At 43.3% G+C, this 144,179-nt stretch overlaps 1 protein-coding gene across 2 annotated transcripts; it reads right to left on the bottom strand.

The window, feature by feature from the left end:
• Positions 1–39,092: 39,092 nt before the first annotated feature.
• LOC135509709 (forkhead box protein O1-A-like) lies at positions 39,093–114,626 on the bottom strand. Of its 2 annotated transcripts, none has more exons than XM_064930588.1 (4): positions 113,736–114,626; positions 49,097–49,288; positions 47,347–48,812; positions 39,093–47,210 (listed from the first exon to the last, which is right to left on the bottom strand). In XM_064930588.1, the coding sequence occupies exons 1-3, from the start codon at positions 114,330–114,332 to the stop codon at positions 47,382–47,384; spliced, it is 2,220 nt and encodes a 739-aa protein (XP_064786660.1). In that variant the 5' UTR covers positions 114,333–114,626; the 3' UTR covers positions 39,093–47,210; positions 47,347–47,381. The 2 variants fall into 2 exon arrangements, with proteins under 2 accessions (XP_064786660.1, XP_064786661.1); XM_064930589.1 differs by having other exon boundaries at positions 39,093–47,196.
• Positions 114,627–144,179: the final 29,553 nt, after the last annotated feature.

The following is a 144,179-nucleotide window of genomic DNA, read 5'->3' as shown; positions in this document are numbered from 1 at the left end:
GGCAGACTCATTCCTCTCGCATTCACAGCCATATAAGGAGACAATGGAGAACGGAGCCTCAAAAATCCTGCTCATTTCCTGGATGCCGTCTCATCTTGGTTTTGCCTGTAGCTCACGTTCTAGGGCACGCACAGAGAATATCTTTGCAGTTCTGGACACGTCAAAGTGTTTTCTTTCCAAAGCTACCAATTATATGCATAGTCGAGCATCTTTTTGTGACAAAATATTGCGCTTAAAACGGGCACGTCTTTTTATCCAAATATGATATAGTGCCCCTAGAGTTTCAAGAGGTTAAATGACGATAGATAAATGGCTGTTTTTTTTTATTGACACCGGAGGCTCCTTGACTTTGACGTGAAGTGGAAAAATAATTTCTGTATTTTCATTTTGGACCTTTAATCACAGAGAAATGTCCATAACTCAAAAACTGTTGAGGCCTAGGCGCCATCTTGTTCGGGGCCAACTGCCCATTATGCCAAACCTACGCTCACCAAGTTTCGGCATCGAAATATTTTCCGTTTTCGAGATAAGGCCCCGTCGTGATTCGTGATGTTTTGTCCAATTGCAATATGATTGCTTATGCCCTCTGGTGGGATTTTCCGGGATAGCGGAAAAATGACCAAAATTTGATTATTTTATAAAACGGAAATCGAATGTCCGACAAAGTTCATTTGATGACTTCCCGATAGGTCCGGCCCTGCTGCTCGGCCCGACGCCGTCAGCGAATTTTACAAACGTTTTCGGACGTCTAGTAAGGGACCGTACATTTGCAATATGGACTTTCTACTAACCATACAGCAAATGTCAATGTTCCCTTAAGGTATGTAAGAATGCTGTTCATTGACTACAGCACAGCATTCAACACCATAGTACCCTCCAAGCTCATCATTAAGCTTGAGGCCCTGGGTCTCAACCCCGCCCTGTGCGATTGGGTCCTGGAATTCCTGACAGGCTGTCCCCAGGTTGGGAAGGTAGGAAACAGCATCTCCACTTCGCTGATCCTCAATACTGGGGCCCCACAAGGGTGCGTGCTCAGCCCCATCCTGTACTCTCTGTTCATCCATGACTGTGTGGCCATGCACTCCTCCAACTCAATCATCACGTTTGCAGATGACATAACAGTAGTAGGCTTGATTACCAACAATGACGAGACAGCCTATAGGGAGGAGGTGAGGGTACTTGGAGTGTGGTGTCAGGAAAACAACCTCTCACTCAACATCAACAAAACATAGGAAATGATCGTGGACTTCAGGAAACAGCAGAGGGAGCACCCCCCTATCCACATCGACGGGACAGCAGTGGAGAAGGTGGAAAGTTTCAAGTTCCTCGGCGTACATATCACAGACAAACTGAAATGGTCCACCTGTACAGATGGTATGGAGAATAAGGCGCAAAAGTGTCTCTTCAATCTCAGGAGGCTGAAGAAATTTGGCTTGTCAACTAAAACCCTCACAAACTTCTACAGATGCACAATTGACAGAATCCTGTCATGCTGTTTCACCACCTGGTACGGCAACTTCACCGCCCACAACCGCAAGGCTCTCCAGAGGGTGGTGCGGTCTGCACAACGCATCACCAGGGGCAAACTACCTGGCCTCCAGGACACCTACACCACCCGATGTCACAGGAAGGCCAAAAAGATCATCAAGGACATCAACCACCCGAGCCACTGTCTTTTCACCCCGCTATCATCCAGAAGGCGAGGTAAGTACAGGTGGATCAAAGCTGGGACCGAGAGACTGAAAAATAGCTTCTATATCAAGGCCATCAGCCTGTTAAAAAACAATCACTAACACAGAGAGGCTGCTGCCTACATACAGACTTGAAATCATTGGCCACTCTAACAAATGGATCACTAGTCACTTTATTAATGCCACTTTAATAATGATCTTTACATACCTTGCACTACTCATCCCAGATGTACAATATATACTGTATTTTATACCATCTATTGCATCTAGTCTATCATGGTCGGTCATGGCCCATCCATATATTTAAATGTACATATTCTTATTTCTTACCTTTACTTAGATTTGTGTGTATTAGGTAGTTGTTGTGGAATGGTTAGATTACTTGTTAGATATTGCTGCACTGTCAGAATTAGAAGCACAAGCATTTCGCTACACTCGCAATAACATCTGCTAACCATGTGTATGTAACCAATAAAATGTTATTTGATTTGATTTAATGAGGCTGGTGTTCATAGAGAGTTCTAGTAAGTACTCTTTAAAGATTGAAGAGGACACAGTGAAAAACAGAGTTTAAAAACATGTACCACTCAGAAACACATGAGCATATAAAACTGCACATTATCGCAGCCTTGATAGATTAGTTGTCTAATGTTATAGTTTCCGGCAACTTCAGCACTGGTAATGGGGGAAGACTTTAAGTGTGTCCATCATGTAGTCAACTATTGACCACCTCAAAACCTTGAGTCCTACATGCATATAGGAGAGCGGGAGGGACGGCACAAGCTCACATCTCTGGATCTGACGAGGCTCTGCCTGCTCTGGGAGGTCTGGCCCTAACGGGGCACAGCCTGCTGTTGGAGGTCTGGCCCTAACGGGGCTCTGCCTGCTGTGGGAGGTCTAGCCCTAATGGCGCACAGCCTGCTGTGGGAGGTCTGGCCATAACGGGGCACAGCCTGCTGTGGGAAGTCTGGCCCTAACGGGGAACAGCCTGCTGTTGGAGGTCTGGCCATAACGGAGCTCTGCCTACTGTGGGAGGTCTTGCCCAAACGGGGCACAGCCTGCTGTTGGAGGTCTGGCCCTGTCGGGGCTTTGCCTGCTGTGGGATGTCTGACCCTAACGGGGCTTTGCCTGCTGTGGGAGGTCTAGCCTTAATGGAGCACAGCCTGCTGTGGGAGGTCTGACCCTAATGGGGCACGACCTGCTGTGGGAGGTCTGACCCTCACGGGGCTCGGCCTACTGCGGGGGGTCTGGCCCTAACGGGGCACAGCCTGCTGTGGAAGGTCTGGCAATAACGGGGCACAGCCTGCTGTGGGGGGTCTGGCCCTATCGGGGCTCTGCCTGTTGTGGGGGGGTCTGGCCTGGGAAGTCTGGCCATAACGGGGCACTACCTGCTGTGGGAAGTCTGGCCTTAACGGGGCACTACCTGCTGTGGGAGGTCTGGCCCTAACGGGGCACAGCCTGCTGTGGGAGGTCTGACCCTAACAGAGTTCTGCCTGCTGTCGGAGATCTGGCCCTAACGGGGCAAAGCCTGCTGTGGGAAGTCTGGCCCTAACGGGGCACAGCCTGCTGTTGGAGGTCTGGCCCTAACGGGGCACAGCCTGCTGTGTGAGGTCTAGCCATAACGGGGCTCTGCCTACTGTGGGAGGTCTGGCCCTAACGGGGCACAGCCTGCTGTGGGAGTTCTGGCCCTAACGGGGCACAGCCTGCTGTATGGAGGTCTGGCCCTAACGGGGCTCTGTCTCCTGTGGGAAGTCTGGCCCTAACGGGGCACAGCCAGCTGTGGGATGTCTGTGCCTAACGGGGCACAGCCTGCTGTTGGAGGTCTGGCCCTAACGGGGCTCTGCCTGCTGTGGGAGGTCTGGCCCTAAAGGGGCACAGCCTGCTGTGGGGGCTCTGGCCCTATCGGGGCTATGCCTGCTGTGGGAGGTCTGGCCTTAACAGGGCACTACTTGCTGTGGGAGGTCTGGCCCTAACGGGGCACAGCCTGCTGTGGGAGGTCTGGCCCTCACGGGGCTCTGCCTACTGTGGGAGGTCTGGCCTTAACAGGGCACTACCTGCTGTGGGAGGTCTGGCCCTAGCGGGGCTCTGCCTACTGTGGGAGGTCTGGCCCTGTCGGGGCTCTGCCTACTGTGGGAGGTCTGGCCTTAACAGGGCACTACCTGCTGTGGGAGGTCTGGCCCTCACGGGGCTCTGCCTACTGTGGGAGGTCTGGCCCAAACGGGACTCGGCCTACTGCGGGGGGTCTGGCCCTAACGGGGCACAGCCTGCTGTGGGAGGTCTGGCCAAAGCCTGCTGTGGGGGCTCGGGGCACAGCCTGCTGTGGGAGGTCCAGGCCTAATGGGGCACAGCCTGCTGTGGGAGGTCTGGCCCTAAGGTCTGGGGGCACAGCCTGCTGTGGGAGGTCTGGCCCTAACGGGGCCAGCCTGCTGTGTGGGAGGTCTGGCCCTAACGGGGCACAGCCTGCTGTGGGAGGTCTGGCCCTAACGGGGCACAGCCTGCTGTGGGAGGTCTGGCCCTAACGGGGCACAGCCTGCTGTGGGAGGTCTGGCCCTAACGGGGCACAGCCTGCTGTGGGAGGTCTGGCCCTAACGGGGCACAGCCATCTGTGGGAGTTCTGGCCCTAATGGGGCACAGCCTGCTGTGGGAGGTCTGGCCCGGGGCACAAGGTCTGGCCCAATAACGGGGGCACAGCCTGCTGTGGGAGGTCTGGCCCTAACGGGCTCAGCCTGCTGTGGGAGGTCTGGCCCTAACGGGGCACAGCCTGCTGTGGGAGGTCTGGCCCTAACGGGGCACAGCCTGCTGTGGGAGGTCTGGCCCTAACCGGGCTCTGCCTGCTGTGGGATGTCTTTATCTAACGGGGCTCTGCCTGCTGTGGGATGTCTGGCCCTAAGCCTGCGGGGCTCTGCCTGCTGTGGGAGGTCTGGCCCTAACGGGGCACTGCCTGCTATGGGAGGTCTGGCCCTAACGGGGCACAGCCATCTGTGGGAGTTCTGGCCCTAATGGGCACAGCCTGCTGTGGGAGGTCTGGCCCTAACGGGGCTCTGCCTGCTGTGGGAGGTCTGGCCTTAACGGGCCACTACCAGTTGTGGGAATTCTGGCCCTAACAGGGCACAGCCAGCTGTGGGAGGTCTGGCCCTAACCGGGCTCTGCCTGCTGTGGGAGGTCTTTATCTGACGGGGCTCTGCCTGCTGTGGGATGTCTGGCCCTAACGGGGCTCTGCCTGCTGTGGGAGGTCTGGGGCCTTAAGCCTGCGGGCCACTGGAAGGTCTGGCCCTAACGGGGCCAGCCTGTGGGAATTCTGGCCCTAATGGGGCACAGCCAGCTGTGGGAGGTCTGGCCCTAACGGGGCTCTGCCTGCTGTGGGAGGTCTTATCTGACGGGGCTCTGCCTGCTGTGGGATGTCTGGCCCTAACGGGGCTCTGCCTGCTGTGGGAGGTCTGGCCCTGACGGGGAACTGCCTGCTATGGGAGGTCTGGCCCTAACGGGGCTCTGCCTACTGTGGGAGGTCTGGCCCTAACGGGGCACAGCCTGCTGTGGGAGGTCTGACCCTAACAGAGCTCTGCCTGCTGTGGGAGGTCTGGCCCTAACGGCTCAGCCTGCTGTGGGAGGTCTGGCCCTAACGGGGCTCTGCCTGCTGTGGGATGTCTGGCCCTAACGGGGCTCTGCCTGCTGTGGGAGGTCTGGCCCTAACGGGGCACAGCCTGCTGTGGGAGGTCTGGCCCTGCTGTGGGGGCACAGCAGCCTGCTGTGGGAGGTCGGGGCTGCCTAACTGTGGGAGGGGCTCTGCCTGTTGCCTGCTGTGGAGGTCTGGCCCTTATCGGGGCTCTGCCTGCTGTGGGATGTCTGGCCCTAACGGGGCTCTGCCTGCTGTGGGAGGTCTGGCCCTAATGGGGCACTGCCTGCTGTGGGAGGTCTGGCCCTAACGGGGCTCTGCCTGCTGTGGGAGGTCTGGCCCTAACGGGGCTCTGCCTGCTGTGGAGGTCTGGCCCTAACGGGGTTCAGCCTGCTGTGGGAGGTCTGGCCCCTAACGGGGCTCTGCCTGCTGTGGGATGTCTGGCCCTAACGGGGCTCTGCCTGCTGTGGGATGTCTGTCCCTAACGGGGCACTGCCTGCTATGGGAGGTCTGGCCCTAACGGGGCTCTGCCTGCTGTGGGAGGTCTGGCCCTAACGGGGCACTGCCTGCTGTGGGGGTCTGGCCTTAACGGGGCCAGCCTGCTGTGGGGCTCTGCCTGCTGCCTGGGAGGTCTGGCCCTAACGGGGCTCTGGGCACTACCTGCTGTGGGAAGTCTGGCCCTAATGGGGCACAGCCTGCTGTGGGAGGTCTGGCCCTAACGGGGCTCTGCCTGCTCTGGGAGGTCTGGCCCTAACGGGGCTCTGCCTGCTGTGGGAGGTCTGGCCCTAACGGGGCACTGCCTGCTGTGGGAGGTCTGGCCCTAACGGGGCTCTGCCTGCTGTGGGAGGTCTGGCCCTAACGGGGCACAGCCTGCTGTTGGGGGTCTGGCCCTATCGGGGCTCTGCCTGCTGTGGGAGGTCTGGCTAAGGTCTTAACTGTGGGAGGGGGCACTGTACCTGCTGTGGGAAGTCTGGCCCTAACGGGGCTCTGCCTGCTGTGGGAGGGGCCCTAACAGCCTGCTGTGGGAGGTCTGGCCCTCACGGGGCTCTGCCTACTGTGTGGGGTCTGGACCTATTGGGGCTCTGCCTGCTGTGGGAGGTCTGGCCCTAACGGGGCTCTGCCTGCTGTGGGAGGTCTGACCCTAATGGGGCTTTTCCTGCTGTGGGAGGTCTAGTCCTAATGGGGCACATCCTGCTGTGGGAGGTCTGACCCTAACGGGGCACAGCCTGCTGTGGGAAGTCTGGCCCTAACGGGGCACAGCCTGCTGTGGGAGGTCTGGCCCTAACGGGGCACAGCCTGCTGTGGGACGAGGGAGGGAACAGCAGTAAGGCTCACTGTTCCTCTGCCCTCCGCTGAGACAAGGGGATACAGTCTTCCAGCTGATGGTCAGTCTGAGAGGAGGGAGTGAACAGTGGTAAGGCTCACTGTCCCTCTGCCCTCCGCTGAGACAAGGGGATACAGTCTTCCAGCTGATGGTGAAACTCAAGTCGCACTGCATTATTGTATTTCTGTCTCGTTCACCAATTCATATTAGAGCTGCTGAATCATGTGCACCTACCCCCAACAGTGCGAAACAAACAAAAAATTGGAACGCAAATAAATAAATCATTGGGGTTTTTACAGAAATGTTTGGTGGCAGGACCGAGTTTGGGTAACCCTGATCTAAAATATAGAGTGGGCCAAGTTGTGACCTGTCACTCATAGCTACTTGTTCATAAAGGGCCTGATTCCGACTTAAGAAATGACACCTTTCTTACACAAGTCTTTCCTATAGTAGGTATTCAGACTTAACTTATTCAGTCCCGTAAAAGGCTTTGCAGTCGTTGTTGCCTTGTGTGTACTGAATAAATGCAATTTAACTACCCAAAACCCTCCCACTTGCTGGCCAACAGATTTTCTAATTGAGTTTTCATTCAATAGGGTTTTCAGCACATTAAGCTTAAGCCATACCTTTAAATACGGTGTATCTTTTAGTTAGAATTCTGTTGACAGACTCAATAGAATATATAGAGAGAACAGATTGACAATATTAGAGATCAATGTTTTTTATTTACCTTTATTTAACTAGGCAAGTCAGCTAAGAATATATTCTTATTTTCAATGACAGCCTAGTGGGTTAACTGCCTTGTTCGGGGGCAGAATGACATATTTTACCTTGTCAGCTCAGGGACTCAATCTTGCAACCTTTCGTTTACTCGTCCAACGCTCTAACCACTAGGCTACCTGCCGCCCCATCAATGAAAGAAAGCCATCTAAATATATGCATATTCATCTCCGTTTCAGCACCAATTGGTAGATTTAAAAATACTCTAGATTATTTAAGGTTAGAAAAGTATTTACAGTGTGAATATTAAAAATCAAGTTTGACCCATGGTAATGTTGAAAGATTAATGTACATATAATTATGATAAGGAGAAGAGTGTACACTAGTAGGCTATACCCTCGTCTATTGCCTGCACTAACCATGGAACTGTGCGCTATGCATCTGGTTCCAACCACTACGGCTTGGTCAGCTCAACACCCCATAAAGATTGAATTAGCCTTCATTACTTTTTTTTATATTACTAAATGTTACTAATTGTTTTCAGCAACAACCACAATGGCGTTTACAAATGAAGGTAAGCAAAATAATGTAATTAAATGAAATGATAATGTAGGCTATAGCAACCGACGGGAACTAACAGTAAGTTGGCAGTTGAATATATTTTGTTATTAGACCTACTGACGGTCGATACTGATAGTGGCTAACATTTAACATGATAGAAATAGGAAACAGAAAGTTGAGGTAGTGTCACGGTTTTCTGTAGGTGAAAGAGAGTCAGACCAAAATGCGGCGTGGCTATTGCGATCCATGTTTAATAAAACTGAAGTAACACGAATCAATATGAAATAAAAAATAAACAATACACGAAAACCGAAACAGCCTAATACTGGTGCAAACTAACACATGACAGACATAAGGACAGGAAAAGGAACAATCACCCACAAGCCCCAACACCAAAGCAGGCTACCTAAATATGGTTCCCAATCAGAGACAATGACTAACACCTGCCGCTGATTGAGAACCATATCAGGCCAAACACAGAAACAGACAAACTAGACACACAACATAGAATGCCTACTCAGATCACACCCTGACCAAACAAAACATATAAAACATACAAAGCAAACTATGGTCAGGGTGTGACAGGTAGACTATAATGAAGACATTTGAGAGTGCCCACAGACTGGAATTGAACCAGGGCCTGTAGTGACCCCTCTGGCACTGAGATGTAGTGCCTTAGACTGCTGCCCCACTCGGGAGCCCTTATTCTCATGCTTAAATTCATGATCAGAATATGCATAGAGAGAAAAGTGCATAAAAATGGAATTTACGTTCCCATTTATGCATATTTTACTCGGCTCGGAATCGGGACAAACGTGTATTTTTGAATCTCACACTTATCTCCTTCACTTCAATGAATAATCCAGATTTAGAAACATCAATGCTCAGAGCATTGTATGACTTCATTGTAAATGCACTTGAAGTTGCCTTTTTTTGCAAATTACACAAATAAATGCAACAAAGAACGGAATGTACGTAGAATGTAACGGTATAAAAGTCAATCCACATCTTCTTAAGATAGCAATTCACATTTTAGGGCCTCAGCACTACATCTGAATGCAACTGTTAACGTTTGTGCCTCTGTCTGCGAGGATACAGTTTGTTCTTCTCACAGTGTAAGTTCAGTTTGTGAAGAGCTTCCGTCTTTGACATTAGGACCTGGCCACTGTGAAGCTGGCCCTGATAATTGCAAACAGTGGCAAAGAGGTAATAACAAATTGTTAGTGATTAACCTCTTGAAACTCCCCATCCCGGATCCGGGATTGTGACTAAGCCTCAGGCTCATTAGCATAACGCAACGTTAACGATTTCTGAAAATCGCAAATAAAATTAAAATAATGCGTTTGCTCTCTGTGGAGCTTAGCCTTTTCTTAACAACACTGTCATCTCAGATTTTCAAAATATGCTTTTGAACCATAGAAATTGACTAATTTGTGTAAGAGTATGCTAAGCTAGCATAGCATTTTGTGTAGCATGTAGCACGCAACATTTTCACAAAAGCCAGATAACCAAATAAATAAAATCATTTACCTTTGAAGAGCTTCTGATGTTTTCAATGAGGAGACTCCCAGCCACATACCAGATGCGCAGTGTTTCCTGAAAGCGTCTGTGTGTAGGAGAAATCGTTCCGTTTTCTACATTGCGCCTGGCTACCGGAACGAACCGAAAATGCAGTCACCTACAACGTGAAACTTTTCCGGATTAACTACATAATATCGACCGAAACATGGCAAAGCGTTGTTTGGAATCAATCCTCAAGGTGTTTTTTCACATATCTCTTCATTGACATGCAGTTCGTGGAAGCTTGCTTCTCTCTCTGTGCCCCATGGAAAAATACTGGCAGGTGACTTTGCGCACCAATTTGGGGCGCAGGACACCGGGCGGACACGTGGTAAATGTGGTCTCTTATGGTCAATCTTCCAATGATCTGCCTACAAATACGTTACAATGCTGCAGACACCTTGGGGAAACGACAGAAAGTGCAGACTCATTCCTCTTGCGTTCACAGCCATATAAGGAGATCATGAAAGACAGAGCCTCAAAAATCCTTGTCATTTCCTGGATGTCAAGTCATCTTGGTTTTGCCTGAAGCTCACGTTAAAGGGCACGCACAGAGAAGATATTTGTATTTCTGGACACGTCAGAGTGTTTTCTTTCGAACAGTAGCAATTATATGCATAGTCGAGCATCTTTTTGTGACAAAATATCTTGTTTAAAACGGGAACGTTTTTCTTCCAAAAATGAAATAGCGCCACCATAGGTGTAAGAGGTTAAATGAATGCATGTAGCCATGAATGAATGTAGCCATGTAATTCATTCTATAAGGGACAGCTACTGTGAATTGCCATGCTTAACACTGCTGTGTGCATACCATTCCAGCACTGCTAGATGAGGAGGTCTCTCCTCGGATCCAGGGGATGGGCTCACTCTCAAGCATTGGATTGTAGACATTGCCAGAAGTCATAACAGGTTTGTATATTACATAACACAGCAATGCAGATGTCGTGGTTTAGCGTTAACACACCAGCCATCAAGGCAATTAGCCCTAAATCCCATGAAAAATACAGAAATTACACTGCAAACATGCATAGCCGCATATCATACTGTGGTTTGTTATAGTGTTTGTATTCAGAAGGAACATAAACCATCAACACATTTCAATAGCTATATACATACCATTCGATCATCATTTTGTTGCGTTGTGTTGTCAGGACAAACTACAATCCCTGCATTCTCGACCTGCATTTCTCATACTCATCATGAGGTTGGTACAACCTCGCCTACAAATGAAAGTTCATGACGTAGGTGCACAGGTCGAATGACAAAGTGACCGAGAGTGACACCCTCACAAATAGAGATAACAGTCGGATAGCATTATAACTGCAGTTAAAGTGCAGGATAACTGTCATATACTGCAAAGACGGCGTCTAAAATAAGTTTTTTTAATGCAGTAATTTTTCTGTGTAACTACAGTTAGAGTACAGTATAACTGCAGTTATTCTGCAATTAGTGCATCATAAATATCAAAGTCAACTGCAGTTACTGAACTTTTGTAAGGGCACATTCAATTCAATACCGCCTTGCACACTATTGCATGCATCTAGCTGCTCTAGGGTGTAATCATTAGTCTAAATAGTTGGATTGGGGATAGACCTACCTGAATTTGTCAAATAGAAACTTTCATTTTAGGTGCAAACCCTAAGTGTGTGTGCGAATGATCAGGGGTGTATTCATTGTGCCAATTCTGTTGTTTCTATTTGACAAATACATGTAGGTCCATCCCCATTCCATTTGCTTCTGTTTAAGAAACATTTTGCAGCATAATCAAATCTATGAGCTCTCCTCCTCTCACATTTTCCCTTTGCTTGTGGACTTCAGTTCACAACACAATAGCTGTCTGTGACCAGGCAAAAAAATACTCTCAAAGCCAAACCTGTATACCATAACCGCTACACACAGCCTACACCGTTGTTACCATATAAACTAACGTCATAATCAACATAACTACTAGAATTAATATGTTATTAAACCCACAATCCAATCCATGTGTACAATCACACAGTAGTGTACAGCAAACAGTTTAGCCGTTACACCGGCAGGCCCCGGTGGCAATACATTTATGAAACCAAAAGCTTACCTTGACTTGGAAGCGTTAGATAGCCTTAGCCAGTGACTATCTAACATAAATATAATTCCTCTCTGTTTGAGTTAGGTTTTTGTGTAGGATAACTGAGCTGCAGTGACTAGTGTAAATAGAACAAAATCTCTCTGCTACTTTTATACACTTTTAAAAAATGTTAAACTATTGTCTTTTTTTCTTGTATTTTGAATTTTGTGGTCACACATTGATATTTGTGGTTGCAAGTATGATTTGCAAATGTGTCATTTTATTTCGTAAGCTTATATCATGATGTTTGAAAGATTTAACAATGGTCATCAGCTTGTAACTTGACAGTTAAATACATTCAATAGGATTTGGGGATCTCGGGTTCCAGACAGACACATCTTTTCGTTATAGCTCTAGAATTTTCTCTTTCCCTCATAAAACATCCAATTCTTCCCACGTCACTTCTTTTATATGTGTGACAGGAACCACATACTGCTTTTGAAAACCCATCATCCAAGCAAGGCATTTGATTGGTTTGACACGTTGCGAGGACTCACTGATTTACACCGGGTTCCCACCACGGTCTTCCTCACACTCTAAAACATGCTGGATTAAAAACGAACTAATTTGGGTAAACATTGGACAGAACACATATTTCAAGTCCAAATTATACGGCTGCGCTCACCTCATTATCCTCTGATTTGGGTTCTGCAAGGACCGCAGAAACATCGGGGGATTATGATCTGTGTACACCACGAGAGAGGTGCCACCTGAATCAACATACACATCAACATGTTGGAGAGCCCAAATAAGCAGAAGCGCTTCCTCCTCTCACACAGAATAATTGAGCTGGTACGAGTTGAAGTTTTTATAAAAGTAACTCCTGCAACAGAACAGCACCAACACCTACATTACTAGTATCTACATGGAGTATGAACAGATCATTCAAATGAAGGGCAACAAGCACTGGGGCAGAACAGACTTTACATACTCGAAAGCAGCTTGACATCTGTCCAACCAAATATACTTCACCTGAGCCTTAAGCAAGTTGGTCAAGGGTGCTAACACTGAGGAGAAGTTCTTACAGAATATTTGATAATAAGCAACCATACCAAGAAAGTGCATTAGCTCCTTATTAGTCATGGGAGGCGGACACTGCTTCAACTTTGACATGCACTGGGTGAACTACACCCTAACCAACCACTTTGCCCAGATACAGTGCCTTGCAAAAGTATTTATCCCCCTTGGCATTTTCCCTATTTTGTTGCATTACAACCTGCAACTGAAATTGATTTTTATTTGGATTTCATGTAATGGACATACACAAAATAGTCCAAATTTGTGAAGTGAAATGAAGAAAAAAAATTGTTTCAAAAAATGTTTTAATTTTAAAATGGAAAGTGGTGTGTGCATATCTATTCAGCCCCTTTGCTATGAAGCCCTTAAATAAGATCTGGTGCAACCAATTACATTCAGAAGTCACATAATCAGTTAAATAAAGTTCACATGTGTGCAATCTAAGGGTCACATGATCTGTAACATGATCTCAGCATATATACATACCTGATCTGAAAGGCCCCAGAGTCTGCAACACCACCAAGCAAGCGGCACCATGAAGACCAAGGACCTTTCCAAACAGGTCAGTGACAAAGTTGTGGAGAAGTACAGATCAGGGTTGAGAGACTTTGAATCAGAAACTTTGAACATCCCACGGAGCACCATTAAATCCATTATTAAAAATGGAAAGAACATGGCACCACAATAAACCTGCCAAGAGAGGGCCGCCCACCAATACTCACTGACCAGTCAATGAGAGCATCGATCAGAGAGGCAACAAAGAGACCAAAGACAACCCTGAAGGAGCTGCAAAGCTCCACAGCGGAGATTGAAGAATCTGTCCATAGGAAGCTGTACACTCCACAGAGCTGGGCTTTACGGAAGAGGGGACAAAAAAAGACATTGCTTAAAGAAAAGAATAAGCAAACATGTTTGGTGTTCGCCAAAAGGCACGTGGGAGACTCCCCAAACATATGGAAGAAGGTTCTCTGGTCAGATAAGACTAAAACTGAGCTTTGCGTCGGCGCAATACCATCCCCAGTGAAGCATGGAGGTGGCAGCATCATGCTGTGGGGGTGTTTTTCATCGTCAGGGACTGGGAAACTGGTCAGAATTGAAGGAATGATGGATAGCGCTAAATACAGGGAAATTCTTGAGGGAAACCTGATTCAGTCTTCCAGAGATTTGAGACCAGGACGGCGGTTCACCTTCCAGCAGGACAATGACACCAAGCACACTGCTAAAGCAACACTTGGTTTAAGGGGAACATTTAAATGTCTTGGCCTAGTCAAAGCCCAGATCTCAATCCAATTGAGAATCTGTGGTATGACTTAAACATTGCTGTACACCAGCTGAACCCATCCATCTTGAAGGAGCTGGAGTGGTTTTTCCTTGAAGAATTGGCAAGAATCCCACATTGAATATTTTGCATCTTCAAAGTGGTAGGCATGTGGTGTAAATCAAATGATACAACCCCCCCCCAAAAAAAAATTATTGTAATTCCAGGTAGTGAGGCAACAAAATACGATAAATGCAAGGGGGACGAATACTTTCGCAAGCCACTGTACGTGACCGTTGCCTTACCAAACTCACGTTTGGCCAGATTAACTGCCAAACGCGCCCAAGCCAACCTATGAAACAGTGCTTGTGTACGTTGGACCGGTGTCACTGTAAATGACCACGTCATCCAAGTACACCGCACGTCCATTCAGACCAGAGACAACACGGTGCATAAGGCTCTGAAATGTTGCAGGTGCATTACGCAAATAGGCACAACTGTATAGAAATACAGTCCAGAAGTTGTGATCAGAGCACAAATCTCCCATGCTCTAGGAGACAAGGGGACCTGCCGGTGCCCTTTTAGAACATTTACATTTACATTTAAGTCATTTGGCAGACGCTCTTATCCAGAGCGACTTACAAATTGGTGAATTCACCTTATGACATCCAGTGGAACAGCCACTTTACAATAGTGCATCTAAATCATTTAAGGGGGGTGAGAAGGATTACTTTATCCTATCCTAGGTATTCCTTAAAGAGGTGGGGTTTCAGGTGTCTCCGGAAGGTGGTGATTGACTCCGCTGTCCTGGCGTCGTGAGGGAGTTTGTTCCACCATTGGGGGGCCAGAGCAGCGAACAGTTTTGACTGGGCTGAGCGGGAACTGTACTTCCTCAGTGGTAGGGAGGCGAGCAGGCCAGAGGTGGATGAACGCAGTGCCCTTGTTTGGGTGTAGGGCCTGATCAGAGCCTGGAGGTACTGCGGTGCCGTTCCCCTCACAGCTCCGTAGGCAAGCACCATGGTCTTGTAGCGGATGCGAGCTTCAACTGGAAGCCAGTGGAGAGAGCGGAGGAGCGGGGTGACGTGAGAGAACTTGGGAAGGTTGAACACCAGACGGGCTGCGGCGTTCTGGATGAGTTGTAGGGGTTTAATGGCACAGGCAGGGAGCCCAGCCAACAGCGAGTTGCAGTAATCCAGACGGGAGATGACAAGTGCCTGGATTAGGACCTGCGCCGCTTCCTGTGTGAGGCAGGGTCGTACTCTGCGGATGTTGTAGAGCATGAACCTACAGGAACGGGCCACTGCCATGATGTTAGTTGAGAACGACAGGGTGTTGTCCAGGATCACGCCAAGGTTCTTAGCGCTCTGGGAGGAGGACACAATGGAGTTGTCAACCGTGATGGCGAGATCATGGAATGGGCAGTCCTTCCCCGGGAGGAAGAGCAGCTCCGTCTTGCCGAGGTTCAGCTTGAGGTGGTGATCCGTCATCCACACTGATATGTCTGCCAGACATGCAGAGATGCGATTCGCCACCTGGTCATCAGAAGGGGGAAAGGAGAAGATTAATTGTGTGTCGTCTGCATAGCAATGATAGGAGAGACCATGTGAGGTTATGACAGAGCCAAGTGACTTGGTGTATAGCGAGAATAGGAGAGGGCCTAGAACAGAGCCCTGGGGGACACCAGTGGTGAGAGCGCGTGGTGAGGAGACAGATTCTCGCCACGCCACCTGGTAGGAGCGACCTGTCAGGTAGGACGCAATCCAAGCGTGGGCCGCGCCGGAGATGCCCAACTCGGAGAGGGTGGAGAGGAGGATCTGATGGTTCACAGTATCGAAGGCAGCCGATAGGTCTAGAAGGATGAGAGCAGAGGAGAGAGAGTTAGCTTTAGCAGTGCGGAGCGCCTCCGTGATACAGAGAAGAGCAGTCTCAGTTGAATGACTAGTCTTGAAACCTGACTGATTTGGATCAAGAAGGTCATTCTGAGAGGGATAGCGGGAGAGCTGGCCAAGGACGGCACATTCAAGAGTTTTGGAGAGAAAAGAAAGAAGGGATACTGGTCTGTAGTTGTTGACATCGGAGGGATCGAGTGTAGGTTTTTTCAGAAGGGGTGCAACTCTCGCTCTCTTGAAGACGGAAGGGACGTAGCCAGCGGTCAGGGATGAGTTGATGAGCGAGGTGAGGTAAGGGAGAAGGTCTCCGGAAATGGTCTGGAGAAGAAAGGAGGGGATAGGGTCAAGCGGGCAGGTTGTTGGGCGGCCGGCCGTCACAAGAAGCGAGATTTCATCTGGAGAGAGAGGGAGAAAGAGGTCAGAGCACAGGGTAGGGCAGTGTGAGCAGAACCAGCGGTGTCGTTTGACTTAGCAAACGAGGATCGGATGTCGTCGACCTTCTTTTCAAAATGGTTGACGAAGTCATCTGCAGAGAGGGGGGAGGGGGAGGAGGATTCAGGAGGGAGGAGAAGGTGGCAAAGAGCTTCCTAGGGTTAGAGGCAGATGCTTGGAATTTAGAGTGGTAGAAAGTGGCTTTAGCAGCAGAGACAGAGGAGGAAAATGTAGAGAGGAGGGAGTGAAAGGATGCCAGGTCCGCAGGGAGGCGAGTTTTCCTCCATTTCCGCTCGGCTGCCCGGAGCACTGTTCTGTGAGCTCGCAATGAGTCGTCGAGCCACGGAGCGGGAGGGGAGGACCGAGCCGGCCTGGAGGATAGGGGACATAGAGAGTCAAAGGATGCAGAAAGGGAAGAGAGGAGGGTTGAGGAGGCAGAATCAGGAGATAGGTTGGAGAAGGTTTGAGCAGAGGGAAGAGATGATAGGATGGAAGAGGAGAGAGTAGCGGGGGAGAGAGAGCGAAGGTTGGGACGGCGCGATACCATCCGAGTAGGGGCAGTGTGGGAAGTGTTGGATGAGAGCGAGAGGGAAAAGGATACAAGGTAGTGGTCGGAGACTTGGAGGGGAGTTGCAATGAGGTTAGTGGAAGAACAGCATCTAGTAAAGATGAGGTCGAGCGTATTGCCTGCCTTGTGAGTAGGGGGGAAGGTGAGAGGGTGAGGTCAAAGAGGAGAGGGTGGAAAGAAGGAGGCAGAGAGGAATGAGTCAAAGGTAGACGTGGGGAGGTTAAAGTCGCCCAGGACTGTGAGAGGTGAGCCGTCCTCAGGAAAGGAGCTTATCAAGGCATCAAGCTCATTGATGAACTCTCCGAGGGAACCTGGAGGGCGATAAATGATAAGGATGTTAAGCTTGAAAGGGCTGGTAACTGTGACAGCATGGAATTCAAAGGAGGCGATAGACAGATAGAAGATTGAACTTGCTCACAAATTTTGCAGAACCCACTTGATCAACACAATCCTCCATACGAGGAAGAGGAAAAGAAGCAGGCTTTGTAATGTTGCTAACTTTGCGATAGTCAGTGCATGGCCTAAAAGATGAATCAGGCTTCTTGACTAACAGACAAGGTGAAGCCCAGCTGGAACAAGAGTGTTCAGCAATATCTGCTATCCAACATGTACAGTTGAAGTCAGAAGTTAACATACACTTAAGTTGAGTCATTAAAACTCGTTTTTAAACCACTCCATAAATTTCTTGTTAATTAACAACTTTAGTTTCGGCAAGTCGTTAGGACAACTACTCTGTGCATGACACAGGTAATTTCTCCAACAATTGTTTACAGACAGATTATTTCACTTATAATTCACTGTATCACAATTCCAGTGGGTCAGAAGTTTACATACACTAAGTTGACTGTGCCTTTAAACAGCTTGGAAAATTCCAGAAAATTATGTCATGGCTTTAGAAGCTTCTGATAGGCTAATTGACATCATTTGAGTCAAGTGGAGGTGTACCTGTGGATGTATTTCAAGGCCTACTTTCAAACTCAGTGCCTCTTTGCTTGACATTATGGGAAAACCAAAATAAATCAGCCAAGACCTCAGAAAAAAAACAATGTAGACCTCCACAAGTGTGGTTCACCCTTAGGAGCAATTTCCAAACTCTTGAAGGTACCACGTTCATCTGTACAAACAATAGTAAGCAAGGATAAACACCATGGGACCACGCAGCCTTCATACCGCTCAGGAAGGAGACACGTTCTGTCTCCTAGAGATGAACGTACTTTGGTGAGAAAGGGCAGGAAAATGATGTGGGTATATTGACGCAACATCTCAAGACATCAGTCAGGAAGTTAAAGCTTGGCCGCAAATGGGTCTTCCAAATGGACAATGACCCCAAGCATACTTCCAAAGTTGTGGCAAAATGGCTTAAGGACAACAAAGTCAAGGTATTGGAGTGGCCATCGCAAAGCAATGACCTGAATCCTTTAGAAAATGTGTGGGCAGAACTGAAAAAGCATGTGCGAGCAAGGAGGCCTGCATACCTGACTCAGTTACACCAGCTCTGTCAGGAAGAAGAACTTATTTTGGGAAGCTTGTGGAAGGCTACCAGAAACGTTTGACCCAAGTTAAACAATTTAAGGCAATGCCTCCTTAATCCCAATTGAGTGTATGCAAATGTCTGACTGTCACAGCTTTCGTGGTGGGAAGGAGGAGCGGACCAAAATGCAGCGTAGTTGTGATTCATTTTATTTAATAAGGAAACTATACACGATTAAACTAACAAAATAACAACCCTACGAAAACAGCCCTATCTGGTGCAAAACACAGAGACAGGAACAATCACCCACAAACACACAGTGAAACCCAGGCTACCTAAATATGGTTCCCAATCAGAGACAATGACTAACACCTGCCTCTGATTGAGAACCATATCAGGCCAGACATAGAAATAGACAAACAAGACATCCAACAAAGAATGCCCACTCAGATCACACCCTGACCAACCAAAACATAGAAACATACAAATAAACTATGGTCAGGGTGTGACACTGACCCACTTGGAATGTGACGAAAGAAATAAAAGCTGAAATAAATACTTCTCTCTACTATTATTCTGACATTTCACATTCTTAAAATAAATTGGTTATCCTAACTGACCTAAGACAGGGCATTTTTACTAGGATTAAATGTCAGGAATTGTGAATAACTGAGTTAAAATATATTTGTCTAAGGTGTATGTAAACTTCCAACTTCAACTGTACATTTATTAAACAAATAATAATAAATACAAAAATGTAACATGAGTTGTGGACATCCATAGGATCAGTAGTGTATGCAGTGTGTGGACAGGGTGTTGTATGGTGAAAACAGTCTGCCCACTGGCCTCCTGCAACAAACAGAAAGGAGAACCCAACAGACGGACGTCACACCATGTCTCTGTCACTAACAAATACAGTCATGGGTGGTAACTCTACATATAACTCGAGAAGAAAAGGAAGCATTGGGAATATGCAAATTAGGCTTTTACAACATACAGTGTTAAAACAACACCCAAAATGACTTACTGTAACAGTGTTTTTGTTTAACACAAATAGGAGTTAACTCAAGATCAATACTAGTGTTGAATACAAATAACACTGAGTGTAAGTGTAATGCAGTGGTCATTTTTTACACTATGGTGTGTTACATTTTGAGTGTTAATGTAACACTATAATCAGAGTATGTACTCTGAGATAGTATTAAAATTAACTCTTTAAGTTTTGATTTAACCCTGCAAAGTTTACTGTGTAACTAGCACCAAAAAGGGTTCCCCTATGGGGACAAACCAAAGAACTCTATATGGTTCTACCCATTACCAAGAAGACAAAATACAGAAAGAACTCTATATGTTCTACCCATTACCTTATGGGGACAAACCAAAGAACTCTATATGGTTCTACCCATTACCAAGAAGGGTTCCCTTATGGAGACAAACCAAAGAACTCTATATGGTTCTACCCTTTACCAAGAAGGGTTCCCTTATGGGGACAAACCAAAGAACTCTATATGGTTCTACCCATTACCAAGAAGGGTTCCCTTATGGGGACAAACCAAAGAACTCTATATGGTTCTACCCATTACCAAGAAGGGTTCCCTTATGGGGACAAACCAAAGAACTCTATATGGTTCTACCCATTACCAAGAAGGGTTCCCTTATGGGGACAAACCAAAGAACTCTATATGGTTCTACCCATTACCAAGAAGGGTTCCCTTATGGGGACAAACCAAAGAACTCTATATGGTTCTACCCATTACCAAGAAGGGTTCCCTTATGGGGACAAACCAAAGAACTCTATATGGTTCTACCCATTACCAAGAAGGGTTCCCTTATGGGGACAAACCAAAGAACTCTATATGGTTCTACCCATTACCAAGAAGGGTTCCCTTATGGGGACAAACCAAAGAACTCTATATGGTTCTACCCATTACCGAAAAGAGTTCCCTTATGGGGACAAACCAAAGAACTCTATATGGTTCTACCCATTACCAAGAAGGGTTCCCTTATGGGGACAAACCAAAGAACTCTATATGGTTCTACCCATTACCGAAAAGGGTTCCCTTATGGGGACAAACCAAAGAACTCTATATGGTTCTACCCATTACCAAAAAAGGGTTCCCCTATGGGGACAAACCAAAGAACTCTATATTGTTCTACCCATTACCAAGAAGGGTTCCCTTATGGGACAAACCAAAGAACTCTATTTGGTTCTACCCATTACCAAAAAAGGGTTCCCCTATGGGGACAAACCAAAGAACTCTATATGGTTATACTTAGTACCAAAAAGGGTTCCACTATGGGGATAAACCAAACAACTCTATATGGTTCTACTTAGTCCCCTTTTTTCTCAGAGTGTATGACCCCTCTCCCCCATCACTCACTTACTTGTACTTGGACCAATCAGAGGTCTGGATCCAGAAACCAATTAAGGCATTTCATTGTCATCCCCCCCCACCCCCCCCCGCTGCTAAATGGCTCTCAGTCCACTTGATTGACCAATCTTACCGGGATTCATTGAGTGTGAAACTGGCAGCATCTGGCAATCTGACTATTAGAGAGAGAGAGTGAGAGAAGGAAGGAAGCGGGTAGAGAGAGTGAGGAAGTTAGAGGGATCGAGGGCGGTAAAGAGAGAGTGAGCGAGATAGTGAGGGAGAGAGAAATAGAGGGGGAGGGAATGTTTTCATGGAGAGAAAGAGAGAGTAGTGAGAAAGGGGGAGGTGATAGTGGTAAGTGAGGGTGAGTAGTGTAGCTTTAATACCAAGGCTTTCTCATTTTTACTCCCCCTTTAAAGAGCACACTGAAATTATTTGTCATTTGACCCTCTCTTTTTGTTTAATTGTTGGAGATGGATGTTAGATCAATGTTGCTTGTTATTTGCTCACCTCTTAAGTCCATTAGTATTTTTTTTATGTAAATGAAACAGAGATCCTATTCATTTCTATATGTAATTCTAAGGCATTATACCTTGAAGCTCTTTGTGTTTTTCCAAACTTAGAAGGAATGGTTTCCCTGTTGCCTTATAGAAATCTTGTGTTATCTTATGTTCTATTTCTTCATTTTAGTCACATGAAAAGTCTGTGATACAGCGTGTCTCTTGACATGGCACAGATTGTAAAGACATAAAAGCACATTTTATACTGTCCTTTCGCTGCTTCCCGTCAAATGAGTAATTAAGACAGAACAATGTTAATTTTTACAACTTACATACAGTATCTTAATAGAGACCTTAAGCTTTCCATAAACGGTGAAAGGGGAGAGGAGCAGAGAGGAGAGTGAACGTATGTCTTTGCACCCATCACCTTGCTGCCGTTAACCCACACCACCTGCACCACCATCCTGTATCACCAGGGATACCGCACACTCTAAATCCTCATTGAATGACAGACTGGCACTATTTTCCACCATAGGCGAGCGGCACATCTTTCCATGACATCCTAGGTCGCTAATAACCAGCCATCTATCTGTAAGGTTGACTTACACTCAGGCACATCTAAACAAAACGGTTGTTAGACAATGGTGGAATATCAGTTTCATTCTGCAATCTTTGATATAGGCTTAGAAATGATTTGGCTCTGGACCAGGGCTTTCCAACGCACTCTGTACTGTAGATGAGATGATCGTCTTATGGCCTCTGTCTAACTTCCCCAGTCATTTGAAATGATGCAGTTTTATAATTTCAACCTTCATCCCAGTCAACATATAATAAGACAATAGAAAAAAATGACACTGCGTGCAACGAACCAACATGCAGCTAAACCAACTGTTCCTGCTCTGCTCTGTCTGTCTTGTTCAGCCTTTTTACGATACCAAAAAAAAAACTGGAATCTCAATCAAACAGAAGTAAATATCAAAGTCCAGAGAGAGCGAGAGACAAAGTTTTACAATGTATAACTATTTAAACTCTTTTCAAATTCACATGGCCACTGCTGGTCTTCCAATGGAAGCCACGTAGCCTTGTACGTATGCTGAACTGCACAAAACACTAAATACAGAAGAAAGCTCAGAATAGCTGTTATATAAAACATAAGAAACCTATAAAGACCATAGAATAATGTTAATTGTCTCAATATGGTCTGACATTACAAGCAGAGTACAGCTGCACACAAAGACAGACAGACAGGCAGGCAGGCAGGCAGGCAGGCAGGCAGGCAGGCAGGCAGGCAGGCAGGCAGGCAGGCAGGCAGGCAGGCAGGCAGACAGACAGACAGACAGACAGACAGACAGACAGGCAGGCAGGCAGGCAGGCAGGCAGGCAGGCAGGCAGGCAGGCAGGCAGGCAGGCAGGCAGACAGACAGACAGACAGACAGACAGACAGACAGACAGACAGACAGACAGACAGACAGACAGACAGACAGACAGACAGACAGACAGACAGACAGACAGACAGACAGACAGACAGACAGACAGACAGACAGACAGACAGACAGACAGACAGACAGACAGACAGACAGACAGAGGTTCCTTGGCCAATTCATAACACAACAGCTTGTAATTCATGAACTCCAACAAAACTGAATGTATCCATGGAATAGAGGAAATTAAATACTTCATGTCTGCATTTGTGTGGCACAGATAACATTTGTGTGATGCAGGTAACAATGGTGGCATCTCATGCATTCACCACAATGGACATCCTTTCTGCCCAAACAGCTAAAGAGTGTATTGGGCAAGTTGGTGGCATTGGCAAGAGAGAGACACACACTCTCACTTCCTCATCAAAAACAGGTCATGTGCTTAAAACTTACTCTGGGCATGTCCAATTGTGCCCAGTCATTGTTGGGTGGCACAGATTATGAAACCTCTCTGGCATTATGTCAGAAACAGAGAAAGAAAGCAGCCATTCGTGCCACGAGAAAATTCTAAAGATACCTCTCGCTCTTCCTCATATAAAGTAAACACAGTGACCACGCTCTTTTAGAAAACTAAACGACCCGTTGATACTGATGTTGGGCATCAGTAAGCTGAAGGGAGGGCAGAGTCATATGGGGATGGTTGCTGGTGGATACAGATTGCTTGTGACTAGAGAGGGAAAACAGCCAGGACACGAGACACGATGAGCATGGTTAGTTGAACTCACCTGACTCAGTCAGTAATTCTCTGACAAACACACAGGGGAAAGGGGATTCCTAGTCAGTTGCACAACCTAATGCTTTCAAGCTAAATGTGTCTTCTGCATTTATTCCAACCCCTCTGAATCAGAGAGGTGAGAAGGGGTGATCAGAGTGAATAAGAGACTATTCCCAGCTTGCTGCACACCATGATGGAATTCTGGAGTGGCTCACACTGTGAAACATGAAAGGCTCCATATTGAATTTCCAAACTTAGGAGGAATTTCCATCAAATGTGACCACACCGCACGGGCAAAACTTCAAAGGCTTCGCTGAGGTCATACTGGAACTCCAAGGAAAGTGTTGATGTAACACTGTAAAGCAACTAAGTGCAGTTACTGATGAACTCAGATACAACATTCTTTTAGAGCATTACTGTTGGTTGCCTATTGTGATAATTCTGTCAATTCAACAAACAATGCAGGTCTGGAATAGCCTGGTTGCTGTCTCTGCGATTACATTCTACTCCTTGCAACTCCTGTCAATTGCCAAAGAGGCTGGCCTTTTGTCAATCTTCAAATATGAACATCTAAGGACTTGATCTTTATTTGAGAACCCTCACAGCTATCAGTCAATCACCATGTTTATGCAAATAGACTGATTCATTTATAAATTTGATTGGAAATACATTTGATTCTAAAATTGGGCATTCTGACGTAATGCATTCAAATTGTATGTATTGGGCACGGGGAAAGAGGATTCCCATTTATTGCATTTTACCACCAGTCAATGTGATCACATCTAGCCAGAGAAGCTCTCGCCATTCAAACTTCCCTGACAGTTCATTGTGAAGGCTGTGGCCAAGAGCAAGGTGCTTCTCTCCTGGAATATATATATATATTTTAATTGCTCAAAGTTAGTGACCATATTGCTACTTCTGGGACAGACACACTGTAGGTGCTCCCGAGTGGAGCAGCGGTCCAAGGCATTGCATCTCAGTGCTCGAATCCACGCTGTATCGCAACCTGCCATGATTGGGAGTCCCATAGGGCGGTGAACAATTGGCCCAGCGTCGTCCAGGTTTGGTGTCGGCCGTCATTGTAAAAGATAATTTGTTCTTAAAAGACTTGCCTGGTTAAATGAAATTCAGCTCGGTTGGTTCAAGAGTTACAAGAGGAATAGAGAGAGGATGGAAGATGCATGAATTACGCAAGCAGGGAACAGTGAAGACACGTGTAAATTAGGAACTGATTCATAAGGCTGGACTATTCATCCACCATTTGTATGCTAGCCTACTATAGTGAATTTAGGCGACCATCACTTGTGCTATGCAAGCCAGGGACAAGAACATATGAGCCAATGAATTGAAGTTGAACATCGCCAAACTGCGGCAGTTGAATTAAATGTGCAATAAAAAAGTATAGTTCTCTAATATCACCCATTATGTTTAATGTGGCCAAGGCCTACTTTCTGATGGACTACAGATTTGAAGGTAGGTTCTGAACAGGATTTTAGGAAATGTGATTTCTGCGTGTCTGAGATGCGCTGGTGGCTTTGATTGATGGGTCCATTAAAAAAATAGATATTATTATTATTCACCTTTATTTAACCAGGTAGGCTAGTTGAGAACAAGTTCTCATTTACAATTGCGACCTGGCCAAGATAAAGCAAAGCAGTTTAATCACCACCTTAGGAGACACCTGAAACCCCACCTCTTCAAGGAATACCTAGGATAGGATAAGTAATCCTTCTCACCACCCCCCCTTAATGATTTAGATGCACTATTGTAAAGTGGCTGTTCCACTGGATGTCAGAAGGTGAATTCACCAATTTGTAAGTCGCTCTGGATAAGAGCGTCTGCTAAATGACTTAAATGTAAATGTAAATGTTAACACATACAACGACACAGAGTTACACATGGAGTAACAAACATACAGTCAATAATACAGTAGAAACAAGTCTATATACGATGTGAGCAAATGAGGAGAGATAAGGGAGGTAAAGGCAAAAAAAGGCCATGTGGGGTGGTTGTGTGTGTGGGTGGTTGTGTGTGTGTGTGGAAGTTAGCTAATTCTCTCTATGTCCATAAAGAAAGTTTCCTAAAGTAGCCTGTTATGGACTCAATCTCTTAATAAGAGAGGAGGGACAAACAATATAACTGAAATGAGCAAAACAAATTGGGTACCACTTTACTTGACACCCAGCTTCATAACACGTCATGACATGGTCTTAACCATTTCATAATATGTCAAAAGAGCTGGGAACTTTTCATTCACAACCTGTTATAATATGGTCATAACTCTGTCATGACATGGTCTTAACCATTTCATAATATGTCAAAAGAGCTGGGAACTTTTCATTCACAACCTGTTATAATATGGTCATAACTCTGTCATGACACATATATTTAGACCTGTTGTGAAATGTATTAAGTTATTTTATGGCTGGTAATGACACCTACACGAGAGTGTCAAAACCCACATAAGCAGTATGTTATATATACAGTGTCACAGTGTCATAAAGTGTATTTTATCAGTCCAAATAAAGGGACACAGGATGGTCATAATGCTTCTTGACAGTGTCATAAAGTGTATTTTATCAGTCCAAATAAAGGGACACAGGATGGTCATAATGCTTCTTGACAGTGTCATAAAGTGTATTTTATCAGTCCAAATAAAGGGACACAGGATGGTAATAATGCTTCTTGACAGTGTCATAAAGTGTATTTTATCAGTCCAAATAAAGGGACACAGGATGGTAATAATGCTTCTTGACAGTGTCATAAAGTGTATTTTATCAGTCCAAATAAAGGGACACAGGATGGTCATAATGCTTCTTGACAGTGTCATAAGGTGTATTTTATCAGTCCAAATAAAGGGACACAGGATGGTCATAATGCTTCTTGTCATAAAGTGTATTTTCTACCAGTTATTTCAAATATTATTGAAAAAAAAACTATGAAGAATTCATTAAAACAAAAACAGAAGATTTAATAGACAAACTCGACAGAATTGTTTTAAATATATATAAATGTGGGTTTTGACACTTTTATGTAGGTGTAATAACCAGCCATAAAATAATGCAATATACGTCATAACAGGTCTAAATATATGAGTCATGACGGTGTTATGAATGTTATCTGTCACATGGGCCGAATACAACAGGTGTAGTAGACCTTACAATGAAATGCTGAATACAACAGGTGTAGTAGACCATACAGTGAAATGCTAAATACAACAGGTGTAGTAGACCTTACAGTGAAATGCTGAATACAACAGGTATAGTAGACCTCACAGATAAATGCTGAATACAACAGGTGTAGTAGACCTTACAATGAAATGCTGAATACAACAGGTGTAGTAGACCATACAGTGAAATGCTAAATACAACAGGTGTAGTAGACCTTACAGTGAAATGCTGAATACAACAGGTATAGTAGACCTCACAGATAAATGCTGAATACAACAGGTGTAGTAGACCTTACAGTGAAATGCTGAATACAACAGGTGTAGTAGACCTCACAGTGAAATGCTGAATACAACAGGTGTAGTAGACCTTACAGTGAAATGCTGACTACAACAGGTGTAGTAGACCTTACAGTGAAATGCTGAATACAACAGGTGTAGTAGACCTTACAGTGAAATGCTGAATACAACAGGTGTAGTAGGCCTTACAGTGAAATGCTGAATACAACAGGTGTAGGTAGACCTTACAGTGAAATGCTGAATACAACAAGTGTAGTAGACCTCACAGATAAATGCTGAATACAACAGGTGTAGTAGACCTCACAGTGAAATGCTGAATACAACAGGTGTAGTAGACCTTACAGTGAAATGCCGAATACAACAGGTGTAGTAAACCTTACAATGAAATGCTGAATACAACAAGGTGTAGTAGACCTCACAGTGAAATGCTGAATACAACAGGTGTAGTAGACCTTACAGTGAAATGAATACAACAGGTGTAGTAAACCTTACAATGAAATGCTGAATACAACAGGTGTAGGTAGACCTTACAGTGAAAAAAAACAAGAAAAAAAGCAACAAATGATTAAGGAGCAACAATAAAATAACAATAGTGAGGCTATATACAGGGGGTACCGGTACAGAGTCAATGTGCGGGGGCACCGGTTAGTCAAGGTACAGTGCCTTGCAAAAGTATTCGGCCCCCTTGAACTTTGCGACCTTTTGCCACATTTCAGGCTTCAAACATAAAGATATAAAACTGTATTGTTTGTGAAGAATCAACAACAAGTGGGACACAATCATGAAGTGGAACGACATTTATTGGATATTTCAAACTTTTTTAACAAATCAAAAACTGAAAAATTGGGCGTGCAAAATTATTCCAGAGAGAATTAAAGTCAGTGCATTCAACTAAGGTAGTTATAAGCAACACACATCATAGCAAGTCAGTAACGGTTTCTGTAACCGTTACTGAGAATATTGTTGCTGTTTGGGCCGTGTAATTGCAAATGTATTTCTGTATTTTAAAATGTATTTAGTGGTTTATTTTGCAAAATGATCTTTATGATATTTATTTGTGTATTGTTTCATTTTTGGCCATCCCTGCTGACAATGAACCCAAGATTGAAGAGGGTCATGAGGTCACTGCAGCGCAGACCTTGGTGAAAAATATTATTTGAAATCATGTAAAATACTTCAGCTGTGTTTGATTGAGCTTGCAAGGCAAAATGGAACCAATAGAGTTGAAGTGTCCCAAAAGTGTAAAACACACCGATCTTTAGTCTGCATTCCAGGCAGGCTAAAGCAAAAGCTCAAAGTATTTGAAAGATTTAAAATAGTATTTGAACCCTGGTCTGCTGTGGTCCCTTACAAAAAATGTATTTATTGCTGCAAACTTTCTGTAAGTTTGTGGCAAATTTGCTGCAAATAAAATAGTGTAGCACAAAATGTTGCCAAAAGTTTACAAACGTTTGCCACTAGTGTTAAATCTTCTGCAAACCGTAAATTCACTCTGGATGTCTACTCCGCTTTCATAGCACACTCGTCTGAGTGTGCCAGAGTCAGAATAACTGATGCATTTAGAAATGCTCAACACCCAATAAATATGTCCGGTGTCAGTAAACATCGGCAAAAAAACGTAATTAAATTGTTTTCAGCAGCACAGTTACAGTTGAATTTATGAACACACCCAATATTTATTGCCATTAGCGCAATTTGTTTATGGCAACAACTTCCAAGACCAGTAACAGTTGATGACCAATCAGGGGGATTAGAAGCATCTGTTGGTTAAGTGGACACCAAACTATTTTGCTAGCTACCTACCAATGTTGTCCTGTGAGTGTCTAACTTATTAATTAAACTTCCTAATAAATTTTAACATTTTATTAACTAAATGTCATGTTAGCAATGTCATGTTTTATGGGAGAGAGTGAAACATATTTTGTTGATACCAGTTTTAATCTGTCAGTGCCACTGACTGACTGGCTAGCACATAGCTAGCTAACATTAGATATCATATTTTTGCACAATTCATGAGATAGGTAGCTAGCTAGATAACTCATGTTTTGCCTATTTTTAGGTGAATACGTTGTTGTCTTTTAAAACCAATATGCATGTCAATATGCTAGTGTCACGGTTCAGTATCATGTTAGCTAGCCAAACAGCTAAGGTAGGTAGATATCTAGCAAAACTATGAGTTGATTTGACATCAACGCAAAACAAAACTTTTGAAGATGGATAACCTTCCCTTACCCATGGTGTTGGAAGAGGATGTATTGGGAGGAGGATGCATCAAAACCCAGAAAATATGTTTGTGGTGAACTCATAACACATTTGAGTGATAAATTAGTGTATCGTCTTCAAGATTAATAGGGTAAGTAAATGGAGGTACTATTCTCATACATGTAGCCCATACATTCATGTTTTGTAACAATTAGAGCTTTCATTGCTTTAAAATGGTAGCTAGTTCATCTTGATCATGTGTTGTTCCTTCTCTCTTTCTAGAAGCAATCAGTTAGGCAAAGATAGTTTGGTTTTTTACTGTAAATACTGTACAGCAAGGTTGGGTTGTTGGTGCTGGGTTATTAAGATTGGGTTATGGATATTTGACACAGCCAGTGGGATAATTGTCCCACCACCAGCACGTGAATTCCACCAGAATACTTGCAAGTGTTATAGTTAGTGTGACTGAGTGACTGACAGTTTCGGCAGACTACGGGTATTTTGGCTAACTGAAAACACTAAGTAACAAACGTAACAAATTATGAATTTGATGGTCATTCAGGTTAAATATGTTGTCCTATCATAATTAGGTAGGTAGCTAATGTTAGCAAATGAACTAGCTAGCCATTTTCTGTTCTAATATCTCTAGCTGTGTTAACATTAGCCTCGCGACCATGCTCTCAACGCAAGGTTACTGAAGTGTTGTAACTAAATGTAGGTTTTTTGTCAACGTTTGGCTAGCTAGCTACCTATGTCAGTGTCTGTAACAGTAGCTAGCTAAATTTAGCTACCTTAGCTAGCTTAGTCTGACACTTCTTCTGGACTGTCTCGGATACTGTTTCACTCGTTAGTTACATTAGCTGGCTAAGTTAGCTGGCTACCTAGCTAAGTTACCATAGCTAGATTTTACTTATTCTCCATCTGGTTTAATTTAACAAAGCTATTTAGCAGGCTTATCTCCTGCTTGCATGGTGATTGATTGAGTTAGCTAGCTAGCGTTACTGTACTGGTTGTCAATGGTTGCTGACAGTGGCAGCTTTAGTCGGACTTGTGAAGTTGAGGAGGATGGATGCAAATTCTGTTAGCTAGCTAATGTTAGAGTTTATCTTAAAGAGTTTATCTTAAATTGAATGTAGTCAAGTTAGTTTAGCTAACATGTCTTCATTGCAGAGGTCAAGACCAATGAATGGACAGCTTTGTAAACATACACTGAATGAATGGAACCTTGCCTCTTTAATACCAACCTGACACACTACATACATCACAGGCTTGGAGCAGCTCATGGGCACTTCCTCAACATCAGTAGGTAGTATAGAGATATTATAGATGGTAACCCCCTGGCTGACAGATCACTCCCTGCAGATTTCCCGCAGGCAGCTCAGGCTTTCGAATATCGGCCGCCTTTCTAACCTCGAAGCTACTGCCACACCTATAAATGTTGTTTTTCCTCACTCCCTTGCCTTTGTTCAACCAATTGACCTGGCTTATCAACCCTTCCCCCAAAGTATTTAATTTAGAAATGTGGGTGAAACTATCCCTTAAAAATTCCCCACTCCTGGTTAAACCAGGAGGTTAACAGCATTGGGCCAGTAACTAATATGTCGTTGTTCGAATCCCAGAGCCAGCAAGGTGCAAAAACACACTTTCTTTTGCACAACTATAGCCTGAAATGAAGAAGAACATAAAAACCTTACACGCAGTGAGTGTTCCGTAAATACACGAGGGGAGGTTGTTGAGACACACACGTGAAAAGATAGGAATGTGGACCGACCAAGCTTGATCAGTAGCCGGGTCTTGCCAGGTACATGTTGAAAGATCTGTTTTGTATTTTGAAAATTGATTGTTAAAGGGAATTTATAATTCATTGAGTACTTTGTGCTCACAACAGAGTCAAATGTGAGAGAACAGCCCAGATGACAAAGTGGCTGAACAACATCTGGCCGCAATCCAGAGGGCTCAGTGGACCAGACAGAATGGGGCCAAGACAGTCAATATAGTCTGAGAGTATCCGCGTCTGCTGTATACTCCAGGCATTGTGTCTTACCTTTTTTACAAAAACATTAGACTGAATTTGATTCTGTTTGCTGTGATTAACTAGCCTGGCTGACGTGACTCACAGCACAGGGAGAGCTGTGACCACACTGGTCTGGAAAAGAGGACATTTGTTAATGTAATATTCGCTAATAAATTGTGCACCGGGGTTTGATTGGTTCTTTCATAAAAACTCTAGACCACCTTTACTCCACACACAGAAACACGTACAAAGCTCTCCCTCACCCTCCATTTGGCACATCTGACCATAATTCTATCCTCCTAATTCATGCTTACAAGCAAAAACAAAAGCAGGAAACATCAGTGACTAGATCAATAAAGAAGTGGTCAGATGACGCCGATGCTAAGCTACAGGACTGTTTTGCTAGCATAGACTGGAATATGTACCGGGTTTCTTCCGAAGGCATTGAGGAGTACACCACATCAGTCACCTGCTTCATTAATAAATGCATCGATGACGTGTCCCCACAGTGACTGTAAGTACATACCCCAACTAGAAGCCACAGATTACAAGCAACATCTGCACTGAGCTAAAGGGTAGAGCTGGGACTCTAACCCGGACGCTTATAACAAATCCCGCAGGCCAGACGAATTACCCGGACTTGTGCTGACCAACTGGCAAGTGTCTTCACTGACATTTTCATCCTCTCCCTGTCTGAGTCTGTAATACCAACACGTTTCAAAGAGACCACCATCGTCCCTGTGCCCAAGAACACTAAGGTAATGTGCCTAAATGACTACCGACCTGTAGCCATAACGTGCTTTGAAAGGCTGGTCACGGCCCACATCAACACCATTATCCCAGAAACTCTAGACCACATATGTCAGAGTCAAGGCCCGCGGGCCACATCCGGCCCGCGAGAAGGTTTTTTACGGCCCCTGGGATGATCTTGATTTATTATTAGAACCGGCCCGCAGACCGCAGCAAGCCGGCAGCCCGCAGATCTTTTACACGCACCAATACTACATTTCCCACAATGCAACGGTGACGCACCGAGCAGTAGGCTGCTTCATTTCAAAACAGCAGTCGTCAGCATCACAGTAAAATTAACTTTCAGATACCCATCAAAAATGGCAAAACGGAAGGTGGACACTGAGAACCGGGGTTTCAAACAAGGTGGGAGTCGGAGTATATGTTCACGGAGGTAGCTGGAAAACCTGTGTGTCTTCTGTGTGGAGAAAGTGTGGCGGTACTGAAAGAGTATAATCTGAGACGACATTATGAAACGAAACACGCGGACAAAAACAAGAATATGGACATGGAACAAAGGCTACAAAAGGCAGAGGAATTAAAACGAGGCCTCAAATCTCGACAGGCTCTGTTCAAAAAAGCCAAATCACAAGGCCAGGCTGCTGTCAAGGCCAGTTTTATTTTGGCAGAAGAGATCGCTAAATCAGCCCGGCCATTTACGGAGGGGATTTCATCAAAAACTGCATGATTAAAGTTTGTGACGAAGTTTGCCCAGAAAAAAGGCAACTCTTTTTAAATGTGAGTCTGAGCAGAAACACCATTGCCGAGAGAGTAGACCAGTTGTCCATCAATCTAAAAGAGCAGCTTGTGAAAAAGGGAAAAGATTTCATTGCATATTCCTTGGCTGTGGATGAGAGCACCGACATTTCTGACATTGCCCAGTTGTCAATTTTCATCCGCGGAGTGGACTCCAGCCTAAGCGTGACAGAGGAGTTTTTGGTTTACGTCCTATGCATGGCACAACTACGGGGCATGATTTGTATGAAGAGGTGTCAAGATGTGTAAATGAGATGGAGCTGCCTTGGGAAAAACTCGTGGGTTTGACAACCGACGGAGCACCTGCGATGTGTGGACACAGGAGCGGACTGGTGGCGAAGATACGGGAAAAGATGCAAGAGGAAAACGCGACAGGTGAGCTGACAGCTTATCATTGTATCATACACCAGGAAGCGTTGTGCGGTAAAGCCTTGAAAATGGAGCATGTAATGAGCATCATCACGCGCACAGTTAACTTTATCAGAGCCAAAGGTTTGAATCACCGCCAGTTCAAGGCATTTCTGATGGAGTTAGAAACGGAGCATGGTGATTTGCCTTATCACACAGAGGTGCGATGGCTAAGCCAGGGAAAGGTGCTTCAAAGATGTTTCGAGCTTCGTGAGGAGATTTGTCTGTTCTTGGACAGCAAAGGGAAAGACACAACACAACTCCGAGACGAAATGTTTCTGTGTGAAATGGCTTTTCTGTGTGACATTACGAGTCATCTGAATGCAATGAACTTGCAGCTGCAGGGTCGGGATCATGTCATCTCTGATATGTACAGTACAGTGAAGGCATTTAAAACCAAACTGACTCTGTGGGAGACGCAGATGCGGAAAGAAAATTTGAGCCACTTTCCCAGCTGCCAGACCATGAAAGAGAAGCTCTCTACCAGTGCGTTCCCGAGCGCACAGTTGGCTGATAAAATAGGTATGCTTGCCGCTGAACGATTTACTGACTTTGAAGCACAAAAAAGCAGGTTGGAACTGCTCGGTAACCCATTTGCTGTTGACGTGGAAAGCTCACCACCAAACCTCCAAATGGAGTTGATTGACCTCCAATGCAATGATGCACTGAGGGCAAAATATGCGGCAGTGGGTGCTGCGGAGTTAGCCCGTTTCCTCCCCGACACAATGCCCCAGCTGCGCATCCAGGCTGCTCAAAGTTGTCTATGTTTGGCAGCACATACCTGTGTGAACAACTTTTTTCTTTGATGAACCTGAACAAAACATCACACAGAAGTCGACTTACTGCTGAACACCTCCACTCAATTCTGAGGATTTCCTCAGCTCAGAGCCTTACCCGAACATTGATGAACTTGTGGAAAAGATGGGACACCACCAAGTATCACCCTCAACCTCAAACAAGTGAACATTACTGTGCAATCACATATTTAGAGTTTTTACTCAGTTCAAGTTTAAAAGTTAAAGTTTAATATTTGTTTTCACTGCATGTTACTTCTCCTTAAACAAAGTGTTGTTTTTGATTAATAGATTTTTGCACTTTATTTTATTGTATTTCAATCCAATTATATTTTAAAAATATTTCAGTTGAGTGGATGATAGAAAATTGCTATTATTGTTTTTTTCTTTGAAGTAAATTTAGCCCACTTTTGCTAAAATAGAAAATATAGGCTACTGATGGTGCCTTGAATACCGGTTTCTTTCATTTAATGTTCATGTTATGGGGATTTTTATATAAAGGAAATTTGTCTTTTGTGTCTGTTGAAAATTAAAGATTACTGACAGAGCCATAAGAAAATATTGCTTTATTTATCTGATCATATTGGAATATATTTGTTAGGTTTTCAGTAGGTTCAATTAGGTTCACTAGACTATATGCGTCATTTAAAAATTTTTCAATGAACATTCGAACAGTCCGGCCCTCGGCTTGTAGCTAAATTTTTTATTTGGCCCTCCGTCCATTTGACTTTGACACCCCTGCTCTAGACCCACTCCAATTTCCATACCGCCCCAACAGATCCACAGATTATGCAATCTCTATTGCACTCCACACTTCCCTTTGCCACCTGGACAAAAGGAACACCTACGTGATAATGCTCTTCATTGACTACAGCTCAGTGTTCAACATCATAGTGCCCTCAACGCTCATCACTAAACTAAGGACCTTGGGACTAAACACCTCCCTCTGCAACTGGATCCTGGACTTCCTGACGGGCCGCCCCCCAGGTGCTAAGGGTAGGTAACAATACATCTGCCACGCTGATCATCAACACAGGGGCCCCACAAATCAAATCAAATCAAACTTAATTTGTCACATGCGCCAAATATAGCAAGTGTAGACTTTACAGTGAAATGCTTACTTACAAGCCCTTAACCAACAGTGCAGTTCAAGAAGAGTTAAGAAAATATTTACCAAGTAGACTAAAGTAAAATAACAATAATGAGATTATATACAGGGGGCCCCGGTACCGAGTCAGTGTGCGCGGGTACAGGTTAGTTGAGGTATTTTGTATATGTAGGTCGGGGTGAAGTGACTATGCATAGACAATAAACAGCGAGTAGCAGCACTGTACAAAAAGGAGGGGGGGGGCGATTTCATTAATTGTTCAGCAGTCTTATGGCTTGGGGGTAGAAGCTGTTGAGGAGCCTCTTGGTCCTAGACTTGGCCCTCCAGAACCGCTTGCCGTGCGGTAGCAGAGAAAACAGTCTATAACTTGGGTGATTGGAGTCTGACAATTTTATGGGCTTTCCTCTGACATCGCCTATTATATAGGTCCTGTACTGGGCTGTTCGCACTACCCCCTGTAGCGCCTTATGGTCAGATGCCGAGCAGTTGCCATACCAGGCGGTGGCGCGACCGGTCAGGATGCTCTTGATGGTGCAGCTGTAGAAACTTTTAAGGATCTGGGGACATCAAGGAACTTGAAACTCTCGACCCGCTCCACTACAGCACCGTCGATGTTCATGGGGGCCTGTTTGGCCCGCCTTTTCCTGTAGTCAATGACCAGCTCCTTAGTCTTGCTCATATTGAGGGAGAGGTTGTTGTCCTGGCACCACACTGCCAGTTCTCTGACCTCCTCCCTATAGGCTGTCTCATCGTTGTCGGTGATCAGGCCTACCTGTTGTACTCGGCACACGTGACAAATAAACTTTTATTTTATTTGATGTTGACTTATATCATTTACAAGCAATATAGACAGCATACATGGTTCATATTTGCCATTTACCTTTGCTAGATCACATTTACTATTAAAAGCGTTATTAGTTTTTTTTTATAAAATGTGATTTTCAAGACATGGGTCGAATAAATCATGTTTTTCTTGAACAAATATATTTCATCACTATTGATGTTTATTGCTTTGAACTGAACAAATTGGAAGGACAAATTTTACACACAGTATTTTATGGAAATGATAAATGAGTCCAATTGAAAACAAATGAAGGCCGGCCTACACATCAGCATCCTCCTCCTGAATGCTCTGCACGATGGCTGCAGAAGCTGGGGTCCTTGGGATATGTTGCCTTCTCTGGATTTGAGGTCTTACCAGCTCCTCGAGAAAGAGCCGTCTCCTCTGGAGCTTCCCTCTGTTCCAATCTGGATTCAAAGACATCCAGATGACAAACGGGCTGTACACCGAGATGTCCAAGATGTTGAAGATTATCACAAGTGGCCAGCATAGGGTTCTTCTTTTATCTCTAAATTGTCCACCCCTCCTTTTGTGGCATTGTAATCCATTATGATTTCTGTTTTTTGATGTTCCTGGCCACAGACTCTCCCATCCCTATGCAGCATACTCATGAGTACCATATTTTTCCCTTTCTTTGGCACATAGGACACTAGGGACGTGTCGGCCGTCAATATTTTTTGACCAATATTGACCCATTTTTTAGAGTAACAAAAATTCATTTTGGAAAAATTAAAAATCTTTTAAGATGACAAAATATAAATAGTTTTCTGTATCCTAATTTAGTTTTCTGGTTGTTTCAGTGTCTGCATTCAATACGCTTTGAACGAAGGACTACCACAGGGTCGCCGTCTCCGAACTCAAAACGTTTTTGTTTTTATTACATTTATTATCTTTTAAACTTCCATTGGTTAATCTATTTCTCAGCTATCACTTGGCTCGCGTAAATAATTATGTAGTTGTCCCTTTAAACATTTTCAGGTCATCCTCCCCATAGTGCAAATGTTGTTTTTATTAAACAATTAATTTGGGAAATATACAGTTGGCAATTTTCTTCATTTACCATGCTGATGATTTATCTGACATTGAATATATGTTGTTAAGTATATTTACTACATTTAGTATGTTTTTTACTCTGAAGTACATTCACTTAAAGTTATCTGATTTGGTTTATGTAGATATATTTCAGTGTTGTTTAACACACAGTAACCAAAAACCTGATAGAATTTGCATATTCATACTGAGTTTGCAGCAACAGAAGGTTTGCCACAAGTTCCCCAGAAGTTCACAAGTTGCCGCAAATTTACCGCATCAGTATGTCACAAAATTAATTTGCATGTGAAAATATGAGCTGGCCTCAAATTTGCAGGAAATTGGCCAAAGTTTTGCCACAACTGTTGTCCAGAAGCCTGTTTTTTTTGGTAAAGGGGTGTAGTTCTGAAAACGCATTCCGCATGGATTTACAACAAATCACAAGAGCCTGTACAATCTAAATGAACCTAGCACCGTTATTGCTACAGTATGTCTAAACATTGTGCAAATAACTGGAGAAGACAACAGTAAAAATATACTGTAGATTATAGTAGTTAAAAGCAGCCTTTTAGTGTCAGGCCATTGATATAGGGGTTACAAAGAGAGATGGTCAACAACTAACTATACAATGAAGAGACCGCGACAAAGATTTTCAGTATGATCATTTATATACATATATGGCTTCAACCAACATTTGCAAAAATTGAAGTTGTTGCATTTTGTTGTTGTAAATATGGCTTAAATAGAATAGTGTCAGGCACTTGCTCCTCGAGGAGAGGTTCCGGGTTCCACTGTGGTGTAGATAGCTGGTCTGGGTTGTCATTTAAAGATATGACTACTAATGTCTAAAGGCCTGGGGCTGGATTTCTACTAAGCTAACACATGGAATTATTTTAAGATGGTCATATCAAGGATAATTTAGCTATTTGATTTGGAAAGGCACACACCTGTCTATACAAGGTCCCAAAGTTGACAGTGCATGTCAGAACAAAAACCAAGCCACGACATTGAAGGAATTGTCTGTAGAACTCAGAGACAGGATTGCGTCGAGGCACAGATCTGGGGAAGGGTACCAAAACATTTCTGCAGCATGGAAGGTCCCTAAGAACACAGTGGCCTCTATCATTCTTATATCGAAGAAGTTTGGAACCACAAAGACACTTCCAAGAGCTGGCCTCCCAGCCAAACTGAGCAATCGGGGAGAAGGGCCTTGGTCAGGGAGGTGACCGAGAACCCGATGGTCACTCTGACAGAGCTGGAGAGTTCCTCTGTGGAGATGGGATAACCTTCCAGAAGGACAACCACTCTGCAGCACTCCACCAATCAGGCCTTTATGGTAGAGTGGCCAGACGTAAGCCACTCCTCAGTAAAAGGCACATGACAGCCCGCTTGGAGTTTGCCAAGAGACACCTTGGACTCTCAGACCATGAGAATCAAGATTATCTGGTCTGATGAAACCAAGATTGAACTCTTTGGCCTGAATGCCAAGCGGCACATCTGGAAGAAACCTGGCACCATCCCTACTATGAAGAATGGTGGTGGCAGCATCATGCTGTGGGTATGTTTTTCAGTGGCAGGGACTGGGAGACTAGTCAAGATTGAGGGGAAAGATGAAAGGAGTAAAGTACAGAGAGATCCTTGATGAAAACCTGCTCCAGAGCGCTCAGGACTTCAGACTGGTGTGAAGGTTCACCTTCCAACAGGACAATGACCCTTAGTACACAGCCAAGATAACGTTGGAGTGGCTTCGGGACAAGTCTCTGAATGTCCTTGAGTGGCCCAGCCAGGGCCGTGAATCCGATCCAACTTTTCTGGAGAGACCTGAAAATATTTCAGGTTTTTCTTTACAATAAATTAGGAGAAATTTCTAAAAACTTATTTTTGCTTCGTCATTATAAGGTATTTTGTGTAGATTGATGAGAAAAAAAACTATTTAATACATTAAAAAAACGCTGTAACATAACAAAATGTGGCAAAAGTCAAGGGGTCTGAATACCTTCCGAACTGTATATACTCCCATACATTGTTTGTACCGGGCGAGTCTTGTGAGGGCAAAGCACTCGGACGCTAGACATTTTCGTGAGAACACCGATTTTCTAGATGTCTCCTAGTCTGACAAGCTCCGCATCTGCGGTGGAAGGCCAACATAGAGGGATACAGTGGATTGATATGCAGCCTATGCAAGAAAACACATCTCACCTTAGACAGAAAGATTTTGATGGGGATTTAAATTAGATTTCCGTGGGGGCTCGGACATAGACTCTAGGGGGGTGGTTGGGTGTATTTTTTTAACACCAAGGCTAAATAATTCCAGACAGCATTTTCATGGCAGAATAAACATTTACCAATTACATTAACATGTAATGAACACCAGAAACAACTTCAAGTCAGAGTCAACACCAACTCATCAACAGTGATTTTAAGGTCAGAATTAACATTGAACAATAACCATTGACTTTAAAGATTTTCCATTGTCAAAATATGATACAAATCATAACAGTTAACAATTCTACCTCGCTCCAAATCATAACTAATAAAACAGTAAATTGTCTATATAACAAACAGCAACAGCTACCTTACAATATATATTCTGAATATAGATAATCTGTAATGCATAAACAAATCGCATTGAATAATTATATTATACTTTTATGGTATTTCCCACATACTGTATATCAAAATACATTTTGCTTTCTGTACATAAGTTAAGAAATGTAACCGGCTCAAACACTTTTTTACGTTTGAGGATAAGCATTTTTCTGTAAAATCTTTTTAATCAAAACAAATTCTATGAAACACTTGAGCAACTACAAAACTTTAGAAGTGCAACATTTTAAATGAAAATTGGTCCTACTTGTATTCATTCAACTTATCTTTTTATTTAACGAGGCAAGTCAGTTAGGAACAAACTCGTATTTACAATGACAGCCTAGGAACAGTGGTTGATCTTCCTTGCTCTGGGGTAGAACAACAGATTTTGACCTTGTCAGCTCTGGGATTCGATCGGTTACTGGCCCAACGGTCGAACCACTAGGCTACCTGCCGTGTATGTTGTTGATAAAGTCTATTTTAACATTTCTACTTTTAGTTATTGTTTTTTGTATATATACAAACAGCAGCTACGTAACAATGTATGTTACAAAATCAAAAAACAGCACTTAAATCAAAATCAAAATAGTAACAGAAAGTTTATATTTTATACAATTGTCTCATGGATGATTATCTTAAAGCTGGCATTTAAAAAAGTGATTGCATCCCAAATTGCACCCTAATCCCTATGGAATTTAGCCCAAAAAGTGCACTACAGTGCATTTGGAAAGTACTCAGACCCTTTGACTTTTCCAACATTTTGTTATGTTACAACCTTATTTTAAAATGGATTAACTCATTTTCCCCCTCTCATAAATCTACACACAATATCCAAAAATGAAAAAGCAAAAACAGTAATAAAACAAAAGAAATAAAAACAAAACAAATAACATGAAATATCACATTTACATAAGTATTCAGAACCTTTACTCAGTACTTTGTTGAAGCACCTTTGGCAGCGATTACAGCCTTGAGTCTTCTTGGGCATGATGCTACAAGCTTGGCACACCTGTATTTGGGGAGTTTCTATCATGGGCCACTCAAGGACATTCAGAGACTTGTCCTGAAGCCACTCCTGCATTGTTTTTGTTGAGTGTTTAGGGTCGTTGTCCTGTTGGAAGGTGAACCTTCGTTCCAGTCTGAGGTCCTGAGTGCTCTGGAACAGGTTTTCGTCGAGAATTTCTCCGTACTTTGCTCATCTTTCCCTCGATCCTGACTCGTCTCTCAGTCCCTGCCGCTGAAAAACATCCCCACAGCATGATGCTGCCACAACCATGCTTCACCATAGGGATTGTACCAGGTTTCCTCCAGACGTGATGCTTGGCATTCAGGCCAAAGAGTTCAATCTTGGTTTCATCAAACCAGACCAGATCTTGTTTCTCATGGTCAGAGTCCTTCAAGTGCCTTTCGGCAAACTCCAAGCGAGCTGTCATGTACCTTTTACTGAGGAGCGGCTTCCGTCTGGCCACTCTACCATAAAATCCTGATTGTGGTGGAGGGCTGCAGAGATGGATGTCCTTCCGGAATGTTCTCCCATCTCCACAGAGGAACTCTGGAGCTCTGTCAGAGTGACAATTGGGTCTTGGTCACCTCCTTGACCAAGGCCCTTCTACTCCTGATTGCTCAGTTTGGCCGGGGGGCCAGCTCTAGGAAGAGTCGTGATGGTTCAAACTTATTCTATTTCAGAATGATGGAGGCCACTGTGTTCCTCTTCAATGCTGCAGACATTTTTTGGTACTCTTCCCTAGATCACAATCCTGTCTCGGAGCTATAAGGACAATTCCTTTGACCTCATGGATTGGCTTTTGCTGATATGCACTGTCAACTGTGGGACCTTATATAGACAGGTATGTGCCTTTCCAAATCATGTCCAATCAATTGAATTTACCCCAGGTGGACTCCAATCAAGTTGTAGAAACACCTCAAGGATGATCAATGGAAACAGGATGAACCTGGGCTCAATTTCGAGTCTCATAGCAAAGGGTCTAAATACTTATGTAAATAAGGTATTTCTGTTGTATTTTTTTAAATAAATGTGCAAAAATGTCTAAAAACCTGTTTTTGCTTTGTCATTATAGGGTATTGTGTGTAGATTGATGAGTAAAAAAAGGATTTTATACACTTTAGAATAAGGCTGTAACGTAACAAAATGTGGAAAAAGGGGAAGGCTCTGAATACATTCAAATGCACTGTATATAGGAACTAGGGTACTATTTGGGACGGAGTCACTCACGATAAGATCTCTGTAGATACTGCATACCCTATCTTAAACTTTTCATTCATTTTAAACAATCAACATATTAATGTATTATTATTTACAGTGAGGTCACATATATATGCTGAAAGTTAGTAATGGCTATTATTTTGAAATAAGCAAAAAAAAATGGAAACAACAGAAATTGAAAGAGAATAAATATATAACTCACACATGGCTGGTAAGGTTTGTGAACAGTCTATTCTAGCATCAACTTATCCCTACTGTAAATGAAGAAAACAGTTACGTATCATATTTTCCATACACAATCCCTACGCACTGTGACAGAAAAAGGAAATGCAAAAAATAAATAAAGATCCCTTCAAGATGTTGAGAGGTAAAAAGTCGAGGTATGAGTGTGTGAGTGTGCAATATCTCATCTTTGCAGGCCTGATATCACTCCCGGGCCTGAAATTTGAGACTGCTGATTCATGCCCCAAAAGGCATGGTTACCATTTGGAATGCAGAGTTAGACTCTAACAGGTTACTCTGGGAATTACTATACATGACAATGCTGCGTCCACTAACAAATAACATCTAAGTCTTCACTTTCCCAAACTTAGATTCTAAATCAGGGCAATTTTGATGGGGGTGGGGTCAAGAAAAACTTATGATGAGAGGCCGCTGCGTCTGCGTACCCACATCCGTTCCCACACATGCAGTCAGAGCTGGCCCTTTGCCTTTTGGGGGCCCTAAGCTACATTTTGTTGAAATTCTACACATTTTGCCATGGGGGAGAGAAATGTTTGTAGTTTTTAATATGATCTCTGAGGGAGAGTGACTAACAAAATCAATGGTGGTTCCCCAGTCAGGAATTCAACCATGATTACTACAAGTTTAGATAGCTGGAGACTAGACTTAAAAAAACATGCTAATTGGGTGACTGTCACTAGCTTGGTTTCCATCCAATTGGCGACTGATTTTCATGCAAATATTCTCAAATCTGCATAAAAAAACTATATGTGCATTAACAGAGACGTTTCCATCATTTCCTTATTGTGGATAAAAGGCTGTGCATGAGGACTTTGTACAGAATAAAAAATACAAGTTCAATTAATTTCCATCTCAATTTTAAATCTACTGATGGTGTTCTCACAAAACAAATTGTGCTATATAGCCAAAAGCTTGCAGATACATTGCGGGTATAGCCTACAGGGTGAGATTATTATGGACAAAAGAAAGAGATTACCAAACGGCAGCCAAGCATCATTGATCATGTCTCCAGAATAAGACCCCCAATATTTATTGGAAACTAACATCAAACTCATCACCTTGCACTTTCACCACCCTGTGAAGTTCATTATAACTTATTTCACATGTAGCCTAATGAACAACATGCTTTCCCGACGAGTCTAAATGGGAGGACCGCACAACATCTCTGGAAAACAATGTTCTAAATGAATAGGAACAGAATAGTAACAACGATTTTCAGCAAAATGTGAGACTATATACAGGTAACTGTCAAAATAAATCACCTGGACCGTGCTCCCACCCATCCAGGACATCTACTTGCCTGGGGAAGGCCTGCAGCATCGTCAAGGACCCCACACACCCCAGCCACGAGCTGTTCACTTCCTTACCATTGGGCAGACAGTATTGCATCATGAGGTCTGACTCCAAAAGGCTCAGAGACAGTTTCTATCTACAAGCCATCAGATTGCTGAACACTTGAACTGGACTGACCACCTGCAATGACTCTCCGCACCTCAGCACACATGCACTCACTCACCCACACAGACAGACATGCGCGCACACGCACGCACACACACCAACAAACAAACAAACACACACACACTCACACACACAAACACATTCATGCTACACATATCACACCTGCTGCTACCAGCCTCTAATTATTATTGATAAATACAGCACAATTTAAACACTTGCCCCCCCAATCCCCCGTTCTCCAAAACGTGTAAATATTGGACTATAAATGTATTATACTTATGCTAAAATGTTAATTTATTCTACTGAGCAATTTACTTTATGTACATATTGTTATTTTGTAATATTGTTTTTATTGTTGTTGCATTGTCGAGAAGGAACATATGACTAATAAAACTTGAATAAAGGAAACACCAACATAAAGTTTCTCAACAGGTTGTTAATTGAAGCCAGAACACCTTCAATGAACCTCGGCATAGATTCTACAAGTGTCTGGAACTCTATTGGAGGGATACGACACCATTCTACCATGAGAAATTCCATCATTTGGTGTTTTGTTGATGGTGCTGGAAAACGCTGTCTCTGGTGCCGCTACAGGATTTCCCAAAGTGTTCAATTCAGTTGAGATCTGGTGACTGAGACGGCCATGGCAGATGGTTTACATTGTTTTCATGCTCATCAAACCATTCAGTGACCACTCGTGCTCTGTGGATTGTCATCCTACGGTGGCATAGCCATGGTAGTCAAAATAATGTTCCTCATCATGATAGGATGTTAATTGCTTAATTAACTGAGGAAACACAACTGTATGGAAGCACCTGCTTTCAATTGACTTTGTATCCCCCATATACTTGTGTGTTATTATTTTGGCAGTTACCTGTAGAATAAGTACACTGACTCCAAAACAGCAGGTTAGTTGGGTAACACGTTGTGGTCCGTGATAAACAGGGAAGCAAAGATGCAGGGTTCATATGGAAGAAAATATCCTGTGTTCTGTGAGTTAAACTAGGTTCCATTATCAGCCTTTCAAATGACCACGAAAGCATACAGCGCCCTCACACCCACAGGCAGGGAGGGAGAGACAGAGAGAGGGTGAGAGAGAGAAGGAAGGAGTAGAGATAAAGTGGGAGAGAATATTAAGGCATAAAGAGAGGTGAGTAAAATCAAATTCAGGAGAGTGGGAGGGAGATATTTTGGACGAGGGAAAGAGAACAAGTGGTGTATTGGGATTAGAGCTGATTTGAGAAAGGCCAGGAATGGAGTGTTTGATTGTCACATACATTAGATGATGAGAGAAAAGTAGATGGAATTAGGAATAGTAACTGAGGAGTGACTTGAAGAGGGAGAGAATAGAAGACAGATGAAAGGCTGAGGTGAGAATAACCCCTTGCTACACCTCTCGGATTTGTCCTGTCACTGAAATACACTGAATCTATTATCACTGAACTAGTCTGATATGTACTATCACTGATATATAAATCACTGTGATTATGGCTATTCCTATGCTGGACTGGTTCCTGGGTACAAGGTTCAACATAGAATATCGTCAGTTTGAAAGGCTTTTTAATGCATAGACTGAGAGAAATTAAGACATTTCTGGTTTTAGGGAAATATGAAAAAAATTAAGAATATTCTGTATCACAAATATACACACAGGATATAGCATATACTGTGCATTTGGAAAGTATTCAGACCCCTTGACTCTTTCCAAATGTTGTTACGTTACAGCGTTATTCTAAAATGGATTAAATACATTTATTTTGTCATCAATCTACACACAATACCCCATGATGGCATCACAATACCCCATAGTGACAAAGCGAAAAGTTTCTTAAATATATATTTTTAGCAAATGTATTAAAAATAAACAACATAAATACCTTATTTACATTAGTATTCAGACCCTTTGCTATGAAACTCGGAAGAAGTTTGGAACCACTAAGACTCTTCCTAGAGCTGGCCGCCCGGCCAAACTGAGCAATCGGGGGAGAAGGGCCTTGAGCTGGAGAGTTCCTCTGTGGAGATGGGATAACCTTCCAAAAGGTAAACCATCTCTACAGCACTCCACCGATCAGGCCTTTATGGAACAGAAGCCAGACGGAAGCCACTCCTCAGTAAAAGGCACATGACAGCCGCTTGGAGTTTGCCAAGAGGGACCTAAAGAACTTTCAGACCATGAGAAACAAGATCTTCTGGTCTGATGAAACCAAGATTGAACTCTTTGGCCTGAATGCCAAGAGTCACGTCTGGAGGAACGTGGGACCATCCTTACGGTGAAGCATGGTGGTGGCAGAATCATGCTGTGAGGATGTTTTTCAGTGGCAGGGACTTGGGAGACTAGTCAGGATCGAGGCATAGATGAACTGAGCAAAGTACAGAGAGATACTTGATGAAAACCTGCTCCAGAGCGCTCAGGACCTCAGACTGGGGCAAAGGTTGACCTTCCAACAGGACAACGACCCAAAGCACAGCCAAGACAATGCAGGAGTGGCTTCGGGACAAGTCTCTGAATGTCCTTGAATGGCCCAGCCAGAACCCGGACTTAAATGTGATTGAACATCTCTGGAGAGACCTGAAAATAGCTGTGCAGCGATGCTCCCCATCCAACCTGACAGAGCTTGAGAGAATCTGCAGAGAAGAATGGGAGAAACTCCCCAACTACAGGTGTGCCAAGTCTGTAAATGTCCTTGAGTGGCCCAACCAGAGTCCGGACTTGAACCCAATCAAACATCTCTGGAGATGCTCCCCATCCCATCTGACAGAGCTTGAGAGAATCTGCAGAGAAGAATGGGAGAAACTCCTCAACTACAGGTGTGCCAAGCTTGTAGTTGTAATGTGTGCGCTGGGAGTCGGGAAGCAAGTTCAGGGAGTGAATAATTTCATAAATAAATTAAAGCATAATACAAAACACGAAACAAACAACGCAGACATGAAACTGGAACAGAAACAATAACACCTGGGGAAGGAACCAAAGGGAGTGACATATATAGGGAAGGTAATCAGGGAGGTGATGGAGTCCAGGTGAGCCTGATAATGCGCAGGTGCGCGTAACGATGGTGACAGGTGTGCGCCATAATGAGCAGCCTGGTGACCTAGAGGCCGGAGAGGGAGCACACGTGACAGTAGTGTCATACCCAAGAAGACTCAAGGCTGTAATCGCTGCTAATGGTGCTTCAACAAAGTACTGAGTAAAGGGTCGGAAAACTTATGTAAATGTGATATTTCAGTTTTTTTTTTTTTTTAAACAATTACAAAAACGTTTTTAAAAAAATGTAAAAATGTTTTTGCTTTGTAATTATTGTGTAATGTGTGTAGATTGATGTGGGGGAAAAATTGAATCAATTTTAGAAAGAGGCTGTAAAGTAACATAATGTGGAAAAAGTTGAGCGGTCTGAATACTTTCCCGAATGCACTGTATGTTTGAAGTATAGTAGCATATTTACATCCATAATATCTTACTCAGACATAATATGTAAAACTTTTTTTGAAAAGCACCTTGAAAGGTGGGACCCAACTTGAATGTGAAACAGAACCGACTCCATTCCAGTTGTTTTTGAAGAGCGAAAGCCAAACTAAAAAAGATAAATACACACTCGCAGAAACATAATGTGAGATCCAAAAAACGAAAATAACATACTAAACACAAAACATTTTTCACAATAAAACATTGCTTTAAGAGTCTCCAGCTTCTTCCAAGTACTGTTGAAGTGAATGGTATTGTGCTGCTATATTTACAAGGCCAACTTCAGACCAGCCTTTCCCTCACAGACTCAGCCAGAGCAGTCCCTCCGTACCCCTTGATCTTTGCAAATCTAAAGGGTCGAGATATGTGAACACAGTTGATTGATGGAGCTTTCACCTGATTTCTTCCACCTTACATATCTGCAATGGATAGTGACAGAGTTGGGATGGGCTGATGATAGTCCTCTGGAGAGGGGCAATGGTTTCTTTAGACTCTTCCATTCTCTTAATGAAGGCCAGTGGAGAATGTTGAAAACTCTGAAAAATCAAAACTGTAAAACCATCAATAACTGCATGATGAATCTATTAAAGGTTTTGCAAAACATTTACCATTGAGACACAATTTAATAGTAAATATATGATATTATATTTACACTGTTGCATTGTATTGCATCTCTATACACTAACCTGTCTGCACTGAGTCGGAGAGGTGTGTGTGTGTCTTAGCCAGACACCCAGCTGTGTGTGGTGGTCTTCACCCCAACCCCCTGACTGAATCCCTGGGTGGTCACCATGGGGTCAAAGTTGAAGTCCAACGAGTCTCCGTCCATCAGCGTGTCATGAAGAACAGACTCCATGTCACACTCAAACCTCTCGATGGACATGTCGTCTAGATCACTAGGCAGCCTCTCCTGATGATGATGATGATGATGATGGTGGTGGGACTGGGGATGAGCAGAGCTGGGACCTGGTCTCCCATAACCATTAGTACTGCTGCTGTAGCTGGGTGGAAGAGCTCCGTTGTGGTGGGGACTGTGGTTGTGATGGCCTGAGACTGGGTGACCACCACCACTGTGGGGCCGCTGCTGTAGCTGGTGGATGTGTGTCCTGAGGCTGGCTAGACGGGCAGGGCCCCCAGCGTGGTTGAGGCTGGTCAGGGGAATCAGGCCACAGCCGTTCATGGAGGGCCCAGATGGGGGAGGGCACTGGCCCTGGCTGTGGAAAGGCTGCAGATGTGGGTGAGGGTGTGGATTTTGAGTGTGGGACTGAGGGTGCCGTGTGTGTTGCTGAGGAGGGGGACTCATCATCTTCACCCCTCCGTGCCCCCCCACCTGTCCCACCTGCCCCTGGCTGCTGTAGTTGGGCAGCATCCGCCCTCCTCCTCCTCGCCCTCTCCCTGACTGGGACACTACTGTCTCCATGGTGGGCATGGCCTCCCCACCACCCCCACCACGGGGGTCAGCTACTTCAGAGGTCAGCAGCTCCTTAAGGAGCCCAGCAGGGCAGTTGTAATGGCTCCGGAAGTGTGCAAAGGACCCTGGAGGCTTGCTCTCTGGCAGCGTCTGCATGGGGATGGGGGAGAGATGTGGGCTGTTCATGCCTGGCCCAGTCTGGCCATAAAGGCACTTCCTGTAGTCCTGCTGTTGGGGTTGGGGGTTCATGGAGGGGGAGCTATAGGGGCTGTTCTGAAGTATGGAGGAGGGGGAGGACCGTGAGGAGTCGGGCCCAGACCCAGGCCCGCCACATACCACCAGCTGGCCTTGATTCTTGGGGGACAGCAGGTTGAGGTTGTCAAGGAGACTCTCCATGACATTCTCTGTTCCGTGGTGACCATGATGATGACCCCCCATGGAGCCGGCCAGGCCCACTTCTGATAGACTGGGCAGGGTGGCCATGGAGGTAATCTTAGGCCCCATCCCTCCAGGGTAGCCCATATGGATGTCGGCCTCTGATAGGTCGATGTCCTGTTCCAGGAAGGGAGAGCGCCGGCCAGAGAGGGTGGAGGCGTCGGAGGAGGCACGCGTCCGGAAGGTAGTCCAGGCCTCGAAGTCATCATTGCTGTGGCTGTGGGAGTTGGGACTGCCGAGCCACTTGGAGTACTGGGAGCCTCCCGGGCTGTCTGCACCCCCAACTACCCCGTCCTGGAGAGCCACCTGGGGAGACAGGAGAGGGACAGAGGTGAGCTCAGGTAGACAAAGGTACACAGGTGGACAGGCCACTGACACAAAGCTGACAGACGTGCAGAACAACTCTGCACAGTAGGTAAAATTAGAGATTGTTTTAGTTTCAGCACTTTGTGGCACCTCATATTAACCTATAATGGTCTAAGTGATGAGCCCCAATCTATTCACTTTCCCATATTGACAAACAAACACTGTAGAGGTGCTGAAATACAGCTGATGATAGACAGTGTATGTACTGTTCTGCTCCTTCCTACCTTCTTCTTGGCAGCCCGTCCTCTGCTCTTGGTGAACTTGCTGTTGTTGTCCATGGAGGCAGCTCTACGTCGGGGGGACTTCCCGCTCTTCCCTCCCTCGGGGTTCAGCATCCACCACGAGCTCTTCCCTGTCCCCTCGTTCTGCACACGAACAAAACGACTGTGGAGGGACAGGTTGTGGCGGATGGAATTCTGGAGGGGAGGAGAGAGTTTGGATTTAACATCATAATAGACATTGCTAAGAACACCATTCAGGCTTTACTTTTACATTTACATTTCAGGATACAATCTATACTCAAATAAAGTCTGTCCTCTGATTTCCGATGATGGTGTAACTTTGTCTTCCTCCCCAGTAATTCTTCCATTAAATAATCCATATCTAACCTGACCTAATGTCCCTACAAAACACTACATGGTGTGACATGTCAGTGTGTATTTGAGAAGACAATTCCAACTACTTGTAGATCAAGTGTTGCCTCGTTACACCACATCACACACATACGTACACACGCACACACGTGCACACACACACATCCAGAGACCACACAAGGGCTGCCACAGTCCCAGCCAATCAATATGAGCTACATAGGTAAGACATGGCCTATTGGGCTTGAAAGGGAAAACTAATTTGCCAGTTTTTCATACGAGAATGAGGTGGGTGTGAAATCAAATAAACAGGCCAGACGAACAGTGCCCTGCTACATGTATACACATCCTTCCTAATGATGTTTTGTCTACGCTATATGTATATACACACATCCTTCCTAATGATGTTTTGTCTACGCTACATGTATATATACACATCCTTCCTAATGATGCTTTGTCTACGCTACATGTATATACACACATCCTTCCTAATGATGTTTTGTCTACGCTACATGTATATACACACATCCTTCCTAATGATGTTTTGTCTACATGTATATACACACATCCTTCCTAATACATGTATATACACACATCCTTCCTAATGATGCTTTTTTGTCATGTATATACACACATCCTTCCTAATGATGTTTTGTCTACGCTACATGTATATACACACACATGTATATACACACATCCTTCCTAATGATGTTTTGTCTACGCTACATGTATATACACACATCCTTCCTAATGATGTTTTGTCTACGCTACATGTATATACACACATCCTTCCTAATGATGTTTTGTCTACGCTACATGTATATACACACATCCTTCCTAATGATGTATATATATATATTATTTCACCTTTATTTAATTATTTAATTTAATTATTTAATTATTATTTATTTATTTAAGTTTTCATTTACAACTGTGACCTGGCCAATATGAAGCAAAGGAGTGCGACACAAACAACACAGAGTTACACATTGGATAAACAAACGTACAGTCAATATGTAATGGGTGCGTGTTGGTGGCAGGGAAGTCAGGCGCAGGAGAACAAACTTGGTATGAACGTAATCGTTTAATAAAAGTTAACAAACCTCCAAAAACCAAAATAAATAAAATAATCAACTTGCACAAACATACAATCAAACAATCACTGACAAGTACATGAGGAGAAACAGAGGGTTAAATACACAACATGTAATTGATGGGATTGGAACCAGGTGTGAAGGAAGACAAGACAAAATGAATCAGTGATGGCTAGAAGATCGGTGACGTCGACCGCCGAACACCGCTCGAACAAGAAGAGTCGACGACTTCGGCGGAAGTCGTGAAACAATATCACAATAGATAAATATATATACAGTGTGTGCAAATGTAGTAAGATAAGGGAGGCAAGGCAGTAAATAGGCCATAGTGGTGAAATAATTACAATATAGCAATTAAACACGGGAGTGATAGATGTGCAAAAGATGAATGTGCAAGTAGAGATACTGGGGTGCAAAGGAAAAGCATAAAATAACAATATGGGGATGAGGTAGTTGGGTGGGCTATTTGTTGATGGGCTGTATACAGGTGCAATGATCGGTAAGCAGCTCTGACAGCTGATGCTTAAAGTTAGTGAGAGAGATATAAGACTCCAGCTTCATGAATTTTTGTGAAATATACCTACTGAAGCGAGTGCCATGGGTGGGTGCTGCTATGGTGACCAGTGAGCTGAGATAAGGCGGGGCTTTACCTAGCAAAGACTTATAGCAAAGACTTATAGATGACCTGGAGCCAGTGGGGTTGACGACGAAATGAAGAGAGGGCCAGCCAACGAGAGCATACAGGTCGCAGTGGGGGGTAGTATATGTGGCTTTGATGACAAAACGGATTGCACTGTGATAGACTAAAACCAATTTGCTGAGTAGAGTGTTGGAGGCTATTTTGTAAATGACATCGCCAAAGTCAAGGATCGGTAGGATAGTCAGTTTTACGAGGGTATGTTTGGCAACATGATTGAAGGATGCTTTGTTGTGAAATAGGAAGCCGATTCTGGATTTAATTTTGGATTGGAGATGTTTAATGTGAGTCTGGAAGGAGAGTTAACAGTCTAACCAGACACCTAGGTATTTGTAGTTGTCTACATATTCTAAGTAAGAACCGTCCAGAGTAGTGATGGGCGGGCAGGTGCGGGCAGCGATCAGTTGAAGAGCATGCATTTAGTTTTACTAGCATTTAAGAGCGGTTTGTGGCCACGGAAGGAGTGTTGTATGGCATTGAAGCTTGTCTGGAGGTTTGTTAACCCAGTGTCCAAAGAAGTGCCAGAAGTATACAGAATGGTGTTGTCTCCATAGAGGTGGATCAGAGAATCACCCGCGGCAAGAGCGACATCATTGATGTATACAGAGAAAAGAGTCGGCCCAAGAATTAAACCCTGTGGCACCCCCATAGAGACTGCCAGAGGTCCGGACAACGGGCTCTCCGATTTGACACACTGAACTCTATCTGAGAAGTAGTTGGTGAACCAGGCGAGGTAGTCATTTGAGAAACCAAGGCTGTTGAGTCTTCCGATAAGATTTATTGACAGAGTCGAAAGCCTTGGCCAGGTAGATTAAGACGGCTGCACAGTATTGTCTTTTATCGATGGTGGTTATGATATTGTTTAGGACCTTGAGCGTGGCTGAGGTGCACCCATGACCAGCTCGGAAACCAGATTGCATAGCGGAGAAGGTACAGCGGGATTCGAAATGGTCGGTGATCTGTTTGTTAACTTTGCTTTCAAAGACCTTAGAAAGGCAGGGTAGGATAGATATAGGTCTGTAACAGTTTGGGTCTAGAGTGTCTCCCCCTTTGAATAGGGGGATGACTGCGGCAGCTTTCCAATGTTTAGGGATCTCAGATGATACGAAAGAGGGGTTGAGGCCGATATGTAAAGCTTATTAAAGAGCAGTGATACTATCAAGAGCAGTGTGCGGGTTTCATCTTTTTTCTCAACTTCCGTCTGTGGAAAATTGAAGTGTATAGATATATTTCCCAAAGAAGCATCACTTTGTGCATGGATAGTAATGTTAGCAGCAGCAGGAGGTGGCGGCGCCAGGATGATGTGTAGCACACGGGCAAGTTGTTTATCAAGTTAACCATCTATTCTAGGTCATGTCGGGTAGCTAAGCTAACTTGCTAATGAACTGATTTCCAGTCCCAAAGAGAGAACTATGATGACTGGTCTAATTTCTATATTTCCTAACCTCAGATACACAGACCTGTGAAAGATGGTAAACCCTGACTGCGGCTAAAGGACCCAACGAAAGCCCCAAGTCCTGGAGAGACTGAAGGGTATATCGCCAATGGGATATATACTGTATACTAGTGGTTTAATGTTATAATTGGTTGTAAAGAATACAAAAATACTCTTAAAAGAAACAATGCATAGACCTAGAACATGCATGGCGATCTAGCTACCGGGTGTTCAGGTTTCTGTTCCAGACCATCCCTGATATTCTTCTTATTATTTGTATTAGACACTATTATTTGAACTATTCAATATTCTCTTGTTTTGGAGTAAGATTAATGTCTAAACCCACTAACGATTTACATGATATGTATGATATGAAATAAAGTGTAAAGTGTTTAATTAAGTATAGTGGATTTTTTGGTCATTGAACAGTCACTGTTTCTGTTTTATTTGGTTGTCACTCACTCTCATTTTGTCTGATGATATTGCACAGATTTGCAGCTGCAGCTGACGTCCTTGATCATTGCTGTGGTTGTAACAATCCCTGTATGGCTGACCTAGGATGCAACCCCGGTCCACAACAGCACTGCATACCCACAAAGCAGCATCTATTATCATACCAAAACCTTGATCTTGGTTGGGCTAGGATGACAGTACCTTAAGTCTCAGGGCGGGTGACGTCACCACACCATGGCTACTAGGGCATTCTCACTTTGTCTTTCCTTGATTATTTGCATCCTATCTCCTCAACTGTATTGTATTGCAACTGTATTGGAGGAGAAGGTACAAAGTCCCTCCCCTCTGACCTACTTCTCCAATGGGTTTTTAGAAGGAGACTAGGAGAGGAATCGAGTAATGATGAATTGAGAAAGAGCCTAGCAACTAGCTCACATGTGATACACACTCACCTCTCTTCTACACTCACTGACCTCGTCCTCCTCCGCATCAAACTCAGCAGCCAGCAGAGCAGACTGTGTGAGTCAATCTAGCACCCTCAGAATTAATTTTGTGGATATTTAATTCTGCTACATTGACTCTGATCACACAGTTGGTGGCTGAGTTATACTGTCGCTGGCATAGGAGGAGGTGAACGGGTTGTGACTGTAGTAGAGGTGAGCTGCATGTGAGTTCTAGTAGCCAATGTGATGTCACCCCCCTTGAGACTTGAAGTAGTGTATCCTCCTGTCTATCATGGCGGTATCTATATTTTAATACTGTAAGCATCTCGGCTACGGGAGGATCTCCTCCTGCAACTTTACACCATTTTGTTTCATTCCGCTACACTCATTGTCCTCCTTCTCCAGTGATTAGCATGCTAGCTACAAGTGTCATTTGGTTTGTGTCCTGGCCGGTCAGCCATACAAAGATGGAACTCACACATTACTACATAGCTGCTTTGCAGCCCATGTAAAAGTTACCCTACACAGTGGTCACTCTCAAAATACATGATGGTTGAAATAAAGTTGCAATTTGTTTGCTTCATGTAATGTATCATCCTGGAGTAATTAACATGCAGTTCAACATTATCACCACAAGGTGCAGCATTTGATTTATAAGCTTTACTACATGTAAACAAACAACTGGCTTGGTCTTGTAACGTGAGGTTTATAATACATGTCTAGCACAAGCTAGCGGTTCATTAAAACTACAGTATGTTCCTTAATTGAAACTAAGTGGGCAGTACACCTGGTTAAAATATAGTTGCGTTTTGGAGGAAGCAGATGAAGAGGTCGATAGTGGGGTAATTACTGCTGCTAGCTCATTTTGATTTAGCTGAACAATGTGGCCGTCAAACATTGGACTCGTATCCTAGCTACATTTAGTTTAGTTATATTGTTGGCTGTGGTGAGATAAATTAATCTTTCTAGCTGGCTAACAAGGTAAACTGATCTTTGTCTACCTTCACAATGCTAGCTCTGGTTATTTGCTGTGCTAGCCAAATGTAACACCATCAGATTAAACGGATGATAAACCGGAAATAAACATTTTCTGATGATTTTGTTTCGTTGATCTGGTAGCAACAAGTCAATGTGTGTATATAATTCATTTGTTACATTTTTGCATTTTTGGGTTGGATCAATAAATACTAACTTGTAATTTTGTGCTGGCTAGTCAACTAACTAGGTAGTTAACAATTATGGTGATCTGCAGGATTGGATGTTTACTGGAGAAGGTCTTGGTTGCGCAAGCATATAGAACATGTTATTGTTTTGACTGTTGAAAAGGTCTAGAACCTTGAATATAATCTAAAAGATATGTGTAGATCTTTGAGGTTTGCACTCTGAACCAGAGGGGGGGGGGTGCTAGCCTTGCGGTGTGATTTAAAAAGAAACAAAACAGAGAGCATAATAGTGTTTTTTTCACTGACAGCAGCACATATACACACGAATATGCATACACACACAACCAATGGTTGTAAGCCTCTTCACAATAGCTCTGAGTAACACGTTTCCTGTAGAACTCCACCCTGTTTCACCTGTACAACCCTCTCCCACTCATCTATCAACTCCCCCTCAGAAGCATGCACATGCGCACACACACACACACCCTAACTGCCTACACCATCAAACAGAGAGAAAATAGAGAGAGAGAAAGAACAAAGGGAGGGAAAAAAAAGGTTTTCTTTTTACAGGCGGGCCGGGCAGCATTACAAAAGACACCCAGATAAACAGTTTGAAGAGCTCAGTAAACGACAATGGAAATAGTTCCCCACACAAATCGTTTCTCCGTCAAAAACACAATAATGAAGAACATAACTGACAAACAATACACCTAGATGACACTAAGTTGAGTTACAATTTCACAACCACATACACTGTCAAAAGTTTTAGAACACCTACTCATTCAAGGGTTTTTCTTAATTTGTAATATTTTCTACATTGTAGAACAATAGTGAAGACATCAAAACTATGAAATAACACATGGAATCATGTAGTAACCAAGGAAGTGTTAAACAACTCAACATCTATTTTATATTTGAGATACTTCAAATAGACGCCCTTCAACTTGATGATAGCTTTGCACACACGTGGCATTCTCTAAACCAGCTTCACAAGGTAGTCACCTGGAATGCATTTCAATTAACAGGTTTGCCTTCTTAAAAGTTAATTTGTGGAATTTTCCTTCTTAACTTTCCTTCTTAATGCGTTTTAGCCAATCAGTCGTGTTGTGACAAGGGTATACAGAAGATAGCACTATTTGGTAAAAGACCAAGTCCATATTATGGCAAGAACAGCTCATGTAAGCAATGAGAAACGACAGTCCATCATAACTTTAAGACATGAAGGTCACGTCAATCTGGAAAATTTCAAGAACTTGTAAAGTCTCTTCAAGTGCAGTCGCAACAACCATCACGCGCATTGATGAAACTGGCTCTCATGAGGACTGCCACAGCAATGAAAGACCCAGAGTTACCTCTGCTGCAGAGGATAAGTTCATTAGAGTTACCAGCCTCAGAAATTGCAGCCCGAATAAATGCTTCACAGAGTTCAAGTAAAGAACACATCTCAACATTAACTGCAATGTTTTTCAGTCACAAGAGAATATATACTGTATGAAAACAACGTTATAGTTTTTTGGTGAAGTGACAATGACAAGTGAATAGTTAGTCCTATCTGGTGTATGTGACAATAAAACTTTTTTTTCTCTCTTCCAGCCCGACTTGGCCAGTGGGTTTTGTGAGGTAAGATCTGATTAGCCTGGCTTTACTCAGAGGGGTTTAAAGCAACGCTGTCTCCACATGACTCACTTCCCTTCTGTGTGTGTGTGGGTTTAGTTGAGTTGAATACAGTAAGTACTGGAGTAATCTTGCAAACAATAATGAGGTATTAGGACATCCCCGGGATGTCACAAAATTGCCACCTGAAGTCATCTGGACTTTTTGTCATGGTTGCATGGAGGTTTTGCCTAGTTCCCAGTTAGTCCCAGGGACATTTTTGAGACACTGTGTCATGGTCCCCTGGAGGTCTTTGTCACCTAATTGTCACAAAGAAACACCCACCCCAAATGTGTTCTTTATTTACCCAGGGCACACACACCCTAGTTTCATTTTACATCACCCTTGTAACTTTTGCCAAGCCCATCAAGACCCTGATTGGTGAACCAAACTGATCCAGTCACAACCACAGCATTCAACACAATGTTTTCAACTTAAATATTTGACACACATGATGTTAAGTTTATTCATACAGTACTTATTATTCAACATGTCGTCACCTGGGATTTGAACTCTTGCTACACCACCATGTCTGCATCATTGACTGATGGCCTTTTCCTACACGTTTCACATCTAAGTAAATGTCAGCTCTGGTAAAAAATACACTGACGAAAAACTATTACATTTATCATAGTGATTCAGGAGTAACATTAAAACTGAATAATGAGCCCCACCAACAACTCTACTGAAACCCCAAACTCAAATTGCTGAAATGAGTAAATTAAATCAGTGAGAGAATAGTCAGATTACCCGATAACTAAAATAGCAGTGCAGATGACATTATTTTGCTAAGTGCAGAGATGTATTATAAGGAATGAATGTGGTTTGTGGACACCTGGGACCATCACGTGACAAAAACCTCCAGGGGACAATGACAGAACGTCCAAAAAACCTTCAGGGGACCATGACACAAACGTCCCAAGAATGTCCTAAAAATGTCCTCGGGACAAACCGGGATCTAGACAAAACCTACCAAGAAAGTTCATGTGACCTTAAGGGGATCAAAGCACAACGTCCCGAGAAAATCCTAAAAACTCCCCTGGGACAAACCGGGAACTCTATATAAAGGTCCCGCAGAGAATGTTGCCTTCGGACAATCCTAAGAACTAGTAAAATTAAAGTTGTGAGAACGTCCTGACATGGTCCTCAGTGACACGCTGAGAACTTACAGGGAAGATGACAAAGGTCCCCCAGAGAACATTCCCTTGGGACTAATCACTCAATGTTCTTAGAACAATCCTAATAAATTAAATAAAATCTCAGAACGTCATTGGGATAACATCACGTCGAAACCCTTAAAGGACCAAATGGGAACATCACCAAATGTCATCAGGACGTCCCCTGCTTGCTGGGAAGAGCTTAAAGAGAACGAATACACACACACACTCAATGACCACCGTTTTCCTATTTTGTTCAAGCAAACTGTAAGGTCAGCAGAAGGATGTAAAGGGCAACAACAGCATATACTCAAATTTTAAGTTCCAAAGTTGTATTGTCACGTGCACAGTGAAATGCCTTTCTTGTATGCTCTTTCCAAACAATGCAGTACTCAATAACAGTAGTACTATAAAATAAAGTAGAACAAAAACAGACGGGAAATAGAAATAAGAAGAACACGAGAAAGGAAGTAAGCTACACTCCATGACCAAAAGTATGTGGACACCTGCTCACCGAACATCTCATTCCAAAATCATGGGCATTAATATGGAGTTGGTCCCCCTTTGCTGCTTTAACAGCCTCAACTCTTCTGGCAAGGCTTTCCACTACATGTTACAATATTCCATTAAGCCACAAGAGCAATAGTGAGGTCGGGCACTGATGTTGGGCGATTAGGCCTGGCTTTGTGCACTGGGGCATTGTCATGCAGGAAAGGGCCTTCCGCAAACTGTTGCCACAAAGTTGGAAGCACAGAATTGTCTGGAATGTCATTGTATGCTGTAGCGTTAAGATTTCCCTTCACTGGAACAAAGGGGCCTAGCCTGAACCAAACAGCCCCAGACCATTATCCCTCCTACACCAAACTTTACAGTAGGTACTATGCATTTGGGAAGGTAGTGTTCTCCTGGCATCCGCCAAACCCAGCTTTGTCCATTGGACTACCAGATGGTGAAGCGTGATTCATCACTTCAGAGAACGCGTTTCCACAGTCCAATGGCGGCGAGCTTTACACCACTCTTAGTGTGCGGCTGCTCGGCCATTGAAACACATTTCATGAAGCTCCCGACGAACAGTTCTTGTGCCGACGTTGGTTCCAGAGGCAGATTGGAACTCCATAGTTAGTGTTGCAACCGGTGACAGATGACTATTGCACACTACGTGCTTCAGCCCTCGGCAGTCCCGTTCTATGAGCATGTGTGGAGCTGCTGTTGTTCCTAGACGTTTCCATTTACAGTTGACTGGGGCAGCTCGAGCAGGGCAGAGATTTAACACACTGACTTGTTTGAAAGGTGCCATGTTGAAAGTCACTTAGCCCTTCAATAAAGCCATTCTACTGCCAATCTTTGTCTATGGAGATTGCATGGGCGTGCGCTCGATTCTATACACCTATCAGCAAAGGGTGTGGATGAAATAGCTGAATCCACTCATTTGAAGCGGTGTCCAAATACTTTTGTATATAAACTCAGCAAAAAAAATAAACACCCCTTTTTCAGGACCCTGTCTTTCAAAGATCATTCGTAAAAATCCAAATAACTTCACAGATCTTCATTATAAAGGGTTTAAACACTGTTTCACATGCTTGTTCAATGAACCATAAACAATTAATGAACATGCACCTGTGGAACGGTCGTTAAGACACTAACAGCTTACAAACGGTAGGCAATTAAGGTCACAGTTATGAAAACTTAGCACACAAAAGAGGCCTTTCTACTGACTCTGAAAAACACCAAAAGAAAGATGCCGATGGTCACTGCTCATCTGCGTGAATGTGCCTTAGGCATGCTGCAAGGAGGCACGAGAACTGCAGATGTGGCCAGGGCAATAAATTGCAATGTTCGTACTGTGACACGCTTAAGGCAGCGCAACAGGGAGACAGGATGGACAGATGATCGTCCTCGCAGTGGCAGACCATGTGTAACAACACCTGCACACAATCGGTACATCCGAACATCACACCTGCGGGACAGGTACAGGATGGCAACAACAACTGCCTGAGTTACACAAGGAACGCACAATCCCTCCATCAGTGCTCAGACTGTCCGCAATAGGCTGAGAGAGGCTTATAGGCCTGTTGTAAGGCAGGTCCTCACCAGACATCACCGGCAACGTCGCCTATGGGCACAAACCCACCGTCGCTGGACCAGACAGGACTGGCAAAAAGTGCTCTTCACTGATGGTTGGTTTCGCGTTTATCGTCAAAGGAATGAGCGTTACACCGAGGCTTGTACTCTGGAGCGGGATCGATTTGGAGGTGGAGGATCCGTCATGGTCTAGGGCGGTGTGTCACAGCATCATCGGACTGAGCTTGTTGTCATTGCAGGCAATCTCAATGCTGTGCGTTACAGGGAAGACATCCTCCTCCCTCATGTGGTACCCTTCCTGCAGGCTCATCCTGACATGATCCTCCAGCATGACAATACCACCAGCCATGCTGCTCGTTCTGTGCATGATTTCCTGCAAGACAGGAATGTCAGTGTTCTGCCATGGCCAGCGAAGAGCCAGGATCTCAATCCCATTGAGCATGTCTGGATTTTGACCCCCCCTTTGTTCAGGGACACTTCTGTTAGTCACATGTCTGTGGAACTTGTTCAGTTTATGTCTCAGTTGTTATGTCTCTTGTTATGTTCATACAAATATTTACACAAGTTTGCTGAAAATAAACGCAGTTGCAGTGAGAGGACGCTTCTTTTTTTGCTGAGTTTATAGTGTATATACAGGGTCAGTGCCAATGCCATATTTACAATGTGCAGGGATACTGGAGTGGTAGGGGTAGAGATACATAATAATAATAATAATAATAATAATAATAATAATAATAATAATTTATTACATTCGTAAAATGTGCTTTTCCTTATACAAGAATATTCTCTAAGTGCATAAATAAATTATCAAATATACACCCAGAGGCCAGTTTTATAGGTACACCCATCTCGTACCAGGTTTGACACCCCTTTGCCTACAGAACAGTCTGAATTCTCTGGGGCATTTATTCTACATGGTTTGGCGTTCAAACGTTTCTCAATTGGTATCAAGGAGCCTAACGTGTGCCAGCAAAACATTCCCATCACCATTACACCACCAGCCTGTACCGTTGACACCACACAGGAAGGGGCCATGGACTCATGCTGTTTACGTCAAATCCTGACTCTGTCATCAGCATGACGCAACAGGAACTGGGCTTGTTTTCTCCCACAGGACTGCTGCTGACTGGATGTTTTTTGTTTGTCGCACAACTCTGTAAAAAGGTATATATGGTAAACAGAGTAGCAGCAGCGTATATGATGATTATATGTGTGTGTGTGTGTGCGCAGAGTCAGTATGAATGTGTGTGTGTTTTATGTGTGTGACAAAATTAAGTGTGTGTTTGTGTTGGAGTGTGTGTGAGTGAGTGTGTAGAGTCCTGTGATTGTGCATAGAGTCAATATACACTACCGTTCAAAAGTTTGGGGTCACTTAGAAATGTTGTTGTTTTTGAAAGGAAAGCCATATTTTTTGTCCTTTAAAATGACATCAAATTGATCAGAAATACAGTGTAGACATTGTTAATATTGTAAATGACTATTGTAGCTGGAAATGGCTGATTCTTTTTATGGAATATCTACATAGGGGTACAGAGGCCCACTATCAGCAAACATCACTAATGTGTTCCAATGGCACGTTGTGTTAGCTAATCCAAGTTTAGAATTTTAAAAGGCTAATTTATCATTAGAAAAGCCTTTTGCAATTATGTTAGCACAGCTGAAAACTGTGGTGCTGATAAATGAAGCAATACAACTGGCCTTCTTTAGACTAGTTGAGTATCTGGTGCAACAACATTTGTGGGTTCGATTACAGGTTCAAAATGGCCAGAAACAAATAACTTTCTTCTAAAATTCATCAGTCTATTCTTGCTCTGAGAAATGAAGGTTATTCCATGTGAGAAATTGCCAAGAAACTGAAGATCTCGTACAATGCTGTGTACTACTCCCTTCACGGAACAGCGCAAACTGTCCCAAACCAGAATAGAAAGAGGAGTGGGAGGCCCCGATGCACAACTGAGCAAGAGGACAAGTACATTAGAATGTCTCGTTTGAGAAAGACGCCTCACAAGTCCTCAACTGGCAGCTTCATTAAATAGTACCCGCAAAACACCAGTCCCAACATCAACAGTGAAGAGGTGACCCCCGGGATGCTGGCCTTCTAGGCAGAGTTGCAAATAAAAAGCCAAGTCAGGCCAGAGCTCTGATCGAGGCAGCAATCCATCTTTCATACACTGTTAAATACATACAGTTATTTGGTCATGGGTGATGCCCAGAGAGAGGGGTGTTGGACTGGGACAGGAGAGTAGGTGTGGAGGCCTGCAGGTCTGGGTTTCCAGGGAGTAAGCTGGACTCTCAGGCCCAGGGAGAGTGAAGGCATTGAAGCAGGGACCAGAAACAGAGTGGGCCCGTCCTCTTGGACTGTGAGTCAGGCCTGGGGGCAGAGTCAGGCCTGACTCACTGTGGCCTTCCTGGAAGTCGTAGTGTCACCAGGTACACGTGGGGGCCCCCAGACGGGGCACTCAGAGTCAGAGCAAGGGCGGCCGGACTCGGGCAGGGCCCAACTCTGGCGCAGAAACGGAGCGGGGTGTCACAAAGTACGTGGTTGGACTTAGGCTGTTGAGCGTAGAGTTGGGACTCTATGAACAGAAAAAAGAGAATGTTACAATGTGTGCAGAGCCTGTTATAGGTTACCAGGTGCACAGTGCGCGTTTGGGTCACCAGGTGCTGCTGGTCCCTGACAGTTGAGCAATAGAGTTCTTCGTGGCCGGGAGAGGGCTGCTTGAGTGTGGGGCCCAGGTTCGCCTTGGGGGCGAGGTTGTGGAGGTGGCTGAGCCCTGGCCGGGATGTGGTGATGGGTGATTCCCAAAGAGAGCCAAGGAGGGTGAGGTAGGAGTCAGAACCAAACAGGGGTGCTTTGACAATAGAAGAGGTCACCAGGTCCGTGGGAGCCTGCCTGGAAGTCAGGTAGACCCCAGGGACAAGGCCTATGTAAATAGGTGTGTGTGACACTGTCCTTCAGGAGAGCAGAGCAGGCAGCATCTGTGGAGGTTGGCTTTCCTGTCCCCCCCTTTTCTGGCTTACTGGGCCTCTAGTGAGTGGAGGGCTTTTGAGGCCTAGAGGTAGGTGACTGGGTGAGTGACACTGTCCTTCTGGGGGGCAGAGTAAGTTCCGTGGGTCAGGGCAGGAAGCTGGCTGGATGGAGTGCCCCTCTCTGGGTCGCACCCTACAGTTACCAACGTTCGAACCGGACCTGTACCCCCCCCCCGGAACGCCCCCCCCCCACCTCCTCCGCCCCTGCTGTCCTCACCTTATCCTATATTACACTTTATCCCAAAATGAAATTGATTATGGGAAAATGTACGTCTTGACATGCTCTTGTGTGCCAGTTATTAACGGTTAAAGTTCAACTTCAGGGATGGGACGACCCTGTGGTGTGCGGGGCTTATGTCGACAGACAGGCCTGTGTGGTGGTCAGGTGCTCCGAGCCCCCCCCACCCCTGGGTCTCCGCCAAACCGGCCATGAATGCCCAGCCCACCCCCAAGGGCCCCTGGAGCTATCCCCCCAGCTGGTAGCCTGTTCGGTCACCAGGTCAGACCCGGCGAAAGGGGGCAGATGAAATAAGCGATCTATATTTTGGGGGGTTCTTGCATTGAAATTATATTGAATTCTGCTTATATCACACTATACCACAATAAACATAAAGTTGAAATTCAGAGACTCCGAGACCATTGAGACCATTGGTTGGCGGGAAATCTGTAGCCCATCTCTGCTGCGCTGTGTCAGCATAAAATAAGGGCATTCAAGTACAAGATTCAGCAGGAGGCATGCAAGTACAGTAGAGGTGCAAATGAGTGTTGGATTTATTTACACTGCGCTGGTGTTTCAAAGGTGACGGTAATATTTACAAAGTTTTGACATCAAAATGTCGGCATTCAAAAGAAAAAGCCTCTCCTGGTGGGGTCGACCAGGCTCAGATACTGCCTCTCGTTACCCAAAACGTTACTAACTACCTGGAACTTCCTCAAATGGGCACTTAAATACACCTATATACAAAAGTATGTGGACACCCCTTCAAATGAGTGGATTTGGCTATTTCAGCCACACCCGTTGCTGACAGGTGTATAAAATCAAGCACACAGCCATACAATCTCCATACACAAACATTGGCAGTAGAATGGCACTGTCATAGGATGCCAACTTTCCAACAAGTCAGTTCGTCCAATTTCTGCCCTGCTAGAGCTGCCCTGGTCAACTGTAAGTGCTGTTATTGTGAAGTGGAAATGTCTACGAGCAACAACGGCTCAGATGCACTGTCATAGGATGCCACCTTTCCAACAAGTCAGTTCGTCCAATTTCTGCCCTGCTAGAGCTGCCCTGGTCAACTGTAAGTGCTGTTATTGTGAAGTGGAAATGTCTAGGAGCAACAACGGCTCAGATGCAAAGTGGTAGGCCAGACAAGAACCGTAACGCCGAGGGCTACAGAAAGTAGCACGTAAAAATCATCTGTCGGTGGTTCACTACCGAGATCCAAACTCCTTCTGCAAGTAACGTCAGCAAATAACTGTTCGTTGGGAGCTTCATGAAATGGGTATTCTGGAGTGATGAATCACGCTTCGCCATCTGGCAGTCCGATGGACAAATCTGTGTTTGACGGATGCCAGGAGAAAGCTACCTGCCGCGATGCATAGTTCCAACTGTAAAGTTTGGTGGATGAGGAATAATGGTCTTGGGCTGTTTTTCATGGGTCAGACTAGGACCCTTAGTTCCATTGAAAGGAAATCTTAACGCTAGAGCATACAATGACATTCAGTGCACGATTCGGAGCTTCCAACTTTGTTGCAACAGTTTGTGGAAGGCCCTTTCCTGTTTCAGCATGAAAATTCCCCTGTGCACATAGTGAGGTCCATACATAAATGGTTTGTCAAGATCTTGACTGGCCTGCACAGAGCACTGACCTGAACCCAATCAAACACCTTTGGGATGAATTGGAACGCCGACTGCGAGCCAGGCCTGATTTCTCAACATCAGTGCATGACCTCACTATTGTTCTTGTGGCTTAATGGAAGCAAGTCCCCGCAGCAAAATTCCAACAGCTAGTTGAAAGCCTTCCCAGATGAGTGGAGGCTGTTATAGCAGCAAAGGGGGACCAACTCCATATTAATGCCCATGATTTTGGAATGAGATTTTTGAAGAGCATGTGTCCACATACTTTTGGTCATGTAGTGTACATTTGGCCACACCTATTCTTGGCGCGCAGGCCAGGTATATCTACGCACACTAAAGCGTGCACGTTCACACAACATTAAACATGACAGACAAACTGGACACGTGCTCTTGTAACGGATGTGAAACGGCTAGCTTAGTTAGCGGTGTGCGCTAAATAGCGTTTCAATCAGTGACGTCACTTGCTCTGAGACCTTTAATTAGTAGTTCCCCTTGCTCTGCAAGAGCCGTGGCTTTTGTGGAGCGATGGGTAATGACGCTTCGAGGGTGAATGTTGTTGATGTGTGCAGAAGGTCCCTGGTTCGCGCCCGGGTATGGGCGAGGGGACGGTTTAAAATTATACTGTTACACTCTCCAAACAAAAACAACAAAGAAATTGACAGTAAACTAGTAAATGCAATTAAATAAACCAACCCAAACCATTTATCACAAGTGTTGTGCAGTTCCTGAGCTATCCAAACAACATTTCCACTTGGAGAACGGTATGAATGTATATTATATTGAAGTAATTATAAAAAGGGACAGTCTAGCTCTCGGGCTTTGGAGCAGCAGACAGCCATTTGGGAACTAGGTTCCCAGGTCCAGGGATCATAATAGTCCAACCAGAATACGCAGCAAGCACTCTACCTAAATCTGCCTTGAAACTTCCTCTATAGACCTTAAATAAGGTGGCTTTCCACTGAGTGCACAGACTTGGAGCTCGGAGTGACAAGACCAAGGGCCCCTGACCGATTATCACAAAATGTGAACACTACCAACAAAAGGAGCTGATCATTAGGGAGCTGATCAACCATTAATCTTAATGGTTGTACAGTCGTCTCAACTAAAATTGTGAAGGACATTGGCGTTACATTGCAAAAATCAGAAACTTTCTGTCTAAAAATTATACAGAAAATATGTATCCATTATTTTGTTAGACTACTGCAATGCTCTACTTTCCGGAAAAAGCTCTAAATAAACTTTAGTTAGTGCTAAATACGGCTGCTAGAATCCTGACTAGAACCAGAAAATTTGATCATATTACTCCAGTGCTAGCCTCCCTACACTGGCTTCCTGTTAAGGCAAGGGCTGATTTCAAGGTTTTACTGCTAACCTACAAAGCATGACATGGGCTTGCTCCTACCTATCTCTCTGATTTGGTCCTGCCGTACATACCTACACGTACGCTACAGTCACAAGACGCAGGCCTCCTAATTGTCCCTAGAATTTCTAAGCAAACAGCTGGAGGCAGGGCTTTCTCCTATTTAGCTCAATTTTTATGGAATGGTCTGCCTACCCATGTGAGAGACGCAGACTCGGTCTCAACCTTTAAGTCTTTACTGAAGACTCATCTCTTCAGTGGGTCATATGATTGATGATTGAGTGTAGTCTGGCCCAGGAGTGTGAAGGTGAACGGAAAGGCTCTGGAGCAATGAACCGCCCTTGCTGTCTCTGCCTGGCCGGTTCCCCTCTTTCCACTGGGATTCTCTGCCTCTAACCCTATTACAGGGGCTGAGTCACTGGCTTACTGGTGCTCTTTCATGCCGTCCCTAGGAGGGGTGCGTCACTTGAGTGGGTTGAGTCACTGATGTGATCTTCCTGTCTGGGTTGGCACCCCCCTTGGGTTGTGCCGTGGCGGAGATCTTTGTGGGCTATACTCTGCCTTGTCTCAGGATGGTAAGTTGGTGGTTGAAGATATCCCTCTAGTGGTGTGGCTGTGCTTTGGCAAAGTGGGTGGGGTTATATCCTTCCTGTTTGGCCCTGTTTGGGCGTATCATCGGATGGGGCCACAGTGTCTCCTGGACCCTTGTGTCTCAGCCTCCAGTATTTATGCTGCAGTCGTTGGGGGGCTAGGGTCAGTTTGTTATATCTGGAATACTTCTCCTGTCTTATCCGGTGTCCTGTGTGAATTTAAGTATGCTCTTTCTAATTCTCTCTTTCTTTCTCTCTCTTGGAGGACCTGAGCCCTAGGACCATGCCTCAGGACTACCTGGCATGATGACTCCTTGCTGTCCCCAGTCCACCTGGCCGTGCTGCTGCTCCAGTTTCAACTGTTCTGCCTGCGGCTATGAAATCCTGACCTGTTCACCGGACGTGCTACCTGTCCCAGACCAGCTGTTTTCAACTCTCTAGAGACAGCAGGAGTGGTAGAGATACTCTTAATGATCGGCTATGAAAAGCCAACTGACATTTACTCCTGAGGTGCTGACTTGCTGCACCCTCGACAACTACTGTGATTATTATTATTTGACCATGCTAGTCATTTATGAACATTTGAACATCTTGGCCATGTTCTGTTATAATCTCCACCCGGCACAGCCAGAAGAGGACTGGCCACCACTCATAGCCTGGTTCCTCTCTAGGTTTCTTCCTAGGTTTTGGCCTTTCTAGAGAGTTTTTCCTAGCCACTGTGCTTCTACACCTGCATTGCTTGCTGTTTGTGGTTTTAGGCTGGGTTTCTGTATAGCACTTTGAGATATCAGCTGATGTACGAAGGGCTATATAAATAAATTTGATTTGATGATCAAAAGCAGGGGAAGAGAGCTTAAAGCTCAATGACCAATTTCCAAGGGAAATAAACGACCGGCGTAAAGGCAACAGAGGGAGAAGGGCAAGCGTGCCTTTATCATTGTGAACAAACTCTTTATAGATGGACAGCTCTTCTGTGACAGCTCCATAACACCATGGCTATACTAAATTCTATGGGGACATCAGGCTCCAGAAAAAATAATGGGGACTGTAAAAATATCTGAACACTATGAAGTTGATACACACACACACATGATCTCTCACTATCTTCTCTCCTCTCTGTCTATTGTTGAGAACTTTTCTATAATTGAATATGTTTTTTGGTTGTCTTTGCACACATCTATGTTTTCAACAAGCAATGGGAAGATATCAGAACAAGGACGTAGGGAAATAATAACATATTGTACGGGATACATTTGTACTGTAGTGAAGCCGTCTCTAGAAAATACTAGGAAATATGGAAATACTAGGATGTTTTTTTCTATGAGAGTTATGTTTAATGTAAATATGATGCAACTATGATGGTGATACGATAACGATTACAATTATCCTGAATATTGAGGCTATACTCACTTCATGTTACACACATCGACAATCAACAACGCAAAATGGCTGGGTTATTATTTATTTAGACATCACACATTATAGTCTTACTCATCCTGACCTCTAATTGGCTTTCACATAACTCGTACAGAATTCCCACGTGGACGGGGATATTGGAAATGTAATCAAAGTCCCCTTATTGTTTGGGATACCTTTAAATGTACTGTACCTTCAGAGGTCATTCAATTCCGTACGCATCAATAATAAAAAAGCAGTTCCAGTCTAAAGAGACAAGACTAACAAGGAAATACATGAACTAATAGTAGACAGATGGCAATAAAAACGATACTACAGAGATACAAAATAAGTTAAGAGGAAATACATGGATGATACATTGGAGATAATATATGATTACTACTGGAAATAACAGAACAACAGGAAAAATCTAAGAAGCCAGGCCTGGTATTTAGAGAGGATTTTGAAAAGGTCTTTGATAAAGTAAGATTGGATTTAATTCATAAATGTTTTCAATTTCGATGAGTCTCTTATAAAATGGCCTAAAGTAATGCATAGCAACCACAGGTGTAAAATAGTATATAGTAGCTAATTCTCAGAGTTTTGAATTGTCAAGAGGAGTTAAACAAGGGTTTCCGCTGTCACCATATCTATTCGTTATGGCCATCGAAATGCTAGCTATTACAAGCAGTGCATATAACAACATTATAGGATTAGAAATCCAAGGCTTAAAAACAAGTGTCCATGTATGCCAATGTCTCAAGTTTTATATTAAGTCCGCAAGGTAGATACGTTTCTCATTGAAATTCTAAATAACTTTTCTGGATTCTCTAGACTAAAACCAAATTATGATGTGTACAATATTGGATCTTTAAAAAACACAACTTCTACATTACCCTACAGTTTACCTATAAAATGGACTAATGTTGAAGTAGACATACTTGGTATTCAAATCACAAAATATATAAATGAGCTTTCCACAATGAATTTCAATAGAAAACTAGTACAAAAACTGATTAACTCCTTAATATCTCAGTTTACTCACTTACTAATGGCACTGGCTACTCCTGATGATTGGTTTTTCAAATGATATGAGCAAGACATATTGTGCTTTATCTGGGATGCTAAACCAGACCAGATAAAGCATGCCTATCTATATAATGAATATGCATTGGGTGGGTTGAGAATATTAAATATAAAAGCACTAAACCTCTCTCTAAAAGCTTCACTTATACAAAAGGTTTTACTTGAACCCGAAATGGTTCTCAAGTGGATTACTAAGAAAAGCTCATCCATTGTTTAAAGATTGCCATGTCAGTTCTTTTGTGTTTTCTTTGTTTTAGTGTTGGTCCAGACCTGAGCTGAGTGGGCATTCTATGTTGAGTGTCTAGTTTTCCCATTTCTATGTTTGGCCTGATATGGTTCTCAATCAGAGGCAGGTGTTAGTCATTGTCTCTGATTGGGAACCATATATAGGTAGCCTGTTTTGTGTTGGGTTTTGTGGGTGGTTGTTTCCTGTCTTCTGTCTTTGTGCCTATGCACGAGATAGGACTGTTTTGGTTTTTCACATTTGTTGTTTTGGTATTTTTGTAGTGTTCACGTTTATTGTCTTTATTAAACATGTTGAACACTAACCACGCTGCGCTTTGGTCCGATCCTTTGTCCACAGAAGAAAGCCGTTACAGTCTCATTTTCGATTAATTGATAATGAAACCTTTTTCAAAGTATCTCTCTTTTTCAAACAAGCATTGCAGAGCTGGCTACAACTTGAATTGCATCCCCCTGAAAAGATAGAACCCAATGTCACAGGAAGGCCTAAAAGATCATCAAAGACAACAACCACCCGAGCCACTGATGGGTGGAGGGAAGCTGAGGGTTGTTTGGAAAAATACATTTAAAAAAAAGTATTTTTGAATGACACTGAGGGGCAAAGTTGTTACATCTAATGCCTGTTTGTCTGAGGCTCTGATGCCGCACAGGTGTTTGTACGCGTGTACACATGCATATACACACACTTGCATTCAAACGCACACACATATACTCTATACCATCTACTGGATCTTGCAGTAGACACACACACACACGGACACACACACACACAGACACAAACACACAAACATACACACATGTAAATAGTGCCATATACTCAAACATATTCAGTTGGTCTGTTATGATTTTTTGTTGTATTGTTGTTTTCTGTTTTAATTTTCCCTCTTTTGTTCATTTTGTTGGATGTTGGTGCATGGCGGTGGGGTCTTTGAGGAGGGGAAATGGAATCATTTTATTTTACTGGGGGGGAATGTGGGGCGGGGGCTAGGATAGTTGAGGGGCAGCACTCGGGAAACTGTGGGAGGATCTTGGAGAGCTGGTGGCCTGGCGGTTGGGAGCTTGTGCCCTTGAGCAGGGCATTGACCCTTGTTGCTCCTGTGGGTCGCTCTGGAAAGGAGTCTGGAAAGGAGTCTGTTAGATGACTGGAATGTAATATAAATGTTGAGTGTCTTCACTGCAAGTAGATTGTATGTTTTAAAATTCAATAAAAAAATAGTTTTAGGGTTTGAGAAAAAAAATGTTGGTTCTTACAAGGATAGTAACATGACAGTGTGTGTGTTACTTTGTGCAGGTGTGTGTGTGTTTACGTGCATGACTATGTATGGATGCCGTAGCATTAAAGGGTCCACGGTGAATGCAGTGGCAACCATGGGGGGATCAAAGGAGAGATGGCCATTCCTCTGGGGGGCTAGTCTGATAACTGCATGTGTTTTCCCCCTGCCTCTTAAATCCAGCCTATTACTAAATGTATTGCTGACTGTTCATTATGTGTATTGTTGTTTGTATGATATTTTTTCACCTACTTGTGTGTTATACGTGGTGCGCTCGCTCGCTGACAGGTCGAAAATTGTAAATAAAAATTTGCTCTTAATTGACTTACCTGGATAAATAAAGGTGAAATAGACATTTTTTTTAAATCCCTAAACTGAAACAGGTCTCACTCTGCAGGACACAGCAGAAGAGACCTCAACAACATCAATGACTCTGGGCTGGGGGTGTCCCCTCCTCCCACTCTTCTTCAGAAACAATACCCTAAAATGTCAACCCTGCCCCAAAAAATACCCAGTGAGTCATTTGAGGCACCCCGTCTTCAAAACCAAAGTAGAGCCAAAGTGTCAGGCTGAGGGGTAGGTATGGGAGATTAGATAAATGATAGCAGTGTGAACTCCATCCCTTAGATGTGTGTTTCCCTACAGACAGAACCCTCTGTTTTCTCTGGCTATGAGTGGATATCATCTGCTCTATGTATCTGTGTCTCTGGTCCTGTGTAGCACGGTTGGTAGAGCACGGCGCTTGCAGTGCAAAGGGTTATGGGTTAGATTCCTGCTGAGGACACTCATATGTAAAATGTATGCATGTGTGACTGTAAGTCTGCTAAATGGCATATATTATATAGCTATCTACTGAATCTACAGGCACGTTAAGAGGCAGGCCTGCTGCTGGCACCTTCAGTTCTACTGATGACAAACGTTGAGTGCTATTTACAATTCAAAGGTTCTCTAAGCAAACAAACAGTTTGTTGTACTGTAGGTTCATTTTCACAGGCGACATAATGTCAATGTACAAGAAAGGACACATACAGCTGTGCTGTAGGAGAATGTCTCCTCGCTGCTCTCTGGTCTTTTTCCAGTGTTGCCCACAATAAGTCAGAGATGCCAGTGGTGTGTATGTTCATGGTGTGGGGTTTAAAGTTAGCAGAGGGCAGTCAGCCAATGGGATTTAAAGGCATCCCCCTCTCACCTCTCAATGTCATCACATCTGATGGTTTGATGCCCTGGTCCCATCTGCTTCCTGTCTGTTTGTCTATCTGTCCGTCTGTCCATCTGTCTGTCTGACTGTCTGCCCGACCATCCCTCCATCCATCTGTTTATCTGAGACAGTGAAGCATCTGCTAACCAGTGCTAGGCATCTTTACATCTCACCACTCACCATGTGACCACTGGACACTCTCCTCTTCCCTATTCGACCCATTGTTCTGTGAGTCTATAAATAAGTCTATGAGTAAACGGTGACCTCTAAAGAGATGATATATACTCTATGATATATCCAGGAGATAGATGTCTTGATTTAAGGCATCGGTCTTGGTGGTGATTCTCAAGTGCTCCGACGTATTTAAGTCTTAATGATGAACTGAACTGTTTTCCAACAACAACAACATAATCATCATCTTTCTAATATGAATAACCAGTTCATGGTCCCAGCTGTTGAGACTAGTGAGGTGTGAGGAGGATCACATTAAAGGTCACAGGTCACAACAAGACCCAGATCCTGCCAGGTGCACCCTGGGTGACCGAACAGCCTCGACAGCTAATAGAGGGTATACTGACTGCTCTATCTACAGAGAGAATACTAACTGACAGAAGCATCACAACCTCACTAATTGTAACTGCCAAAAGTATCTCCAGAAGATTGACAACAACCATAAGAGTGTTAGCAAAACAGCACAAAGAACATTCCTGCTTTTTAAGATACACAGTTGTCAGTGTCAGTTTTCAAGTGGGTCCGATGGTCATGGTTAGAACGACAAGCATGTTCACATTGCTGAGATTTGTTTAAGAGGTTTAAAAGAACTGGAGTCTTACGGAGATAAGATAATAAATGGAGAGAGAGACGAGAGAGAGAAAGAAGAGAGAGCAAGAGGACATATTCAGAGCTTACAGATATGTTCACAATGACAGGCTGAATGGGCTACCCACATCCTTATGTGCTCTTCCTGTACATAACTCTCTATCTCTTTCTTCTCTTTTCTCCATTTCAAGCTTTCTCTGTCTCTCTCCCCCTTGACACTCTCCACCACCGACCTCTTTTTTTCTCTCACTCCACACATTCACTAGCCCAGGAGCAAACTGACAATTACAAAATGAGAGTTGAGCAGAGTCAAAGAGAAACATAGAGAGAGAGAGCAGTCTTGGCTGGTGTTACGGACCTGTAAAAAGGCCAGTAGTGATGCATGTGCACAGTGGGTGCAGATGAACATCACACTTCTTGCACAATCTGGAGACAGAGAGAGAGGGGGGGGGTGGGGAGATAGAGAGAGAGGGTGGGGAGGGAGAGAGAGAGAGAGGGTGGGGAGAGAGAGAGGGGGAGGGTGGGGAGAGAGAGAGAGAGGGTGGGGAGAGAGAGAGAGAGGGTGGGGAGAGAGAGAGAGAGAGAGAGAGACGGTGGGGGAGAGATAGAGAGAGAGAGGGTGGGGGGTAAGAGAGAGAGAGAGCTGAATGGCACCTATGGGCTCTGGTCAAAAGTAGTGCACTACAAAGGTAATATGGTGCCATTTGGGAAGGACTTCTAATGGCCCTAGTATAGTGCAGCCTTCTCCTCTGCGAACACTAAGCAACATGACGTCTATGTCCCAAATGACACCCTATTCCCTATATAGTGCACTACTTTGACCAGGTCCCATAAGGCTCTGGTAAAAACTAGTGAACAACACAGGGAATATGGTGCCATTTGGGTTGCATCCTGTCCTCTGTGAACACTAAGCAACGTGATGAGTGACCTTTTTTATGCCAGGCCTGCTAATTTGCTTGTGAGTGAGCGCATAGTCAGGTTGAAAACAACAAAGCTTCATCAGGCTTAATGGACCGAGAGAGTCACATTTTACTAGCATAGACAGTCTAACACTTCATGTTGCTGCTCATATCTACATGCTGTATTAACAGCAGCTGAGGTACCAGTTCCTCAGGAAACAACTCATTATGTCTGATTCCACGTCTCTGTCGCTCAGTTGGTAGAGCATGTGGCACTTCAAAGCCAGGATAGTGGGTTTGATTTCTGGGACCACCAGTAGAATGTACTGTGTACATTCAGAGATGGAAAAAGTCAAGGGGTCTGAATACTTCCTGAATGCACTGTAGACTATCCTAGCCTATACATGGCACCAGGGTTGCCATGTCTAGCAAAACATTGACTATTCAAAGCCCGCCCACAAGGCCTGAAAACTCTCCTAACATGTTTTTTTTTTGTGCAGCAAGAGAGGAGTTGCCACATTTATCCAATAAACCCTTTTTCCAAAATGTTATCGATTGGATTAAGAAGGAATATCGATGTAATTCGTAACAACGTCAGAAGCTAAATGTGGTTTTCCATCAAAATAAAAAAAATTGCAAGCTTAACGTGACGTTAAGGAATTTGAATATGTCTGAAGAGAAAATATTACTTTCCTTTATTAACCTGGCCAGATCATTTTCCATCCGTGGATGTTGACTGAACTTGTTTGACCTATGATTGTAAATAAATCCTGTTTGCGCATGTGCATAACTATAGAAAAATCCGACAGGCGAGTTTGAGTGATGAAAGTTGGAGAGAGGATCTCGAAATCTCTGTGTAAATTGGACAAAGTTCAAAAAACTAATGTCAGGCTATTTTCGGGCAATTGTGCTGTTATTATGTGCCAGATGTTGAGACCATAAGCCGTTACAAATGGACTATTTGCGAGTTTGACTTGTAATTTCAATAAGCTACTGACTCAAATCTGGGTTTATGATTGTAATTACATTTTGCCATGGTTTGCTTAGCTAGATGCAGGTAGCCTATGGCTACCTGGAGGCTGTGCTTTGGCAAAGTGGGTGGGGTTATATCCTTCCTGTTTGGCCCTGTTTGGGGGTATCATCGGATGGGGCCACAGTGTCTCCTGACCCCTCTTGTCTCAGCCTCCAGTATTTATGCTGCAGTAGTTTATGTGTCGGGGTTCTAGGGTCAGTTTGTTATATCTGGAGTACTTCTCCTGTCTTATCCGGTGTCCTGTGTTAATTTAAGTATGCTCTCTCTAGTTCTCTCTTTCTTTCTCTCTCTCGGAGGACCTGAGCCTCAGGACTACCTGGCATGATGACTCTTTGCTGTCCCCAGTCCACCTGGTCATGCTGCTGCTCCAGTTTCAACTGTTCTGCCTGCGGCTATGGAACCCTGACCTGTTCACCGGACGTGCTACCTGTCCCAGACCTGCTGTTTTCAACTCTCTAGAGACAGCAGGAGCAGTAGAGATACTCTGAATGATCGGCTATGAAAAGCCAACTGATATTTACTCCTGAGGTGCTGACCTGTTGCACCCTCGACATCCACTGTGATTATTATTATTTGACCATGCTGGTCATTTATGAACATTTGAACATCTTGGCCACGTTCAGTTAAAATCTCCACCCGGCACAGCCAGAAGAGGACTGGCCACCTCTCATAGCCTGGTTCCTCTCTAGGTTTCTTCCTAGGTTCTGACCTTTCTAGGGAGTTTTTCCTAGCCACCATGCTTCTACACCTGCATTGCTTGCTGTTTTGGGTTTTAGGCTGGGTTTCTGTATAGCACTTTGAGATATCAGCTGATGTACGAAGGGCTATATAAATACATTTGATTTGATTTATGGCCCCTGATAGGCCTACATCTCATTTCAGAGAAAAGTACACAATGAAACGGACATTAAATGTGGAGAATGATACATTTGCGATAGCGCTGTGACCAGGCGCTACTGAGGACAAGTTTCCTGCCATCCAGAAGCTCTATACCAGGTGGTGTCAGAGGAAGGCCCCAAAAAGTGTCAAGTCATAGACTGTTCTCTTGCTACCGCAAGTCACCAAAAGGCTCCTTAACAGCTTCTACCCCCAAGCCATAAGACTACTGAACAATTAATTAAAATGGACGGACTATTTACATTGACACCCCCTCCATTTGTTTTTTCACTGAAGCTACGCGATGTCTATTATCTATGCATAGTCACTTTACCCCTACCTACATGTACAAATTACCTCGACTAACCTGTACCCCCACACATTGACTCGGTACCGGTACCCCCTGTATATCGCCTCGTTATTGTTATTTTATTCCGTGACCTTTTAATATTTTTTACTTTAGTTGATTTAGTAAATATTTTCTTAACTCTTTCTTGAACTGCATTGTTGGTTAAGGGCTTGTAAGTACGCATTTCACTGTAAGGTCTACATCTGTGGTATTCGGCGCATGTGACAAATAACATTTCATTTGATTTGAATAGCCTACCTACAACCGGTAAAAAGTTTGCAGGAAGTGAGTCTCCTCACTCACTCTCCTCGGTCATGTGACACACACATCCAGCCCTCCCCACCGCACACTCACTCAGCAACAGCCTGCTCACTGCCTGATGCAGCAGCAGGTCACAGTGAAATCTTCGTTTTCAGAGAGAGAAACGCCACCGCGGCTGCGGTGCAATGTAGAAGTAGCCCAAAACCTGCAATTCTCGACCAAAATATTTTCACCTGCAACATTGTTTTTAAAGTAGCCCAATTAGTCTAGAAAACTGAAAACATGGCAACCTTGCATGGCACCGATTTCGCTGGGATACAGAGGTATCTTCAGGTCAGTCTTGCGAGAACAGGGTCAATATGTCGGGGCATGGACTCTAAAAGGTGTCGGAAGTGTTCCACAGGGATGCTGGCCCATGTTGACTCCAATGCCTCCCACAGTTGTGTCAAGTTGGCTGGATATCCTTTGGGACATCTTTGCTATTCTGAATACACACGTGAAACTGTTGAGCATGAAAAACCCAGCAGCTATGCATTTCTTGACACAAAGCGGTGCACCTGGCACCTACTACCATACCCTGTTCAAAGGCACTTAAATATTTAGTCTTGCCCATTTACCCTCTGAATGGCAAACATACACAATCCATGTCTCATTTGTCTCAAGGCTTAAAAATCATTCTTTAACCTGTCTCCTCCCCTTCATCTACACTGATTGAAGTGGATTTAACAAGTAACATCAATAAAGGATCATAGCTTTCACCTGCATTCATCTGGTCAGTCTACGTCAAATAAAGAGCAGGTGTCCTTAATGTTTTATATTCCCCGTGTAGGTCTATTTGCACGATAATAAGGACTCTGTCTTAGTTCCACAGGCTGAAGCTATGACAGATATATTCAGACTTGTAATAGTTCCACGGTATGAAATTGAGGCATAAATTCTAGACAGAGATATTAGGAACTGTCATCTCTGACTGGGTCTAATCTGAAAATGAATGTCTCACATTTCTGCATCTACTTACATGGTAAAAAGGCCAAATAGTCTTAACAGGAATGAACTCGAATTTCTTTATTTTTCTTCACACCATGTCACACTCTTTGTCCCCCTTCCCTGCCTCTCACGTTCTCCCTCCCTCTCTTTGTCTCATGTTCTATTTCTCACCATTTCTTTCTCTTTTTTTCTCACTCTGTGATTTATATAATGGATTTTAGAAGATCAGATTGTGTGTATGTGTGTGTGGGTGTGGGTGTGGGTGTGGGTGTGGGTGTGGTTGTGGGTGGGTGTGTGTGTGTGTTGGACATAAGTACATGACTAAGTGTGTGTGTGTGTGCTGTGATAGTCTGCAGTACTCTGTACGAAGCCAGAGCAGTGTTATGCCAGAGAGAGAGAGAGACAGAACAGAAAGCGAGAGAACAGAGAGAGAGAAAGAGAGAACAGAGAGAAAGAGAACAGGGAGAAAGAGAGAGAACAGAGAGAGAGAAAGAGAGAGAGAGAGAGAACAGAGATAAAGAGAGAGAACAGAGAGAGAGAAAGAGAGAGAGAAAGAGAGAGAGAGAGAACAGAGTGAACAGAGAGAACAGAGAGAGAGAAAGAGAGAGAGAGAACAGAGAGAGAGCGAGAGACCTCAGTGCCCCATTGGGCTTGTTAGTGGGCAGTTCAGTCAGAGCACTGCACTCCCTTCTCCATCATATCCGCTCAGGAAGTGCTGCCTGGTGCTGATATGGCCTTTCTGACTGCCAAACACAGGAGACAGTGGCCCCCTAAAGGGCACCATGAACACACTGGGGCTAAGTGTGTGGGTGTGTGTGTGTTCATGTGTTTGTGTGTTTGTATGCGTTTGTGCATGAATGTGTGTGCGTCCCAGTGAAGTCAGGGGGAAACGTCTAATGAGTCAGGAAGAAGGGACCTCTGCTGCCTTTTGAAGATGGCAGCCATACTTCATGTTCTTAGAGAATACCTGGGTCTACATCCTTCCAAAACAGCCTCTTAAAACCAAACCTCCAATCACAGGAGAGAGATTTTGTGAGTGAGGGAAATGGTTTGGCCACATCAGCTGAAGAAACATGCATGTTTGGCGCTGGAGAGGATGGCTGACGTTTTACAGGCTCCTAACCAACTGTGCTATTTGTTTGTTTTTTTGCATTGTTTGTAATTTTTTACTTATGTTGTACATGATGTTGCTGCTACCATCTCTTATAACCAAAAATAACTTCTGGAAATCAGAACAGCGATTACTCACCTCGAACAGGACAAAGATTTTTCCTTTAACAAGTCCGACGAAAAGGATATACTGCTTTCTCAGGAACAGGCCCAAATCCCCATCATTTGCGTGAAGATAAAACGGAGATAAACTAGGGCGGAGGTCGGAATGCCTTCTGACAATTTGTAGGCGAGCGAGTAAACTCTCACTGCCATCCGTTCTATTGGCTAAAGTGCAACCATTGGAAAATAAAATAAAACATGATTATCCTACCAACTAGACATACAAAACTGTAATATCTCATGTTTCATCGACGACACCGATAAAATAGAGCTAGAGGGATTTTCCATGCACCGTCAGGACAGAGAAGCTATGTCTGGTAAGACGAGGGGTGGGGGTATGTGTCTATTTGTCAATAACAGCTGGTGCGCAACGTCAAATATTAAAGAAGTCTAGCCTGATTACTAGCCTGAGGTAGAGTACCTTATGATAAGCTGTAGACCACACTATCTACCAAGAGAGTACTCATCTGTATTATTCGTAGCCGTCTATTTACCACCACAAACCGATGCTGGCACTAAGATCACACTCAACCAACTCTATAAGGCCAACTCTATAAGGCCATAAGCAAATGAGCTGTATTCCGCCATAAGCAAACAAGAAAACGCTCATCCAGAAGCGGTGCCCCTAGTGGCCGGGGACTTTAAATGCAGGGAAACTTAAATCCGTTTTACTAAATTTCTACCAGGAAGTTACATGTGCAACCAGAGGTGAAAAACCTCTAGACCACCTTCACTCCACCCACAGAGATGCATACAAAGCTCTCCCTCACCTTCCATTTGGCAAATTTGACCATAATTATATCCTCTTGAATCCTGCTTACAAGCGAAAACTAAAGCAGGAAGTCCTAGTGACTCGCTCAATACGAAAATGGTCAGATGACGCGGATGCTACGCGACAGGACTGTTTTGCTAGCACAGACTGGAATATGTTCCGGGATTCATCCAATGGCATTGAGGAGTATATCACCTCAGTCATCGGATTTATCAATAAATGCATTGACGACATTGTCCCCACAGTGACCCTACGTACATATCCAACCAGATGCCATGGATTACAGGCAACATCCGCATTGAGCTAAAGCCTAGAGCTGCCAATTTAAAGGAGCGGGACACTAATCCGGATGCTTATAAAATATCCCTCTATGCCCTCAGACGAACCATCAAACATGCAAAGCATCTATACAGGATTAAGATTGAATTCTACTACACTGGCTCTGACGCTCGTCAGATGTGGCAGGGCTTGAAAACTTACGGACTACAAAGGGAAACCCAGACGCGAGTTGCCCAGTGACGCGAGCCTACCAGACGAGCTAAATGCCTTTTATGCTCGCTTCGAGGCAAGCAACACTGAAGCATGCACGAGAGCACCAGCTGTGTGATAACGCTCTCGGTAGCAGACCTCTCCCTGACCGAGTCTGTAATACCTACTTACATGTTTCAAGCAGACCACCATAGTCCCTGTTCCCAAGGAAGAGAAGGTAACCTGCCTAAATGACTACCGCCCGTAGCACTCACGTCAGTAGCCATGAAGTGCTTTGAAAAGCTGGTCATGGCTCACATCAACAGCATCCTCCCGGATATCTTAGACCCACTCCAATTCGCATACCCCTCCAACAGATCCACAGATGACGCAATCTCAATCGCACTCTACTCTGCCCTTTCGCACCTGGACAAAAGGAACACCTGTTCATTGAGAATGCTGTTCATTGACTACAACTCAGCATTCAACACCATAGTGCCCACGAAGCTTATCACTAAGCTAAGGACCCTGGGACTAAACACCTCCCTCTGCAACTGGATGCTGGACTTCCTGACGGGCCACCCCCCAGGTGGTAGGCAACAACATACCTGCCACGCTGATCCACACTGGGGCCCCACAGGGCTATGTACTTAGTATACTCCTGTTCTCCCTGTTCACCCACGCCTGCTTGGCCAACACTATCATTAAGTTTGCAGACGACACAACAGTGGTCGGCCTGATCACCGACAACGATGAGACAGCCTATAGGGAAGAGGTCAGTGTGGTGCCAGGACAACAAACTCTCCCTCAATGTGAACTTCACCACTTCACCCCAACCTCCATGTACAAATTACCTTGACTAACCTGTACCCTCGCACATTGACTTGGTACCGGTACCCCCTGTATATAGCCTTGTTATTACTTTTCATTATTTTTGACTTTAGTTCATTTGGTAAATATTTTCTGAACTATTCTTGAACTGCACTGTTGGTTAAGGGCTTGTAAGTAAGCATTTCACAGTAAGGTCTACACTTGTTGTATTGGCCCAATATTGACCCATAATGTTTGATTTTATTTGACGTGGTCAGCTAGTCATCACAACATCTGCAGATATTGATATGACGTCCAATATCTAACATGGGTTAGGATGACGTGCTGATGCCCACTTAAACTTTGAAGAGTTGTGGGAATCTGTTGTGAGAGCATTGGAGAATGGCTGAGGAGTTTGGTAGAGGAAGAGGTTGGAAGCAGGAAACTGGCCTGCGTTTTTATTTCCACTTGCTTTGTTTCACCTCAAATGCACCCAGGCAGGCAGACACACTGACTGAGTTCAATGTGACTTTATACCTTGTGTTTTAACCTGGTCTAAAACAAGGTCTAACTACAACATATTTCTACCAACACATATAGAAAAACAACAACAGTAAAAACAATTTCCAACTAGTTTATCCGTCCTCCCTACTACAATAGAAACCACCCCATGTTCTTCCAGTCTGTCTGCCCTACAACAGCCCCAGCAAGCCCGATGAATGCTCTACTACTATAGAAACCACCCCATGTTCTTCCAATCTGTCTTCCCTACAACAGCCCCAGCAAGCCCGATGAATCCTCTACTACTATAGAAACCACCTCATGTTCTTCCAGTCTGTCTGCCCTACAACAGCCCCAGCAAGCCCGATGAATGCTCTACTACTATAGAAACCACCCCATGTTCTTCCAATCTGTCTTCCCTACAACAGCCCCAGCAAGCCCGATGAATCCTCTACTACTATAGAAACCACCTCATGTTCTTCCAGTCTGTCTGCCCTACCACAGCCCCCTGCCAGCCTGATGAATCCTGTACTAGTATAGAAACCACCCCATGTTCTTCCAGTCTGTCTGCCCTACAACAGCCCCAGCAAGCCCGATGAATGCTCTACTACTATAGAAACCACCCCATGTTCTTCCAATCTGTCTGCCCTACAACAGCCCCAGCAAGCCCGATGAATGCTCTACTATTATAGAAACCACCCCATGTTCTTCCAATCTGTCTGCCCTACAACAGCCCCAGCAAGCCCGATGAATCCTCTACTACTATAGAAACCACCCCATGTTCTTCCAGTCTGTCTGCCCTACAACAGCCCCCAGCCAGCCCGATGAATCCTCTTAAATACTTGCAGTTATATGATGTGTGTTGTATTGTTAGTGGTGGCCCAGAGGCACCCCAGTGCCCCGAATAGAGGGGGAAGTGAGGGGTGGGGTGTAGTGTAAGGGATGTGATTATCCTGTCGCTGGCTGGAACTGTAGGACAATGCAGCGGCCAAGCGTGCCACACATTCCACAGCCTCACACAGTCTGCTTCTTGCACCATAGACCCTGCACTGTACTGCTTCTGCACAGCCCCTCTCAGGCCTCAACCTCACACACATAGACACAGAGGCAGGCAGGCAGGCAGGCAGGCAGGCAGGCAGGCAGGCAGGCAGGCAGGCAGGCAGGCACACACACACACACACACACACACACACACACACACACACACACACACACACACAGACCCTGCACTGTACCCAAACCCTTAGCCCTCCTCAGCCCCTGAGCTCTAAACCACAGCCCCAGCAGTCAGCTGACAGTTCCAGACAGACACCCGTACTACTTAAGTCTCTCTCCCCCTGTGAAAGCCCATTTCCCAACCCTCCCTCTCCTTCCACAAGCCCCTCTCTCTCTCGTTCCCGCTCCACTCCCTCTCTCCCCTTCACCAAGCCTCTCTCTCCCTCTCTATTTCTATCATCTCTCCCTCTCTCCTCTCTTGTCTCCGTCCCATCTACCTCCATCCCTTCCTCCTTCTATCTCTCCCTCTCCTAGAAGTAGTAGGCCACACAAGCTCACAGAACGGAACCGCCAAGTGCTGAAGAACGTAGCGTGTAAAAATCATGTGTCCAACGTTGTAACACTCACCACCTAGTTCCAATCTGCCTCTGGAAGCAACGTCAGCCAAAAGAATGTTCGTCGGGAGCTACGTGAAATGGGTTTCCATGGCTGAGCAGCCGCACACAAGCATAATACTACCATGCATGATGCCAAGCTGGAGTGGTGTAAAGCTAGCTGCAATTGGACTCTAGAGCAGTGGAAACGCGTTCCCTTGAATGATGAATCACGCTTCACTATCTGGCAGTCCGACAGACGAATCTGGGTTTGGCGTATACCAGGAGAAAGACACCTGCCCCAATGCAGAATGCCTTACAATTGAATTTCTGTCATTTCCTTTTCAACTAAAATAGCACATTTTGAGACGTGGTGGTAGTGACATTTCCCCTCGGGTATTTGGGGAGACCAATAAAAATCTTTATATTCTTAAATGGTATGGTCTCAGCCACTATTAGATCTTGTTTCCAGACAAGAGTGAAGAAATAATTCAGATAAACAAAAATAGGTTTCAAGAGGTTTGACTTTCCAAAACATTTAACATCCAAAAGTTGCTATATTTGCAAAATCAACGATATACCGTATACCGGGATATTTGGAAATAGCCACAGGGTGTTTTTTCAATAGGTCAATACCATTGAAACAATTCCCTTGAAGTTTTGCAATACATTTTAATATTTGTAGCTACTTTTTGAGTCAATACCTGAAGTCAATTTATATTAGGAGATTAAGCAGATCGAGTTCTTCATTTCACCGGTCACATTATTTTACATGATGAAGCTTACCGTAGTTCCCCAGAACAGTTTAGCCAGTCACATGTTTGTTTGTAAATAGCACAACAGGAGAAAGCGGGAGCAGGTGAGTCAAACTGTGTATTGATTTGTTGCTTCAATAGAGTGATCAGGGATGTGCAACTATAGTTTTCCTTCACAGAAATACAACACATTCGGCATTAAATAGCTTCATTTGACATTTGAGTCATTTAGCAGACGCGCTTATCCAGAGCGACTAACAGTCAGATAGCTAGGTGGGTCAACCACATATCACAGGCATAGAAATGTCAGTAGAGTCAGAGCTAGATGGGGGTGGGAGAGCAAGTGCAAGTGATGGTTTTCTTGTCGAGGTGAGGAGGGGGATTATTTAAGATACTGTTTCAGATGTTTTTGGAAGATGGGCAAGGACTCTGCTGTCCGAGCTTCAAGAGGAGGCTAGTTTCACCATTGGGGTTCCAGGACAGAGAAGAGCTTGGACTGGGCTGAGCGGGAGCTACCCTCCTGTAGGGGTGGGAGGCCCCATGACCATAGCCAGAAGGTAGGGAGGGGCAGTTCCTCTTGCTGTTCCATAAATAAGCACCATGGTCTTGAAGTAGATGTGAGCTTCAACTGGAAGCCAGTGGAGTGTGCAGAGGCGCGGGGAGACATGAGAGAACTTGGGAAGGTTGAAAACCAGGGGGGCTGCAGCGTTCTGGATAAGATGCAGGGGTTTGATGGCTCAAGCATTGAGCCCAGCCAACAGAGAGTTGCAGTAGAGAGAGTAGTGGGAGAGATAGAGCGAAGATTGTGATGGCGCATGACCATCTGGATAGGACCTGAGTGTTTAGGGTTGGAGGAAAGGGAGACAGAGAAGGAAACAAAGTAGTGATCAGGGTTGCAGTGAGATTAGTAGGCGCGCAACCTTTAGTAAAGATGTGGTCAAGCATATTGCCTGCCTTTCGAGGGGATTGGGAAAGGGTGAGGTCAAAAGAGGCAAGGACGGGAAAGTGTGAGTTGAAAAGAAATGGATTGAAGGCGGTTGAAGTCGCCAAGTAGGAAGAGCAGTGAGCCATCGTCAGAAAATAATTTATCAAAGTGTCAAACTTTGATAAGCTAAATGACAACAAGTTTGAGTGGGCAAGTGACATCGACCGCATGGAATTCAAATGAAGAGATGGACAGGTGGGAGAGGGAGAAAATAGAAAATCGCAATTCAGGAGAAATGAGTAGCCCTGTGCCACCCCTGCGATGACCAGAAACTCTCGGACTATGAGAGAAAACATAGTCAGATGAAGAGAGCAGCTGGATTAGCCGTGTTCTCTGGAGTGATCTATGTCAGTGCCAAAAAGTAAAGTGACTGAAGGGAAGCATAGGCTGAGATTAACTCGCCGTTCTTGACTGCAGATCGGCAGTTCCAAACGCTGCCAGAGACCCGGAATTCCACATGGGTTGTGCGCGCAAGGTACACTAAATTAGAAGGGTTGCAGCCAATGGGTGGGGAGCATCTGTAAAGCCTACAGGGAGATAAGCAAATAGGTATAGACAAATAGAGCAGTAATTAGATTAAGTGAGAGAGTGATGTGAGCCTTCTTCTCTTTCCTTCCTCGAATAACTCTGCAGGACAACTCATCAGAATCGTCTTTGTTTCAACGACAGTATTATTATTATTTTAAAAATATATGTGACCCGATTCAGGAAACTAGGCATATGTCGCAAGACACGACTTCACAGGAGAGCCATTTTAAATCATTTTTTTGGCAGGAATGCCTTCTCGAATATTTGAACTTTCAGCTGCCTTACAAACAAACTTTTATGCCATCTGTAAATTCGAATAAAGTTGTTAAATTAAGAGTCTATTTGGTTTAGCCAAAGAAAAAGTCAGGAACCTTCTCACTAGCCATTTTTGGCTTAGATAATGAGTCGACTGGACATGCCGAGAGATGAGTTTCAGATTGGTCTGCGGTGTAGCATCTTGTGTCTATAAAATGAGCTGCTCGTAATGCATAGATAATCCTTTCTCATGCCGTTTTTTCTAAAGATATAATGTTAGCCATTGAGAACTGCATATATGTTGCTACTGCTCTCAATAACATTGCTGCACTGAATTTATCAGGCGCTATCAACAAAGATCAGTGGGAAAAGGTTGTTATGGACTACTTTCTGGAGGACAATCGGGCTATGCTGACACTCTCTGACTCTGAAAATGAATCAGATGATGAGGAAATCCCTGATTCAGGTAAAAACATTTTCATTGACGAAGACATTGTAAAGTCTTCTGATGACGGTGATGGGGAAGAAACATGAATCAACAGTGGTGTTGTCATAGAAGAAGTTGACCGAGTTTTGAAATCGGTGGAAATCGGCCAAACAAACTGTGCAAACTAAACAGAAATGACACATGACGTCTTATTCAATGAAAGGGGTTGCAGTCTGCCGTGAAGCGTTGATCCATGTATACGGGTAAGAGTCTAGCTATAGTTTCAGATATTATACATTTTAATTTTGTCAGAAAGTTGTTTTCATTGCAAGTTAAGTTATCATTGAACCTAATGTATTTGGTCAACTTAAGCTATGACAATCGGTTTGTATTGCTAGTAACATTACTCTATGGATTGGGATTATATTTCATTTTTTAGCTAGCTAATGTTAATGTGACATGTCTAAACAAAAGACCCCAAGTTAAAGCTTGCTGTTAGCTAACTAACGTAAGCTGAGGTTATATGGCTGGCTTGCTAGCTAACGTTAACACTGAACCTAACTTATTTGGTCAACTTAAGCTATGACAATCGGTTTGTATTGCTAGTAACATTACTCTATGGATTGGGATTATAGTTCATTTTTTAGCTAGCTAATGTTAATGTGACATGTCTAAACAAAAGTCCCCAAGTTAAAGCTTTCTGTTAGCTAGCTAACATTAGCTGATGTTAGATGGCTGGATTGCTAGCTAACATTAATTTACGTGTATGAATTGTGTGTAACGTTAGTGATGTTTTTCAGAATTGCCATTTCGCATTGCTAGTTATAGCCTAATGTTGGCTAGCTAACATTGAACCTATTTGGTTAACTTTAGGTAGCTATGACAATCGGTTTGTATTGCTAGTTAAAGCTTGCTGTTAGCTAGCCAGCTGACTTTATACGGCTGGCTAGCTAGCTAACATTACGTGTATGAAGTGTGTGTAGTGATGCCATTTCACCTCTATTGTATAATAATGCTAAAATATTTGTATCTGTCTTTCAGCATCAGTAGAACACGCCTGAATCTCCTCCATCAGTCATAGTAGAATGGTCTAATGCCTCCCATCAAAAAGAGAGCTGGCCCAAGCAAGAAAAGGCAGCAGCGCAGTCATCAACTACATGCTCCATTTCTTCACCAACCACAGAGTTGGGACCTGAATTGTGATACTGCAGTGGCCAAAAGAAGAACAAGTCTGTGCTCTGGTATTGTGCCTGGTGGACCATGTACAAGCTACACCACAGTCCGAACCTTCTCTTCCTGATCACAGGCCACACCAAGTTTGCCCCCGACTGGTGCTTCAGCTTCATCAAGCAGCGCTTCAAAAAGACCAGAGTGAACACTGAGATTGCTGGTGTTGTGAAGGACAGCACTGTGACAGGGGTCAACATCCCACAGCTGGTTGGACTGGAGGATGGTACAGTGCTGGTGGAAAGCCATGGCTGGCGGTAACACCTGACTCCATACTTCAGGCCGCTGCCGCAGTACCAGCACGTCAGGCGAATATCATTTTCATTGTTTGAGGTTATTCTTCTTATCTAAACTTGGGAGGTGAATTGATGTTTTGCGAGATTTTTTGTTGTTATTATTCACTGTTTTACAGCTTCGATGCTCTGGAGCCTGGTGTTGTTGTCGCCAAGGAGCGTTCGGACTGTCGGGACCAGGTTTCAGCTGCTGCGCAACGCTGACACAGCTCGACAAATGTATCTTTTTGAGAAGATCAGGGAGTTTTGCGACGAAGAGGCTATGGACATCACATACCCTGTACCAAAGTCAAGGGCAGAACAGAAACAGGCTCTGAGAATATAGATTCCCTTGTTCATGCGTGGTTTGGACGGACCAGGTCATCAGCACTATCTGCAGTGCCTCTATTCAAATGACTCTCTCCTAACACACACATCATACGTTGCTGCTACTATTTTTTATCCCGCTGCTCAGCCACTTTACCCTGATTGTATGCATATAACTACCTCTACCACTGATATTGTTATTGATATTATTTTATTTTGACACTATCTTTTCCTGATATTGCTACTATGCAAGTAACCATTTGGCTGTACCGTTTACACCTTCTGTAGAGCGAAGCGAGAATTAGCGAGACTTAGCAAAATATTGATATATAAAATAAATATGTGTGGTCGTAACATGATTTTGTGACATACCACAACAATATCATGTGACTGTATCAAGTGTCCACCGCATAAATATATGGTGCATCCACATAAATATATGGCGCATGCATACTAAGCGGGTAATAATGTATATTATTATATATATATTATATGTGAGAAGGACGGTATGACGATATGAACATCTGGATACCACCCAACCCTACTATCTACTATCACCCTCATCATCATTATGTCAGTATCACTGGGTGTGGTGTTGTGGAATGATTTCCCACACCCTATATTGTTTCAGAATTATGGTAGTGTAATTACTGTACATACTAAATATGTACTGTAGATAAGCTCTGACCTATGACCTTTTTAGAGATATGATCACTACTAGAGCAGTGAGAAAACTGTTGATAAGGTGATAGACAACACAGTGAGCACAGGGAATGACCGTTGTGGAGACTGGAGAGCAGCTAGAGAAAACACACACACATGCACGCATGCACGTGCACGCACATACACATAATTAGCCTGAGCCAGGAACCATACCTCTCCCTCCCTCCTTCCCTCCCCTCTCTCCCTGCCTGGCCCTTATGTTTTTCAGGGCAAAGGGAGGAGATGTGAACAGCAGGCCGGTGCTATTTTCCAGCCAGTCAGCAGGATGTGCATCATAGTTCATTGTGGGGGACGAACCAACACACCAACCGAGCTGCTGCTGTTTTTACAGGAAGGGGTAAAAATAACCAATCGCCAAAGGTTCCACCGTCCGGGGCTTGGCGGCCGGGGGCTGGGGCCGGGGGCTTGGCGGCTGGGGCAGGGGTCGGCCGGCATTACATGACATGAAAAGCTCCTGTTGTGTTTTTTAGTTGTACATTAAAGGAAAGTGACGGTTGGCAAGCAACAAGTGAGGATGCTCTTTGAGGTTGTCTTTCAGGAGAATTTGTCACAGCACTCTCTAGAAAATGAGTGTAGACACAAAACTAGTACTTTTGTATTAACAATTTCTTGAATATTGTATAAAAATATGTTAATTCTGTGATATCTAATTAAATATGTACATATATGCATATCACGCAAATCCATTTTTCTGGACACTGGATGAAGTCAGCCTAAATATTTTGGTTTAATATGGTTAAGACACTCCAGGACTGGATTTATACACAGCCGATTGTGGATAAAAAACATTTAATTTTTCTATCTGTAAAATACAAAAAAATCCATATTTTTTGCATTTTTCAGAGAAAATGGTATCTACAATTAACAAAAATAAAACATATCAACAATTCCCGATGTATACTTCTGGATAATACGTCTAAGGATAACGATACAAAATCTGGTGAGGGCAGATGCTTCTGAGGCTGAGAAAAATGTGTTGACTTTCAGGAAATGGCAGTTAAAGACAAGAACATTTAATTCAGACTACCAAACGACAAACATCTATTTAGACCCAATCACCATCTCTTCAAAGTAAATTAGATATAGTCCAGTTCGTAACATTCTCTACGAAATGGGCTTTTCAATTATCTATGATTGAGTTTTTGAAATTATGTATGCACAGTGCCTTCAAAAAGTATTCACACTCCTTGACTTTTTCCACGTTTTGCTGTGTTACAAAACGTAACTAAAATGTATTTAATTGTATTTTTTTGCCAATGATCTACACAAAATACTCTGTAAAATCAAAGTGGAATGCGCAACATTTGCCCATTATTATTTTAAAAAATTATTGAAGCTCTATTGAATACATAACACTTTGTATTCAGGACAAAAAAATGAACTGCTTTGCCACATGTTTTGCAGTATTACTTTAGTGCCTTGTTGACAATAAAATGCACGTTTTAGAATATTCTCCTATCACAACTCTGTCACAGTTATAAAGTCACCATTGGCCTCATGGTGAATTCCCTGTGTGGTTTGCTTCCTCTCCGGCAAACGAGTTTGAAAGGACACCTGTATCTTTGTAGTAACGGGCCTCCCAAGTGGTGCAACGGTCTAAGGCACTGCGTCGCAGTGCTTGAGATGTCACCACAGATCAGGATTAGATCCCGGGCTGTGTTGCAGCCAGCAACGACTGGGAGACCCATGAGGCGGTGCACAATTGGCCCAGCGTCGTCCGGGTTAGGGGAGGGTTTGGCGGCCTTGTCCCATCGTACTCTAGCGACTCCTGTAGCGGGCCGGGCGCATGCACCCTGACACGGTTGCAGTTGTACAGTGTTTCCTCTCAGTGTATCAAGAAGCAGTGTGGCTTGGCAGGGTCGTGTTTCTGAGGATGCACGGCTCTTGAGCTTCGCCTCTCCCGAGTCTACCAGTAGTGGCAGTGATAGGACAAGACTGTAACTACCAATTGGATATCACAAAAAAATATATTTGTAGTGACTGGTATTGATACACCATCCAAAGTGTAATTAACAACTTCACCATGCTCAAAGGGATATTCAATGTCTTCTTTTTTTTAACCTATCTACCAATAGATGCCTTTAAAATGGCTTTGGAAAACATTCCTGGTCTTTCTGGTTGAATCTGTGCTTGAAATTAAGGGACCTTACAGATAATTGTATGTGTGGGATACAGAAACAAGGTAGTCAATCAAAAATCCTGTTTAACACTAGTATTGCACACAGAGTGGGTCCATGCAACTTATTATATGACTTGTTAAGCACATTTTTACTCCTGAACTTATTTAGGCTTGCCATAACAAAGGGTTTGAAAACCTATTGTCTCAAGACATTTCAGCTTTTAATTTTTAATTAATTTGTAACAATTTCGAACATAATTCCACTTGACATTATGTCGTATTGTGTGTAGGCCAGTGACAAAAACATCTCAATTTAATCTATTTTAAATTCAGGTTGTAACACAACCCAACTAAGTGACCCAACACCCAGCAGTTGGGTCAACCAAACAAAACAGAATTTTCTTTAGTGGTTGTTATGTTATTAACAGGTTATAATCACCTGATATACAGTACCAATCAAAAGTATGGACACACATACTCATTCAAGGGTTTTTCTTTATTTTTACTATTTTCTGCAGAATAATAGTGTAGACATCAAAACTATGAAATAACACGTATGGAATCATGTAGTAACCAAAAAAGCGTTAAACAAATCCAAATATATTTTAGATTCTAGATTATTCAAAGTAGCCACCCTTTGCCTTGATGACAGCTTTGCACAGTCTTGGCATTCTCTCAACCAGCTTCATGAGGTAGTCAACTGGAATACATTTCAATTAACAGGTGTGCCTTGTTAAAAGTTCATTGGTGGAATTTATTTCCTTCTTAATGCATTTAAGCCAATAATTTGTTTTGTGAAAAGGCAGGGGTGGTATACAGAAGATGAAATACCAAGTCCATATTAGGGCAAGAACGGCTCAAATAAGCAAAGAGAAATGACAGTCCATCATTATTTTAAGAAATTGCAGTTCAAGTAACAAACACATCTCAACATCAACTGTTCAGAGGAGACTGAGTGAATCAGGACTTTATGGTCGAATTGCTGCAAAGAAACCACTACTAAAGAACACCAATAAGAAGAAGAGACTTGATTGGGAAAAGAAACACGAGCAATGGACATTAGACCCGTGGAAATCTCTCCTTTGGTCTGATGAGTCCAAATTTTAGATTTTTGGTTTCAATTGCCGTGTTTTTGGGAGACGCAGAGTAGTTGAACGGATGATGTCCGCATGTGTGGTTCCCACCGTGAAGCATGGAGGAGGAGGTGTAATAGTGTGGGGGTGCTTTGCTGGTGAAAATGCCTGTGATTTATTTAGAATTCAAGTCACACTTAACCAGCATGGCTACCACAACATTCTGCAATGATACGCCATCCCATCTGGTGTGCACTTAATGGGTACTATCATGTGTTTTTCAACAGGACAGTGACCCAACACATCTCCAGGCTGTGTAAGGGCTATTTGACCAAGAAGGATAGTGACTGAGTGCTGCATCAGATGACCTGGCTTCCACAATCACCCGACCTCAACCTAATTGAGATGGTTTGGGTACACGTCAACTATTATAGACAGAATGAGAAAAAAATCCAGAAAATCACATTGTAGGATTTTTATTTTCCACCATAATTTGCAAATACATTCATTAAAAATCCTACAATGTCATTTTCTGGATTTCTTTTCTCATTCTGTCTGTCATAGTTGAAGTGTACCTATGATGAAAATTACATGCCTCTCTCATATCTTTAAGTGGGAGAACTTGCACAATTGGTGGCTGACTAAATACTTTTTTGCACCTCTGTACAGTGCCTTGCGAAAGTATTCGGCCCCCTTGAACTTTGCGACCTTTTGCCACATTTCAGGCTTCAAACATAAAGATATAAAACTGTATTTTTTTGTGAAGAATCAACAACAAGTGGGACACAATCATGAAGTGGAACGACATTTATTGGATATTTCAAACTTTTTTAACAAATCAAAAACTGAAAAATTGGGCGTGCAAAATTATTCAGCCCCTTTACTTTCAGTGCAGCAAACTCTCTCCAGAAGTTCAGTGAGGATCTCTGAATGATCCAATGTTGACCTCAATGACTAATGATGATAAATACAATCCACCTGTGTGTAATCAAGTCTCCGTATAAATGCACCTGCACTGTGATAGTCTCAGAGGTCCGTTAAAAGCACAGAGAGCATCATGAAGAACAAGGAACACACCAGGCAGGTCCGAGATACTGTTGTGAACAAGTTTAAAGCCGGATTTGGATACAGAAAGATTTCCCAAGCTTTAAACATCCCAAGGAGCACTGTGCAAGCGATAATATTGAAATGGAAGGAGTATCAGACCACTGCAAATCTACCAAAACTTGGCCGTTCCTCTAAACTTTCAGCTCATACAAGGAGAAGACTGATCAGAGATGCAGCCAAGAGGCCCATGATCACTCTGGATGAACTGCAGAGATCTACAGCTGAGGTGGGAGACTCTGTCCATAGGACAACAATCAGTCGTATATTGCACAAATCTGGCCTTTATGGAAGAGTGGCAAGAAGAAAGCCATTTCTTAAAGATATCCATAAAAAGTGCCGTTTAAAGTTTGCCACAAGCCACCTGGGAGACACACCAAACATGTGGAAGAAGGTGCTCTGGTCAGATGAAACCAAAATTGAACTTTTTGGCAACAATGCAAAACGTTATGTTTGGCGTAAAAGCAACACAGCTCATCAACCACAACACACCATCCCCACTGTCAAACATGGTGGTGGCAGCATCATGGTTTGGGCCTGCTTTTCTTCAGCCGGGACAGGGAAGATGGTTAAAATTGATGGGAAGATGGATGGAGCCAAATACAGGACCATTCTGGAAGAAAACCTGATGGAGTCTGCAAAAGACCTGAGACTTGGGACGGAGATTTGTCTTCCAACAAGACAATGATCCAAAACATAAAGCAAAATCTACAATGGAATGGTTCAAAAATAAACATATCCAGGTGTTAGAATGGCCAAGTCAAAGTCCAGACCTGAATCCAATCGAGAATCTGTGGAAAGAACTGAAAACTGCTGTTCACAAATGCTCTCCATCCAACCTCACTGAGCTCGAGCTGTTTTGCAAGGAGGAATGGGAAAGAATTTCAGTCTCTCAATGTGCAAAACTGATAGAGACATACCCCAAGCGACTTACAGCTGTAATCGCAGCAAAAAGTATTAACTTAAGGGGGCTGAATCATTTTGCACGCCCAATTTTTCAGTTTTTGATTTGTTAAAAAAGTTTGAAATATATAATAAATGTCGTTCCACTTCATGATTGTGTCCCACTTGTTGTTGATTCTTCACAAAAAAATACAGTTTTAAGCCTGAAATGTGGCAAAAGGTCGCAAAGTTCAAGGGGGCCGAATACTTTCGCAAGGCACTGTATTTGCTACATGAACCCAAACCACTGCACACTACTCTTACTGCTTTAAACATATACAGTCATCTCTTCATACAGACATCTCTTCATACAGCAAAACTAGAGAGGGAAGGGAAGTTCTAGGAGAAGATACAACAACAAGCCCTTCTTTCTCAGAGAGAGAGAGAGAGAGAGCCTGGTTGGAGAGCCTCTTGGTCAAATAGCACCTTATTCCCTATGTTGTGGGCTCTGGTCAAAAGCAGTGCACTAGATGCAGACCCAAAAGGCCAAGCAGTGGCATCCGCTCAGGAAACTCTAGAGGACACGGACAAGGCAGGGATATGAGCACACAACTCTGGAATTTGAGGATGTTTGATGCCGCCCCCCCCCCCCCTCCTTTTGAGTGAATTGTAGAGTTACCACCCATGACTGTACTTCTTAGTGACAGAGACATGTTTGAATTTGTTAATTTTCAGTCCTGTGGCAAGTGTTATGATTAAACTCTTTATGACCATACATTAAATAGCTCATAAGGCTTTATTTTGAGGCCTAGCTTTAATGGACATACACAAAATACACAAAAAGGGAAATGGAAAAAATAACTTCTTTTAAAACATTCTTAAAAATAAAAAATGAAAAGTGGTGAGTGCATATGTATTCACCCCCTTTGCTACGGAGCCCCTAAATAAGATCTGGTGCAACCAATTACCTTCAGAAGTCACATAATTAGTTAAATAAAGTCTACCTGTGTGCAATCTAAGTGTCACATGATCTCAGTATATATACACTTTTTCTGAAAGACCCCAGAGTCTGCAACACCACTAAGCAAGGGGAACCACCAAGCAAGCTGCACTATGAAAACCAAGGAGCTCTCCAAACAGGTCAGGGACAAAGTTGTGGAGAAGTACAGATCAGGGTTGGGTTATTAAAAAAAAATATCTGAAAATATGAACACCCCATGGAGCACCATTAAATCCATTATTTAAAAAAAGGATAGAATATGGCACCACAAGAGACCAAGAGAGTGCCGCCCAGCAAATCTCACGGACCAGGCAAGGAGGGCATTAATCAGAGAGGCAACAAAGAGACCAAAGATAACCCTAAAGGAGCTGCAAAGCTCTGCAGCGGAGATTGGAATATCTGTCCATAGGACCACTAAACTGTACACTCCAGAGAGCTGAGCTTTATGGAAGAGTGGCCAAAAAAAGCCATTGCTTAAAGAAAAAAATAATCAAACACATGTGGTGTTCGTCAAAAGGCATGTGGGAGACTCCCCAAACATGGAAGAAGGTACTTCGGTCAGATGAGACAAAAATGTTGCTTTTTGGCCATCAAGGAAAACGCTATGTCTGACACAAACCCAACACCTCACATCACCCCGAGTGCACCATCCCCATAGTGAAGCATGGTGGTGGCAGCATCATGCTGTGGGAATGTTTTTCATCGGCAGGGCCTGGGAAACTGGTCAAAATGAAGGAATGATGGATGGCGCTAAATACGGGGAAATACAGGGAAATTCTTGAGGGAAACCTGTTTCAGTGTTCCAGAGATTTGAGACTGGGACAGAGGTTCACCTACCAGCAGGACAATGACCCTAAACATACTGCTAAAGTAACACTCAAGTGGTTTAAGGGGAAAATGTAATATCTTGGAATGGCCTAGTCAAAGTCCAGACTTCAATCAAATTGAAAATCTGTGGTATGACTTAAAGATTGCTGTACACCAACGGAACCCATCCAACTTGAAGGAGCTGGATCAGTTTTGCCTTGAAGAATGGGCAAAAATCCCAGTGGCTACAGTTTATAAAATGGTCATACATCATTTTTACATACAGACTCGCTAAAAAAAATTGACAAATTATCCAACGGCTTATGATATTTTTCAGGTTAAAAAAAAGTGCAGGTGTCAAAACAAGTTTGCACCCCCTATTTTAATTTGTGGCCAAGGAAACACAAGGCTGTTTGGCTAATCTCAGTCTCAAAGAGGAATAACTTTGCAGCTGTTTCTGATTAATAAACAGCACTACGCTGGTGGGTGGTAACAATAAAATAAACCCAGCCCTGAATCAAAACATAAGCTGAACATCCTTCAGTTCAAATATAAAATAGAATTTTAAGTGGCTCCCATTTTGGCTGTAGTGTTTTCATGCTCGTGGAAGAGAGCGTGTTCTTTGTTGTTTATCTCCGGTAAAGACAATAACGATTCTCCGTCTTAAATTTGATAGTTTATTTACGTATTAGTGTATGTGAGCTTTGATTATAAACATTGTTAGACTTGTTTGGAGAAGTTTATTGGTAACGTTTGGGATTCATTTTGTATGCATTTTGAAGGAGGGAAACTAAACTGAGCTAAGCTCAGCTAAGCTAAACTGAGTTTTTGGGGATATAAATAAGGACTTTATTGAACAAAAGGACAGTTTGTGATGTAGCTGGGACCTTTTGGAGTGCCAACAGAAGAAGATCTTCAAAGGTAAGGCTTTTATTATATCGCTATTTCTGTCATTTGTGGCGCACCTGCTTGGTTGAAAAATGTTTTTCATGCTTTTGTGTGCGGGGCGCTGCCCTCAGATATTCCCATGGTGTGCTTTTGCCGTAAAGCCTTTTTGAAATCTGACACAGCGGCTGGATTAACTAGTTAAGATTTATTTTGATGTATGACACTTGTATTTTCATGAATGTTAAATAGTTCTATAATTTGAATTTCACGCTCTGCAATTTCACCGGATGTTGTCGAGGTGCGTCGCTAGCGGAACGCCTGCGCCAGAAAGGTTAACAGTATAATGCTTTTTATCACAAGCTCTTCGCAAGACTGTAGACCTGAGCGTGGTCAATTGAGGTGCTTGACTTTCATCAACATAATGATAAAACCATTTAAACTGGTACAACACTTCCACTAACGGTTGGCTCAAATATATATATATATATATATTTTTTAGACCATGCCCCTAAATATGCTAATATGACCCAGCCACCACAGTGCCCTCACCTACATTTGTAAGAGCAGTGAAATTAAGGTAAATAAGTCCTTTTACAACAATAATGCCTTCATTCAACTGTAAAAATACAGTATTTTTTACAACAACTTAGTAGCCGGTAACTTACTATCAAATTACAGGTAAATTTTAATAGTGTGCCGTATGCATAACTGAAGTATCCTATAAGTATAACTGTAGAACTTGTCTTTGGTTCTACTTGGAACCAGAGGGTTCCTCATGAGAGAGTTCTAACTCCAACTGAAATATTTTTAAAATATAATTGGATTGAAATACAATAAAATAAAGTGCAAAAATCTATTAATCAAAAACAACATGCAACATAGCCAAACATGACAAAGCAACAAATACTCCGCAGCACCCACTAATTTTGCCCTCAGGGTTCCCTTATAAAAATTTAAACTGGTATGCAGTGAAAACAAATATTAAACTTTAACTTTTAAACTGAGTAAAAACTCTAAATATGTGATTGCACAGTAATGTTCACTTGTTTGAGGTTGAGGGTGATACTTGGTGGTGTCCCATCTTTTCCACAAGTTCATAAGCTGAGGAAATCCTCAGAATTGAGTGGAGGTGTTCAGCAGTAAGTCGACTTCTGTGTGATCAAATTACAGTCAATCAACTCCATTTGGATCAACAGCAAATGGGTTACCGAGCAGTTCCAACCTGCTTTTTTGTGCTTCAAAGTCAGCAAATTTTTAGAGCTTCTCTTTCATGGTCTGGCATGGCTCAAATTTTCTTTCCAGTTTGGTTTTAAATGCCTTCAAACATATCAGAGATATGCAGCTGCAAGTTCATTGCATTCAGATGACTCGTAATGTCACACAGAAAAGCCATTTACATATGACTCCTCACCTATGAAGCACCTTTCCCTGGCTTAGCCATACCTCTGTGTGATAAGGCAAATCACCACTAACTCCGTGAAATGCCTTGAACTGGCGGTGATTCAAACCTTTGGCTCTGATAAAGTTAACTGTGCGCGTGATGATGCTCATTACATGCTCCATTTTCAAGGCTTTACCGCAAACGCTTCCTGGTGTATGATACAATGATAAGCTGTCAGCTCACCTGTCGCGTTTTCCTCTTGCAATATCTTGCCACCAGTCCGCTCCTGTGTCCAACAATAAGGCATACACATCTTGCCTTACAAATCAACTGTAGGACGTAAAGCCAAAAACTCCTCTGTACGCTTAGGCTTTGATGAAAATTGACAACTGGGCAATGTCAGAAACTCGGTGCTCTCATCCACAGCCAAGGAATATGCAATGAAATCTTTTCCCTTTTTACAAGCTGCTCTTTTAGATTGATGGACAACTGGTCTACTCTCTCGGCAATGGTGTTTCTGCTCAGACTCACATATTTTTTAAAAAGAGTAAACTTTAATTAGTTTTTGATGAAATCCCCTCCGTAAATGATTTGATCTCTTCTGCCAAAATAAAATGACAGCAGCCTGGCCTTGTGAACTTTTTTGAACAGAGCCTGTCGAGATTTGAGGCCCGTTTTAATTCCTCTGCCTTTTGTAGCCTTTGTTCCAGTCCATAACTGTCTAGAACTCTTTGTCTTTTGGTTTTCCAGCTACCTCCGTGGACTCCCACCTTGTTTGAAACCCCCGGTTCTCAGTGTCCACCTTCCGTTTTGCCATTTTTGATGGGTATCTGAAAGTTAATTTTACTGTGATGCTGACGAGCTGTGCCAATAAATATTGAAATGAAGCAGTTCCTGCGTCACCGTTGCATTGTGGGAAATGTAGTATTGGTGCGTGTAAAAGATCTGCGGGCTGCCGGCTTAAATGCAACGGTTCTAATAATAAAAAGATCATGTAAAAAACCTTATAGGACTCTGACATATGTGCCTTATAGGGACAAATCTAAGGGTTCTATGTGGCACCAAAAAGGATTCCCCCATAGGGAAAAATGTCTATTGGTTCTAGTCTTTTAACAATCTGTATTATACTCACAGATCCAGTGGCAAAGCAGGAAAGTGAGAAGTTGTGAGATCCAATCTCAAATGAGGCTGGCTCCCAAGTAATCAGAATGTTGCTGTTCTGCAAAACCACACCTGTACTTTTCATATTTCCCAGCATGCTCTTTTGCAGTTAGATTTTTTTTTAATTGTTTGTTTCAATATCTGTGTTTTGCATGTGCTGTACATTGATGGATTAATTAATCAATTCATGTATCTTATACTACACAAATATAAATAACAAAACTAAACTAATCTAAGGTGTTAGTTTAACTTATTTCACCTGTTACTGAAATGGTTGTTCCAGTTTAGATGGTTTAGGTAGTCTCGTGTATTGTCCTAATCCTGGCAGTCATTCTGAATGCAGTTTGTGGGAATTCACTCTGGTTGGATTTCAACAGGAATGAATCATGTCTTCATAAGGCTGTATAATGTGACTTGATGCTAGTATTTTTTAGCTAATGCTGGTGTTGAAAACACAGCAAATACTGATCACCAGCGAAAACACAACAAAAGCTGGTCGGCCAGCAGCACCAGTTAGACCATGCTGGTCACAACAGCTTGACAAGCATCCGACCAGCTTAAAATTAATGCTGGTCTAAACTGTTGTTTGTTTTAGCAGGTAAGAAGAACATTTAATTGAGTTATGGTTTTCAGGCCTAAAAATAAGGTCTGTGGCTACTAGCAGCACCTAGCGTCCCTACCCTACCCTTGCTGCGATGCACACCCAGGCTATGTTGAAGAATATCAGACATATTTAGGAGGAAAACGGGTGCTTTATAGACAGGGCAGTAATTCATGCAGTGACGAAGCCGTTTTGTACATGAATGGTTTTCACATGAGGGAAACTGATTTTGTTCAGCCCCGGCAGCCAGTCAGTCACACATAGCTCTGCAGGCATTTCCTGACATAAGGTTGTTAGTTTCATCTCACAGAAGAGGAGGTACTACAGCTCAGAAGTATTTCTGTCTGCACTTGAACTCCCTTAACACTCAACTATTAGGCATTTACTGCAGAACGTCAATTGAAAACAAGTCAAGCACAGAAGGATGTGTGAGAGGAGTTAAAATGCTAGGCTTAATCCCTATGAGTCCATGTTCGTGTCTGTGCCTGTCTTCCTGACTGTCTGTCAGTCCACAGCTACCTGTCATTCTGTATTTCTAACTACGTCTGCATCTCCTCTTCTATTTGTTATTCCATCTGTCTGTCTGTGTATCTGATCTAATTAGAAGTGTAGCTCCCATAATCCTCCTCACCTCCCGAGTCGGTTCTCCCCGGCTCTCCTCTCCTGTATCATCACCACTGAGCTGACTAACTACCATGGCTTTGGCCCAGGGCATTCCAATTCCAGTACATTTTTTGTTGTAGAACATCTCTTATAATAAGTCACCCTATCTGAACTCACACATCCATATTAACACATAGCCTCAGACAGCGCTGGCAAGATAGCAAAAAATAATAATACATTAAATAGATCTTGTAAGAGTCCAAGTGTTTTGACTGAAAAAGAAAATGACGGTCCATACAAGAATATTGTTGTGCATTATTTTATATATTTTTTACATTCCTTTCGCACAGAGGGATTGGTTTAGAGTCCCAAAATATAGTATTTGTTATTATAGTTTTGTGTTTTTCTATTTGTTGTTTTTTCTATTAGTTTTACGATTTTTATATGAAATTCAGTTTAGTTTCAGTTAGTTTTCAGATCCACTTGACTAGTTTTTATTTAGTTGAACTTTTATAAAAACATGTATATTTGTTTCTGTTTTAGAATTAGGGACATAAAGTAGCCTATACATGGGAGGCTAGGAGTCATTTATGTGTTGTGTAGCTTTTGTTTTGTTGGGGTGATGGGTCAGGTCATAGGTTAGGTGAGGTTTAAAAGTAGACTCAGCGAGATGACGTAGATGCATGAAGTAAACAGTAAATCTTTGCCACAACCAAGAGTGTTGAAACGCGAGGCTAAACTCTGCTATTTTGGTCCTGTGGCTACCACTTTGGAGTGTGGATACTCTGTCTACTAATCTCAATGGGCACGTTTGAGCAGATCACTTTAGTCAAGTCAGCATTTCAAAGTGTGTTGCATTCTGGGGATAAAATTGTCAGACTTGCGCCTACATGTCAACTGCAGGAACTTTACAAAAATCCTGGGATCAAAGGTCATGAAATTTTGACTGCAGTCGACTGCATGTTTCTGCAGTTGCTCTTCACCAATTTCCTCCTGCAGCCATCGCCTGCATTGTGGAAGGCTCTATTGTCAACCAATCATTGGAAGTAATTACAATATAGCAATTAAACACTGGAATGGTAGATCGGTAGAAGATGAATGTGCAAGTAGAGATACTGGGGTGCAAAGAAGCACAAAAAAATAAATAAATACAGTATGGGGATGAGGTAGGTAGATACAGTAAGGCAAAAAAGTATTTAGTCAGCCACCAATTGTGCAAGTTCTCCCAATTAAAAAGATGAGAGAGCTCTGTAATTTTCATCATAGGTACACTTTATGACAGACAAAATGAGCAAAAGAAATCCAGAAAATCACATTGTAGGATTTGTAATGAATTTATTTGCAAATTATGGTGGAAAATAAGTATTTGGTCACCTACAAACAAGCAAGATTTCTGGCTCTCACAGACCTGTAACTTCTTCTTTAAGAGGCTCCTCTGTCCTCCACTCGTTACCTGTATTAATGTCACCTGTTTGAACTTGTTATCAGTATAAAAGACACCTGTCCACAACCTCAAACAGTCACACTCCAAACTCCACTATGGCCAAGACCAAAGAGCTGTCAAATGACACCAGAAACAAAATTGTAGACCTGCACCAGGCTGGGAAGACTGAATCTGCAGTAGGTAAGCAGCTTGATCCCAAACACACCACCCGGGCAACGAAGGAGTGGCTTCGTAAGAAGCATTTCAAGGTTCTGGAGTGGCCTTGCCAGTTTCCAGATCTCAACCCCATAGAAAATCTTTGGAGGGAGTTGAAAGTCCGTGTTGCCCAGCAACAGCCCCAAAACATCACTGCTCTAGAGGAGATCTGCATGGAGGAATGGGCCAACATACCAGCAACAGTGTGTGAAAACCTTGTGAAGACTTACAGAAAACATTTGACCTCTGTCATTGCCAACAAAGGGTATATAACAAAGTATTGAGATAAACTTTGGTTGTTGACCAAATACTTATTTTCCACCATAATTTGCAAATAAATTCATTAAAAATCCTACAAAGTAATTTTGTCTGTCATAGTTGAAGTGTACCTCTGATGAAAATTACAGGCCTCGCTCATCTTTTTAAGTGGGAAAACTTGTACAATTGGTGGCTGACTAAATACTTTTTTGCCCCACTGTAGATGGGCTGTTGACAGATGGGCTATGTACAGGTGCAGTGATCAGTGAGCTGCTCTGACAGCTGGTGCTTAAAGCTAGTGAGGGAGATATGAGTCTCCAGCTTCAGAGATTTTTGCAATTCGTTCCAGTCATGGGCAGCAGAGAATTGGAAGGAAAGACAACCAAAGGATGAATTGGCTTTGGGGGTGACCAGTGAGATATACCTGCTGGAGATTGTGCTACAAGTGGGTGCTGCTATGGTGACCAGTGAGCTGAGATAAGGAGGGGCTTTACCTAGCAGAGACTTGTAGCCAGTGGGTTTGGCAATGAGTATGAAGCGAGGGCCAACCAACGAGAGCGTACAGGTCGCAATGGTGGGTAGTGTATGGGGCTTTGGTGACAAAACGGATGGCACTGTGATAGACTGCATCCAGTTTGTTGAGTGTTGGAGGCTATTTTATAGATGACATCACCGAAGTCGAGGATCGGTAGGATGGTCAGTTTTACGAGGGTATGTTTGGCAGCATGAGTGAAGGATGCTTTGTTGCGATATAGGAAGCCGATTCTAGATTTAATTTTGGATTGGAGATGCTTAATGTGAGTCTGGAAGGAGAGTTTACAGTCTAACCAGACACCCAGGTATTTGTAGTTGTCCACGTATTCTAAGTCAGAGCCGTCCAGAGTAGTGATGCGGGACGGGCGTGCAGTAAGAGCAGTTGGAGGCCACGGAAGGAGTGTTGTATGGCATTGAAGCTCGTCTGGAGGTTAATTAACACAGTGTCCAAAGAGGGGCCAGAAGTATACAGAATGGTGTCGTCTGTGTAGAGGTGGATCAGAGAATCACCAGCAGCAAGAGCGACATCATTGATGTATACAGATAAGAGAGTCGGCCCGAGAATTGAACCCTGTGGCACTCCCGTAGAGACTGCCTGAGGTCTGGACAACAGGCCCTCCAATTTGACACACTGAACTCTATCAGCGAAGTAGTTGGTAAACCAGGCGAGGCAATCATTTGAAAACCAAGGCTGTCGAGTCTGCCAATAAGAATGCTGTGATTGACAGAGTCGAAAGCCTTGGCCAGGTCGATGAATATGGCTGCACAGTAATGTCTCTTATCGATGGCGGTTATGATTGTCATTTAGAACCTTGAACGTGGCTGAGGTGCACCCATGACCAGCTCTGAAACCAGATTGCATAGCGGAGAAGGTATGGTGGGATTCAAAATGGTCAGTAAACTTGGCTTTCGAAGACCTTAGAAAGACAGGGTAGGATAGATATAGGTCTGTAGCAGTTTGTTTCAAGAGTGTCACCCCCTTTGAAGAGGGGGATGACCGCGGCAGCTTTCCAATCTTTGGGAATCTCAGACGATACGAAAGAGAGTTTGAACAGGCTAGTAATAGCGGTTGCAACAATTTCGGCAGATAATTTTAGAAAGAGAGGGTCCAGATTGTCTAGCCCGGCTGATTTGTAGGGGTCCAGATTTTGCAGCTCTTTCAGAACATCAGCTATCTGGATTTGGGTAAAGGAGAAATGTAATTCAATATGGTTATATATGGTATTCAGTATACTTTAAGTTTTTCAAACAGGTTTCTTAATTATTTTATTTCAATTTACTAAATAGTTTATTCATGATTAGTTTTAGATGCAGTTTTAGTGTACTATAATAACCTTGGTGGGGCATTTTATTTAAAAAGCACAAACAAGCCGTTAAGGAATGTCTTTGGCGAACATCAAGGAGGAGAACTCTTCTATGACGAATCACCAAAGCAATGCTCTTCTTGTTATTCTGCAATAGCCATTGTGCTCTCTCATTGCTCTTTCTCTCTCTACTCTTCCAACCACACACTTACAGCAGTCAATCACCCTAGTCCAGGGGCTATGTGTAGCCTATCAAGCATCTCCGAGTAAGAGTGCTGATTTAGGATTATTTTTGCCTTTAAGATCACAATGGATAAGATGATACGGACAGGGGGAACCTGATTCTAGATCAGCACTCCTACTCTGAAATGCTTGATACATGTGGCCTCTAGTCTGAGCCCAAGCCTGCTCTCAGCTCACAGTGCTGTAGTAAAGGAGACAACTTCCTGTGCCAGCGTTATGATAGCTCTTATTGAACTGGCCTAGTGCCAGACCAGCTCCACTGAGGCTTATGGTTCTTTTACAACTGTCTAGTCTAGTGCAGTGTCACTGTCTGCTATTCACGTGTGACCCAACACTAAGTGGAGAAATAGAGCTGAGTGAAGCTTTCTCTGATTGCCTGGATGTCTGTAAGACACCACAACAAACTCAGAGCGCTGTAGAACTGACAACAACAGGGAATTGTGTCATTGTGTCCACGGGAGTCATGCAGTGCATTTGGGTGCCAATAACCTGCAGTGCATGCCAAATCTTTCCGTGACCAACTCTGAACACACACACTCACTCACTGTTTGTTGTGCTTCTCTTGTGCTAGAATATCATCGCGTGCATCGACCGATAGTGTGTTTTGTTTTGTTTACTTTCAGATAAGTCTGCTACGGGTCTCTCTCTCTAGTTTTCCAACAGAGGTTCTAGAACTTGTTTGTTTCGAAAGAAGTCACTAAAATGAGTGACAAAGAGGAGGGAGGCCGAAGCACGTGCTGTATCACTGGACAGGGGGGAATCTCTCCACTCTCTTCCCTCACTCCTCTGGAATTTAAAAGTTGATGGGGTACCAAGGTTCATCCAGCAACCGGCCACATCAATGCTGACTGTTAAACATTTGCACAGCCACCAGCAGCAGGGTATTTTGCTACATAAACAGTGCTGTTGAGGAATATGGACAGGTACACAGAGTAATACATTACTAATATAAACAGAGGTGTTTTTGTGTTAGAGTTTAAAAGGAACCAAACATTCAGGATTGGCACACAAACAAACCATAGCATCATGGACACTGTGTCTATAGGCATAGTTAAATTGGATCAAAAAGGATTATGTGAGAAAATATATGATTTATTCTGCTTTAGAAGGACAGTAAATGCAATATTCTGAAATGTGCATACAGTATAGGTGGTGTAAATGACTTTGGGACATTTCTTTAGCAAGTCTATTATGATGGAGAGAAACTATTCTTCAGTCTTGGCTGAGCTGAGTCCATCATAACGAAATGCTGGACTGAAAAGAAGACCATAATACAATAGCCTTTCTATACTAAGAGGGGATCCTCCAAGCAGGGATTCTCAAACTTTTTAGGGCCGAGGACCCCTTTTGTGATAGCAAATTCATCAGGGACCCACTCATAGTTTTACTATAACTTCGTCAGTGCACGGACGGACGAACCAAGTCTCAGGCCCTGGAAGGAACATTTTAAAAGCGGCTTCTGGGCAAGGCTGATTTTTTCTCTCGCAATTTTCAAGCTAATTTCATGCAATTCTACACATTTTGTCATGGGGCAGAGACATATTTTGTTGTTGCAGAATTTAAGCTAATATCCTTCAATTCTACACATTTTGCAATGAGACAGAGAGAAGACTTTGCTAGTATCTCTTTCTTCTCTCTGTCTCTCTGTCTATTCATTCTCTCTCTGTCTCTCTTCCTATTTCTTCTCTCTCTCCCTCTGTCTCTCTCGATTTCCTCTTCTCTCTCTCTCTCTCTGACACACATACCCACAGCTAAAGCTTAAAAGTGGATCCAAAGAAACATCCCATGACAGCATGGAACGTTGACACTGACCTTGAACAAGGAGAACGAGAGCAAATGGCAATAACTGTTACGTCTTGAAACACACCTCTGGAGTATCGCAGGTAATTCCAGGTAATCCTCTATTTTTAGCCTGAAGAAGGGAGGGGTGCCTGGCGTCCATAAGAGTAACATAACAGACTCGAGACTGATAGGCAAAAACTTCAGCTCTGTAGTGGAGTGAATGAGAGACAGTTCTAAACATAGTTACCTGTGCCTGTGAGTAGGCCTCCATTCCTGTCCACAGATTTGGCTTTAAGCAAACAACCATTTATAAAGGCTTTATTGTACATTTTATTGCCATTCGTTTTTTGAATGATTTGTGAAGCACCCAAGTAGTACATTTGAATAGTTAATGAATGCTCTATGAAGCACTTATGATAAGCAAGTTGGTTCACCTATAATGGAGAAACGTGTTCTTCACAGGAAAGGATCAGCTGTGAGAAATGTGTAGACAGAATCAACTAGATATAGATAGGGAATTGTCTTGGCTCTATTCAATCTATTTCCATCTGCTGTGATCAGAGTGTTTCACATCCCAGAGAATACACTTCAGCTTTGAGAAACGAGTCAACTTCTCTGAAGTTGTACTGCTGCTGTTGTTACGTTGAGGTTCCCCTGAAGACTACCATTATTTCTAGTAACATAATGTCACGCCCTGGCCTTAGTATTCTTTGTCTTCTTTATTATTTTGGTTAGGTAAGGGTGTGACATGGGTGATGTATGTGTTTTTGTTCCTGTCTAGGGGTTTTGTATGTCTATGGTTAGTTGCCTGTGTCTGCACTTGTTTATATATAGCTTCACATTCGTTTTGTTGTTTTGGTAAGTTTGTTCATTTTCTTAGTTTCATTAAAGAAGATGTATTCTCATCACGTTGAGCATTGGTCTCATCCATTCAACGGACGTGACACTTAATTATCAATGTTGGGGTCAATTCGGAATTTTTACATTTAATTCAATTAAAACAATGAATTGATCCCACACCACAGTAAGCAGAATTTGAATTGAATTTGAATTCAAGGAAGTAGAATTTAATTCCAAGCAATTCAAACCAATTCAACATAAAACGTGATAATCTCATTAATTTGGCAAATATTTTATCAAAGGGATGGATATATGCATTTAAGTCATTTACATTTAAGTCATTTGGCAGACGCTCTTATCCAGAGCGACTTACAAATTGGGCCACTTATTAATGCAAAGAATACACATACCATTTCAAATATTAGTTTGTTTACAACTCAAATATATCAAACAGTATTTTTCTTTGTCATGAGATGTTTGATCCAATGAATTCTGATATTTTTAAATACAGTGTGTTCTGAAAGTATTCAGACCGCTTGACTTTTTTCACAGTGTTATGTTACAACCTTGTGCTAAAATTGATTAAATCGTTTTTTCCCCGTCATCAATCCACACACAACACCCCATAACGATGAAGCAAAAACAGGTTCAGAAATTTTTGCAAATGTACAAAAAATCCTAAACTTAAAAATCACATTTACATAAGTATTCAGACCCTTTACTCAGTAATTTGTTGAAGCACCTTTGACAATGATTACAGCTTTGAGTCTTCTTGGGTCTGATGCTAAAAGCTTGGCACACCTGTATTTGGGTAGTTTCTCCCATTCTTCTCTGCAAATCATCTCAAGCTCTGTCAGATTTGATGGGGGGCGTCGCTGCACAGCTATTTTCAGGTCTCTCCAGAGATGTTAGATCGGGTTCAAGTCCGGGATCTGGCTGGGCCACTCAAGGACTTTCAGAGACTTGTCTCGAAGCCACTCCTGCATTGTCTTAGCTGTGTGCATAGGTCGTTGTCCTGTTGGAAGGTGAACCTTTGCCTCAGTCTGAGGTCCTGAGCACTATGGAGCGGGTTTCATCTAGGATCTCTCTATTCTTTGCTCCATTCATCTTTCCCTCGAAACTGACTAGTCTCCCAGTCCCTGCTGCTAAAAACATCCCCACAGCATGATGCTGCCATCACCATGCTTCACCATAGGGATGGGGCCAGGTTTCATCCAGATGTGACATCCAGATTAAACTATCAGACCAGAGAATCTTGTTTGTCATGGTCCACGAGTCCTTTAGGTGCCACTGTGTTCTTGGGGACCTTCAACGCTGCAGAAATGTTTTGGTACCCTTCTCCAGATCTGTGCCTGAACACAATTCTGTCTCAGCGCTCTATGGACAATTCCTTTAACCTCATGGCTTGGTTTTTGCTCTGAGATGTACTTTCAACTGTGAGACCTTATATAGACAGGTTGGATTCCAATCAAGTTGTAGAATCATCTCAAGGATGATCAATGGAAACAGGATGCACCTGAGCTCAATTTCGAGTCTCATCGCAAGAGGTCTGTTTACTTATGTAAATAAGATATTTCTGTTTTTCATTTGTAATAGATTTGCGAACGTTTCTAAAAACCTGTTTTCGCTTTGTTATAATCGGGTATTGAATCCATTTTAGAATAACGTATATATATGTAACGTATATATTTCAAAATAAGTAAGAAATTATTAACTATTATAAACAACTGAACCCTCAACATGATCACTTTAATTATTTCAAATTGTTTTAGGAGAATGACTTTTAAAACTGACCTTATACTACATGTCAAAATAAACATTACTATGGCGATAAGTCATTTGAATTTCATTGAATTTAATTGAATAAAAAATGTAACTTCTCTTATATGTAAAGTCCCCTGTTTTGGGTTCTGGTACCGGTTCCGATAGAGATTTTCACTTTAAAATGTATATTTGGACACCATAGTTCAAAATTGATTGCATTGAGGGGTTGCCCTGATTCTCACAGACCCAGAAGTATGTCTCTACTGCCTATGTGAAGCAGGATGTGAAATCTGACACTACTTGAAGCTGGAATGTCACTCGTACCATTTCATTCGCTCTTCCGACTGTCCCATCAACTCCTGGATGAAATCTACGTCACAGCCACTAACAACATATATGCCTGGAATCCGTACACCGTAGCGCAGCAGGCTAAAGTGGTTTCGTCGCTGTATCTCATTCAAGGATGGATTTCATGTCAGTAATCTAAAATAATTCATTGATTTTAAACAAAAAAACACTTTCTGTTTGTCATAGACGGAAGAGATTAATATGAAATGAAAGATGAGATCAGGCCGAGTGGCGCAACGGTGTAAGGCACTGCTTCGGTCCAGGGCTGTATTACAACCGTAAGTAATCGGGAGTCCCATGGGGCAGCGCACAATTGGCCCAGCATTGGGGAAGGGTTTGGCCGGGGGGGCTTTACTTGGCTCATCGTGCTCTAGCAACTCCTTGTGGTGGGCTGGGTGCCTGCAGGCTGACCCCGGTCGTTGTTGAATGGTGTTTCCTCCAACACATTGGTGCGCCTGGCTTCCGAGTTAGGCGGGCATGTGTTAAGAAGGGCAGTTTGGCGGGTCATGTTTCGGAGGACGCATGACTCGACCTTCGCCACCCGAGCCAGTTGGGGAGTTGCAGCGATGAGACAAGATCGAAATTGGGGAGAAAAAGGGGCTAAAAAATATATATATTTAAAAAAAAGATTCCTTAGATATCTGTGAGACGTTTACAGCAATGGGGGCAGACGTTTTGATCGAGAACTTTAGAAAATATGCACATTTTCTCTAACGCTAAATATACAAATATGTATTTTACAGTTATAAAAAGATGAAATCTTATAGTTAGTTGGTTTATAAATTCAATATACTAAAAAGATATGAGTCATTTCGAGCCTTATTCATACAGATTTGTTGAATAGGAAATAAATAATATTTGTATCATATTTGAACTTGAGCTTTTGTCCTCAAAAGTGACTACACCTCAGCAATTTATAAAAAGAATTACCAGAAAGGTGAGATTTGAACCTTTCTTGGAGTATGCGGGATTACTATTTATTGTTTATGGCCCTCTCAGGATAAATAATTACTTTTGGGGATTACGTAGATTACATTTTCAATTACATTTAATTACATTTACAAGGTTTTAATTCAAATTCAAATTACGTTTCCTGTGGGGTGTGGTCAATTCAAATTCAAGAACTGAAAAAAGAGCAATTTACAACTCAATTCAGAATTACAATGTAATTATCATATATGCCATTAAGCAGATTCTTTTATCCAAAGTGACTGACATGCATGCATCATATTTTTTACGTATGGGTGGTCTGGAAATCAAACCCACTCTCTTGCTGTTGCAAGCGCCGTGCTTTACCAACTAAGCTAAATATGACCATCTAGCTAACCACCATGGTAAACCAGAGAGTTATAAAGCAGGAAGAATGCTATTGATCCCTGGTCAGGCTGGTCTAATCCGCACCTCTGAATCTGTGATTCCTAGTAGCAGTCACCAGACACACTGAGGCCCCACAAGACGTAATACGTCAAACTGATCATTAAATCACAAGACAAACTGTGATCTCACAGCCTAGTGTGAGTGTACGGGGCATGTTAGCAGGACTTGCGTTACAGGGAGGTCAGATGACTTCGCTCAGATTAACGTGACGGCATGGTAAAGTTTTAGGTGCTGCTTTAGGTCTCCATGCTGGTGTACCCTGGTAGCCTAACGGTTAGAGTGTTGGTCCCATAACTGAAAGATTGCTAGATTGAATCCCTAAACTGACTAGATGAAAAGTCTGTTGATCTGCCCTTGAGCAAGCCATTTAACCATAATTGCTCCAGGGTTGCTGCCAATAATGGCTGATCCCTGGTTTTGACCCCACTATCTGAGGGTGTATTTGGGGGAGTAGGATACGTTAAAAAAATACACTACACACTTGTACATGTGTCAAAGTCATTCTGCTGAGTGTCTGTGGATTTTTGTTCCTCCCTTGTACTTGATTGATAAATTAAGGTCACTAATTAGCTGTATCGTCCTGACTTTTATCAGAGGAATGGACAGAATATCGTCAGATCGCAGGCACCACACTCAGCTTGACAGACACAGCAACCTGGAGTAGGCAGCCGGTCAGAGATGAGAGGAATGTCGTTTCTTACAATATCAGTGTTCAAATGAAAGCCAGGTTTATCACTTTATCGCAGAGAAGTTCAACATGAAAGACTTACGAATGCATTTTTGGTTGCGGGTTAGGCTAGTCTTTTATTGTTTTATGCATGACTTTCTCCCAATCAAACTGTGAATGTGACAGAGTTCTATCTCAAAAGGTTGTTTTAATAGCCTAAAAACGTAAGGTAGCAATGGGACTAATAACTAGAGAGAACAAACCATAGCAATAGCCTATAGAAACATTTAATGACAAGTTTAATCAAGTTTAGGCTTAATAATGACCCATGCGTGCCGGGAAAATCCCTTCACGCAAGGTTGAAAACTAAATGGCCAATAATCTATCCTCCTACTAGGCCTATCATAAAATCTTAAATTAAAGTTAAAGTTATTAACAGTATCTTATTTCCCAAATATTCTATCCTAAGGTGTTAAAAAAAGGTCTATAGCCTAAGCCTGAGCATAGACTATTCTCAATTGTGAATGAACATGAGAATAGACAACATCGCTTTCATGCATTTGATTTATCAAGCTAGAATTTTGTTTTGATGACACTTTGACGTTTTAAATGTTTTAAAGTCAGTGTGTTGGTTTGATTCTGGATGGCCAGATAGTTAGCAAAAATTACAAGAAACTGCCATGTGAGGAATTGTAAGTGACTTGTTTAAGCTAGTTTTATCGTGTTCTTGATTCCATGTCTTTTGAGGTGTTTTGACTGATTTCATGTCATTGCTCAAATTTGCCATATAGCTAACAGTTACAATGTATTTGAGAGACACAAGTGCAAATTGTGTAAATGCATTCATGTTTTCAATAAACATTGGCGATGAAACATAGTTTACAGGTTGTCAGCAATTTAAGCCAACCCTTTCCAAAACATAGTTGCGCACACGTTGGTTTCATTGCTAAACAACCAACCTGTCTATGGTGTTTGTACTGCAAACTAGTGAGAAGAAATGTGCCATATACATATGTGCCATATGCATTCAGAAATTATTCGGACACCTGACTTTCTCCACATTTGGTTACGTTACAACCTTATTTTAAAATTGATTTAATTAATATTTTCCCTCATCAATCTACACACAATACCCCATGATGACAAAGAAAAATGACTTAGTGACATAGTGAAAACAGGTTTTTAGAATATTTGCAAATGTATTACAAATAAAAAACAGAAATAACTTATTTACATAAATATTCAGACCCTTTGCTATGAGATTCGAATTGAGCTCAGGGGAATACTGTTTCCATTGTCCCTAGAGGTCTGAGACAGGATTGTGTTGAGGCACAGATCTGGGGAAGGGTACCAAAACATTTCTGCAGCATTGAAGGTCCCCGAGAACACAGTGGCCTCTATCATTCTTAAATGGAAAAGGTTTGGAACCACCAAGACTCTTCCTAGAGCTGGCCTCCCAGCCAACCTGAACAATCGGGGGAGAAGGGCCTTGGTCGGGGAGGTGACCAAGAACCCTATCTGCACTTTGATAGAGCTCTAGAGTTCCTCTATGGAGATGGGATAACCTTCCAGATGGACAACCATCTCTGCAGCACTCCACCAATCAGGCCTTTATGGTAGAGTGGCCAGACGAAAGCAACTCCTCAGTAAAAGGCACATGACAACTTGCTTGGAGTTTGCCAAAAGGTACCTAAAGCACTCTCAGACCTTGAGAAACAAGATAATCTGGTCTGATGAAGCCAAGATTGAACACCTTGGCCTGAATGCCAAGCGTCACGTCTGGAGGAAACCTGGCACCATCCCTACGATTAAGCATGGTGGTGGCAGCATCATGCTGTGGGGATGTTTTTCAGTGGCAGGGACTGGGAGACTAATCAGGATTGAGGGAAAGATGAACGGAGCAAAGAATGTTGCTAACCTGCACAAGAGCGCTCAGAACCTTAGATTGGGGTGAAAGTTCACCTTCCAAAAGGACAATGACCCTAAGCACACCAACAAGACAACGCAGGAGTGGCTTTGGGACAAGTCTCTAAATGTCGTTGAGTGGCCCAGCCAGAGCCCGGACTTGAAACCGATCGAACATCTCTGGAGATACCAGAAAATAGCTGTGCAGCAACACTCCCCATCCAACCTGGCAGAGCTTGAGAGAATCTACAGAGAAGAGTGGGAGAAGCTCCCCAAATACAGGTGATTTGTTTAGAATTCAAGGCAGCATGGCTCCCACAGCATTCAGCAGCTATACGCCATCCCGTCTGGTTTGCGTTTAGTGGGACTATCATTTGTTTTTCAACAGGACAATGACCCAAAACACACTTCCAGGCTGTGTAAATGCTATTTGACCAAAAAGGAGAGTGATGGAGTGCTGCATCAGATGACCTGGCTTCCACTATCACCCGACCTCAACCCAATTGATATGGTTTGGGATTAGTTGGACCGCAGAGTGGAGGAAAAGCAGCCAACAAGTGCTCAGCATATGTGGGAACTCCGTCAAGACTGTTGGAAAAGCATTCCAGGTGAAGCTGGTTGAGAGAATGCCAAGAGTGTGCAAAGCTGTCATTAAGGCAAAGGGTGGCTACTTTGAAGAATCTCAAATATATAATATATTGTGATTTGTTTAACACTTTTTTGCTTCCTACATGATCCCATATATTATTTCATAGTTTTTGTGTCTTCACTATTATTATACAATGTGGAAAATAGTAAAAATTTAGAAAAACAATTAAATTAGTAGGTGTGTCCCAACTTTTGATGGGTACTGTATGTAAATGTGTTATGTCGGGGGTTTATACATTTGCAGAAATTTCTAAAGACCTGTTTTTGCTTTGTCATTATGGGGTATTGTGTGTAGATCGATGAAAAAAAACGATTTAATCCATTTTAGAATGAGGCTGTAACTAACAAAATGTGGAAAAAGTCAAGGGGTCTGAATATTTTTTAAATGCACTGTATTGGCTCCATTATTCTATGGCTGAGATGAGTTGAGCAGTGTGTCCTTCTGTTGGATGATATGAAGTATGCCGCCATCAGAGGCTATTTCTTGTATAGCTTGATATTTACATTTGGTATATACATTTGGTGAAAATTGTTTGTCAAATTCGGTGAATAGCCTATGTCACTCTGGTTATTGGAGTTATATGTTGTATGGTGAACTTGGGCTTCATCAAGGTTTATTTGTGAGTAAATCTGGCTTTGATAAAATAGACAATGCCTAACCAGCCACCGACCGCACCGTACGCACTCTTGTGAGACCACCGCACCATGTACATGCAACAGGTGGGGGGGAATATCAGCCGTCCTTCATAATTATACACAATTTGGTTATTGTCTTTTATCACTGCTCCGTGATCCCCAGATACTTCTATCTATCAATGACGCTGCACTGCAGGACATTGTGGCACACAGTGAATTAATGAATTGGGACATTCTTGGCATTAAACCTCGTGATTGTATTGACTTGAAAAATTAAACAGGGTTTATTACAAAACGAGTTGGTTATAAAAAAGGCCTACATAATGTTATATAGATATCACGTAAGAACTGATAAGTATTGCTGCTTACCTTCCAACCTGCTGAGCTATTACTGTCTCCTTTATCCTTAAAATATGGCACGCTCTTCACCATCCAGTCATAGATCTGAGACAAGGTGAGTCGCTTCTCCAGTGAGCTCTCTATCGCCTTGGTGATGAGGTCCGCGTAGGACATATTCCCCCACGCGTTCCGACGCGACGAGCTGCTTTTCCTCTGCACGGCTGCGGCGGCGGCCACCGAATTCGACCCGTTGGGGGATGAGACCGGGGGCACCTGTTGCTGGTGCGGCAGCTGAGGACACGGGTGCTGCTGATGCTGCTGTAACTGCTGTGTATGTTGTTTCTCCTGCTGCGGGTGTATGCAGTTCCCCTGGCACTGAAAATCATTGCACAAAACGAGCGGTTTCTGATCCTCCGCGTAGTCCTCCGACTCTTCTAAAAAACTGAGGTTACTGATGTATTCGACAGGCTCCTGTTTGACTGAAGGCGCCGGTGAAGATGTGTTTGAGCAGGCGGGTTCGATGAACTCTGGTCGAGGCAGAGGCCAGGTGCATGACCGGGGCCTCGAGAGTGGCTCGAAATCCGGGTCTATATCAACCAACTGTTGCGGCAGCGGTAAATCTGCCATCTCTAAAGTAAACGGACAAATAGCTCAACTGTCACATAAAGACACTCAATGAATCGTCCAGTCCAGGCACCAAATGTAAAAGTGTAAAAAGCGTCGTCACTTCTTCATGAACTCTGATAGAGGGCACTAGTTGAAAACCGGCTGTTTGCGATGATGGAATCAAAAATACAACTCACTCTGGATGTCTTTTATCTAAAACTGCGCGGTACCAGGCAAAGTGTATCTGTGTTCTGTTCGTAGTGTCTATCGCGCCTGACTGTCGTTGTCTACTGTCAATCACAGATCTATTAGGTTCGTAAATCCTACGAAGTCAACTGGTAACACCCACTAAGACCTTGAGTGACAGTCAGCGGCCACCAATGGTATGTGTATAAGGTAAACAGGACTTGGTTTTGACATAATACATGTTTCTGTTCTTATTCTAACGTGAACAATATTTCCCACCCTGAAAACGGGGGCCAGAGCAATGAGTTAAAACGTATAAATATGGAAAATGCTCAAGGAAGTGCAAGCAGGTCATAGCAATGTGTTTTCGAGTTATGTCTGCCAAAACATTTTTGGGCTACTTCTTAGGGGAAAGTTGTCTGGCGTGTCAATGTTAAGTATAGGCCTAAGATACTTTATATAATGTTGGACAAGCCTTGGATTTATAAAATAATTAATAACGTCTATATACTATTAACTGTTATATTTTCTTTATTATATATAGCTTATAAATGTAAAAAACATTTTATAGAATGGTATATATAATAAACAGTTATAACACAGAGCATGGCTGGCTCTATCCTTTTTGGGGGCCCTATGTGAAATTTGGTTTGGGTGGAGAGAGAAATTGGCAATTTTACAGCACATATTCTCCAATTCTACACCTTTTGCTGTGAGGTGGAGAGACATTTTTGCCGTTTTACAGTTAATTTCCTGAAATTCTACATATTTTGCAATGACTTATGGCAGGGGTTCTCAAAGTTTTTGAGGCCGGGGACCCATTTTGTGATAGCAAATTCATCAGGGATCCTCTAACTTGAGTGAGATAGGAATCGCATACAAGGAGTTTTACTATGTCTTTTGCAGTGCATGGCCGGACGAACCAGTTCTTCGGACCAGGAAAGGAAGATTTTAAAAGCCCACCTCTTGGCATAAGAGAGATAATGTTGCTGTTTTCAAGCTAATTTCCTGACATTTTACAAGCCTCTGTTTTAGTAAAAAGCTGAGGGATGGGCCTGGAGGAAAATAAACACTCTCAAATTCATAAACAGGATGATGGATGCAACGACTGACCATCCCACGATAGCAAAATTATATTTTTTAACAATGTTTTGAGCCTATGCAATGTTTGTTTACATTTACAAGCTTACAATTTGGGTTCTAATGAGGTACTACAGTTGAACAACACTCATGAGGCAACTCAGGATTTTAGCTTTACATTAAATCAAAAATCAAATGTTATTTGTCACACACACATATTAACATCTGCTAACCATGTGTAACGGCTTTCTTCTACCTCCTTCTCTGACGAAGAGGTGGAATAAGGATCGGACCAAAATGCAGCGTGATTCGTTCGATACATCTTTAATGACGAAAAAACACGAACAAAACAACAAACGTCAAAAACCGAAACAGCCTTGACTGGTGTAACAAACACAGAGACAGGAAAAATCACCCACAAACACACAGTGAAACCCAGGCTACCTAAATATGGTTCCCAATCAGAGACAACGATAATCACCTGACTCTGATTGAGAACCGCCTCAGGCAGCCCTAATCTATACACCCCACACAACCCCAAGACGAAACACACTACAAATAAACCCATGTCACACCCTGGCCTGACTCAATAAATGAAGATAACATAATAAATATAGACCAGGGCGTGACAATACGAGTGTAGCAAAATGCTTGTGCTTCTAGTTCCGACAATGCAGTAATAACCAACAAGTAATCTAACTAACAATTCCAAAACTACTACCTTATACACACAAGTGTAAAGGGATAAAGAATATGTACATAAAGATGTATGAATGAGTGATGGTACAGAGCGGCATAGGCAAGATGCAGTAGATGGTATCGAGTACAGTATATACGTATACATATGAGATAAATAATGTAGGGTATGTAAACATTATATTAAGTAGCATTGTTTAAAGTGGCTAGTGATATATTTTACATCAATTCCCATCAATTCCCATTATTAAAGTGGCTGGAGTTGAGTCAGTGTGTTGGCAGCAGCCACTCAATGTTAGTGGTGGCTGTTTAACAGTCTGATGGCCTTGAGAAGCTATTTTTCAGTCTCTCGGTCCCAGCTTTGATGCACCTGTACTGACCTCGCCTTCTGGATGATAGCGGGGTGAACAGGCAGTGGCTCGGGTGGTTGTTGTCCTTGATGATCTTTATGGCTTTCCTGTGACACTGGGTGGTGTAGGCGCTGCTGCGCCTTCTTCACGATGCTGTCTGTGTGTGTGGACCAATTCAGTTTGTCTGTGATGTGTACGCCGAGGAACTTAAAACTTTCTACCCTCTCCACTACTGTTCCATCGATGTGGATAGGGGGGTGTTCCCTCTGCTGTTTCCTGAAGTCCACAATCATCTCCTTAGTTTTGTTGACGTTGAGTGTGAGGTTATTGTCCTGACACCACACTCCGAGGGCCCTCACCTCCTCCCTGTAGGCCGTCTCGTCGTTGTTGGTAATCAAGCCTACCACTGTTGTATCATCCGCAAACTTGATGATTGAGTTGGAGGCGTGCGTGGCCACGCAGTCGTGGGTGAACAGGGAGTACAGGAGAGGGCTCAGAACGCACCCTTGTGGGGCCCCAGTGTTGAGGATCAGCGGGGTGGAGATGTTGCTACCTACCCTCACCACCCGGGGGTGGCCCGTCAGGAAGTCCAGTACACAGTTGCACAGGGCGGGGTCGAGACCCAGGGTCTCGAGCTTGATGACGAGTTTGGAGGGTACTATGGTGTTAAATGCTGAGCTGTAGTCGATGAACAGCATTCTCACATAGGTATTCCTCTTGTCCAGATGGGTTAGGGCAGTGTGCAGTGTGGTTGAGATTGCATCGTCTGTGGACCTATTTGGGCGGTAAGCAAATTGGAGTGGGTCTAAGGTGTCAGGTAGGGTGCATTAATTTTTTTTTTTTTTCACCTTTATTTTACTAGGCAAGTCAGTTAAGAACAAATTCTTATTTTCAATGATGGCCTAGGAACAGTGGGTTAACTGCCTGTTCAGGGGCAGAACGACAGATTTGTACCTTGTCAGCTAGGGGATTCGAACTTGCAACCTTTCGGTTAAACTGTATATATATAAAATATAATACAATGGAATATTATTTAACACCCTCTAAACTTATTCCACTGATAGCTTGGCCAAAATGTGTATAATCTGCTGTTGTTCGATATATTCATAAAAAAAGAGAAATGTACAAATTTTTAAAAAGCCTATATACAGAATATACAGTTGAAATCAGAAGATTACATACACTTTAGCCAAATACATATAAACTCAGTTTTTCACAACTCCTGACATGTAATCCTAGTAAACTTTCCCTGTCTCAGGTCAGTTAGGATCACCACTTTATTATAAGAATGTGAAATGTCAGAAAAATAGTAGAGAGCTTGTATTTCTTTCATCACATTCGCAGTGGATCAGAAGTTTGCATACACTCAATTAGTATTTGAGTAAATTGCTAAATTTAGCTCAAACGTTTTGAGTAGCTTCCCACAATAACTTGGATACATTTTGGCCCATTCCTCCTGACAGAGCTGGTGTAACTGAGTCAGATTTGAAGGCCTCCTTGCTCGCACATGCATTTTCAGTTCTGCCCATAAATTTTCTATAGGGTTGAGGACAGGGCTTTGTGATGGCCACTAATACTCCTTGACTTTGTTGTCCTTGAGCCATTTTGCCACAACTTTGGAAGTATGCTCGGGGTCATTGTCCATTTGGAAGACCCATTTACGACCAAGCTTTAACTTCCTGATTGATGTCTTGAGATGTTGCTTCAATAAATCCACATAATTTTGCATCCTCATGATGCCATCTATTTTGTGAAGTGCACCAGTCCCTCCTGCAGCAAAGCACCCCCACAACATGATGCTGGCACCCCCGTATTTCAAGGTTGGGATGGTGTTCTTCGGCTTGCAAGCCTCACCCATTTTCCTACAAACATAACAATGGTCATTATGGCCAAACAGTTCTATTTTTGTTTCATCAGACCAGAGGACATTTCTCCAAAAAGTACGATCTTTGTCCTCATGTGCAGTTGCAAACCGTGGTCTGGCTTGTTTTATGGCAGTTTTGGAGCAGTGGCTTCTTCCTTACTGTGCGGCCTTTCAGGTTATGTCGATATAGGACTCGTTTTTACTGTGGATATAGATACTTTTGTACCTGTTTCCTCCAGCATCTTCACAAAGTCCTTTGCTGTTGTTCTGGGATTGATTTGCACTTTTCGCACCAAAGCACGTTCATCTCTAGGAGACAGAACGCGTCTCCTTCCTGAGCGGTATGATGGCTGCGTGGTCCCATGGTGTTTATACTTGCGTGCTATTGTTTGTACAGATGAACGTGGTACCTTCAGGTGTTTGGAAATTGCTCCCAAGGATGAACCAGATTTGTCGAGGTCTACAATTTATTTTCTGAAGTCTTGGCTTATTTCTTTTGATGTTCCCATGATGTCAAGCAAAGAGGCATTGAGTGGTGTTGAACGCTGAGCTGTAGTCAATGAATAGCATTCTAACATAAGTGTTCCTTTTGTCCAGGTGGGAAAGGGAAGTATGGAGTGCGATTTAGATTGCATCACCTGTGGATTTGTTGGGGGGGTATGTGAATTGGAGTGGGTCTACGTTTTCTGACATGATGGTGTGATCAACCTTTCAAACCTTTCTCTTTCTTGGGCACAGGGACTATGGTGGTCTGTCTGAAAAATGTTGGTTGAAAATGTCAGTAAAGACACTTGGTCTGCGCATGCCTTGAGTACACCTCCTGGTAATCCGGCTTTGTGAATATAGACCTGTTCTAGGTTTTGCTCACATCAGCTAGGGAGAGCGTGATCACACAGTCATCCAGAACAGCTGATGCTCTCATACATTTTTCAGTGTTGCTGGCCTCGAAGCGAGCACGAAAGGCATTTAGCTCGTCTGGTAGGCTCGCGTCACTGGGAAGCTCTCGGCTGGGTTACCCTTTGTATTCCATAATAGTTTTCAAGCCCTGCCGCATCCGACAAGCATCAGAGCCGGTGTAGTAGGATTCAATCTTAGTCCTGTACTGACGCTTTGCCTGTTTGATGGTTCGTCTGAAGGCATAGTGGGATTTCTTATAAGCATCCGGATTAGTGTCCCGCTCCTTGAAAGTGGCAGCTTTAGCCCAGTGCGGATGTTGTTTCCCAACCATGGCATCTGGTTGGGAAATGTACATACGGTCACTGTGGGGATGACATCGTCGATGCACTTATTGATGAAGCCGATGACAGAGGTGGTATACTCCTCAATGCCACTGGATGAACCCCGGAACATATTCCAGTCTGTGCTAGCAAAGCAGTCCTGTAGCGTTGCATCCACGTCATCTGACCACTTATGTATTGAGCGAGTCACTGGTACTTTAGTTTTTGCTTGTAAACAAGAATCAGGAGGAGAGAATTATGGGCAGATTTGCCAAATGGAGGGCGAGGGATAGCTTTGTATAAGTCTTTGTGTATGGAGTAAAGGTGGTCTAGAGTTCTTTTCCTCTGGTTGCACGTGACATGCTGGTAGATATTAGGTAAAACAGATTTAATAAGTTTTCCTTTGTTAATGTCCCTGGCCACTAGGAACGCTGCTTCTGGAATAGCATTTTCTTGTTTGCTTATGGCCTTATACAGCTCATTGATTGCGGTCTTAGTGCCAGCATCGGTTTGTGGTGGTAAATAGACAGCTACGAATAATATAGATGAGAACTTTCTTACTTCTTTAATAATAGACATTTGCGCACCAGCAGTTATTGACAGATAGACACACACCCCTGCCCCTCGTCTTACCAGATGTAGCTGCTCTGTCTTGCCAAAACACTGAGAAGCCAGCCAGCTCTATATTATCCGTGTTGTCATTCAGCCAAGTCTCAGTGAAAACTTTAGATATTCAAGTTGTTAATGCCCCGTTGGTAGAATAGTCTTAACTTCTCTAGGGTAGGGGGCAGCATTTGGAATTTTGGATGAAAAGTGTGTCCAAATTAAACAGCGTTCTACTCAGACCCAGAAGATAGGATATGCATATAATTAGTAGATTTGGATAGAAAACACTCTGAAGTTTCAAAAACTGTTAAACTACTGTCTGTGAGTATAACAGAAGTGATTTGGCAAGCGAAAACCTAAAACAAAATCATTCAGGAAGTAGGATTTTTTTTGTGTCTTGTTTTCTTTTCAATGCCATTCCAGTATCCTTTGACTTAAGACTCAAATTGCAGTTCTTATGCCTTCCACTAGATGTCAACAGTCTTTAGAAATTGTTTCAGGCTTGTATTCTGAAAAATGAGGGAGTAAGAGCAATGTGAATGAGTGGACCCTACCGTGTCACAGAGCTTTTTCATGCGCGCTACCGAGAGAGTGCCTTTCTTGTTTACCTTTTATATTGACAACGTTATTTTCCGGTTGAAATATGATCAATTATTTAGGCTAAAACCTGAGGACCTGAGGATTAAATATAAACATTATTTGACATGTTTTTATGAACTTTACGGTTACAATTTGGATTTTTCGTCTGTCTGTTGTGACTGCGTTTGAGCCTGTGGATTTTTCAAGAAAACACGCAAACAAAACAGAGGTTTTCAGATATAAAGAGAGACTTTATCGAACAAAAGGAACATTTATTGAATAAATGAAGGTCTTCTGAGTGCAACCATATGAAGATCATCAAAGGTAAGTGATTAATTCTCTCTCTATTTCTGACTTGTGTAACTCGTCTACTTGGCTGGTTACTGTTTGTAATGACTTGTCTGCAGGGGGTATGTTCTAAAATAATCGTAAGGTATGCTTTCGCCGTAAAGCATTTTAAAAATCTGACACCGTGGTTGGATTCACAAGAAGTTTATCTTTAAACCTATGTACAATAGTTGTATCTTTTCTGAATTTGTATAATGAGTATTTATGTATTTGAATTTGGCGCTCTGCAATGTCACTGGATGTTGGCCAGGTGGGACACTCCCACATACCCTAGAGAGGTTAATTGTAGATCGTCCAGTTTGTTTTCCAATGATTGCACTTTGGCCAATAATACAGAGGGTAGTGGTGGTTTACCTACTCATCTGCAAATTCTTACAAGGCACCCCGCCCTCATCCCCCTTATTCTCTGTCTGTTCTTCTCGCTGATGACAGGGATTTGGGCCTTGTCTTGACAAAGCAGTATATTCTTCGCGAAGTCAGTATTCGCTGTTCCGATGTCCAGAAGCTCTTTTTGGTCATAAGAGACGGTAGCAACAACATTATGTACAAATTGAGTTATGAACAATGCAAAAAAACTAACAAAATAGCACAGTTGGTTAGGAGGCCGTAAAACTGCAGCCATCCCCTCCGGCGCCAGTTACCTACATAAGCACAATTAAACACTGTAAAGGTTATGAAATCAGTACCTGATTTGTCTGCGGTTATAAAGGAATACACACATATACATTATCCTCCATACAGAAATATGGTTTGCTACAGTAGAAACTATATAACACAATATACAGAAACTATTATGGTATAAGATCACATACTTTGATGGGAATGCACACATGTCCAAAGTTTTTGAATAAGGTAAACAGCAATGAAGGCAATGTGGGCGCCAGCTGGAACATGCGCCAGGGGGAAAAGTTAATGCGGGTTCTAACTGGGGGTGTGTCTGCATACTTGACCTGGGGAAACACTGGGGGACTGCTTGGGCTCGAAGAGAGTAGTTTGCCCGGCTCATCTAGCTAATCCTGGCTTACATTAGCATAGCATGCCTCAAAAGTAAATCGGCTGCCCCAGTAAAATGGGGTACTTTTATGTGCATTAATGAGGAGGCAGAAATCCTCATTTCAAACTGTTTTTGAAAATAAAACTGTTGTTTGAAAACAACTTTAAATTGGTAAGTTGAAACAGCCTATAGATCATTAGCAGGCAGCATGCCTTGGTTTGAGGGCAGTGCAGGATAACCGTTCTGTTGCGTAACAATCACATTTTGAAACAGTGAGTGCATTCTGACATCAAGCACATAAAAAAAACTCATGCTCTCAGACCTTAAGAGATGGATTACATTATAATAATACCCATCTGCAGGGTCAAACCTGCATGAAATTGAATAAATACCATACCAATGGTTAAATTAACCAATTTCTGGGTAATCCAAGGGGAGGCTTGGGATGAGCACTTAGGAACTCATACTTTTGTGTAAGTCTTATTAAAGCTATAAAAGTGTCAGTCCTCTAACTCAGCATGTGTTGACATTACAACTGAACATATTCACCCGGAATGACATTTACTATCACGGTTGGTCCTCCCCAAAAAAACGTCCTGCAAGCCATGCCCCTAATAAGCCACGCCTCCAGTCTCCTGATCTGAGCAGGGCATGGTAATGAGATGTTTGCAACCCAACTGGCTGGGTCAAAATAACCCAACTTGTGTTCTGTCCAATATTTAACCAAATGAGGTTGTTTTTAACCCAGCATTTTTTAGAGCGTAGTAGTCTGGAGGCACGGTAGTACAGGAAAGTGAAAAGAGGGGAATACATTTAGCCTGTTTCCAGATCTGTTTGTGCTCTTGCAAACTCCATTGCTCAAAACAATTGTTTTGGCATGATAATGAGTGACAAGGCGTTGGCATGATAGCACAAACAGACTGGCACTCAGGCTTGAATACAGGGGACTGACTCAGAGAATTCAGTAAGCATAAAATCTTTCATAGGGCCTAACATTACCATTGCCAAAGAGCAATTACCTGAGCACACTGTCTGACCACATTATCCTGTCTAGACTCTAGGTCCCAAATGGCACCCTATTCCACACTACTTTTGATCAGGTCCGATTATGGCTCTGGTCAAAAGTAGTGCACTATGTAGGGAATAAGTTGCCATTTTGGACACAGCCTGCCATACAAGTGGTACCTGTCCGTCTTTGTGACTTCTACTGCCCTCACACAGGCAATTACACCATTGGCTAAAACAGGCAACCTGTGTCGGACATCTGAACCTGTATCTGCCTCTGGTCCTTAAACTTGCACACATACACCAGTGTACAAAACATTAGGAACACCCATTTTTGCCCTCGGGGATTCTAAAAGGTGTCGAATGTGTTCCACAGGGATGCTGGCCCATGTTGATTCCAATGCTTCCAACAGTTGTGTCAAGTTGGCTGGATGTCCTTTGGGTTGTAGACCATTCTTGATACACATTGGAAACTGTTGAGTGTGAAAAACCCAGTAGTGTTTCAGTTCTTGACACACTCAAACTGGTGCGCCTGGCTATGTCATGGAAAGAGCATGTGTTCCTAATAGTTTGTACACTCAGTGCAGTATTTGGCCCAATCCCAAGTGGACCCCTAAAGTCTACACCCTATGCACTTGTAGAGATCTGAGGGGAGGTGATTAGTATAAACAATATAGAGAAACTTCAACGTAGCCTATCAGACAACAAGATGGAACTATTACTGTATAGGAGGCATTACCATGCCCTAAGCTCTCTCCTGGCCCCTTACACTAAGTCTGAATTTGTCCTGCTAGATGACATAAACTGGGACATGCTTAAACCACCTGACCAAGTCCTAAAGCCATGGGACTCCCTAAATCTTTCTCAGATTATTACCAATTCCACAAGGTATGACTCCAAACACCCAGAAAAAGCTACTCTACTGAAAGTTATCCTCACAAATAACCCTGATAGGTATCAGTCTGGTGTTTTCTGTAAAGACCTTAGTGATCACTGTTTTACAGTCTGTGTTCGTAATGGCTGCTCAGTGAAACGACCTGTCCTGATTTGTCATAGACTCTTGCTAAAAAACTTAAATGAGCAAGCCTTCCTTCATGAACTGGCCTCTGTAAAATGGTATAGAATCAGCTTGACCCCATCTGTTAAAGACGCTTGGACCTTCTTTTTAAGGAGCAGTTCTCTCTCTGTGGGTCTAACCCAAGAAGTTCTGGAAAACGGTTAAAGATCTGGAGAATAAACCCTCCTCCTCACAGCTGCCCATCTCCCTTAAAGTTGATGTGATTGTTACTGACAAGAAGCACATGGCTGAGCTCTTCAATCACCACTTTATTAAGTCAGCATTCCTATTTGACTCAGCCATGTCTCCTTGCCTGTCCAACATTTCCTCATCTCCCACCTCTTCTAATGTGACTATCCCTGATGCTCCTCCCTCTTTTTCCCCTGCCCCGCTACAAAGTTTCTCCCCGCAGGCAGCCACTGAGTCCGAGGTGCTAAAGGAGCTCCTGAAACTTGACTCCAAAAAAACATCTGGGTCAGATGGTTTACACCCTTTCTTCTTTAAGGTTGCTGCCCCTATCATCGCCAAGCCTATCTCCAACCTTTTTAACCTGTCTCTCCTTTCTGGGGAGGTTCCCATTGCTTGGAAGGCAGTCACGGTTCGTCCTTTATTTAAAGGGGGAGATCAAGCTGATCCTAACTGTTATAGGCCTATTTCTATTTTGCCCTGTTTATCAAAAGTGTTGAAAAAACTTGTCAATAATCAACTGACTGGCTTTCGTGATGTCTATAGTATTCTCTCTGGTATGCAATCTGGTTTCCACTCAGGTTATGGATGTGTCACTGCAACCTTAACTTCTTGACGCACCCATCCCGTTAGCGGGTTCATTCGACATCACCGGCTTTCTAGCCATCGCCTCTCCATTTTTCCATTGTTCCATTTGTTTTGTCTTGTTCACTGCACACCTGGTTTACATTCCCCAATCACACTGCCTGTATTTATTCCTCTGTTCCCCCTGATGTCTTTGTGTGAAATTCTTTGTAATACGTTTTTATTGTTGACGCGCCCGACTGGTTTGCTTATACCGTGTTGTTCACGAAGATGTTTATTGTTAAACATAAATTATTGTGACTGTTTTTCTTGTTTTGTACTTTGGTATATTGGCTGGAGGTTTTGACGCAGTTGCGTCCGTCTGTTGGTTTCTCCTGCCTCAATAAAGTGTGCGCCTGTTCACAACTCTCTGCTCTCCTGCACCTGACTTCGCTACCAGTACGCACACACCTGACAAGAATGTTTCATTGACTCTGCAGCAATACCTTGCCCCGACAAGAAAATGTTTCCCTGTCAAGACGAACAGTGACACTGCCTGTTGAGGACATTGCAGAAAATATGGAACAACATTTGAAAGACAAGGTAAAGGATTTCACCTATTTCTCCTTGGCGCTGGATGAGAGCAGTGATGCAAGTGACACGGTGCAGTTGTTGATATTCTTACGAGGGATAACCCCACACTTTGAAATGACAGAGGAGCTTGCTTCAGTGCAGTCAATGAAGAGCACAACCACAGGGAAAGATTTATTGGAGGAGATTAATAAGTGTGTTGCAAACGTTTTCGAGTGTGACCAATGATGGGTGCTCAAACTTGACAGGGAGAAACGTTGTCCTTTTGAGCTGAGCTGAACCCAGATCAGAAAATGATTTTCCTGCATTGCATTATTCATCAGGAGGTGCTCTGTAAATGTGTTCTGAAAATAAGCCATGTTGTGGATACAGTCACTAAAGTGGTAAATGTCATAAAAGCACAATCTTTAAACCACAGGCAGTTTGTCTCACAGTTGGAAGAGACAGAGTCGGGTCATGCAGATCTCCCCTACCACACAAACGTGAGATGGCTGAGGTTGGGGAAGGTGCTTAAAAGGGTCTGGGTCCTGAATTTGGACATTGTTGAGTTTTTGCAAATGAGGAAAATATGTGGATTTGCCTCAACTGCAAGATAAAGAATGGTTGGCTGATTTTGCCTTCACTGTGGACATCATGTCCCTCATGAATTAACTGAATTCCAAACTACAAGGGAAGGACCTTTTTGCTAATCAGATGTACTGCCTTGTCAAAGCCTTCAAGGGAAAATGACTCCTCCTGACCCGCCAAGTAGAAGCCAACAATCTCACCCACCTTCCGACACTACTAGTCTGTTCCCTATCAGATGACCAGCGGGAGAAGTATACATCCCTGCTGCGTGCTTTGAATGGTAAGTTGTCTCGTAGTTATGAGGATTTCAAAGTGTTGGAAAATGACATGCTGTTGGTTTCCTCTCCTTTCACCTTCAATGTGGATAACGCTCCAATTGACCTACAACTTGAGCTTATCGATCTTCAATCGGATGCTGTGATTGGAGAACTATTCAAAACAATGTCACTGACGAGGTTCTAAGCATCTCTCAATGAACAAAACTTTCCAAAGATTAGGAGTCATGCTCAGAAGTTGTTTGTACTGTTTGGGTCAACCTAGGTATGCGAACAGACATTTTCAGTGATGAAATATAACAAGTCAAGGCACAGATCATTTCTTACTGACTCTCACCTCTCAGCAATCCTGCGCATAGAGACGTCAGAAACTATACCTGACTTCACTGCTCTAGTCAATGCCCATCAGAGACTTCACTCCTCACACTGAGTGAGTATTTTAAATGGAATGTTGAGCTCTCTCTTTTTTGTGTTTTGTGCATACCCGTTAACAAGAGTTCTGTCCGAGGTGCTGAATGCACAGAATACTCTTCCCTCTGTGTAGTTCATTGCATGTTTAATGATGAAAATACCTACCAAAAGGAGAACATGGATGTGGATTATTTCTGTGCATGTTAAAAAAGTAAAATAAGTAGCATATCTGGATGTGATTTACAGTAGATATATCTGTCAACACAGTCATACACATGATGTATAATCATGTAATATGATTCTGGCCCACGGTGGCAAAAATATATTCTAATGTGGCCCTCCATGGAAAATAATTGCCCAGATCTGGCTTAGGGTGTAGGGTCCCATTTGGGACTGGGCCTCTGTCTTTCATGGAAAATTGAGCTCAAGTGGAAACGGGATAATGTGCGGTAGTGACTGAGCAGTGGATGACAGAGAGCAGAGCAGTCACTTCAATAGGGAACATATTGCCACCTTGTGGGCAATTCACAGATTACCTTTTGTGACCGAAACTGAATGGCATAATTATTGTGAAATTATTTTTCACATGTAACACTTTGACATGCAAAGGAGGTTGAAAAGTCATACCCCAAACCTTATTGTTACCACACTTGCATGTTAATGGTACAACAACATAATTATATTACAATACCTTAGGAGGGTGAATACATTGTAAGAAGTCCAATTGACTTCTAAAAGACAGTATACATATATTGTTTCAGGTGATAATCAGTTATTTTTTGTTTAGTTACCTCAACGTGTTTCTGTAACGTTACGGTAAACTTGAACTGCGGAGCAGCTAGCTAGCTAAAAGCTAGGCTAGGTTGAAGATACCATTGTAGCTAGCGAACTCCACCTAATAATTACAATCAAAAACAAATGACATTACCATAACAAACTTAAACGGGAAGCAACAGTCATATAATATAATTGCCTCAAAAGCCAATGTGTATTATTTATCATTACTATAAGTATTCCTAGAAGTAGAACTTACTTATAGGAATGGGTAATCTTTTACAAGTTGCTAACATGTTAGCTATCCTACAAAGTCATCAATATTTTCATCTTCTGTGGTTTGGAAACTTCCTGTCTATGATGAGGCTAGACTGAAGACATCGCAGTGTCTCGCAACAACGGAGCCTTCAACCGCATGGAGCCTTGTGTTGCCACTCAGTTGAAACGCATGACATTCGACGCAACTTAATGTCGATCTTCAATGTCGATCTAAATGTCGATCTTTTTGTACATATCATTCTGTTTGTGTCTAGCTAACAACGTTAAACGTTGAACATAGAGGTACTTGCTAGCCACCTATTCAGCTAACATTAATTATGCTAGCTAGATAGCATAATCATTAGTAAAGGAATCCTTCAGAATTACAGAATTACTTATTTTTAAATTACACTACCGTTCAAAAGTTTGGGATCACTTAGAAATGTCCTTGTTTTGAAAGAAAAGCACATTTTTTGGTCCATTAAAATGAATACAGTGTAGACATTGTTAATGTCGTAAATGACTGTAGTAGCTGGAAATGGCAGATTTTTTATGGAATATCTACATAGGCGAACAGAGGCCCATTATCAGCAACCATCACTCTTGGCACGTTGTGTTAGCTAATCCAAGTTATGACCGTCGTCTTGTTATTTTTGTTAGTTTGTTAGTTTGTTATTTTGTTATTTTGGTTAGTGTACTTCGTGTTTTTCGTCTTTCATTAAAAATATGTATTCACATCACGCTGCGCTTTGGTCTCCTCAATACGACGATCATGATAAGAATAACAATTTTCAAATTGCAAAAGGGTTTTCTAATGATCAATTAGCCTAGCTCACACAACGTGCCATTAGCTAACACAACGTGCCATTGGAACACAGGAGTGATGGTTGCTTATAATGGGCCTATGTAGATATTCCATACAAAGTCAGACGTTTCCTGCTACAATAGTCATTTACAACATTAACAATGTCTACACTGTATTTCTGATCAATTTGATGTTATTTTAATGGACAAAAAATGTGCTTTTCTTCCAAAAACAACAACATTTCTAAGTGACCCCAAACTTTTGAACGGTAGTGTATATGTTTACATTACTTATTTTTATTGATTTCCCACCGTTTTATAAGTCAGAAGAAAGAAATCCAGTTCTCTGTTGAATAAATTTGTATTTGCCTCCCTCTGGTGATCGGGTACATCATTACATTGATGAATATCACTTCACTGCAACATTACGTCAAAGGGCCTATACTTAAAATATGTATCCAGCTCGACTGCTACATGGCACAGACATGGCAAAGCAATCACGGAATTTGTCTCAAGCACGCAGATCTAAATGCATAACTATCATAGCTTTACGATAAAGAATGTGACCTACATACTTTCTTAAACCTAAAATAAGTAAAGAAGTCAATTTGTGTGGAAGTCAAACATTTGTTTAATGTCAGAGGCAGACACATTGCAAATGCTCAGAATGACAAAATCTAGCTTTTTACTTTTCTCCCCTTGTCTATAGGAGGGACACACAATGTTTAAATGTCCCAAATGTTCACAAGTTCATAAATTTAACAGCTTTTAACTATCAGTAATGCCATGATATGTTTGGTAAAGTAATATAGAAGGTAAAATATTTTGGGTAGATTTTCCAAAAAACAGATTATAACAGTATATGGACATATTATAAAGTATGAAAAGGCTTATTCATTCACATTTTTTTAACATGTCATCATATTTGTACAGTATATATTTTATTATACTTTTATTGGGTACTAGATCATATAGCTTGAAAAGTTTTTTTCTCAGACATAAATAAACAATTCCAGGTGAAAGCCAAGCTTTCTAGGGGGGGAACACTGCTACATTAATAAAATAGCCCTCTTGCTAGATTGATGACTAAAGGCTGTCAGCTCAATTGGTTATTTAAAAAAAAAATTGAACCTATATTTAACTAGGCAAGTCAGTTCATAACAAATTCTTATTTACAATGATTGCCTACCCCAGGCAAACTCTCCCCTAGCACAGACAATGCTGGGCCAATTGTGGGCCACCCAATCATGATACAGCCCAGGATTGAACCAGGGTCTTTAGTGATGCCTCTAGCACTGAGATGCAGTGCCTTAGACAGCTGCGCCACTTGGGAGCCACTCGGAATTCCCCCTGAAGTTGTTAAGTTATAGAAAGGTGCCATTGTAATATTTGAGGAGACTGCCTTTAGCTAGCAAATTATCTAAGTATCTAGTTAGCAAAAATTATGTCACAGAAAACCAAACTAGCCAAGTTCTCGCTATCTTAATAGCTAAAAGTTATGATGTTAGCTACCTAGCCAGTTATTTAGCCTGCTAGCCATTTATAACTATGCCAGAAATACTCATATCTGGCTATAAATTTATTTGACCCAGCTAGTTAACGTTATCAACCAGAGAGACATTGAAGTCTTAGCTACGATTCCTAGCTGGTTGTCTAATGCTAGCTGTAAACAGCTGAGATGACAGCCAATCTGCTTGTGCATGTCCTGATTGAGCATGCCCAACAAAGAAGTCCATTTGCCATGGCGGTGGTTAAGTTAAAATGTCTTACTTTTCTGGCTAGGTAGCAAGCTTTTTTATTATTTATTATACGTTTTTGGAAGCTATAGTCCAAGTCACTGTTAATAAGAGTTTTCTACAAGTGTAACTCTAATGTTGTAGCCTGATGCTATCTTCCATTTATTCAATTCCAGGCATTACAATGAGCCCGTCCTCCTATAGCTCCTCCCACCAGCCTCCACTGGTATGGAGCCATTGCTAGCTAGTATAATCATGAGAAAAGCAGGCATTCACTTGCTAAGACCTAGCAACTGACATAAATCCAATGATTTATTGGTCACCCATTCAGATCTGGAGTTTTAGTAGAAGCATTGGATTCTGTGAATATGTACTGGCCTATGGTTAATGTAAAGCCCTATCTGAACTGTTTACAATTATCTGTCCCCACTCTCCGGGCTGCCATCCACTCCCAGTTAGACAAGGCCTCATACGTACAGGCCTCATTCAACTCCATAAGGCCCTGGGGGTTATAAAGGACATTCAGAACTCCCTGGCAGATGTCAGCAATGACTGGAGGCAACGCATCAACATCATTGAGAACTTGAAGGATATCTCTTCAGGTCACCTCATACAGAACCAATCAGTCTCAGCAATTGGGTGCAGAGATGTAGCGGAGTCAGGCGCAGGACAACACAACTGAGTTTTTGAGCAACACAACTGAGTTTACTCAAAAAGTCAAGCACAAATTCCAAATAGGAACATACATACACACTAGCACAATCAACAACCACTAAAGACACCAACAATCACAGACAGAACAGAAATGTATGCCAGAGGGTTAAATAAGGAACATGATATGGGAATTGAAACCAGGTGTGTAATACAGACAAAACAAAACAAAACTGAACCATGGATCGGTGGTGACTAGAAAGCCGGTGACGTCGACCGCCGAACACCACCCGAACGAGGAGAAGGGCCGACTTCGGCGGAAGTCATAACAGTACCCCCCGGGAAACAGGGCGATTTGGGTGGAGACGGTGAAACTCCTGTAGCAATGAAGGATTTAGGATGTCCTCCAAAGGTACCCAGCATCTCTCCTCTGGGCCGTAACCCTCCCACTCCACGAGGTACTGAAGGCCCCTCGCCCGACGCCTTGAGTCCATGATGGCTCGTACGTTATACGCCGGGACCCCCTCGATGTCCAGAGGGGGCGGAGAAACCTCCCGCACCTCCGACTACTGGAGCGGACCAGCCACCACCGGCCTGAGAGAGACACATGGAACGAGGGGTTAATGTGATAATCAGGGGGAGTTGTAACCTATAACAAACCTCGTTCAGTCTCCTCAGGACTTTAAATGGCCCCACAAACCATGGACCCAGCTTCCGACAGGGCAGGTGAAGGGGCAGGTTTCAGGTCAAGAGCCAGACCCGATCCTCCAGTGCATACACCGGGGCCTAACTGCGGTGGCGGTCGGCACTCGCCTTTTGCCTCTTGACGGCCCGTTGTAGCTGCACATGGGCAGCGTTCCATGTCTCCTCTGAGTGCCGAAACCATTCATCCACCACAGGAGCCTCGATCTGGCTCTGATGCCATGGTGCCAGGACTGGCTGATGACCCAGCACACACTGAAATGGTGATAGGTTGGTAGAGGAGTGGTGGAGGGAGTTTTGGGCCATCTCCGCCCAGGGGATGTAAACCACCCACTCCCCCGGCTGGTCCTGGCAATAGGACCGCAGAAACCTATCCACATCCTGGTTGACTCTTTCCACCTGCCCGTTACTCTCGGGGTGGAAACCTGAGGTAAGGCTGACCGAGACCCCCAGGCGTTCCATAAACGCCCTCCAGACTCTAGACGTGAATTGGGGACCCCGATCAGAAACTATATCCTCAGGCACCCCGTAGTGCTGGAATATGTGGGTGACAGGGCCTCCGCAGTTTGAAGAGCCGTAGGGTGACCGGGCAAAGGAAGAAGATGGCAGGACTTAGAAAACCGATCCACAACGACCAGGATCATGGTGTTACCCTGCAACGGGGGAAGATCCGGCACGAAATCCACCGATAGGTGTGACCACGGTCGTTGTGGAACGGGAAGGGGTTGTAATTTCCCTCTGGGCAGGTGTCTATGTGCCTTGCACTGTGCGCATACCGAACAGGAGGAAACATAAACCCTCACGTCCTTAGCTAAAGTGGGCCACCAGTAATTCCCAGCAAGGCAGCGCACCGTCCGACCGATGCCAGGATGACCAGAGGAGGGTGACGTGTGAGCCCAACAGATCAAACGATCACGGACATCAAACGGAACATACAGACGCCCAGCTGGACACTCAGGGGGAGTGGGCTCTGCACGTGACGCCCGCTCGATGTCCGCGTCCACCTCCCATACCACCGGTGCCACCAGGCGAGAAGCTGGAATAATGGGATTGGGATCCGTGGACCGCTCCTCTGTATCATACAGCCAGGACAGTGCGTCTGCCTTAACGTTCTGGGAACCTGGTTTGTAGGAAAGGGTGAAAAACATGGCTCACCTTGCCTGGCGAGGGTTCAGTCTCCTCGCTGCTCGAATGTACTCCAGATTGCGGTAGTCAGTCCAAATGAGAAAAGGGTGTCTAGCCCCCTCAAGCCAATGTCTCCACGCTTTCAGAGCCTTGACAACAGCCAACAACTCCCGGTCTCCCACATCATAGTTTCGCTCCGCCGGGCTGAGCTTCTTCGAAAAGAATGCACAGGGGCGGAGCTTTAGTGGCGAACCCGAGCGCTGAGACAGCACAGCCCCTATCCCTGCCTCGGACGCGTCCACATCAATTATGAACGCTAAGGAGGGATCAGGATGAGACCGCACAGAGCCTTCAGGTGACCAAAAGCCCTGTCCGCCCCAGCTGTCCACTGCAGTCGCACCGGTCCCCCAATCAGCAGTGAGGTAATGGGAGCCACTACCTGACCAAAACCCCACATAAATCTCTGGTAGTAGTTGGCAAACCCTAAAAACCGCTGCACCTCCTTTACCGTGGTTGGATTCGGCCAATTACGCTCGGCTGAAATGCGGTCATTCTCCATCTGTACCCCTGACGCTAAAAAGCGGTACCCTAGGAAGGAGACGGACTGTTGGAAGAACAGACATTTCTCAGCCTTGACGTACAGGTCATGTTCCAACAGTCTACCAATCACCCTGCGTACCAGGGACACATGCTCGGCGCGTGTAGCGGAGTATATTAGAATGTCATCTATATACACCACTACACCCTGCCCGTGCAGGTCCCTGAAAATCTCATCTACAAAGGATTGGAAGACTGATGACCGCATTTCAGCCGTGGGGCATGACAAGGTACTAATAATGCCCAGAAGTGGTGCTAAATGCTGTCTTCCACTCATCTCCCGCCCAGATATGCACCAGGTTGTTAGTGCTCCTGAGGTCCAATTTTGTGAAGAAGCACTCCCCGTGTAATGACTCCGGTCATACTGGCTATGAGCGGTAGCGGGTAGCTGTATTTTACCGTGATCTTATTTAAACCTCGATAATCAATACACGGGCGCAAACCTCCATCCCTCTTCTTCACAAAAAAGAAACTTGTGGAGACAGGTGAGATGGAAGGCTGAATGTATCCCTATCCCAGAGATTCGGTGACATATGTCTCCATAGCCACCGTCTCCTCCTGTGACAGAAGGGAAGTGCAGCTTCTCCCAAGAGATCTATCGCACAATCCCCCTGTCGATGGGGTGGTAATTGAGTCGCCTTCTTTTTACAGAAGGCAATTGCCAAATCGGCATATTCGGGGGGAATGTGCATGGTGGAAACCTGGTTTGGACTTTCCACCGTAGTGGCACCTAAGGAAACACCTACACACCTCCCTGAACACTGACAGGACCATCCCTTGAGAGCCCTCTGTTGCCACGAAATAATAGGATCGTGAGAGGCCAACCAACGAAGACCCAACACAACAGGAAACGCAGGAGAGTCGATCAGGAAGAGACTAATTCTCTCCTCGTGACCCCCCTGCGTTCTCATAGCAATGGGCGCTGTGACCTCCCCAATTAGCCCCGACCCCAAAAGACGACTATCTAAGGCATGTACAGGGAAGGGAACATCAACAGGAACAATAGGAATCCCTAATCTATGTGCTAAGGAGCGGTCAATAAAGTTCCCAGCTGCGCCTGAATCTACTAGCACCTTATGCTGGGAATGTGGGGAAAACTCAGGAAATTCTATAGGTAACCACATGTGTGCAACAGGGGGCTCTGGGTGAGTTGTGTGCCTACTCACCTGGGATGACCCGCCAGTGCTCCGCCTACTACCTCGACCTCCTGGAGAACCACCCCAGCACCGACGAGCAGTGTGCACTCTGCGGCCACAGTTGGTGCAGGGAATGGTCCTCCCTCCGGTCCCCCTCATAGCAGCCCCTCCTAACTCCATCAGTGTGGGATCCAAGGTGCTGGGAAATGGAACGGGCGGACCCCGATCCAGACGTCCGCGGGAGGCCAATAGATTATCCAGCCGGATAGACAAGTCCACCAGCTGGTCCAACTCTGGTGCGCTCCTCATCCCCTGTCTCAGATGAAACAATCTCTCTCCCGCCGCTCTCCCTTCATGTGGATGATCAAAAACTAGGAGAAGTCCTCGTAGTCATCCAGAGTCAGGCCTTCCCTTCCCCAGATGGCGTTGGCCCACTCCAGGGCTTTTCCAGTCAGGCAGGAGATGAGGGAGCTCACACTCTCGCGTCCCAAAGGGGCTGGCTGAACAGCTGCCAGGTAGAGCTCCAGCTGGAGTAGGAACCCCTGGCACCCGGCAACTGTTCCGTCATACGCTCCCGGGAGCGAGAGCCGAATCCCACTGGGTCCTGACGACAGAGGGTGGACATCGGTGTAGGTTGAGGTTCGGGCGTAGGTGATGAAGTAGGCTTGACAGGAAAGCCTCCTCTCTCCCATCTGTCCATTGTTTGCGGCACGCAATCCATGGCTGTCCCTAGACTGTTTAACATGGTCGTGTGCTGCTGAACGCGCTCCTTTACTGGGAGAGAAGGGCTGGCTGCACCTCCTGACTCCATTTGAAAGGTCCGTGATTCTGTCAGCGATTGGGTGCAGAGTTGTAGCGGAGTCAAGCGCAGGACACAGGTATAGAGTAACATAACGGAGTTTACTCAAAAAGTCAAGCAAAAATTCAAAATAGGACTATACATACACACTAGCACAATCAACAACCACTAAAGACACCAACTATCACGGACAGAACAGAAATGTATGCCAGAGGGTTAAATAAGGAACATGATATGGGAATTGAAACCAGGTGTGTGTGTAATACAGACAAAACAAAACGAAACAGAAACATGGATCGATGGTGACTAGAAAGCCGGTGACGTCGACCGCCGAACACCAACCGAACAAGGAAAAGGGCCGACATCGGCGGAAGTCGTGACACAGTCGATATAATTACGATTTTTGACATGGTGTCATTTCTTATTTTGAGTGCTAAGCTGTGTCTCTTTTCTCTTTCTGCATGTTAATTCTCCAGGATTCTTCCAAAGTAGTACACCTTCTCCCATGAATTTAAACTTCCCCTAGCCAATGGTTACAGCATTTCTATACTTTTAAATCCATAACAAGGTGTGCATGTGCACACTTCTGAAAAAGGGTAGAGAATCAGGATGAAGTCTATGTCCTTAAGCCTGAAGTGTGCTCTTGATCATTCACATTAATTAATCTTAAATGAAGTGACTGGTGCATTATGGTGAAGAATCCCCTATCCCTTGTTTACACCAGTCAAATGAAATGACAATTGGGATGAAAGGAACAGATAGACAAAGCCATTGCCTAATGTTGCTTATGTAGATAGACTAGGACAGTGGTTCCCAAACAGAAACCAATATTTGAAGTGGGTACTTAGAAAGACTAATTTCATATGCCTACATGTAAAATGCACATGAGGGGTGTGTTCTGAGGGCACTTTGGGCAGAGCAAGATGTGGGGGGGGGGGGGTGCCTACAATGGCCAAAAAAGGTTGGGAACCACTGGACCAGGCTAGTATTGGATAGTACATTCTAACAATTCCAACAATAATCATCCATTAGACTAGTAGCCCAGTATATTCCTGTTCCAAGCCCAAGGATGTCATCACCTGTCTCTGAAGCCATTGCAGACTACTTATGTCAATGTGAAGCACAACTTGCTGCCCATAAATGTCTTTAGATTCCCTATAAGAAAACAATTAAGTGTAAGTAATGTACCACCGCTAGTCAAGCATTATAATTGATAATTGTGTCCCATGTATCAGTTCATTAAATGTAATATTCTGCATTTAGAATAAATCAAACGTACATTTGAAGTCTGAAGTTTACATACGCTTAGGTTGGAGTCATTAAAACTCATTTTTCAACCACTCCACAAACTTCTTGTTAACAAACTATAGCTTTGGCAAGTCAGTTAGGACATCTACCTTGTACTAGACACAAGTCATTTTTCCAACAATTGTTTACAAACAGATTGTTTCACTTATGATTCACTGCATCAGAATTCCAGTGGGTTAGAAGTTTAAATACACTAAGTTTACTAAATACACTAAGTGTGCCTTTAAACAGCTTGGAAAAATCCAGAAAATTATGTCATGGCTTTAGAAGCTTCTGATAGGCTAATTGACATCATTTGAGTCAATTGGAGTGTACCTGTGGATGTATTTCAAGTCCTACCTTCAAATTCAGTGCCTCTTTGCTTGACATCATGGGAAAATCAAAAGAAATCAGCCAAGACCTCAGAAAATAAATTGTAGACCTCCACAAGCCTGGTTCATCCTTGGGAGCAATTTCCAAATGCCTGAAGATACCATGTTCATCTGTACAAACAATAGTACCCAAGTATAAACACCAAGGAACCACACAGCCGTCATACCGCTCAGTAAGGAGACGCGTTCTGTCTCCTAGAGATTAATGTAATTTGGTGTGAAGTGTGCAAATCAATCCCAGAACAACAGCAAAGGACCTTGTGAAGATTCTGGAGGAAACAGGTACAAAAGTTGCTATATCCACAGTAAAACGAGTCCAATATCGACATAACCTGAAAGGCCGCTCAGCAAGGAAGAAGCCACTGCTCCAAAACCGCCATAGAAAAGCCAGACCACAGTTTGCAACTGCACTTTTTGGAGAAATGTCCTCTGGTCTGATGAAACAAAATTAGAACTGTTTGGCCATAATGACCATTGTTATGTTTGGAGGAAAAAAGGGGAGGCTTACAATCCGAAGAACACCATCCCAACCGTGAAGCACAGGGATGGCAGCATCGTGTTGTGGGGGTGCTTTGCTGCAGGAGGGACTGGTGTGCTTCTCAAAATAGATGGCATCATGAGGTTGGAAAACGATGTGGGTATATTGAAGCAACATCTCACGACATGAGTCAGGAACTTAAAGCTTGGTCGCAAATGGGTCTTCCAAATGGACAATGACCCCAAGCATACTTCCAAAGTTGCGGCAAAATGGCTTAAGGACAACAAAGTCAAGGTATTGGAGTGGCCATCACAAAGCCCTGACCTCAATCATACATTTAGTCAAGACCAAAGCTACGAGCAGTGCAATGTTGTAAGAGAGGATCCACAGTGTCTGTTGCAGTGTCTATTGATTCAAATAGGGCCTCACACAGCACATCCAAAACCAAAGTCAAATCCCAAGTGGGCGCAATAGGTTTAGAAACTGGCCTGAGACGGCACACACCCTTTTAAAAACCCTGGAGTGGCACCAATAATTCTCCCACATGACACGCTGTAAACACCCGCTATTTACAGATGAAGTCAAAAGTTTACATACACTTAAATTGGATTTATTAAATTGTATTTTTCAACCTCTCCACAAATGTCTTGTGAAAACAAACTATAGTTTTGGCAAGTCGATTAGGAGATCTACTTTGTGCAACAGATTATATCACTTATTCCACTGTATCACAATTCCAGTGGGTCAGACATTTACATACACTAAAATGACTGTGCCTTTAATAAAAACAGATTGGCACAATAACCCTAACCCTTTCTCAAAAGATATATTGATAAGGTGTTTCTCATTTCGAATGGTCCCTCAATGTGTTCAATGATTTTTTCGCTTACCTTAATGATATGGTTCAATATATCAAGTTCACAGCCGAGATTAGTCAGGGTGAGAACCTTCCTTGATCTCTTGTCCACTACTTTGTATACAAAGCCTACAGACAAGAACAGTATCCTACATACCTCTAGTGTGTATCCCGCATTTCTGAAGAAGGGATTACCGTACACACAATTTCTGAGACTGAAGCACATAAAACAGACTTTTGAAATGAGACTATGAAAATATTTTGAGGCAAGCTCATACCCTAAAGAATGGCTTGATGATGCTCTCCGTAAAGAACGTACCATTGATGAGAGGTCAACCTGAAAGGGTAAAAGTTTTAAAAAATCCAAAAACATGAATGTGTCTGTACCACTATATATTTTCCTTTGAGTGATGATATCAAGGGAGTGATAAAGCAGCATTGAAATGGCTGATCCTGCTTGCCAAAATATTTTCTCTGACCCTCCTCTCTTTTCACATTACAAGGCCAGGAATATCAGGGACTTAATTCCTCGGGTTGACACTCATGTCCCCCCGAAAATAAATGGCAGAAGACTGGACAAGGTGACTGGTGACTGGTGACTGGCTTGTACCCCTGCCGTACTTATGAGGACTGCAGATGTGGCCAGGGCAATAAATTGCAATGTCCGTACTGTGAGATGCCTAAGACAGCGCTACTGGGAGACAGGGCGGACAGCTGATTGTCTTCGCAGTGGCAGACCACGTGTAACTTCACCTGCACAGGATCGGTACATCCGAACATCACACCTGTGGGACAGGTATAGGATGGCAACAACAACTGCCCGAGTTATAACCAGGAACGCACAATCCCTCCACCAGTGCTCAGACTGACCGCAATAGGCTGATAGAGGCTGGACAGGGCTTATAGGCCTGTTGTAAGGCAGGTCCTCACCAGACATCACTGGCAACAATGTCGCCTATGGGCACATACCCAACGTCGCTGGACCAGACAGGACTGGCAAAAAGTGCTCTTAACTGACGAGTCGCGGTTTTGTCTCACCGGCGGTGATGGTCGGATTTGCGTTTATCGTCGAAGGAATGAGCGTTACAACGAGGCCTGTACTCTGGTGCGGGATCGATTTGGAGATGGAGGGTCCGTCATGGTCTGGAGCGGTGTGTCACAGCATCATCCGACTGAGTTTGTTGTCATTGCAGGCAATCTCAACGCTGTGCGATACAGGGAAGACATCCTCCTCCCTCATGTGGTACCCTTCCTGCAGGCTCATCCTGACATGACCCTCCAGCAAAACAATGCCACCAGCCATACTGCTTGTTCTGTGTGCGATTTCCTGCAAGACAGGAATGTCAGTGTTCTCCCATGGCCAGTGAAGAGCCCGGATCTCAATCCCATTAAGCACGTCTGGGACCTGTTGGATCGGAAGGTGAGGGCTAGGGCCATTCCCCCCAGAAATGTCCGGGAACTTGCAGGTGCCTTGGTGGAAGAGTGGGGTAACATCTCACAGCAAAAACTGGTAAATCTGGTGCAGTCCATGAGGAAAAGATGCACTGCAATACTTAATGCAGCTTGTGGTCACACCAGATACTGACTGTTACTTTTGATTTTGACCACCCTTTGTTCAGGGACACATTATTCCATTTCTGTTAGTCACATGTCTGTGGAACTTGTTCAGTTTATGTCTCAGTTGTTGAATCTTGTTATGTTCATACACATATTTACACATGTTCAGTTTTCTGAAAATAAACGCAGTTGAGAGGAGTTCATTTAAAAACTCTCCACCCATCAGGCATTGTTATTGAAGTGTATTCTGTAACTGGTATCGTGCCTCTTACTGGTGTTGCATACCCCCATCTAGTGGTCTCTCTAGCTACCTACTCTATTACAATCCCGTGTTATGTTTTCTGAGGAAATGTTGACATGGTATACCCTATGTTTAAGCAATAATTTGTTATTTCTCTGTCCACATTTGTACATGTTGCATATCATCTCATGCATTCTGTTGTACTAAGCACTGATTTATAGATTTTCTGATGCATTGTCTTGCTGGATCATGTGACATATGCAATTATCCTTGAAATAGAAGCCAGGTGTTTGTGCCAACGATTTACACTGATGATGGCCTGAGGCCCGAAACGTTTTTCACCTGATTTGTTTTGGCACGGTGCTATTTTAATAAGCATCTTTATTTTGCATTGAAGCCTCAGTTTTGGATTTATTCCTTTTTTTCTTTTTTTCGACAGTGCGGGTCTCAATCTTTTCCATTATTCCTATTTGGACTCCTATGCACCTGTAACAGACACTATTTAGAAATAAGGACCTTAAAAGAGCACAGATGGCTTCTTATCATTCATAATAGGAAATCAAAATATAGCAGACAGTCTTATCCAGAGTGACTTACAATTAGTGCATTCATCTTAATTAAGATAGCTAGGTGAGACAATCACGTATCACAGGTGTAATAAGTCAGCCATTTTCCCTCAATAATGTAGTTAGTCTTTTTATATATCTTCTATCATTGCATTGCCAAACAGTGTTAAGCAGCAATAACATTGCAAGCCTTTCAAAAACCCAACCCCTCGTCCAAGATTTTGGAGCCGGAAACAGGTTACGTATGGGAATTGCCAGAGAGGGCAAAGCATGGTGGGCGGCTTTGCCACCTGGTATACTACGGTTACCATGAAGGCCTGTCTATATACACCTGGAAACAGGTGGATACAGTGTCTGGTGTTCCTTTGTAGGAGGAGCACCAGACATACCAACGGAAGTGTACTGGATTTTCAACAATGGGATTTATCTCACAATCGGTTTGTTTCACTGGCATACTTCCATGTGACCTGTGTTTTGGTGTAAAAACCAGCAGCTGGGCTGATGCTTGATAAGTAAAAAGGTTTGATTGAACTAAGTAGAAGCCATTTGTGACCTGTTTCAGGAAAGTAAGAGTATGTCACACATCACTACTTATTAGGAGAGGCATTTGAACGTCAACATTACATGTTTTATCTAAATGTGTTTTTTGGGGGGAAGTTCTGGAACATGTGAAATTTCATGTGCCTTAATAACAAACTTGTATGACATCTGTAAAAACAAATAAAATAGTTAAATTACGAACCTTAATGGTTTAGCCATGGAAAAAGACAGGAACCCACTAGCTGTAATGGCGTTCTTCGTTTGTTGAATGAGAGTTGGACCGAAATGCAGCGTGTTGGTTACTCATGTTTTTTAATGAAACAAATGAATCGCGGTCATTAAATAACTGATATAAATAAATAACAACAAAACGGAACGTGAAACCTAATTACAGCCTATCTGGTGAAACTACACAGAGACAGGAACAATCACCCACGAAATACAAAGTGAAACCCAGGCTACCTAAATACGGTTCCCAATCAGAGACAACGAGAATCACCTGACTCTGATTGAGAACCGCCTCAGGCAGCCAAACCTATACTAAACATACCCCTAATCAACCACAATCCCAATGCCTACAAAAACCCCAATACAACAACACAATAACATAAACCCATGTCACACCCTGGCCTGACCAACTAATTATCTAAAACACAAAATACTAAGACCAAGGCGTGACACTAGCCATGATTGGCTGAGATAATGGGTGGGCTGAACATGCTGAGAGATGAGTTAGGATTGGTCTGCCATGTAGCTGCTTCTGTCTACAATATGAGCTGATCAGTATGTGTAGGTAATCCTTTCTAATGCTGCTTCTTTAAAGGATATTACGTAGTACAACTGCAAAGGTGCTGCTACAGCTCTCCACTTTCTGGAGGACGATTATGCCATGCTGAAAATGAGTCCGACGATGAGGAAATCTCTGATTTAGGTAAAAACCTTTTCATTGACCCAGACATTGAAGAGACTTCGGTTCACAGTGATGGGGAAGAAACGGTGATCAACAGTGGTGTCGCGGAAGAAGTTGACAGAGTTCTGAAATCAGTGTAATGCTCGGTGGAAGCAGAGTATGATAGCTAAGGAGATGGAGAAAATTCTGCCGTTTGATTACAAATATGTGGAGGGAGTCGAATAGAGAACACAGAAAGGCTGTTGTATAAAACACCTCTCTGGATTACATCGTCAAACTAAAGGCAACCATGGCATCCATAACAGAGGGAGAAGCTTTCAGCCATGGATACGGGTAAGAGTCTGGCTAGCTACATTTTCGATATTATACGTTTCTAATTTAGTCAAAGTCGTTTTCATTGGACATTAAAGCTTACTGTTAGCTAGCTAGTGTTACATGTATGATATGTGTAGTAAGATTATTTGTATCTCAGAAAGCCATTTGCAACATTGAACCTAGCTAACATTGAACCTAGTTGGTCAGCTTTAGCTACCTGCAGAGTTGTGCATGGTGGCTAGCTATGAAAATCAGTATGGGTTGGGATTATTACCGTGTTCAAAACCACATGGAACTGGGAACTGAAATCTCTGACCTCGTATTTTTCCAAGTGCCCAGTTGTCTTGAAAGCACCATTAGGTTCATTGTTTAGTTAGCTAGCTAGCTACATGTCTAATCAAAATACTCCACTTCAGATGATTACATGACCCATCAATTTAGACAAGTGTGTCTGTGTAAGAATAATCTAATAATTATAAAAGATCTATGTAATATTTATCTGGACGTTTGCTATTTTTGATATTGCCATTTCACTGTAATGTTTACACTTTCTGTACCCTGTGCATGTGACAAATAAACATAGATTGTATTTGATATAGTGTGTTTACCAGAGACGGAAATGTGAAGAACACCTGCACCAAAGTCAGACTAGGATATAGGCCAAATTCTAGATAAAGTGTACTCTTTCTACAACTTTCATCACTTTGTCTTGAAATCTTTAGTTATTTACTAAACTACTCACTCTGTTTAGCACATGGCCTCACATGTGAGATGGGTGGGGCTCAGGCTTAAGGGGGTATGAACGATGCTGAATGGGTGTAGACAAAGAAGAGCTCTCCAGTAGGTGTACCAAAACATTAAAGGGACATTTTCTCAAAAGTGGGGTAACAAGTTTATCAACTTTCAAAGCAGAATTACTTTCTCGTTGTTGGTCAACTGCAGTGCATGATATACCATTTTATAGCTCTGAGTCTCCACTTTTATCCATTGTAAAAAACACCATTTCAAATGACTGCCGGTCAGTCACATTTATCCTTGGTTATGGGACCATCCTTTCCTTTCCATGTTTTTTTTTAATTGAACAGATTAGTGAATATGGAGGACCTTTTTCATTCATGGGTAGCACTTTACCTTAAGTGTACATGAATATGTAACTAAATAGTAATACATGTATTTATTTATAACATAGCAGTTAAATGTAATTACGCTGTAAAGGGTTTAGCGATATAGGTTAGTACATAAGTGGAACAAGGATATGTAATTACAACTCAGCTTGTCATTCCATGAGTTATTCCATGTATAATTACTCATGATTTATGTATATGTGTTTACAAGATGTCTTGTTCCAAATGTTACAATATGTTCTGGAATTACACGTTTCAATTTTCACCTAAAATGACATACCCAAATCTAACTGCCTGTTGCTCAGGCCCTGAAGCAAGGATATGCATATTATTGGTTCCATTTGAAAGGAAACACTTTGAAGTTTATGGAAATGTTAAAGGAATGTAGTAGAATATTACACAATAGATCTGGTAAAAGATAATAAAGAACCGTTCTTTTGTCAT

Source organism: Oncorhynchus masou, chromosome 22, assembly GCF_036934945.1.
Source record: "Oncorhynchus masou masou isolate Uvic2021 chromosome 22, UVic_Omas_1.1, whole genome shotgun sequence".
NCBI lineage: Eukaryota > Metazoa > Chordata > Actinopteri > Salmoniformes > Salmonidae > Oncorhynchus > Oncorhynchus masou.
This window is presented reverse-complemented; position numbering and strand designations above follow the sequence as displayed.

Coding starts and splice junctions, on each gene's coding strand:
- LOC135509709 (XM_064930588.1), bottom strand. CDS start 114,332: ATGGCAGATTTACCGCTGCCGCAACAGTTGGTTGATATAGACCCGGAT. Junction 49,289..113,735: donor ATAGCTCAGCAGGTTGGAAG/GTAAGCAGCAAT, acceptor CCTCCCCTCCAG/AATTCCATCCGCCACAACCT. Junction 48,813..49,096: donor GACGGGCTGCCAAGAAGAAG/GTAGGAAGGAGC, acceptor CTGTCTCCCCAG/GTGGCTCTCCAGGACGGGGT.